Source organism: Eumetopias jubatus, unplaced genomic scaffold (genome assembly GCF_037043125.1).
Source record: "Eumetopias jubatus isolate StellerSeaLion01/CBP00866 unplaced genomic scaffold, mEumJub1_p1.0 scaffold_10, whole genome shotgun sequence".
Lineage (NCBI taxonomy): Eukaryota > Metazoa > Chordata > Mammalia > Carnivora > Otariidae > Eumetopias > Eumetopias jubatus.
In genome coordinates this window covers 57,211,285-57,334,297 of record NW_028274816.1, presented here as the reverse complement: position 1 = coordinate 57,334,297, position 123,013 = coordinate 57,211,285, and the positions used below count along the sequence as shown (strand labels likewise).

Genomic DNA, 123,013 nt, shown 5'->3' with positions numbered 1-123,013 from the left:
TCCCCCAGGCTCCAGGAATGGGGGCCCTCAACCCCCTTCTCCCTCAAATCCAGGGGTCTGAGCTCCCAGCCCCTCCAACCCCAGGCTCCAGAAGTTCTGGCTCAAGGCCTCTCCTATCCCTAAGCCCCTGAGGCCCTTTCCCTGCTGCCTTCACAGGGAGGGACAGCCTCCTGACCTCCACTCTGACCCTCCTCCGGTCTGGGCACTGTCCTCCCCTCAGTCCAGGTCCCCATCACAGCCTTGGCAATGACTCTCGCAACTTCCTCTCAGCGCTCCCAAATCATTCGCTCCAAGTTCAGATCTGGTGAGAGGCTTCTCTCTATGCTTGTAGGGAAGGGGTCTTCTGGGTCCTGGGTTTGAAATACTCTTAACTCAGGTAGTGTGTGTGGTGGGTGAGGTGGGAGGGGGGCCATGGCACCCACAAGGTAGGTGTTTTCTGTGCAAAAGGTCACTTGTGTATAAAGGAGGCCCCAGCAAAGGGGTTGAATTTTGGGGGCTCAATGAGGGTGCAAATGGCCAATGCAATGCTCCTGTAAACAGTGAGGAGTGGGTGGCGAGGGATGGGTGTGCAGAGGGTCAGGTACTGCAAAGGAGCAGGGGCTTAAATCGACATGTGTGCAAAGTGGAGGTGTGCACAGAGTGGGGACTTTGGAATGGGCGGTGTGGGAGTGTTGGTGAGGGGACAGTGCGTTATATCAAAACTTGAACGTGTCAAAGGTTGTATTTTAGGTCCCAATGCGGGCCGAAGGCATGCAAGTGAGTGTGGCACTGGATGTCAGTTCCTCAGTAGGCCAAGGGCATACGAGTGTGCAAATGAGTATGCTAGATGGGTGCAAAAACACCAGTCCCCAAAGAGCAATGAGTGTGCCAGAGAGTGCACGTGAAATGTGCAGAGAGAGCCCTGCTCCAGAACTGGAAGCCAAATCCGGAATGTGCAAAGAAGTGTCAGTAAGGCTGGGTGGGTGCCAAGGATGAAGCATATCAAAGGGTCCGAGTGCACAAAAGTGGCACAGGTGCCAGACCAGAGCCCAGGAAAATGCATGTGCAGAGGGGGTGAGTGTGGGGAGGCCTGGGGGTACACTGAGGGGAGCGGGCTGGCGCAGACGGGAGCGCACGGACGAGAAGAGGTGAGGCACACATGGGTCAGTCTGCCAAGATGGCGATCGTGTCTTGGGTGGGGTAGGCACATGCTCATGAAGGGGGCAGGTGGAGCTGGGGGCAGGGCTGCCTCCTGCCTGCACACTGGCTGGCTCCTAGTCCCAGAACAGCTCTGGCAGGGAGCAGGGAGCAGGCGGGAGGCCCGGGAAAGGGAACAGGCTGCCAGCCCACCCGCCTGCATGGGGTGTGTAAGGGGGCTGGGCACGCGTGTCCTGCCAACTGCAGCTCGCACCGCCTGCCAGGCCAGGCTCCTGGACACTCCCTTCCCGCTTTTCTCCTCCCACCTCCCTCCTTCCTCCATAGTCCTCCAGCTTCGGATCCACAGACGGTATCAGGACCCAAGTAAGTGTGGGCCCTGGAAGGGAGGGGATGGAGGCCCGACAACCCTGGGATGCCCAGGAGTGCAGCTACCAGATCTCAGGCACTGGTTCCTGAGCCTTGGCCCCTATGCCAGGGATACCCTGAAGTCCTACCCTGTCCCGTCCTGAGGACCCCAGAGCACAGGTCCCTGGTTACCCCACCCCTCAAAGCTCTGCTTCCCGCCCTATGACTTTTCCCACTCCAAAGAAATGCATGAATCCAGATCCCATTTCTTTGGAGAAGACAGGCATCCCAGACTCCACACTTGGCATGCACACGAATCTCAGGATGTGGCTTTCAGCTTCTTTCTCTCCTTAGAGAGAAAGCACCACGAGTGCTGGCCCCACCCCTGTTCCAGCAAAACTCCCTAAATCTGTGATCCTCAGCCACCACACCCCTTGGTGACTGAGGACATGATTCCTGACTTTCTTGAGAATATAAAATTCTGGAACCTCTGCCCTGAGATCCAGGAGTCTGGCACCCACCTCCTAACACTGGGGTTTCCCTCCCTGGTCCTGCCCTCCCACACTGGGAGGTGGGGGGGGGGCGCTGAGGCCTCCAGGGCCCTCCTTCCCACACAGTCTTGTTCCTCCCTGCCTGGCTTGCTGTCTACAGGCCTCTCAGGGTCCTTCAATGCCTCTCCAGTCTTGGATCCAGATCCGTGGGTCTCAGCCACAGACCCTGCTCTGGCTCCCAGAGCATCGGCCCCAGTCTCGCCCTTGGGCCCCACCCCTTTCCTCTTCAGCCCTGGGGACCTGCTCCATGAATCAGAATACCACCCTTGGAGCTCTCTGAAGGTGGGTCTCCATCAAGTGAGGAGAAATACCCCGGAGAGTCTAGCATTGGTCGTCCTTGCTACTGCCCTTTTGGCTCCTTTCTGGTGGTGCCAAGCTGAGGCCCTGGGGCAGGACAGCGGTGACAGAGCCGAAACATATGACATCACACTTGCTTTTCCAGGACTCTCCCAAGATCTCCCAACATTGGAGAGAGCCCAAGCCAAAGGGGAACTTGACCTACCACCAGTACATGCCCCCAGGGTGGAGACAAGGGTCCAGGGTAGACTCCCAGGCCAAAGGGTTGGCCTTGGGTCCCCCTGGACCACCTCTGTGGGAAGGGACAAACTCACAGCAGCCACCTCCCAGGTATGATCCCTGTTTTTGTTCTCTGGGGGGGAAATTCAGCCCCCCCCCCGCCCACACATCCTCCTCTCTCAAACCCAGAGTCCAAGAGCAGGGGAGTCCAGAGTCCAGCCCCCAACCCCTTCCTCCCCCAGGACTCGAGAGTCCAAGTTCCCAGTCCCTCTTCCTTCAGTTCCCGGGAGTCCTGGCTTCAGACCCAAGAGATTGGGCCTCCGGTTCCTCCTCTCCCACGCACAGGAATTAGCTTCTTCCGAGACCCAGAATTCTGGGCCCTCTCTTTCCTCCTCACAAGCCCCTGCCTTTGAGGACCCTGGAACGCCCCGTCTCTCTCCACCCCCTCTAACCTCTGGTTCCCCCTCACGCCTTACCGCCAGGATGAAGCCCACTGCCCTCACTTCCTCCCCACCTGGAGTCCCCAGCCCCTCGCCCCCTCCACACAAGTTGGAACTTCAGACCCTTAAGCTGGAGGAGCTGACGGTGAGTGTAGGGAGTAACTTCCCAGGCTGGCCCTCTCCCTCGGTGGGTACCCATAGTTCTAACCCCGCAGCCTCTGCCCCATCGGAGACCCAGGAGCCTGGGTCCCCAGTCCCTCTTCTCGCGGTTTCCCAAATGTCCAGCCCCACCTCCCGCCTGCGCCCCGGAGCCCTCCCAGCAAGACCTCTCCCCGCCCCCTCCACCCCAGGTCTCAGAGCTCCGGCAGCAGCTGCGCCTGCGGGGCCTCCCGGTGTCGGGGACTAAGTCGATGCTCCTGGAGCGCATGCGCGGCGGCGCCCTGCCCCGCGAGCGGCCGAAGCCGCGGCGCGAGGACGGTCCCTCGGGTGCTCCCTGGCCGCGCCTCAGGCCCAAGGCTCTGGGAGCCGTCCGGCGGCAGGGCTCGGTGAGGGCGGGGCTACGCGCGTATGGACCAATGAAGAGAAAACAAAGCGGGACGGGGCGGGAAGTCGAATGAAGAATAGCCAATGAAGTGGGGGGGGCGTGGTTAATAGCAAAGTGGGAGGCTCTTAAGGGAAGAGATGCCAATGAAAGAATACCGGGCGATACCGAAGGGGGGTGGTCGATGAGCGAGCGAAGGGCCGGGGGGGGGAGGCCAGGGGGTGGAGCCACAGGTTGCGAGTGGGTGGGGTTGCTCCCGGCGGGCGTGGCTTATGGGAGCTCCGCGGTTCTAGCTCAAGCCGAGCCCAAACTCTCACCCTCCGCCTCGGGCACGTGCCTCGGACACCCCTGCTACTGCTGCGGTCCCGACCCCGGCTTCCGCTCCGGCTGCGGCTCCAGCACCGACTCCTTCCTCAGCACTGCCCACAGCGGCCCTGACTGTGGAGGAGGAACTGCAGGAAGCCATCCGCAGGGCGCAGGTGAGAGGGAGCGGGCCAGGGGTCTCAGTCAGGATGGTGCGGGATCCCAGGTTCACGCCGCTTCTGCCTGTCCGCAGTTGCTTCCGAACCGGGGCATTGATGACATCCTGGAGGATCAGGTGGAGCCTGAGGGTAAGAGTCCAGCTCCTAGATTTGGGGGAGTTGGAGGCAGGTTCTGGAGTCCTAGTCCAAAGGAGGAAGGGTTTGGGATCTGGAGTCCTGGGTTCTAGAGAGGGGTGGGCTGGGGACTTGGATTTCTGGAAACGAGGAATAACGGAGTGGGGTCCGGATCTCTGCCTTCCTAAGCTCACACTCCATTCCCTCTCCTGCAGACCCGCTGCCCCTCATCCCCCTGGACTTCCCCGGCTCCTTCGACGTGCTGTCCCCCTCCCCGGACTCTGAAGGCCTCTCCTCTGTCTTCTCTTCCTCGCTACCGTCCCCCACAAACTCCCCGTCCCCCTCTCCCAGGGGCCCCACAGACTCCTTGGACTGGCTGGAGTCTCTGAGTGGAGGTCCCCTGCTAGGCTGTGGTCCCCCAGCCCCCAGCATCTTCTCTGCTGACTTATCTGACTCCAGTGGAACCCGGCTGTGGGACCTGCTGGAGGATCCATGGTGATGGATGCTGGGGTTTCCAGGGACGGAGAACTGGTGGGGATGGGAAGGTCACCGAGACAAACTCCCAAAGGAGGGGGTGGGACAACCGGCAGAGCCCCTCCCACCACAGACACGGAATCAGAGAGGACTCTCATCCCCCCCAGGCCCCGAACTGCTGCGGACATGCCAACCGCCTGACTCCCGCCTGCCTGACCTCCATATGATCCCCTCCATGGTTGTGTGGTTGGGGGCGGGGAGGTGTCATTTGCTGCGGGCCAGGGGCAAACAAGCTGCTTGCTGCTTCCTTCAGAGACCTCATGGATGTCTTTGTTCCCACCTTCTCCCCTCCCATGCCACCAACTAGATGGGAGTCTGGAAGGTGGTCTGTGTTTTTTGGGTGCAGGAGAGGGGGCAGGGAAGAGTCAGGAGGGAGAATAGGGAGCCAGACCCTTGGCTTCTGGTTGGAAGTGAGAATATCAGAAGCGTCATGTCTGAGGTCAGATTCTCTTGGAAGCAGAGCCTGAGACAAGATTCATGTGCCCATGATTTATTAAAGAAATGCCCTGAGGAGAAACCAAAAAGGAGCGGAGGAAACCAGACAGTGAAGGGGAAGAAGACTATCAAGAGTATGGCTTCAGGTGAAGTCCCAACCTCTGCGTGATCCCATGGGGAGCTCTGGAGGATAAATTAAATTGCAGGGTCTTTCTTACTCTGAGGCAAAAGGAGCTAGGCTTTTTTTTGGGGGGGGAGCTAGGCTTTTGAGGCAGAGGGAGATTCCTATTTGGGTTTCTTATTGCTGAATAACAAGCCACCCCCAAACTTGGAGTCTTAAAATAATAACTATTTATGATCACTCACAACTTTTTTTTAAAGATTTTATTTATTTTTAAACAGAGAGACAGTGAGAGAGAGAGCACAAGCAGGGAGAGTGGGAGAGGGAGAAGCAGGCCTCCCGCCGAGCAGGGAGCCTGACGTGGGGCTCGATCCCAGGACCCTGGCGTCACGACCTGAGCCAAAGGCAGACGCTTAATGACTGAGCCACCCAGGAGCCCTGATCACTCACAATTTCATGGGTTGACTGGCTTAGCAAGGCAATTCTTTGGCATCATATGACTAGGGCTGCAGTCATCATAGTGTCCAAGTGGACTGGACCATCCAAGATGGCTCAGACATGTCTGGCGCCTTGGTAGGAATGGCTAGTATGCTGGAGCCAGCTGGGCTGTGGTCTCTCCGTCAGGGTATCTGGACTCCCTACATGGTAGCTCAGGGTCCTCCAAAGCGAGCATTACTGGAGCAGGAAGCAGAAGCTGCCAGTCTCATAAAGACCAAGCTTGGAACTGGCCCAGTGTCACCTTCACTACGCTCCATTGGTTAATGCAAGTCGGGCTGGCAGAAGATGGGGAGGGGGCTACAAAGATGTAGGAATCTTGGAGGCATGGTCATTGGGGACTATATGTGGAGACTCCACTACACCCCTCTCGTCAGTCATGAAGAGAGGGTGGGACATAGACTGCCGGGCACCTTGAACCCCAGGGCAGTCCTGGGAAGAAGGTCACAGAGGAAGCCCATTAGCAGCAAAATCTTGTAAAATGTAGGTTTTATTATTCAGGTGTGGGGAAGCCTATAGATCAGAAGGACCGCAATTGAAAAGATCCTTTGTTGGGGCACCTGGGTGGCTCAGTTGGTTTGGTGGCTGACTCTTGATCTCAGCTCAGGTCTCAATCTCAGGGTCATGAGTTCAAGCTCCACATTGGGCTCCATGCTGGACATGGAGCCTACTTAAAAACAACAACAAAAAACCCCCCAAAAACCAAAAAAGATAGTTTGTTATTCTCACAAATCCCCAAAGAAGGGGGTGTGCCAAGCCATGCACAGCCACCTGGGGAAGTGCCAAGGTAGTCAGGAGTCGGGGGAGAGGGGAGCCCTGAGCAAGAGTCTTTGCTGTAGTTTCTCAGTGAGGGAACAGGGGAGGCAGGGTAAGTTGGCTTAAGATTGTCTAGTATGAATGATTTCAGCTGGCTCTGGGGTGTAGGGACCATCCCTAGTTGTCTGGAACGTGGTCCTGCGGTGATGAGGCAGAGGAATCATGGCCTGGAGGAATATAAAGCTCATAAAGGAAATGGTTGGGGGTCCGAGCTCTGGACTGGTTGGTTTGCATATGCAAAGCATGCTCCTGGGTGAGTCCTTTATTATCTCTGGGAATTGGCTAGCCCTGGGAGGGGCAGTCCCTCCAGATGTCAAAGCACCAGAAATATGGGAAATAAAAAGCCATAATGAATGCAGAGAGCACACAGAAGATGGGGGGTGGGGGAGGCTGAGTGCACAGAGCCAGGAAGAGGGATCTAGATCTATCTGAGGGGACCTGGGTGGGCCATCCACGTATCCACTACAGGTGGAAAAGGACAGCAGATCAGTGACGTGCGACAGTACCCAGAGCCAGTGACTGCCTCTCATCTGGCTGTCCATTTGCTCATGGGTCCAGTGAGGATGAGATGTTCACTGAGCCCTACAGCCCAGTGAGGATGAGATGTTCACTGAGACTTCCCATGAGCTGGACCTGATGTGGGAGACATGCTGACAAATAATCACCCTTATGAGCTGTGGATCCACGATTCTAGTTCCTCCATGGGCATTAGAGAGTCATGAGAGAACAGGTAAGGGAGGGAGAGATCTTTACCGTGAAGGAAAGGTATCTTCTGACCAGTCAGGTGGGAGGTGTCAGATGGGCACTTTAAATCAGGTTCATGAGTCCATAGCCTGTGCCCTCAGAGTTGAAAAAACAGAGCCTCAGTCTCTGCTCTGGTGAAGCTCAGACATTTGCACAGAGAGAGTTCCAGTGCAGGGTGATAAGAATTTTCACGGCAGAGGGGCCACGACTCCTAGAAAGTACCAGAGGGCGCCTGGGTGGCTCAGGCGGTTAAGCGCCTGCCTTCGGCTCAGGTCATGATCCCAGGGTCCTGGGATCGAGCCCCGCATCGGGCTCCCTGCTCCGCGGAAAGCCTGCTTCTTCCTCTCCCTCTGCCTGCTGTTCTGCCTACTTGTGCGTGCTCTCTCTCTCTGTCAAATAAATAAATAAATAAAATCTTTAAAAAAAAAAAGAAAAGAAAAGAAAGTACCAGAAGCCATGGGGAATGGGTAGGGCAGTCAGAGGAACAGCCTGGGGAACCTTGTGAGGTCAGGGCTGCTGACAAAAGGTGGGTGGTGTTGCTGCCACAGAATTTGGGGCTGGACGTGGGTGGCGGTTGGGGCCTGTGGGCACCTTTCTGCCAGGCTGAAAATTGGTGGTAAAGGGGCGCCATCAGCCCTGAAAAGATCAAGAAGGGGTGTGGTGGTGCTTCTGCCTGTCTCCGTCTTGGCCCGACTCTGAGCTTGTGACCCTCTGACCCCATGTCTCCTGTGTCCAGGGGAGGGCAGCTCCAGAGGGAGTCAGGCCGAGGGTGGCGGGTAAGGAATTTTTTTTTAAAGATTTTATTTATTTATTTGAGAGAGAGAGAGAGAGAGAGAGAGAGCAGAGAGGGAGAGGGAGAAGCCGACTCCCCACTGAGCAGGGATCCTGATGTGGGGCTCGATCCCAGGATCCCGGGATCATGACCTGAGCCAAAAGCAGACATTTAGCTGAGCCACCCAGGTGCCCCTATCAATTTGTCTCATAGACATAATCCCCAGAAGGTTGCATTGAGTAGGCTGGAGAATACACTCATTTTTCTTTCTCCTCCTTCCCTACCCCTCCCCGTTTCTCCGGCCCTCCCTGTCTCTTTCTTCCTCCCTTCTCTGTCTATGTCTACGTTACCACATACCCTGCTCAATGGGGAGCCTGCTTCTCCCTCTCTCTCTGCTGCTCTCCCTGCTTGTGCTCTCTCTCTTAAATAAATAAAATCTAAAAAAAAAAAAAAAAGACACGGTCATACTGGATTAGGATCCACCCTAATGATCTTAACTACATTTTCAAAAACCCCACTTCCAAATAAGTTGCATTCACAGATCCTGGGGGTCAGGACTTCAACATAATCCCTTTTGGGAGATACAGTTCAGTTCATAACAGGTACCACTCTAAGCAGACGAACCAGCCTCAAGTTCTTTATGAAATATTACGGCCCTCTCCCAGTTCAAGCCCCTGCTGGCTTGTAATATAAAGCAATGTATGTTTAAGATCATAAATATCTGAAGCATATGGACCCGATTAGCTTTACTCTGTCTGCAATTGATTAAAAAAAAAAATCTGGAGACTGGGGATGGTATAATGTCATAGAGAGTGCAAGATACAGAATAGAAGGCAGATGATACTGCTGTGTTCGCGGGACCCCAAATAAAATTCTATACTAGGTTATGAATCAGGTGTCTTGTGAGCCTGCAGTTAAGAGCCAGGAATCAGTATGGGCTCTCTAGGAAGATGTTCATTTTATTAATTGTTCTATGGTTACTGTTTTTTGGTGGGTTGTGTATTGGTTAAGAAACTAGGCACCTGCCTGGCTCAGCTGGTAGAGCGTGTGACTCTTGATTTGGTGGTTGTGAGTTTGAGCCCCACATTGGGTGTAGAGATTACTTTATTTTTTTAAAATATTTTATTTATCTATTTATTTGGTAGAGAGAGAACAAGCAAGGCGAGTGGCAGGCAGAGGGAGAGAGAGAAGCAGGCTCTCCGCTGAGCAGGGAGTCTGATGCCAGGCTCAATCCCAGGACCCTGGGATCATGACCTGAGCCGAAGGCAGACGCCCAACCAACTGAGCCACCCAGGAGCCCCTAGAGGTTACTTAAAAAAATAAAATAAAGTGGAAATTCCCCTGAAGGGGGAATCATTAAAAAAAAAAAGAAAGAAAGAAACCTTTGCCCACCTCAAGGTCATGAAGCTTTTCTCCCATGTTTTATTCTAGAAGCTTTATGCTTTTAGCTTTCACATTTTGGTCTGTGATCCATCTTGAATTAATGTTTGTGAATCATAGGAGGAAGGAGTCAAGTTCACCTTTTCTATGTGGATATTGGATTGCTTCCATTGATTGAAAAGCTCTTTTGTCCCTCACCTGAACTGTGTTGATGCCTTTGTCATAAATCAAGTGACTATATGTACGTGGTCTATTTCTGGACTCTTTGTTGGATTCCATTTGTCTATCTTTTATGACGGTAAACTTTGTCAAGGTAACTTTAGCTTTACGGTCAATATTGAAATCTGGTAATCTCTCCGGTCTCTTTACTTCACTTCTGCCATGACTTCACTGGTCCACCATCATTGCTTCCTGATAGTGAAAATCAGTCAGATTCATTCTTCAAGGCATATCTTCAATATAGTCTTTACATCACAGCTTTCTTGTTGTGATACAGAATTACACACACACACACACACACACACACACACTTTTTTTTTTAAGTAGGCTTGAACTCATGACCCCAAGATCAAGAGTTGCACACTCTACCAACTGAGCCAGTCAGGTGTCGCCCTAGTTTGTTTTGAAAGAGACTTTTGTACGTGTCTAGGCAAAGACAGTGGTGACTTGGATAGAGTGGTGATGGTAGAGGAAGGAAAGAAGGTCCAATTCAGGATATATTTTGAAGGTAAAGCCGACAGAACTTGCCGGTGGCTGGAATGTGAAAGGAAGAATCTAGCGTAAGTTGAATTTTTGGTCCAAGTGAATGCATAGTGCCATTTACTGAGATGGGGATGGGCAGGGGAAGATTTGGGTGGTTGGAATTGAGGGGAGATGTTGTCATGGCCATCTTTGGAAATGATCACCCACCATGATGTTATTTTAATTTAGCACCATGTAAAATGTGCCCCCCTGCAATACATTGAAAACATACATCAAAAGAGAGAATGCCAAATTTATGTGCAAAATAATTAAGGATTTATTTATTTATTTTTAAATAGCAAAACATGGTCCAGCAACCATCACCCACTCCAGCTGTATAAAATTACACTGGGGGCACCTGGCTGGCTCAGTGGGTAGAGCGTGTGACTCTTGCTCTCAGGGTCGTGAGTTCAAGCTCCATGGAGCCTACTTAAAAAGTTAAAATAAAATAGGGGCGCCTGGGTGGCTCAGTTGGTTGAGCGACTGCCTTCAGCTCAGGTCATGATCCTGGAGTCCCGGGACCGGGCCCCACATTGGGCTCCCTGCTGGGCGGGGAGCAGGGAGCCCAATGACCCTCTGACCCTCTCATGCTCTCTCTTTCTATCTCATTCTCTCTCTCAAATAAATAAATAAAATCTTTAAAAAAATAAAATAAATCTAAAGTCAGAATGGAAATTTGAATGAGTTAAATAGAGTTATTGAGGGAGAGACCTATTAGCATACTAAGTATTGTGGCACCCATTCCATGGGCACTAAGCCAAAAGAAAGGGACTCCAAGAGAACCATCTGGAGAGACTGTGGGGGCCTGCAAGACGTGAGGTGGTCATTAGAGCACAAATATTCTGGGGTATGTGGATGGGTTGTTCTTGACATTGGGTGTGCCACTTGACTTGCTTCAGCCACTGAAACGTGAGTGGCAAACTTTTTTCCCTGTATACTCAATTTTGGATTATCTTCCCAAGCCTTATGTTCTTTTTTAAATTTTTATTTATTTTAATTTTGTTTATTTTTATTTATTTTTAATTTTTTAAGATTTTTTCAAGATTTTATTTATTTATTTGAGAGAGAGAAAGCACGAGAGGGAAGAGGGTCAGAGGGAGAAGCAGACTCCCTGCTGAGCAGGAAGCCCGATGTGGGGCTCGATCCGGAGACTCCAGGATCATGACCTGAGCCGAAGGCAGTCGCTTAACCAGCTGAGCCACCCAGGCGCCCAATTTTGTTTATTTTTAAAAAGATTTAATTTATTATTTATTTGAGAGAGAGAGCATAGAGGGAGAAGGAGAAGCAGAATTCCTGCCAAGCAGAGAGCCCGACATGGGGCTTGATTCCAAGACCTTGAGATCACAACCTGAGACAAAGGCAGCCGCTTAACCAACTGAGACACCCAGGCGCGCCCCCCATCCTTATATTCTTTTATTACCTTTTTTTTTTTTAAAGATTTTATTCATTTGACAGAGAGAGACACAGAAAGGGGGAACACAGCAGGGGGAGTGGGAGAGGGAGAAGCAGGCTTCCCATGGAGCAGGGAGCCCGATGCGGGGCTCGATCCCAGGACCTGGGATCATGACCTGAGCTGAAGGCAGACGTTCAACGACTGAGCCACCCAGGCGCCCCTTTTATTACCTTCTTTTCAGACCAACTCCCTTACAAACATAGTGGCCATGTTTGTATTATGTGACCTCTCCGCATGGCCTCAGGTAATTGGCTCATGGTGAATGCTTGACTCAAACATCACTCTGATTGAGGCATCAAGATTGTCTCTTTCAAGATTGTGAAACTGGCAGAGAGGCACTAGGAGTCTCTGTTGAGCACTTGAAATGAGACCCCAGCACCACAGTTTGCTAGGACTGTTCAGTAGCCTTTTCCCTGGTCTCTACCCCTCTCTTACCCCTACAGCCCTTCCTCTGCGTAGCAGCCAGAGAAGTCCACACAGCAAATCAGATTGTGTTATTCCCCTAATTAAGACCCTCTGGTGGGGGTGCCTGGGTGGCTCAGTCGTTAAGCGTCTGCCTTCGGCTCAGGTCATGATCCCAGGGTCCTGGGATCGAGCCCCGCATCGGGCTCCCTGCTCGGCGGGAAGCCTGCCTCTCCCTCTCCCACTCCCCCTGCTTGTGTTCCCTCTCTTGCTGTGTCTCCCTCTGTCAAATAAATAAATAAAATCTTTAAAAAAAAAAAAAGACCCTCTGGTGGCTTCCCCTTGGTCTTAGAATAAAACCCAAAGTCCTTGCCATGGTCCACAAGGCCTTTCACGTCAACCCTGTTAACTTCTCTCCCACCTCTGTCTCCATGTGTTTCAGCCACACTGGCCTGGTTCCGCTCTCATGTATAACTGGAATCCCCCTGCCACAGGGCCTTTGCACGTGTGACCTCAAGTGAGGTGGGGATGTTCAAGTTTTGCCTAGGTTGTGCCAAAGTCATGAAAGTGTCTGCAAATATAGAGAATCATTTATTTAGTTCGTTTATCTCTGGCTGTATCACAGACGGCCCCAAAACTTCATAGCATCAAACAATCATATTGTTATGCTCACAGACTCTGTGAATCAGGAATGGAGATAGGGCTCCTCTCTGCAACATGTTGTCAGGAACCTCAGCGGGATGCTAGGCTGACTTAAACAACATGTGGAATCATATCTGATGCCTACGCTGAACGACTTGAAGTTGACCTCAGCTAAGGCTGCTGATTGTAGCACCTACCCGTGGCCCCGGAGTGGGGTTGGGCTTCCTCATAGCATGGGGGCTGCCTCCATGATGCTGATGACCGAGGGGATGCTGCACCTGAACTCCACAAAAACGCAGCTGCATGAGGCCTCAGCCAACACTCCATGGAGCAGAGAGACACCCAGCTGACGTACAGGATTGTGGGAAATAATAAATTGCTGTCATTTCAAGCCACTATGTTTTGTTAACCCAACCTTTGCTAGCGGAGATCCTGTCTGTTAGGTGAACCACCACAGACATTTACAAAGAACAAATGGACTCTCTTCAAGTTCACTGAGCTGTGCTGGTCTCTTGAGTTCTCACCAGTAATCATCCTAAGCCCTAGGAATCCAGGGTTGCAGAATTGGGGTGGGAGGTCTTAGATGCACACCAGCTACTGGCCAATAGGGTGGCGCTCTTGTAAAAACTGGAGAAAAGGTCTCTGGTCTGGGCAGACTAATTAGAAAACAGTGAGAACTGTCAGTCAGAGAACTGACTCTGGGTGGACACAGTCCCAGGAACACATGGCTTGGAGAGTAGGTTGTTGACTCTCTTAGAGCCCCACCTGCCTCCTTGGCCAAATGCCTTTGTGTAGTGAACAACTCACACAATTCAGGGCTTCTCTGTTTTGTGTAGCACCTTCTTCCTTGTTAAGAGCACCTGTTTTCTTTCCGCAAGCCTCCACGTCTTTCAGAGGAGGCTGATCAACTCCCCAGCTGGAAGGGGCAAAGATATATTGATCTGAAGCTAAGCCAATCCCAGGGTCTTACTCACCTTGCCCTTTAATGGATCAGGTGGGCATGTGACACACTTCCGGTCAATAAGATATGCGGGGCTGGGAGGGGTGGTAGCAGTGGCTGGAGGGCTTTGGAATCTTTCTCTCACTCTTCAAAAGCGACCCAAGAACGAAGTTCTTTTTTGCTGCCTCATGAAGAGGTTGTCTGCATGTGACACCTGGCTATGTGGCAGCCCTTCTGGGACCATGAGGGAGCCAGTCTGAGAGGAGTTGATGGCAGTTGAACAAGATGGATGGAACTGGGGTCACCGATGACATTGCTGGGCTGCTGACTTAACTAACCCCAGAGATGTACCAACCTCTGGTCCTGTTGCATGAGACACATAAATAGGTTATTTAAACAGGTCAGTGACTTCTGATGCAAGATGGAAGTGTCCTGGTACACATAACAATGTGCTCCTCATGCCTTGGGAACTGGTCTTGGAGCCAGTGAAGGAGGAGGTGCCAAGGGTCGCCTAACATCAGTGCTTGAGTAGTGGGGAGAGGTCTGCGTTGATCCCAATCCATTTGGGCAGGAAGGTTGCCTCTGGCTTAAAGACTTTGAGGAAGGGGGAGTCGGGCAGGGTGTAATTGGCCAGGTAGATGGTCTCTCCCCCCGCGAGGTAGGCGGCCCAGATCCCGAACGTCCCAATGGTCATGATGGTGTGGTTACACTGCATGAGCAGCGCAAAGTCCTTGGAGGGGGAGTTCTCTATGCCATTGCCGGCGAACACCACGTCCCCCCGGGAGGCATTGATGTTCTCCCGACACCAGGTCATGCCGTTGCTGGAGACCACAAAGATGGGGGAGTCGTAGCGGGCCCGGAACCAGTCCAGGGCCTGCTCTAGGTAGCCCCGGTCGGCGACCACGCCCTTCCACACCTGCGGCATGACGCGCACGTAGTCCCCCCGGCGCACGTGGACCCCCACAAAGGTGCTCGGCTGTCTTCCATTCACCCGCAGGCCCCGCAGAAACTTCTGGGCGTCCTCCTGCACGTGGTCGTGCAAGGTGAACTCCTGCAGGATCTCGTCTCGCAGGTGGTGGTAGAAGGTCCAGGAGCAGGGGTAGCCGGTGAGGCGCACGTACTCCCCCGGGATGCGGCGGTAGCGCTCCTCCATCCAGTCGTTCAGGTGGTAGTTCCGCCACGGGATCCTGCTGGCCGTGGTGTCGTGCAGGACCGGGAGGCTGATTCGGAAGATGGGGGCCAGCGTGCTGTGCATCGCGGCCGGGATGAAGGCCGGCCGCCCGTTCATCTTGGCCAGGGCGTACAGGGTGGCGTACTCCCCCATCTGGTTCCCCAGGCGGCCAATGGCATTGATCGTCCACATGCCCCTGGGCGGCTGGCTCGTGGGGTGTTCCGTCCTCGCCAAAACCAGCGTCTCAAAGTCCCATGCGGGGCGAATCTTCGCTAGCCGCTGCTGAAGGTGAAATACGGTGGAAGCCGTGAAGACAAAGAGGAGGAAGTGGGCCATGGGGAAGAAGAAAGGCGCCTGACTGATGAGCATGGCTGTCAGGGAAGGGAGAGCAGGGAATATTAGCTCGGGGGCGGGGATGGAGGCCCTGGGGTGGCGTATGAATGTGCAAGCGCAGTTGTGTGTGCAAACGTCGTGTGGGTGTATGTGCAGGTGGCTTTGCTGTGTCTGTGTCTCAAGGGGTGTGAATACTCAGGTCCGTGTATGGAGCTATGTCTCCAGAGTGTGTGATGGGAGTGTGTTTACAATGAGTTTATTTATTCCTATTTACATGTGTAGATGAGTACACTGTGTGTATTGACACATGGCATGTGTATTGTATGAGTGTGTGTGTGTGTGTGTGTGCATGCACATGGGTATCTGCACATTGTATATATATATGGGTGTGTGTGAATTTGTGTACATATAGTGGACATGTGCACATTGTATCGTATGAATGTATATATATCATGTACTTACATGGGTGGGTACTCTATATAATAGTGTAGATATATATACACACATACACATTATGTATATATACATTATATGATTGAATAAGGGTGTTTATAGCCTGAATATACATACATGGGTGTCTATGGATAGGGGGTACAAGTGTATAAACCTACTTTTACTGGGGATCCAGTTCCTGGAGATGTCCATCTTTGCATGCCCTACCTATCTATATCCTCTTTGAAGGGAAATTGCCAAACCCATCCCAAATTCAACCACTTGGTTTGCCTATCCTCCCGGCCACAGGCAACTGAATGCGAGATAAACACCAAGTTCCACGGTGGCTTTGCCATTTATTGGTCATGACAGGTTGTAGGCTGGCTCTGAAAGATGAGTTGGCCAATTCTCTCTTGAATATTTTTACTAAAAGGTCAGAAGGCAATTGGCAGGCATTGTTTTCTTCTCCCTTGGGTGTTGGGCACCCAGTTGAATTCAACGGTTCAATTCAATTTTGACACTGTCTACCTGACTTAGTATCAGATCCAACAAGTTAAAGAGTTTAGTCCCACTTCATAGACCAACTGCAAGTCCTGAGCTATTCATACTTCTTCTGACTGGTTATAAATTGACACCCTCCTTAGGTTTGATAATTTGCTAGAATGGCTCGCAATACTCAGGAAGGCACTTTACTTACATTTACCAGTTTATTATAAAGGAGACAAATGAATAACCAGAAGTACATAGGGTAAGATCCAGAAGGAGCTTCTGTCCCCATGGACCACCTTCCTGGCTCATGGGTGTGTTTGCCAACTCAGAGGCTCTCTGAAACCCATTTAGGGCTTTTATGGAGGTTTCATTATGTAGACATGATTGATTAAATCATTGGTCACTGGTAATTAACTTAATCTTCAGTACTTCTCCCCTCCCTAGAGGTTGGGGGCTGGAGATGAAAGTTCCAATCTCTTCATTAAGCTTGGTTTTTCTGGGTGACCAGATGCTGAAGCTATCTAGGGACATATGAAGAGTCACCTCATCAGAGCAAAAGACACTCCTATCACCCTATCACTCAGGAAATGCCAAGGATTATAGGAGCCATGTGCTGGAGCTAGGGACAAAGACCAAATATCATTGTAGGAGACTACAGCAGGTGATGCTGAGAGAGGAGGTGTTGGAGTGGCTGGAACATGTCAGATGCAGGCTGACGCAGAGGCAGCCAGTAATGGGGAGACACCTGAAGACCCATGCAGAGACATAAAGAGAACTGACCAAGAAAACCCAGAGAAAATTCCCTTGCATTTGAAGAAGTATATAACCTGTTCTTTTCAACACTAATTCAACACAGGAATTAGTTCTAGGAGTGAGGTGGTTGCACTGGACAGACCTTCTGAGAACACATGGGGTTTACTGTGGTATCATAGGAGGTAGGGGCATTCCCCATCCCAGGCCATACAACTTGGGCCAGTGATTTACAGAGCAAAGCAGTTAATTAAGCTCCTTCCTGGGACCCCCTGGAACAAAGTAAAGACCCCAGAAGGATAGGGTTTGAAGATATGGTTGTTGAGCTCAAGCCAAACAGTTGACAGTGAAAGAAAGCAGGGAATGAATTGGTGCTGACTCCCCATTATGTGGCTAGAAGCTGGAAAAGGACGAGCGGAGCAAGCATTGTTTAGGATGATCACAGTTAACACTTTATTGTTGCTAAAGACTGCATCCAGGAATGATTGATGGGCTTTGTCATTCCGCAGTCTGGGCTGGAACAACACCTGCACTATGCTGCCACAGTAAAAGTCCAGGTTTGGCCACTGATCAACTTTGGAGTCGGAATAATGGGAATGGGGATATGTGGGAGGAGTCAAAAGAATGAGACCCTTCTGCTTGCCCAGCTCTTCCCAAGACTTCCCTCCTCCTTCCCTGTGCATGTGAGGTTCCCACCCATTCTTTTTAAAACTCTTGCTCATGAGCAGGCTTTAATCAAAGCATATCCTGGAGGCCCTGCACAAAGGTAGATTCGAGATGAAAGGTTTCTGGTTGACTTGGTCCATGGCTTGGGTTCCTTGTCGAAGTACTTAACCAAGTGGCCATTAAGAAGAGAACACTGGGGGGCGCCTGGGCGGCTCAGTTGGTTAAGCGACTGCCTTCGGCTCAGGTCATGATCCTGGAGTCCCTGAATTGAGTCCCGCATCGGGCTCCCTCCTCGGCAGGGAGTCTGCTTCTCCCTCTGATCCTTCCCCCTCTCATGTGCTCTCTCTCTCAAATAAATAAATAAAATCTTAAAAAAAAGAAGAAGAAGAAGAAGAGAACACTGGGGCTAAATCAAGCAAGGTATGACCTGGTTTAACCTGGAAAGCTGCCAGAAGCTATGCAGGTATCGTCCTTAATGATTAATTATGGCTGATAAAAGTTGGCACAGGACCTAATATAGCAATATCCCTGTTTCTAAGTCACTGCCCTCCTCATAGCCTATTAGGATTACATGCATTATCTTTCTTTCATTCAAGATTTTATTTATTTGAGAGACAGAGATAGCGTCAGAGAGCATGAGTGGGGAGGCGAGGGAGAAGCAGCTGAGCAGGGAGCCCGATGCGGGACTCAATCCCAGGACCCTGAGATTGTGACATGAGCCCAAGGCAGGCACTTAACCGACTGAGCCACCCAGGCGCTCTGCATTATTTTTCTAGAAGAAACTCAGGTTTGTCCACTAGATGTCTGGATTTGAGTTAAACCAACTCAGGTGGAGGTCTGGGCCCCTTGGGTCATCACCAGATGTTGAGCCTAACCCGAAATGAACTCCTGGGTGGTACAATCTCCTCTTGCCCCATTCATCTTGAACGAAAGGAGCCAGAGAAGCTGGACTTGCTGAATAAAGTTCACTTCACAACTCAGCTGATGCTCAGGAGAGTCTCAGTCTTACTGGTCAAAAGTCCCAGATCAGGGGTGCCTGGGTGGCTCAGTTGGTTAAGTGACTGCTTTTGGCTCAGGTCATGATCCTGGGATCCCAAGATCGAGTCCCACATCAGGCTCCCTGCTCAGCAGGGAGTCTGCTTCGCCCTCTGACCCTCCCCCCCTCATGCTCTCTCTCAAATAAATTAATAAAATCTTAAAAAAAAAAGGCACTACATTTTTGCTCACCCAACCCATAGACCTTGTGTGTGATGTGTTGGATTGTGTCTTTCTGCCAAAGGTATACTGGAATCCTAACTCCTGTTACTGCAGAATATGACCTTGTTTGGAGACAGGGTCTTTACAGAAGTGACCGAGTTAAAACGAGGTCATCCTAAGGTGGACTCTAATCCAACAGGACTGGTGTCTTTATAAAAAAAAACAACTAAAACACAGCCCATAGTGTATCGTATGATATTGGTCCAAGGCTGGCCTCTTTATTGCCAGCTCATGATGTGTGGGCATGGGTGGTGTGGCTCAAGAGACTCATTTGCATCAAGCAGATTCTCTCCCTGAATTTGAAGTCAGAAGCACAGAGAGGGCGTCCGGTTGGTGGCGCGGCTGGTGGCTAAAGGGCCTATTAGGGCCCACGTGCAGCCATGTTGAGCCGTATCAAAGATGGACCAGAGAAATCCATAAGCACAGTGAATTCGATCCTGAGAATAAAAAGGGAGAGGATCCTGAGGGAGAAATGGAAAGTATGACTGTGACCCCGATGGTTTCCTGGTTCCTGTTTCCTCAAGGCCACTTGTGCTTACATTCGTGTCCAGGTCCCAAGATGATTCCTCAAGACCCCGCCCTGACCCTGGGTAGAAGGAACTGTCTGGGGACTGGGAAGCAGGAGGAAGCTGGGGAAGGTGGGGCCACCCCAGGTAGGAGGAGGGAGAGCTCCCCGCGGAGTGGCCTCGTGCCTTCTTCCCACTTCTTCTGGGTGTTTTGCTCTTCCTTTCACCAACTAGATCATGAGGCTTCGAAGGGCAAGGAGTCGACTTGGCTCCTCTGTCTAGCTCCGAATTTGCCAAGCACAGGACGTGGGACAAAGAGGGGCCAAGGGAAATGCTTGTGGGAAGGCAGAAGGATGGAGGGAAGGAAGGAACGGAGGGAGGAAGGGGGGAAGGAGAGAGGAGAGAAATGGAAAAAGAGACAGGAAAAGAGACAGAGAGGGAACTAGACCAAGAGGAACACAGGGACAGAGCCAGAGAGAGAGAGCAGGAAGAGAGATAGACAGGAGAGATGGAGACACAGAGAGAAAGATAGAGAGAGGGAGAAAGAAAGAGACAGGAACAGAAAAACCACAAGAGAGACAGAGAGAAGGAGAGACGGACAGAGAGGGAGAGAGAAATAGGGCAGATGGGATGGATCTGCCTGCACTCAGTCCAGCTCCGGCCCCTGTTCTGTCCCAGTTCTGTGTCTCCAAGTGAGTCTCCGTCCGGATCATTCAGTCCCGGTCTCCTGATCACACACACAGCTCCGTGAAGGAAGGGACAGCGTCGGTCTTATTCCCTCCGTATCCCCAGCAGCCCACAGCCAACGGGGCCCGACACATAGTAGGTGCTCAGGAAATGTATGCAGAAGGAACGTGGGTCTGTCTCCACCTGTCAAGACCCAGTCGGGCTCCATCTGTTGCTTTCCCTCCTTGCAGCAAGTGTCTGCCAACATCTCCCTGCCTTGAGTTCCTCTCTCTCTCTCTCTCTTTTTTGGGGAGGGGGGGTTGAATCCATTTCCCAGCACCAAGTAGGTAAAGACATGAATACTGGAAGGACGACCTTCACAATCAAACCTCTTAATTTCTGGGCTGGCCCTGAATATCCCCTCAAAATATGTTTACAGCAGACAGAAAGACAAGAAGGCTAGTTTTGTTTGGGTAAAAAGAATGTTCTAGAACAGCATCTCTCAGCTTCCTTGGTGGTTTCTTGCTTCCTCCCTCAGGAAGAGGGAGGGTCCACTGTTGAGAGGCCTAAGGGAAGCACCTGCAGACCTTGACCCCCTGTCCTTGAGCAAGGCTGTGGGGAGAGGGAAGGAGGGAGGCTTACAGGGTGAAGGAAACCCAGTGTCTGGGAGTGGGGGGTCGATCTGGAGAGAAGCTCAGGGGAGTGCGGTCATTAGCCTCATGTTGGCTATGTGACTTTGACCAAGGGCCTTCTCAGTGTTGTCATCCAAAAAGTGGGGATAATAATATTTCTCTCCAGGGCTGTGTGAGCACAACATGGGTTAGGAAATCTGAATTGAATGCTTAAGGCCGTGGGCCCATCCTGCAGGTCAGTGCAAACACGCCCATTTGAAAGCAAAGGCAAAGTGAGTCTCAGGGACTAGTCAGAGAGGGGTCTAGGGGACAAGCCTGGGGAAAGGCCAGGGCTGGGGCATGGAGCTGGGCACAGGGCGGGTTGGGGGAATGCCAACAGCCAACCAGCCAACGGCTGGGAGTCTGAATGAAAAGCAAGGCTGCTCGGGGTAAGTGGGAGGAGTCTGCCTTACCCCTAGTCCTGGAGATCAGAAAGTCCGCTTCCTCATCCACCCTCAGTCCCTGCAGCAGCATCGGGCGCTTCAGGCCAGCCAAGGAGGGAGGGGCAAGAGGAGGGGTCAAGGGGCGCCTGGGTGGCTCAGTCGGTTCGGCTCAGGTCATGATCCCCCGGATCCTGGGATGGAGCCCTGCGTCTGACTCCCTGCTCAGTGGGGAGCCTGTTTCTCCCTCTCCCTCTGCCCCTCCGCTCTAGCTCCTGCTCACTCTCTCTTGTTCTCTATCTCAAAAAAAAAAAAAAAAAAAAGAGGCAGGGTCTAGCGCTCTTCCTCCATCCAGGTCCCCTGGCGGCCGTCCCTTGGGCGATCGCAGCAGAAGGATTGGAGAATAGAAAAGGGCCCCAACTTTGAAGGAGGAGCCCAGCCTGCAGGTCCCTCAGAAAAATGGGGCCACCAATATCTGCCCATAATTACTTTTTTAAAAAAGATTTTATTTATTCATTTGAGAGAGAGAGTGAGAGAGAGAGGGCACATGAGAGGGGGGAGGGTCAGAGGGAGAAGCAGACTCCCCGCTGAGCGGGGAGAGCCCGATGCGGGACTCGATCCCGGGACTCCAGGATCATGACCTGAGCCGAAGGCAGTCGCTTAACCAACTGAGCCACCCAGGCGCCCCCATAATTACTTTTAAACTCTCTCGGTCTCATATCCCAGGCTGAGCCTTGGCCTCTCCGTCCTCTCCCCTCGGGAGCCTGGCCCCCGCCCCCGTCCCCACCCCCAGAGCTGGCCTGGCCCCCTCCTCAGCTCACAGCCCTCCCAGGGCTTCCCATCCCCCACCCAGCCAGGTTTTGCTACCAAGAAACAACTCCCTCTCCCACGGCCCCAGGCCCAGTGGTCACACCCTGTGATTTGCGTGTCCGTCCCTTCCGCCCGGAAAGCCCCTCCCTAGCCCTTCCCAGCCTCGCGCCTAGATAATCCCAGATCACCCAGTGCAGTCCCCTCCCTACCGCTCTGGACATCGCCCGTTTGTCCTTCCCATCCCCCGGAATTCACATTGTAAGCGCGGCTCTGGGGGAAGGGCTTGGGACACAGATGTGAGGCCACCACTTTGAAGTCCCCAACTTGATTCCCAGGACTGGAACGGAAGGGGTGACCGGGAGCCAGGGATCCCTGGGGCCATGGTGGGCCGGGGGGTGGGGGCGGCGGCTCGGGGGCTCTGAGGATCCCGGGGTCCTGTGGTTGGGTCCTGCGTCCGTCCCCGGGGGTGGGGGAGCAAACCCCGAGAAGCGACCAGGAAACTCTAGTACTACGGGCTCGTCCCCGGCCTCTGGTCGGCGCAGTGACTCTCAGGTAGGTTCCAGGAAACGGGTGATGGGAGGGAGGGAGCTGGAAGCCTGGGGCGGGGGAGGAGCGAGTGGGGGTGATGGAGGAGAGTGGGGGTTCAAGTATCAGACCAGTTAGGAGGGAAGGTGAGGGGAGCCGAACGGGGCGGCGGCTGGGGGGCTGGAGGCAGAGGACGGGGGCGCCTGGGCTGTGAGGGATGGACCCTCTGCCTCCGGAGACTCGGCGGTGAGGGCATCTCAGAGGGGATCCCTGAGTTCAAGTGTGTCCCCGCTCCTGCCCCGTGCGCGCGCGTGCGAATGTGTGTGCGCGCGCTCGCCCGCGTGCTGCGGGTAGGGGAGAGCCCCCCACCCGCGCCGTCTCTCACCTGGTTCTGGCTGCAGGAATCCGGGGAGCCGCCTACGTGGTTGCTCAGCGAGCAGATGAGGGTGCTCCCTCCCCTGAGGTCGACTCCTCACTCAGAAATCTGAACTTCCAGCACTTGTGTCCGAAAAACCCCGCCCAGGATCTACCTGGCCTCCCAGAGCCGTAAGGGGGGCGGGGTGGCTGTGCCTGGGGAGCCAGGTGTGCCCGGAGCGCCCCTCCCCGCTCCTCCCTCCCCACGTGACTGCTGGGAAGGTGGTCAGGAAGCCCGACCAGAGGAGGAGGGGGAGGAGGAGGAGGACCGAGTCCCGCGGGGCCAGGCTCTTCTAGATTCCGTCCTCTCAGGGTCCTGCTCTTACTTATTTTGGCAACACCGGTAGCATTTACGTAGTCTGTGAACATCATTCCATCCTCACAATTCGGTGAGGTCGACCCTCTCAGCAGCGCTACGGTACAGAGGGGGATACCGAGGCACAGACGGGTAACTTGCTCAGGGTCACACAGCTAGGCAGAGAAGCTAGAATTCGAAACCAGGCAGGCCAGAATCTTGGAAAACACCTGGCCAATACCAACTCTTCTCCCTTGCCCTTCTTTCAAAAAACGAGAATCCCCTAATAGTACGTCAGCCGGCCAGGCTATGCGGGTCTACCGCTGCCAAAACTCAAATGCAAGGATCGATGAGGAATTTTGCAGGGGAGGGATGAGGCGGGCACCTCCAGAGCCCCCAACATTCCTAACCCTGAAAGAGGGACGAGCAGCCCCCCCCCGCCCCTCAGTGAGGCGACAGGAAGCTTGCTGCACCGTCTCTAAATCTCACACTCAACTGCTTCACTGCAAAAAAAAAAAAAAAAAGAATCTGAATCTGATCAAGCCTCACAGTGTGATCACCAGCTTTCAGAAAACAGGAGGATAAAGTTGCCGGTGAATGGACACCATGAGGGTGCCAGGAGCCAAGTCCAGAATGTGGGACAGTCTACAGGACCCTATGACCCGGTTTCCCCAACACTGGAAAAAAAGAAAAAAAGAAGCAAAGGAAGACTTATAATATGCTCAAAGCAGATCCTGGGCTCAGAAATGTATAAACGGATTTTTTTTTTTAACCTATATGGATGTCTGACTGGATATCCAAAAGTCACAGGGATGCGGGACACATCTGTCCTATGTAATGTTTAGCAGCCTTGGTCCTCAGTCACTAAATGCTGCGGTAACATTGGACAACCACTGTGACAACTAAAAATGCCCCACGGATGCCCAGAATGCCCCCCACCTGGGACAGTACTCCCCATCTGAGGACTGCTGATCTACCCCTTCAGCAGGACCAGTGGCTGGGAAAAGCTTAACAACCAGCTCCATTGCGGGGGCGGGGGGATCCCTGCTTAGTGGCATTTGCCAATTTCCGTGGTATAAAGACCCCACCCCACCCCCCAGCCAATTTCAAGCAACCAACACAGACATCACACCAAATTGGAAAGAGATGCACAGAACACTGATAAATAATACCCAGTAAACAGATACAGTAGATAACATCAAGAGATAGCAGTAGTGGACTGTAATAAAATAGGGTATGAGGAATTTTGAGCCTTCTTTGCCTTTGGTTTGATATAATGTATTGACTTGTGATACATTTTATTTTTTTTAAAGATTTTATTTATTTATTTGACAGAGAGAGACACAGTGAGAGAGGGAACACAAGCAGGGGGAGTGGGAGAGGGAGAAGCAGGCTTCCCGCTGGGCAGGGAGCCGGAGGTAGGGCTCCATCCCAGGACCCTGGGACCATGACCTGAGCCGAAGGCAGACGCTTAACGACTGAGCCACCCAGGCGCCCCAACTTGTGATACATTTTAATTCTAGGTAATGCCTGTGCTTAAAAACCAGCCTGGAAACTTAACCATTGGCTGTCTCTCTCTCTCTCTCTCTCTCTCTCTCTCTCTCTCTCTCTCTCTCTCTCTCTCTCTCTCTCCCCCTCCCTCTCTTGGTATGTGCTGACTCCAACACACACTGCTTTGGGTCTATCTTCATCCTTGGTGCTTCTGATCAGAGGGCACACCTCGGACATACTGGCGGTCAGGTTCTGGACCATCACCATAAAGTCAATATTGTGGGGCGCCTACGTGGCGCAGTTGTTTGAGCGTCTGATTCTTGATTTCGGCTCAGGTCGTCATCTTGGGGTCCTGGGATTGAGCCCATGTTGGGGTCTGTTCTCAGAGGGGAGTCTGCTTGAGATTCTCTTCCTCTCCATCTGCCCCTCTCCCACTCACACGCACAAGCATTCTCTCTCTCCAATAAATAAATCTTAAAAAAATAAAAATAGGGCACCTGGGTGATTCAGTTGGTTGAGGGACTGCCTTCAGTTCAGGTCATGATCCTGGAGTTCTGGGATCGAGCCCCTCATCGGGCTCCCAGCTCAGCAATCCACGTTGACAATCCCCTCTGACCCTCTCCCCTCTCATGCTCTCTCTCACTCTCTCTCAAATAAATAAACAAAATCTTTAAAAAAACAAAAACAAAAAGCAGGTATCTTGATAAAGTGAGTCAAATGAATTTTTTGGTTTCTCAGTGCATATAAAAGTTATGTTTAGGGGTGCCTGGCTGGCTCGGTGAAGGGTTTGATTCTTGATCTCGGTGTCATGAGTTCAAGCCCAAAGTCAGGCATAGAGATTACTTTAAAAAGCCGGGGGGGGGGGGGTGGGACGCCTGCCTGGCTCAGTCGTTAAGTGTCTGCCTTCGGCTCAGGTCATGATCCCAGGGTCCTGGGATCGAGTCCCACATCGGGCTCCTTGCTCAGTGGGGAGCTTGCTTCTCCCTCTCCCTCTACTGCTCCCCCTGCTTGTACTCTCTCTCTCTCTCTCTCTGACAAATAAATAAATAAAAATCTTAAAAAAAAATAAAAAGAGGGGGTTATGTTTACACGCTGCTGTAGTCTAAAAACCAGTTACTCACCTAGGGCGCCTGGGTGGCTCAGTTGGTTAAGTGGCTGCCTTCAGCTCAGGTCATGATCCTGGAGTTCTGGGATCGAGCTCCACATTGGGCTCCCTGCTCAGCGGGGAGTCTGCTTCTCCCTCTCCTCTGCCCCTCTCCCCTGCTCATGCTCAGTCTCTCAAAAAAATAAATAAATAAAATCTTTATATATACAGAAAGTTACTGACCTTAATTAAAAAATGCTTTACTGCTAAAAAATGCTAACCATTGGGGCGCCTGGGTGGCTCAGCCATTAAGCGTCCGCCTTGGGCTCAGGTCATGATCCCAGGGTCCTGGGATGAAGCCTCACGTCGGGCTACCTGCTAGGCAGGAGGCCTTTTTCTCCCTCCCCTACTCCCCCTGCTTGTGTTCCCTCTCTTGCTGTGTCTTTCTCTGTCAAATAAATAAATAAAATCTTTAAAAAAAAATGCTTACCATTGAGCTTTTAGTGAGCTGTAATTACTGATCACAGATCACCAACAGAAATATAATAATAACGAAAAAGTTTGAAATATCGCAAGAATTACCAAAATGTGACACAGAGACAGCTAGTGAGCAAATGCTGTTGGAAAATTGGTGCCTATAGACTTGCCTGATGCAGGGTTGCCACAATCCTTCAATTTGTAAAAAAAAAAAAAAAAAAAAATTGCACTATCTGCCAAGTGTAATAAAACGAAACCCTACACAAGGTCCCGCTCAAACACTCAAACACTTGTTATATCTCCATGAACCCTGTCCATGTCTTCTTGGAGTCCAGCCAACGTGCTCAGAGGAAGTGAAGTCTGTCCTGCAGGAGGAGAGAGACCACACGGAGGATGCCTGACTGTACCAACCAAGCTCCGTGCTGAGTGTAGCTGCGTGAGGGATCTCCCAAACACACAGAGTCAAGAACCACCCAGTCAATCCACATAATTGTGAGAAGTCATCAATTCTGTGCTTAGAGCCATTACACTCTGGGGTGGCTTGTTACACAGCATTAGCTAACTAAAACACCTCCCATTAAGGTTACAGGTCCCTGAGAGCAGGAAGCATGTCTGCTTTGCTCATTACTGGGTCTCCACTGTCTAGAATGTTTCCTGGCAGATGGCAGGTGCTCTATACATATTTGTGGGAAGAAGGAGAGAAGGAGGGAGGGAGGGAGGGAGGGAAGGGTTTTCAGAACTGCACCTCCCGGGATGATGTCCATGAGATGTAGGTGAAGCTGGTCACTGCCCACCAGCCTCTGTGTGTATATGATAGTGTGGTTTTTTTTTGGGGGGGGGGATGCTGTATGTATCATACACAGTACTTACTACCTCATTCCATGACCAGGGCTGGGGATGCCAGAATGAAGATTTGTTACCTAATAAAGAATTGTCCTGCACCCGCATGACTCTGGAACATTTTGCCAGACCCGTATGTAGGTTAAAAAAAAAAAAAGTGTTTATGAGTATCTGAGTCCAGGAAGTGTTTTTGCTTATTAACCACAGGGTTAGAGGGGCCCAGGGCCACATGTGGGAACATGGGTGGGGTGCTTGCGGTGACCACACATTGCAGAGCAGAGGGCGAGATGCTGGAGACCCCCCATCTCCCGCCATCCAGAGGCTCTGCATCGAACAGGAGACACTTGGTGTAAACTAAAGGACTATTTCAAACCTGCTTCCAGCCTCCCTGTGAGGGTTCTGGGCAGCCCCCCCGCCCCATGAAGGTTACTTGTAACCTCTGCCATTGAACTGGGAGCCCTCTGGGGTGGAAACCAGGGCCAGGCCACCCCTAAGCTTGTCCCTGGGCACAAAAAGGGACGTTGGTGAATTTCTTTAAAATGTGCTATGGAATTTGAATTCAACAGCTCACACAAAAGTAGACAAACTGGTACCACAAAGCCCCATAAACCCATCGCTCAATTTTCAACTTGTTGCCAGTCCGGCTTGTTCTGTCCTTTGCCTTTTCGCTCAATCTGTACACATTTCAGTGTGTTCCTCTTACCGATAAGAATATTTAAAAATGGGGGCACCTGGGTGGCTCAGTCAGTTAAGCCTCTGCCTTTGGCTCAAGTCATGATCTCAGGGTCCTGGGATCGAGCCCCACATCGGGCTCCCTGCTCAGCGGGGAGTCTGCTTCTCCCTCTCCCTCCGCCTGCCATTGCCCCTGCTTGTGCTCTTTCTCTCTGTCAAATAAATAAATAAAATCCTTAAAAAAAAGATATTTAAAAATGTATAGCAAACACCATGCTGTTACTAGCCCTAAAATTAAATCATCTCTGAATATCATATAATACCCAAATTATTATTTCCCTGATGGTCTCAAAGCTGCCCTTTTTTTTTCTTTCAACCTGCAGCAGCACACCCTTAAGTACAAGTGGAAAACCACGGGTCCCCGCCCCAGCGCCCATGCTTACCAGCACCCTTTGCTTTGTGTGCAATAATAGCCAACACTCGTGATGTGTGTCCATGTGCCGGGCGTGGTTCATTTTTTATAACAGTTTGGTCGAGACAGAATTCACATACTATAAAATGTAAAGTACACAAATCAGTTAAAGTATACAATTGGATTCTTTGTAGTGGCCTGCAGATCAGTGGCTTAGAAACCAGTGGCTGCAGAGGTGTGCACTCATCTCTATAATCACTGAAGAACATTGTCACACACCCCCCCAAAAAAAGCAAGCCTGAACCCATAAGCACTCACTAGCCAGGCACCCACCAGTCTGCTTTTTTTCTATCCCTATGGCTCTGCCTTTTCTGGACATTTCATACAGTATGTGGTTCTTTAGCAGGGTCCTGTTTTAATCCTCAGAGAGGGGAAGTCACTTGCCCAGGGTCACACAGCGAGTGAAGGTGGGAGCCTGGCAGCCTCAGCCTGTGCCCAGCGTGTGCACTTAGCCACGGAGCTATGGGTCCTCTCTGAGCCACTGTGCAAACAAAGCGTGTTCCATGTTGGGCTTAGGGAGCGGAGGCATCAGCTGAGCTGAGAAATGAACCTTATGCAGCAAACCCCACCTCCCTGGCTCCTTGTGTTCAAGTCCAAGCTGCCAGAAGGGATGGTACCACCCGGGAGTTCATTTCTGGCTCAATGCCTGGTTGTGACCCAAGGCTCCCAGACCCCTGGCTGGGTTGGCTCAATTCAGGTAGAGGTATCCGGATGACGAGCCTGCATTTCTTCTGGAAAGAGCTCTCTGGCCTCTGAGGGTTTCAGGGGACTTACAAACCATGAGCGGGGATGGGACTGCTGGATCACCTGTGTGGCACGCCCCTATAGCCTCCACGGCCTCCCAGGTTCAACCAGGTCACACCCTGCTTGACTCACACCCAGTGCCTTCCTCTTGCTGGCCCCTGGGTTCCCTAGCTGACCAGGAACACAGCAGCCTGTTCTCTAATCTGCTGATGTGCTAAGTGAGGAGCTTGGCAGGGGCTCATTGCTTGTCCAAGCCATTTACTAGGTAGGCATGAAACTCTATCAGTTCTTCCGGGCTTCTGTAACGACGAAACTGCGAGCCTTAAAACAATAGAAAATTATTCCTTCCCAGTCCGGAGGCTGGAAGCCCATCGTCTCTGCCCGTCATCCCAGAGCGCCAACCCCTCGAGGTCTGTGTCACCGGCCACGGGGGAGGCGGGGCCCACCCTACCCCACCAGGACCTCATCTTAACTAATTGACCTGCAAAGACGCTATGTCCAAATAAGGGCACACACTGAGGTCCTGGGCGTTAGGCTTTCCACCTATCTTTCTGGGGGACACAACTCGGCCCGTAACAGGCACACACGGTGTGTGTGTGTGTAATACACAGCTATGTGGCTCCCGTCCGGGGCTTCTTTCTGTCCCCTGCTGGGAGTTCAGGGCAGAGCTCAGTAAATATTTGTGACTGATTTTGTGTGATTTATGGTTGACAGCTGGCCAATTTCTGCTTCGGCCTTCATGATCACTTCCTCTTCCAAACAAGGCCCTTCAAACACCAGGAGCAGAGCTGGGTCCCCTTTGCCTTGAGATTAAACAGAACGCAATACGGTTTTAGTGAGCTACTCCACCCAGCTCCAGGATGCCAGCGGCGCCTGCTCTGTGCACCTGCAGGGCCACTTCCTGGTCGGGACCTCCCCGGGAGAGTGGCTGGGAGGATGGGTCTTCTCGATCTTTCTTGCCCCATGCCCTGCGCACGACCTAATCACTTCCCGAAGGTCCCACCTCCAGCTGCCAGCACACTGGGGAGTTCAAGGCCCAACACATGAATTTTGGAGGGATGCGAACGCTCGGTCCACGGCGGATGCCATCGGCCAGAGCAGGGCAGAGAAGGTATGAGGGGAGACTTGGAGCGGCCGTGGGGAGGGGGGCACGGGAGTATTTTATTGAAATGTGAGATCCAGTGGCCATTCCCTTCTGTACTTTGATACTGTTGTAATTGGTAGAGGGCCAGAGGTCACACGTGAGGTTCTTCAGAACAGGGAAGGAACCTAGGAAAAGATCTTGAATCAGGTAAATTACCCTGTGGAGGAGGGACTTGGCCTTGAGAGGAGGAAGGAAAAACAGAAGGGAAGTTAGGCCAGCCTGATTCTAGGGCAGAGGGCTGGGAGTCGCTTGTGTCCCCACAAAAGTGCCTATGTGGAGGTCCTAACCCCCAGCACCCCAGAATATGACCTTATTTGGAGACAGGATCTTTAGGGATGCAATTATAGTAAAATGAGGGCGTTAAGTGGGGGTCAATCTTTGATGACTGGTGTCCTAACAGGAGGAGGAAGTTGGGGGAGACAAATTTCTTCCCGAACGGGGCCCTGGAACTAAGCCCCCAACCCCCACCCTACCCCAGCCCCAGGAGAGCCTTCAGAGGGACCAGGACACCATCTGACAGCAACCTCACCGGACAAGGCAAGCAGAACCATCCAGCTACACCCCGCCCAAATCCCTGACCCACACAAACTATACAAGCTGATATATGACTGTACTAAACTTTGGAGTACTTTGGGGATAGCTCACACAGAACCTCCCTCCTGCCTCCCCTCCCCTTCCTTCCAGACCCTTCTGGTGCTTTCTCCAGCATCCCCCCTACCCTCAGGCCCAGACCTTGCTGATTCCATTGGGACTTCAGGAAGTAAAATGGGGTCAAAATGGCTCTGGGGAGATACAATATTACTGATAAGTGGAAACAAAGGTGCTCTACCTCAGAAGTATGCCCGGAAATGGGCATTCAGATAAGTAAGACACTTAGAGCGTGGGGCGCCTGGGTGGCTCAGTCGGTTAAGCGTCTGCCTTCGGCTCGGGTCATGATCCCTGGGTCCTGGGATCGAGCCCCACGTCCGGCTCCCTGCTTGGCAGAGAGCCTGCTTCTCCCTTTCCCTCCGCCTGCCGCTCTGCCTACTTGTGTTGTCTCTCTGTCAAATAAATAAATTAAAAAAAATCTTTAGGGGCGCCTGGGTGGCTCAGTCGTTAAGCGTCTGCCTTTGGCTCAGGTCATGATCCCAGGGTCCTGGGATCGAGCCCCGCATCGGGCTCCTTGCTCAGTGGGGCGCCTGCTTCTCCCTCGCTCTCTGCCTGCCGCTCTCCCTGCTTGTGCTCTCTCACTCTGACAAACAAATAAAATCTTTAAAAACAAAAAAAGGTTTTTTTAATATCCAAAAAGGAGCACTACACCAATAAAACATACTGGTTATCTCCATAGTTCCAAATGCACTGAACACAGGATAACCCATACTGTGATACCCTGTTCCAACTCTTGTCCACATGGGGGTTTCTCAGAGTGGCTCTGGGTCCTGGGGGGCATAGGCAGTGCCAAAGGGTGAGGCCATCCGTCTGCAGGTGGCTGCTGACATGGCCGTGCTTCCTGGAGCCCCCTGAGGTCCGCCCGCCTCTTCTAGGACGTTGGACTCTGGGCATCTTTGCTGCTGCCGGCCGAGTGGTGTGGAGTCCTGCCTGAGTCCTGCCCCCCCCCACGCCCACCCCCATTTCCAGGCACCTCGCCTCCCCACTGAGGGTACCTCCCCGAGATTCATCCTCTCAAATCCCGGGTTCCCTCCCTTTCATGATGAGGCCCATGAAACCCAAAGCCTGATATTTGGCTCTCCTTGACTTGAGGACAGGAACAGCTTCACCGAACCCTCCCAGGAGGCAAGGGCAAAACACTTGGACTCACGCTCCTGAAGCTACAGACGAAGAGAAGGCAAAATATACGTTTCCATCTTAAAGTAGCCCGAAAGTTCAGGATACGCCACCCATGTGCCTGTTCGGGTTCAGGTTCAGGTTCGGGTTCCCAAGACACTAAATAAACTTGCTGCAGGAGCTGCGGAGGTAAATTCTGTATTAGGTCCACTTTGCAGTTGGCACGCTAAGGCCCAGAGAGGTTAAGTCACTTGTCTGAGGTGGCCCAGCTGGGAAGCATCGTGACCTGGAGGCAAACACAGGTGCTGCAGCTCCGGGGCACAGCCTGTTGGCCCCAGGGCGAGGGAGGGACACGCCACACACCGGGCTAGGGGCCAGTCTCTCTGGCCTGCCCAAGGTCAGCAGCGATGCCCACCCACTCGGGCAGGAAGGCCGCCTGGGGCTTGAAGATCCAGTGGAAGGGGGAGCCGGGGAGGGTGAAATTGGCCAGGTAGACGGTGTCCCCCCCGGCCAGGTAGGCGGCCCAGATCCCGAACGTCCCAATGGTCATGATGGTGTGGTTACACTGCGTGAGCAGCGCAAAGTCCCTGGCGGGGGAGCCCTGAAGGCCATTGCCCGCGAACACCACGTCCCCCCGGGAGGCGTTGATGTTCTGCCGACACCAGGCCATGTCGTCGCTGGTGATCACGAAGACTGGGGAGCGGTAGCGGGCCCGGAACCAGTCCAGGGCCCGGCGCAGGTAGCCCCGGTCGGCGACCACGCCCTTCCACACCCGCGGCATGACGCGCACGTAGTCCCCCCGGCGCACGTGGACCCCCACGAAGGTCGCCCGCCGGGCCCACTTGGCCTGCAGGTCCCGCAGAAACTTCTGGGCGTCCTCCCGCACGTGGTCGTGCAAGGTGAACTCCTGCAGGATCTCGTCTCGCAGGTGGTGGTAGAAGGTCCAGGAGCAGGGGTAGCCGGTGAGGCGCACGTACTCCCCCGGGATGCGGCGGTAGCGCTCCTCCATCCAGTCGTTCAGGTGGTAGTTCCGCCACGGGATCCTGCTGGCCGTGGCGCCGTGCAGGACCGGGAGGCTGATTCGGAAGATGGGGGCCAGCGTGCTGTGCATCGCGGCCGGGATGAAGGCCGGCCGCCCGTTCATCTTGGCCAGGGCGTACAGGGTGGCGTACTCCCCCATCTGGTTCCCCAGGCGGCCTTTGGCGTTGATGGTGAACATGCCCCCCATGGGCAGGTGTCTGGGGAGGAGGACCACGCGGCCTGAGTAGGCCCAGGGGGTGGGCACCAGGGCCAGGCGGTGATGGGAGTGGAAGATGGTGGACACCACCAAGAGGATGAAGAGGAAGTAGATGGTGGAGGAGGAAGGGCAAGTGGCCCGGAATCCCACGATGGCTGGGGGGAGGAGAGAGGACAGTCAGGAGCGACGGCTAGGGGCACCCGAGTCTTGTTCACCCCCAAATCATCCGTTCCTGCACTCAACGCCTCCAAGCAAGGCCAGGGGTGTCCAACGCGTCCTGACCCACTTTCTGCTCTCCCTTCTACCTGCGGTTTCCCTGAGGCTGCAGCTCAGGAGTCTCGTGGGCAGAAGGAAGCGCTGGGTGGCAGGACCCCCACTCCTCACACTCTGCCTTCTGTCCCACCCGCCGTCCAGGTGCCCCGTCTCTCCTTCTGCCAGCCCCCTTGAATGGCAGGGTTCCCTGGACCTTGCCTCAGCTCTCCTCCTCCTCCAATATTCCAGGGCTCCTCCCTTTAGTAATCTGACCCTTTGGGAAATCTGAACACTCCTGGGCCCTCCTCAAAGGTCTCTTGTTCAATGTGGGTACCCAGCGAGGTCGGCTGGCTCTTCCACAGGAGGGCTAAGTAGGACATCACCCTCCCTCCACTGGGGGGGGGGTATAAGAAATGCCCTGCCCGCTGCTTTAGTTGCCAAAGAATGAGCCCCTCTTCTCCCTGGGCTGGTGACAGCTCTGTCCCAATCCTTACCACACTGCCGGCTCAGCTCAGGTCCTGCCTGGGGCCAGCTTGCGGGGCCGGCCAGGTCCCAAAGCCAGAGCAGGTGAGCTGAGCAGGGACTGGAGCCTGGGCTACTGGGGACGATGCAGCCACTCGGGACAAAGGTACCCACCGCGCAGGGCCACCCCCATGGTGTGTGACCCGTGCGGTTGCCCACGGACCGCACTCTTAAGGACCTACGCTTCACTCAGCTGGCTCAGTCAGTAGAGCAGGCGGCTCTTCATCTCGGGGTTGTGAGTTTGAGCTGCATGTTGGGGGCAGAGTTTACTTTTAAAAACTAAAGGGGGGGGGGCTGCACTTGATTTAATGCTCTGCTCTCACCGGCTAGAAATGATCAATACATCCGAATAAGGCACACCATGTTTTCATCTCGGGCTCTGCGAATCCGGCAGCCTGTCCTGAGGCCACCCTCTGTCCTTGAGTCTCAAGAGCTCCCTCTCCTGGCTTTTTGTCAGGAAAGTCTCAGAAAAATAGCGCATCAGGGCTGTGGCACTGGCCCCAGCACTTATTCGCCCCATCCGCGATTCCTTACCGGCCACCTTCCTAAAGAGTGGTGGCCAACCCCCATCTGAATTGAACTCGTTTGGGGACAAAAATGTGGCCTGAATTGGCCTGCGGCTACTTGGAGACTTGACTCAATGTGATGCCCGTGTGTTCTGCTGGAGAAAAGATAATGTTCAATTATGGGATGCTGCCCAGACCCCGCACCCCGCCATGGGGCGGGCACACGTTCTGAACCACGTCTGGTCCAAAGAGGTTCAGGAGTGAGACTGTGGGCCTGTCTTCACTCATTTAGGCCTCATGCTCTCCTGTGAGGAAGGCGCATTGTTAGGCACATTTAACAGATGAGGCTGCTAAGGCCCAGAGAGGTTAAGAAACCTGCCTTAGGTCACACAGCTAGGAAAGAGGGAGCGCGTGGAGTTGAACCCCGGGCACTGTGGCTCAGCAATCTGTGCTCTCCATTGCTGTAATGGATTTTTCGAGGCTTCCTAAGGCAGAGCACTCAGATGCATACTCTCCGTCCAGTTATACGTGAGTACGACTCGCCCTGCCACGTGGGGCCTCTGTTATTTCTGGGCCACCGAGGTAGGGATGAAAGATCTCTGGAAGCCCAGAGCTGTGGGTCCCACCCTGCTGAGCCACCACAGAGCTGTGCCCCAGGGAGGTCCTGCCTCCCCTCTGGGGCACTGTGAGGGTGAAGGTGCCCAGTAATTGAGGAACTCCTCCAAAAAAAAAAAAAAAAAAGTCTCCATCCCAACTTGGAGAATTCTTTCCTCTCAGCTCTGGCTGCTTCTGCCCTTCCCCCAACAACCCCCCCCCCACAAAGGCACCTTTAAGGGGTGCTAATCGCCTCAAGCAGCTCAGGCTGTGAAAAACAAAAGTGAGGAAGAAAGCTTTCCTCCAGGTCACATTAGCTTAAGAAACTTCTTGTCCCGGGGAGGGGAGGAAAATAAAGCAAGATCTAAACCTTCTCGAATTTTCTCTGGCCATTCCCTCTGCCCTGGTCGCTCCTGCCTTGATGATGCCCGAGTGGCTTGCCCTCACCACTTTCAGGTCTCAGACCAAATGTCCCCTCCAGACCCCCGCCCCTGCCCCCACTTCCCTGCTTGCTTTTGCTCTGAAGCCCCTCTCGCCTTCTGGCTCTTCTCTAGAACAGAATTGCTTATTACTTTTCTGTAGCGATCTCTCCTCTAGATTGTAAACCTGACAAGGGTGTGGAGGCAGGGGGATCGTGGACGAGTTTACCCTGTCGTTCACACCGCCTGTCCCCGGAACCAGTATGCCCCCTCGGATTTGGGGGTGTCTCCGCTCCTAACCCCTTTCTCTTGCAGCCAACTCCTCCCCACAGCCTAATTTCAAATGCGATGTCCCTGTCCTGACTCTGGCCCAGGCTCGCCCCTCCACGGTGGCGCAGGGGGGTCCCCTGGAACCAGAATCACAGACTGTCCTGGCTGCGGCCTCCCGACCCCCAGGACAGGCTCCCACCAGTGGCGGGGGGGGGGGCATATCCCCGTCAGGTCCATGCAGCCCCACAATAAGCGCATGCAAAGCCCTGGGCTCCCGAGACCCTTGCTCTCCTCAGCGGGAAGGGGTGGAAAGTGTTATTTTTCTAGTCAAAACCAGTGGGTTCATAATGGTTGACAGGCACATTGGCATGAAATGCGAACTCTGAACTTCAGAGACAAATCTGAAGTGTTGAGGCCTCGCAGGAAACTGGCCATGGGGACGCTGGCTTTGAGCTCTGTCCCTGTCCCCCTCGGGGTCCCTGCTCTCTCCCTCCAACGTGGGACAAGGGAGGCCCAGGGATTCTGCCTCCTCACTTCCTTCCCCACCGTCTTAGAAAGCGGCCCGATTCTTTAGGGTTCCCGGTGGCCGCCCAGATCCTTCCAAAAGGCAAGTGACTCACCTTAATGCTCAGTTTACCCACAGCTGACAGAAGGGTCCAGAAGGGAGGAGATGCTGGCTGGGGGTCCCACCGCCTGGCAGGTCAGCCCCTTCCCTTCCCGATGGCCCGCACCACCACGTGGTGGGCTGAGCCCGGCCGGCCTAACGCCTGCCTGCCTGCTGTGGGGAGTCAGTGGGGCAGGGGTCTGAGTGTCAGTGCAGCGGGGACCCCAGACCCGGGAAGCCCATGGGGCCGCTGTCCCATCCTACCTGCCTTGAGCCTCCTGGGCCAGCATGCTCGGGGCTGCCCGGTTTCGGGCCCCCCTGGGGCGACATCCCTCACGTCCCACACAGTCCTGGGTGGCGTGGCTGGCTGGGGTCCCTGCGGGGAGAGCGTGGCTGTGGTTGGTGAGGGGACTGGGGCGGGGGTGGGGGTGGGGGGGGAGCGGTGGTGGTGTTGGATTCTGCGGGCTCTGCTCTGAGCTCCCGCCCAGAACCCCCACTAGCCTGGGGCCTGACAACAGCCACTCAGCACTCACTTCTGAGAGCCCACGCCGCCGCCAAGCTCCTGCGGGAGGGAAGAACACGTGAGGAGCTAACTGCAGGGGACACGCTCTTCTTGGGTGCAGGTTTGGCCAACATTAGGGGCAAAGGGTGGGGTGCGTGCAAAAAAGCCGGGGAAGAGGAGCCTGGGTCCCAGATGGACCCCCTCACGGCCCAGGCATGGGGGCCTAACGATGGGTCTGGTGGGAGCTAGACTCTGCTCCTTAAAGGGGGGTGGGACTGGGCCCTGGCTCTCAGAGGGGTAGGGGCTAAGGGCTGGACATCTGGGTTCCCAGATGGGCAGGGGCCGGCTTCTGGACCCTCCAGGAACACCGGGGGACTCGCGGCCTGGCTGTCCAAGGTGCTAAGGGCCAGAAGATGGTACCCCGTGAACCACCCAGGCAAGAAAGGAGAGGTAGGAGATGGGGGCTCGGTCCTTAACGAGGCTGGCGCTAAGGGACAAGGCAAATGCCAGGGGCCGCAAGTGCACAAAATGGCGCTAGGCTCATTGGGAGGGGCGGAGGGTGATGCCCGAAATCCGGGGCCCGGGGAGGTTGTCTCTGCACGTGGCAACCGCAGTGGGGACACTGCAGGCTGTGAAATCAGGCTGGGGGTGTTTGTGACCCCAGCTGCACCCCCAGATGCCTCACAGACTCCCAGCCAGGAGCAAGCCAGGGGCATGGACAGTGGGGCCCAGAAAAGGCTCCAAGGCCCCCAAACCTGAGGAAGTTCCTCCTTAGGGGCTGCCGGCCCTGGAAGGGGAAGATGGGGGGAGGAGGGCTTTCAGCACTAAGTCCTTCCTAGCCTCTGCCATCCCGGGGGTCTGGACTTCAGGCCCCCCTCGGACGTCCTGGCATCTGGCCCTGCCCTGCCTCTCTTTCTGCCCCCACCCTCGCCGGCACCTGCCACCCCCCACATCTGTTCCCCTTTCTAATCTGGGGACCTTAGGGTGGGTAGAGAATGTGGGGGTTCCGCTCTCCCGACCCTGAGGCCTAGGATGGCAGGCGGGAGTGGGGAGGGCTGAGATTATCAGGAAGTCCTCCGAAATTTAAGGACAGGGTCCTCCCACCCTGAATTCTCAGGGGGGACTCAGGCATCTGCTTTCCTAGCCCCCCTCTCCAGCTCCAGAGTGACCCAGGCTTCTAGTCCCCGCATGACCCCCTCCGGTTCCTTAGCACAGTTCTCTGGGCTTTGCACCCGGGCGGGAAAGGGTTAAGGCTGGGTGGAGGCTGGGGGTGGGTGGCAGCGGAGGGGGCTGCTGGGTTGTTTGGCGCTAATCCCCCTCCGTGCCCTGGGTGTGGAGAACAAGGTTAGGGCCCCACGTGGGAAAGGGCCTCTGCTCTGATCCTCGTGGGCCAGGGGCCTGGCCTCCCGCTTCTGATGCCCCGCAAGCCCCTCCCCTGCTTCCCCTCCCCGCCTCCCCACCGACCAGGCCAGCGAGGCCCTCTGTTCTCCTCTTGCTCCCTGGGGGTGTCTCTGAGCCCCCAGGTCTGTCTTGTCTGCCTGTCTGTCTGTCCTGGCCCCAGGCTCCCTGGGACTCCATTCCCGCCCCACCCCCAACTCCCTGTGGCTCTGGGTGTCCAGCCGCGATCTGTCTGGGCCTTCCGGCCTCCCCTTAGGTTCGGTCCTCTCTCCTCACGGTTCCTTCTCTGCACCTGGCCCTTCCCTTCCGACTTGGGTCGCCTCCTCTCTGTCCGTCTCTGCTGTCCGTGCCGCGGTCCCTTTCTCTATTTATTTGTCTCTGCTCTTCTTCATCGGTCTCTAGGTCCCCCTCCCCGCTGTGGTCTGTCTAGGTTTCTCCATCTGTCCCCACCCCTTGCCCTCTCCCCAGGGCCCCCACCCCTCGACACTGACGATAGCTCTGGGGTGTTAAGCTACAGATTAGTTCAGGCAAAATTCTCAATTTTGCTTGCGTTCTTTTCCCTTTGGGTTATGTAAACAGTAATTCTCCCCAGATGGAACTATTTTCCTCGCTTAGAAGCAGCCGGGGAGGGGGCTTGGGCAGGGCTGGGGGTGGAATGCCGGGGGTTCCTCAGAGAGCCTGGGGGCGGGGAGCGGGGTGGAGGCTGACCCATGAGGGCAGCCTGAGGCCCTCAGCCTGATCACTCCTCTCCTCTCCAGGTACTTGCTCTGCTAGGACCATGCCCGTGACCTTTGCCCTCTTGCTCCTCCTGAGCCAGGCCACCACCGCAGACCCATGTTACCATCCAGGTGGCCGCCCCCGCTTCTGCCTCCCACCAGTGACCCGGCTGGCTGGCATAGCGGCCTCCTGTCCCCAGGCCTGTGCCCTCTCCCTGGGGGCGGCCCTCAGCCCCCGGGCCACCTGCAATGGCAGTCTAACCCTGGCCCTGGGTGGCCCCTTCCTCCTGACGTCTGTCAGCCTGCGCTTCTGCACCCCAGGATCCCCAGCCCTGGTCCTGTCTGCCGCCTGGGCCACCGGAGGTCCCTGGAGATCGCTGTGGCGCAGACCCGCCTGGCCTGGGGCCTTGGGGGGCCCCGAGAAGGTGACCTTCCGAGCCCCACCGGGCCCTAAATCCAGCGTGGTGGTCAGTCACCTCCGCATGGAGTTCGGGGGCCGGGCGGGGCTGGCAGCGGCTGGAGTGAGGGGCCGCTGCCAATGCCACGGCCACGCAGCCCGCTGTGCCGCCCGCGCCCGGCCCCCCCGCTGTCGCTGCCGCCACCACACCACCGGCCCTGGGTGCGAGAGCTGCCGCCCATCCCATCGAGACTGGCCCTGGCGGCCTGCCACGCCCTGGCACCCCCACCCTTGCCTGCGTGAGTCCTGGGCCCCCCTCTTCCCGCTCTCACCCACCCCTAGCCCGGCCCCCCGCCCGACTCTCCAGCAGATTGGTCCCTGGTCCCCACAGGCACTGTGCTCTCTCCCTCCCTAGGGCGCCTTGCTCCTCGCTTCACCCCCACTGCTCCTGAGCTGGCTCCTCTCTTCCCCTCCCCCACAGCCTCCCACCTGCGCTCCACCTGCCTGCCCCAGTCCCTGCCGCCTCCCCCCCACACATCCAGTCTCTGCCCCACACGCCATCAGACGCTGCTACGAATAACATTTCCTGCATGAGCGTGGGAAGCAAGGCAGCAGGACCTCCCAACGCATCAGACCCACCACACGGGGGATGTATTTACTCATTAAGTATCTATGTACCGATCACCTATGTACCAGGCGGGTTTTATCATCAGGTCCGTTTCATAGACGAGGAGATGAGCCTAGAGGTGAGAAGTCCCTTGCACAAGGACACACAGCTAGTGAGTGGCAGGGTCCGAATCTGAGCTCAGGGAGTCCAGTGGGGGGGGGGGGGTCTTGGCTTGTCCCTGCCAAACTCCTGTCAGGGGCCGTCACGCTAGGTACTCTAGGGTGACAGATAGGCACACAGGCTCGGCAGCGAGCCAGCCAGCCAGCCAGCCTGGGCTCAAATCCCAGCTCCTTTGCTTCCCAGCTGTGTGACCACAGGCAAGTGACTTGACCTCTCTGTGCCTCCACCTCCTCGCCTGTAAAGTGGGGACAGTAACAGCATTTCTTTCACAGGCTGTAGTGAACATCCAGTGGGTCGATATGCATCCTTAGAATAAAGCTTAGTGTGGTACCTGGCACCGAAGAAGAGCTTGCTTCGCATCTACCAATGTTATCATTCCCCAGATGAAGAAGGGGGGGGCCCCTCGAGGGGATGCACCACTTGCCTTAAGGCTCAACGCCAGCAAGGGGCGGTGCTGGGACTGGACTCAGGAGGCAGACCTTCCTAGATAATGGGCGATCCACGGGCCATGCAGCTAGACCAGCGCTCCCCAGGCCCAGTCCACACCCTCTCCCCTCCCCCGTGTTTCCAGACCTGGAGCTTCCAGAGTCTGGGCCCTTCTCCATTGCTCCAGCAGCCCCTCCTCAGAGACAGCCCTCCTTCCACGCCAGCCTGCAGGCCGGGCTAGAGGGTCTGAGTGTGGTACCAGGCCCTGGGAAGTACCTCTATTCTACCAACAGATAGACACACACACACACACACACCCCTCCTCTCTCTCCACCCTCCAGTTCTTTACCCACTCCCTCCTCTCTTTCTTTCTGCCCTGCCCCGTGGAGGAACTTACAGCCCGCCCCACCATCCTTGGCTCCCCACTCTGTCCTCATCCCCCCTGGGGTCTTCCTAGACCCTCCACCCCCACCACCTCTGGTCCATTCCCACCAGCCAGACCCAAGGCCCCTGCAGGATGGGGACGGGGAGGAGGGGAGACTCACATTGCCTGGGGGTGGGATTTGGTTCATCCTGGGCCTGGACGCGGCCTGGGAGCTGGGAAGGTCGCCCCTCTGAGGATCACCACATTGCCCCAAGCTGAGCATGGCACTGGCCTCTGAACCTGGGTAAGAAGCCGACGGTGTTGTGATAAAGCAGGGTCTCGGACGGCGTGGGACCGCGTCCTGTTGCAGAGCTGCCGGCTTTATAGGCACGGTGCTCTGAACCCCTTCCCGCCACCTGAGTCTTCCAGACAGAAGTGAGGTGAAGTGATCACCCTCAGGTCAGAAAGAATCCAAAGCCTGATTCTTCCCACCAATAACCTGAAGAGTACTGCTACCTCTTAAGGCCCCTGACAACCCTGGGAGAGAGGGGCTGAGATCCCCACTGCACAGGAGGAAACCAAGGGGTTTAGGGAGGCGAGTCGTTCTTCCAAGAACACACAGCTGCTTCGGCGTCCTGACCTTCCCACTGCTGCCCCTCTGTGTTCTCGGCACCTGCCAGCCGAGGCCTCCTGAACCCCTCGGGAGTCAGAAACTCCTTAAACCTCTCCCAAGAATGGTCCATGAACCCCCTCCCGCGGCATCTCACTCAGAAACGCTGGCTAGAAACACAGATCCCTGGGCCCAGCAGAAGGCCTGGGGGTGGGCCCTGGAAGCTGTGTGGTTTCTTCTTTAACGTTTCTCAGTAACTGAGAAGTAGTTAAGGTTCAAGAGCCACAGCCTCACCGATCAGCGCTCTGCAGGAACACACGCGTGCACGTAAACCCCCAGAATCCTCACGCCAGTCGTGGGCCACGCTGCAGCCTGGCTGCCAAGAGCACAGACTCTGAAGCCAGAAGCCCTGGGTGCTGAGCCTACCTGGGACTGCCCCTGGGCTGTGTTACTTTGGGCAAATGACTTGGCCTCTCTGCGTCCCCGTTTTCGCATTGGCAAGATGCAAGCCTCACGGAGCCGCTCTGAGAACGAAGCACACTGAGCCCCAAATGCCTGCTCTGTGTCACGGGCCCTGGGTCGAGCCCTTTATATCCTTTTGGTTTCCTTTCAACCTCACGGAGTGGACACTGTGACTGCCATCTTACAGAGGAGGAGACCGAGCTACAGAAAGAAGTCACTTGCCCAGGGAGCACAGTGGGGAGTGGACATGCGGGGGCAGGGCTGACCCCACAGCCTGCGCCTCTGGAGTGGCCACTCCTCCCTGAGCCCCCAGTTTCACACAGACGTTCAGGTCCATCGGGCCCCTCAGGCTCGCCCACTCCAGTCCGGTGCACCCACCTTAAAGATGAGAATGAGCAGGGTCTGGGACCTCTGGGGGGGGCAGTGGGGGGAAAAGCTGGGGACCGGGAAGGGAAGGCGGGAGGCTGATGCGCCTGCCCCGTCCTGTCTCTAGCCTGCTCCTGCAACCAGCACGCCCGACGCTGCAGGTTCAACTCGGAGCTCTTCCGGCTGTCCGGCGGCCGGAGCGGGGGTGTCTGTGAGCGGTGCCGCCACCACACGGCCGGGCGACACTGTCACTACTGCCAGCCGGGGTTCTGGAGGGACCCCAGCCAGCCTGTCACCAGCCGCAAGGCCTGCAGGGGTGAGTGCGGCCCGAAGCCTGGCCCAGAGGGAAAGGATGCAGGGCCCGACTCCTGGGGCTGGCGGGCGGGGGGGCGGGGACTGGGAAGGAACCTCTGGGGCCCTGACACCCCAGGTCCCCAGCTCCTCTCCTCATGTAGCCTGCCAGTGTCACCCGATCGGGGCCACGGGGGGCGTCTGCAACCAAACCAGTGGGCAGTGCCCCTGCAAGTTAGGGGTCACCGGCCTCACGTGCAACCGCTGTGGTCCCGGCTACCAGCAGAGCCGCTCTCCCCAGATGCCCTGCCAGCGTGAGTGACAAGGGGCGGGGCTGCAAGTCCTAAGTGGGGTGGGAAGGGGACATCCCAGCTCTCCAGTGGGCAAGGATGCTGACGGCCGGGTCCCTGGGAGATGGGAGCTAGAGGCTGGAGGTCCGACTCTGGGCCTCTGGGGGAGGTGGGGACTCAAATTCCAGTCTCCTTGGTCTTGGGAAGGAGGAGGCTAGGAGCCTGGACTCCTGAGTCTGAGGGAGGAGGGGGCTGGGGGGGGTCTACATTCCTGGATCTGAAGGAAGAAGGGACTAGGGACCAACTCCAGGTCCTGGGAGGAGGAGGGCAAAGGGCGCTCGCACTCTTGGGCCATAAGGGAATAGACATGGGGTCTGGATGCCTGGATTCCTGTTGGGGTGGCGGCTGCGGGGGAGGGGGCACTAAGGTGAAAGTTTTCCTTTGGTCTCTCTCAGGAATTCCAGAGGCAACAACCCCCCTTGCTACTACCCCTGGTGCTTACAGCTCTGGTAAGACAGGCTGGTGTGGAGAATACTGACAGCAAGAGGGATCAGGGATGGGTTGCTTGGGTCCCCAGGTGGGGATCCAGGGGTGGCCCAATGAGCCAAGTCCCAAGGGGTGGGGCACCCCAGTTGTCCATCATAATGGAATGGGGGGATGGGCAGGGTTGGACGCTGCGGTCCAGGCCTCCAGAACCCACTGCAGACGACCTAACCCTCCCCAGACCCTCAATGTCAAAACTACTGCAATGTCTCGGACACCAGGGTACACATGAGCCTTCGGAGGTACTGCCAGCAGGACTACGGTGAGTGCTGGGGAGAAAAATGGCCGGCAGCTACTCAGGTGTTCTGATGACTTGCTCAGACCTTCTCCACCTTCAGCTCTCTCATCTTAAATGGGAAGGGGGACTCTAAAGGACCCTTCCTGATCTCGGACCTAATGGGACAGAACACAAAGGGGGGCAGGGGCAGTGGAGTGGGGGTGTTCCCTATCTTCCTATGTCTCCTCTTTCCCCATGTTCTTGGCCTCCTTCAGCCGGACATCTTTGAGGGAGAAAGGGGACCTCCTGGGGTTGGAAGGACAAAGGGGTGCCGGTTGAATGGAGGGTCCTGCCTATCTTAGACACTTTCCGCCTCCCATCAGGGTCCCAAATCCTGAACCGCAGCCCCACTCCCCCAGAGGCTCGCCCCCAAAGTCCCCTAATTCATCAGGTCACACCAGTCCACACCAGCCCCATGACCTCAGGGCCTATGCCCTCAGGTAACTCAGATCTCTTAGATACTCCGGAGTGCAGCCCAGCCCTTGAATCCAGACCAGCCTGTGGCTTCCCTCAATGGTATAAGACCCCAGGCCTCTCCTCTCTGAGAATCATCATCTGGCCACTGGTCTGGGACTTGGAAGATGGAATCTTCTCCTCCTGCCTCCCACAGGGATCTTCTGCCCCATAGACTTAGCTTGTAAGCCAGAGTCCTGCCCCCAACACGTCTCACCTCAGCCCTTCAGAGAGCACATGTTTTTGAATCACCACCAGTATGACCTCAACCCTCAGGTTCTAGGTTCTGACCTCCTTCTGCCCCCCAGATTTGTCCCAGAGCCCCTCCCTGAGCAATACCCTTTTCCAGGGGCTCTGCTTCTGACATCTTTTGACTCTGCCACATTCAAGACCCTGGACCTGCCTCGTCTGCCTTGTTCCCAGCCACACACACTGTAGAGTCCCCCTAGTCAACCCTCCCCACACTTTAGGTCATTCTGGCATCTGCTGTTCCCAGGATAAACCCCAACCAAAGTGTCCCACAAGGCGTGTGCCATGTTCCCAGGCTCCTCTCTCTGTTTGGCCTCCCCTCCACAGGAGGAGCCCTCCATCGCCCCACCCTTCCTAATCACAATCCTGGCACCCCACCTCACACTCCATAAGCCCTGCCCTCCTCGACTCGACCAAGTCTCCTCCAGAAGGCTCCAGCATTCACGACACAGGGCCAGACCCCCAGACCTCTCCCCCTCAAACGTTTAAGGTCTCTCTCCTTCCTGAAGGGTATCCTGGGAGCCCACCCCCGGGTCTTGCCCCCCCCCCCCCGCCCCACCGGGACTGACCCCGCGTGACCCCAGAGGCTCCCGCAGCCCGGGCCTGACGGCAACCCTCCCCGCAGTTCTCCGCGCGCAGGTGCTGGCGTCGCAGGCGGCGGGCCCGGCGTGGCAGCGGCTGGCTGTGCGCGTGCTGGCCGTGTACAAGCAGCGGGCGCGGCCGGTGCGCCGCGGCGGCCAGGACGCCTGGGTGCCCCGCGCCGACCTGGCCTGCGGCTGCTTGCGCCTGCAGCCCGACACCGACTACCTGCTGCTGGGCAGCGCGGCCGGCCGCCCCGACCCCGCGCGCCTAGTCCTCGACCGCCACGGCCTCGCGCTGCCCTGGAGGCCACGCTGGGCCCGGCCTCTGCGGCGGCTGCAGCTGGAGGAGCGCGCCGGGGGCTGCCGCGGCCTGCAGCCCCCCACCCCAAATCCAGGGCCGGAGCACCAGGGCCGCAGCTGGGCGCCTGCACTGCCGACGGAGGAACTTGGAGGCGACCGTGAGGTGAGCCTTCCACTTCGACGGCGCGTCCCTGAGCGAGCCAATCAGACGCCGTGGAGCCCCTGACGTCACTGGCACGCGCCGGCACCGTGCAGGCCGAGGGACAACCCCCTCGTCCCCCCAAGGCGGCACAACGCCAGCAAGACTTTTGGTGTCGGGCGAGGACTTTTGGCCTGTGACCTGGGCGGCTAGTACCCTAATAAAGTCTTAAATCTTGGGGGAATTTCGGCTACAGCACCTGATATGTGCTGGGAGGGTCTCGCAGAGGCCGATGAAGTAAACCCACGCGCGCGAAGGACCGCTATGCTCCGGGACAAAACGCCTAATCCAATCAAAGAGCTGGTATGACATCACCGCGTGCTAGTGAGGTTTGTGTTGCCTGACGATTGGCCAGAAGCCAGTGGGAGGGAGGGTGGAGAGAAAAGGCGGGAAATGAGCCGAAGGAAAGGACAGCGGGGCCGGATTTCCAGAAAGTTCCACACTTAGGCACTTTGTGTTCCTGATGGGCCCTAGGATAGTCTCTGAGAAAGGAATGAAAGGACTTGGAGTGAATATCCAAAGAGGGTTCTGACCGAGGTTCATCTGGTCTTGGAAGTGCAGCCTAAACGCTTTCCTGAGAGAATAGCCAATTGGGAGCCACAGAGTGGTACGGCATCACTTGGTGCTGAGCAGAATTTTACTCCCACCTAACAGCTGGGTACCCACAGGCCAGAGGAGTGGAGCTAAAAAAAAAAGGCAGTAAGTACTATGGCATGGAAGGTTGTCATGGCCTAGGACCTTCCTTGCCACCCTGACCTCTGCCCCCTGCAGCCACAATGGACAACACCATTTCAAATTTGGGTGATCTTTGCAGGAGAGTCCCCGAGGGAGTACTTTGAGGGATTCTCAGAGGAAGGGATATGACTTAGGGTCCATTTGGGCCTAGAGAGCAACCTGTTCCTTCCCCAAGAGGAAAGTGGACCTCTCTGCCAATGGAGGGTCAGGGTGGGCCATGATGTCATAGGGTACTAGAAAGAGAGAACAGGCCCGCCAGTCAAGGTTCTGCTATGCAACTTATGAGACCGAAAAAGGCAGGAAATAGCTTCCAGGAAGTGACTGTTTAATCCCCAAGCCACCAATAATATCCTAAATCTGGGAAACTTGTCTTTGGCTTCAGCTGGGTCCAGGGTGGGGGCATCTCTGAAGCAGCAGTTAGGAGTCTTTAAGGGATTTCCTTCTTCTTTTCTTTTCTTTCTTTTTTTTTTTAGAGATTTTATTTACTTATTTTAGACAGCGAGAGAGAGTGTGGGGGGAGGGACTGAGGGGGAAGGAGAAGGAGAGAATTTCAAGCAGACTCACACTGAGTGTGGAGCCTGAGGCGGGGCTTGATCTCATGACCCTGGAATCATGACCTGAGCCGAAACCAAGAGCTGGATGCTCAACCAACTGAGCCACCCAGGCGCCCCTCTTTAAGGGATTTTCTAAGAAGCATTCTCTGTTCCAGCAAAACTATATTCCTTGTCTTTTTCCATTCTCTCTTGAAGCCAATTTAGTGGGGCATTTGCCCCCTGCCCCCTCCCCACCCCCGCGTGTCCTGTCCATCAGCAAATCCTTTCTTTCAGAATAAAATCCAAAGCCCTTTCCCTGCCCTACAGGGCCCTACATGATCTACTCCCACCATATAACTGACCTTACCTCCTACAACCCCCCCCTCGTTCGCACCTCTTCAGCCACACTGACCTCCCTCCAGTTCCTTTAAAATTCAAGCTCACTTGCCCCAGGGCCTTTGCCCTTGCTGTTCTCTCTTCCTGGGATGCATTTCCTCATATAACGGCAAGCTAGTGCCTGCACTTCATTGAGACCTTCCATTAATCAGGTTCAGCTAGCTCTGTTGGAATGATACAATGGAAATTGATTTCTTGGTTGTGTATGTGTCCCAGACAAGTCACTAGGGAATGGTTCTCCACAGAGTCATTCAAGGCTGAGAGACATCTACCATCTTATCACTGCACCAAATGCAACCCATGGCATCTTGATCACTGCCGCAGGGAGAGAGAGAACTGAATGGTCCCACACAAGAAATAAATGCTTTGGCTCAAGAATGACTTCAGCACTTCCATTCCTAGCTCACTGCCCAGGAATACTCACATGGTTTCACCAAATAGCATGAAGGTGGGGAAGTAGAATTCTCTTATGTGCCTGGAAAGAGAGAAGAACCAGTGTATTAGTTTTCTATTGCTGCCATAACAAATTACCACAAACTCAGCAAGTGAAACAATATAAATTTATTATCCTGCAGGGTTTTTTTTTTTTTTTTTTTCGGTTCCTTGGTTGCATTAGCCACAGTTCAAGTGGCTGGTGGCTAGCACAGTGGACAGAGCAGATACAGAACATTTTTCCACCATCACGGAAAGTTCTATTGGACGGCGCCGCTCGACAGACCATTTTCATGAAGGGCATAAACTCCGAAGCCAGGTTGCCTGGGTTCGAATCTCTCCATATCCCTCAGTTCTCTCATCTGTAAAATTGGGATGATTATGATGATAGGAAGTAACTCATGGGGCATATTATTATTATTATTATTTTGAGATTTTATTTTATTTTTTTAAAGATTTTATTTATTGGGCGCCTGGGTGGCTCAGTTGGTTAAGCAACTGCCTTCGGCTCAGGTCATGATCTGGAGTCCCTGGATCGAGTCCCGCGTCGGGCTCCCTGCTCAGCAGGGAGTCTGCTTCTCCCTCTGACCCTCCCCCCCCTCATGTGCTTTCTCTCTCTCTCATCTCTCTCTCTCAAATAAATAAGTAAAATCCTTTAAAAAAAGATTTTATTTATTTATTTGACAGAGAGAAACACAGTGAGAGAGGGAACACAAGCCGGGGGAGTGGGAGCGGGAGAGGGAGAAGCAGGCTTCCCGCGGAGCAGGGAGCCCTATGCGGGGCTTGATCCCAGGACCCTGAGATCATGACCTGAGTGGAAGGCAGATGCTTAATGACTGAGCCACCCAGGCACCCCTTATTTTGAGATTTTATTTTTAAGCAATCTCTACACCCACTGTGGGACTCGAACCCACAACCCCGAGACCCAAGAGTAGCACTTTCCACTCACTGGGCCAGGCAGGCAGGCGCCTCAGGGCATGTTATGAGGATTGAAAGAGTTACTTTGTGGTTTAATGGGCTTAGAACAGAGCCTGGCACAGAGGAAGAGCCATTTGAGTTTGTTATTATTCAAGTGTCCGGTGGCCACATCTCCCCCAGGAGAGCAGAGCCCAGAAGGCAAGAATACTGATCTGCACAATTTGCTGGCTTCCCTGAGGGAGTGGTGAGGAGGTGAAGAGGGGCTGTGGGAGCCACCAAGGCCTGGAGAGCCCTGGCCTTCTTGCCTCCCACCCAGGGGCCAGAGAGGTAGGAGATGAAAGTGAGGAGCAGGGCAAGCCCCATATGTTCCCCATGACCCAAACTTTGTTCCCAGCAACCGAGACAAATACGCATGAAATCCACATCTGGGACCCACCTCCGGCCTGGCCTTTCCCGCTGCCTCCGGGCATCGAGCCCAGTCTGTGTGCTCTGATGGGGGCTCAGGGTCAGGTGGCTTCCAGAGCTCCGAGGAGGCTCCTGCCCACCTCACCACTGCTGATGGCTTTCTGGAAAAGCAGACTCCCGAAGTACATAAGAGCCTGCGTAAGAATTTGCCCAGCAGAGAAGAGGGAAAAGAGAACCCCAGTTAGAGGCAACAGTTTGTGCAAAGGTCTGGAAGCTCAAGGGCCTGGTATGGTAGAAGAGAGATGGGGCTGGGGATTGGTGGTAGCCAAGGCTTGTGAGGCCTCTAAGACCAGGCTGAAGGCATGTGTGTTTCTTCTGGGCGGGGGCACTGGGGAGCCATGGGAGGTCTCAGCACCGGAGGGACAGGGTTAGTCCTCTGTGAGAAAAAAATCAGTGATATGGTAGCGCCTGGCTGGCTAAGTCTGAAGAGCATGCAACTCTTGATCTCAGGGTTGTGAGTTCGAATCCCACATGGCGTGCAGAGATTACCTAAATAAATAAAACACTTAAAAAAGATAAAAACAGGGGCGCCTGGGTGGCTCAGTCGTTAAGCGTCTGCCTTCGGCTCAGGTCATGATCCTGGGGTCCTGGGATCAGGCCCCGCATCGGGCTCCCTGCTCCGCGAGAAGCCTGCTTCTCCCTCTCCCACTCCCCCTGCTTGTGTTCTCTTTCTCGCTGTGTCTCTCTCTGTCAAATAAATAAATAAAATCTTTAAAAAATAAAAATAAAAAAATAAAAATAAAAACAAAACTCCCACAGCGTTATGGTCAATCACTGAGGTGTCTCAGTTCCCTGGGAGAGCCCGGAGAGGGCTGTGAACCTAGCCTGGAGATCAGGAAATGTCTCTTAGAGAGACTGTTATTTGAGGTAGGTCTTGAAGGACAGATGAAGGATTTGGTCGCCAAGAGAAAGGCTGAGGGGCCGGCGCGTCCAGGGGAGCTGGGCCTCAGTGGGACCCCTGTGGCTAAAGCAGAGGCAAGGTGAACTCTGGGATCTATGAGGGGTACACTGGAGAGGGAGGAGAGTCTGTGAGGGGAAGGCCGGGGGGAAAGAATGAGTTTTGAGCTGGGACCCCAGTTATGGGGACAGAAGAAGAGTTAGGAATATGTCACCTCCACCCAGAAAGCCTTCTTCTTAACCCCCGTGCAAAGTTTTTTTTTCTCACCCATTTCTGAATGCCCCCTTCACTCACTTATTTGTTTATTCAACATATACTCCTGGGGCGCCTGGGTGTCTCAGTCGGTTAAGGGTCTGACTCCTGAGCTCAGCTCAGGTGTTGATCCTCAGGTTCATGAGTTTGAGCTTCACGCTGGGCTCCACGATGGGTGTGGAGCCTACTTAAAAAAACAAAACAAAACAAAAGAAAGCAAATGCAAAAAACATATTCTCCTGAGGTCTCCCTGGGAAATGCTGGGATGGAGACCTGAGTCAGACCCAGTACTTGCCCTGCAGGGGCTCCCCGTCTGGGAGGCTGTGCTAGGGGACAGACCTACACACAGTCACATCTGGTGCGATGTGTAATAATGGAGGCAGCAGGGGGCCTTGTCTGTTAGATCAGAGAAGACTTCCTGGAGGCGAGGCCCTCACTGGGCCTTGCAGGAAATCCAGTTGTCTCCCAGCAGACAGGAGGGGGCCAGAGTCTCTGGGGAGACACATCGGGAGCATCATCTTATTTGATCCTGTTTGATTTCTCTCCTGAAGATCCCCATGTACCCTCTGGGGGGCGATGCCAGGGACCCAGAGATGGGTCAGGCCTGGGCCCTTGAGGGAGGACACAGAGGACACAGAGGGCCTCCCCTAATGGGGTCTGTGTGCTAATGGAGGTAGCACAGGGCATTAGGAATGTGCACAGCAGGCCCTGACCCAGCTTGGGGTGGGGTGGGGGGAGTCAGGGAGGGCTTCCTGGAGGAGGAGAGCCATCTTGTAGGTAGAACCTGCTCTTCCTACACTGTCAGTCTTGTCTGTCTCTCCCTCCATGTATCTCTGGCTCCTTCATTGTCTCTGTCTCTGAAAAGTTCCACGCCTTTCTCATTATTTCTCCCCACCCCTGGGGTCGGCTGCTGTAAACAATGACCACAAACTGCGCAGCTTAAAACAATGGCAATTTATTCTCTCACAGTCCTGGAGGCCGGAAGTCCCAAATCAAGGTGTCAGCAGGGCCACAGTCCCTCTGAAGCCTGCAGGAGAGGATCCTTCCTTGCATCTCGCAGCTTCTGGTGGCTCCTCGCGTTCCCCAGCTTGTGGCAGGACCACACCAACCCCTGCATCTGTCTTCACATTGTCCTCTCGAATCTCCCTCCGCCTTTCTCTTATAAGGACACTTGTCATTGTGCTTTAGGGTCCAGCCAGATAATGCAGGATGATAACTTAGTTACATCTGCAAAGACCTTTTTGCCAAATTAGGTCCCACTCTGGGTGCATTAGGTTCTGGGTGCAGTTTTTGGTGTGTGTGTTGCGGGGCACCATTCAACCTACGCCATCTTGGGAGAGTCACTTCCCTCTCTGACCAGCCTCAGTGTTCTATCTGTATAATGGGGCTAATCCTAACCCCACCACCTCCTGGGGCCGCTTTGAGCGCATGGCATGGCCCAGCGTCTAGGAAATTCCGGCCAAGATGGCTGCCATTTCTTCCTGATTTATTTCTCCATCAGAGCTGCCCCCCGCCCCCGCTACTCTTCCTGACACGTTCCCCACTTCTCTGCACGGACGCCTCCATCGTGTTTTCTTCGTCCCTCTTTGCTCTGTTTTCCTCCCCTGCTCCGCCACTTCCTACCTGTAAACTCTAGGCAAGTCACCTGCGCCCTCTGACACTTGGTTTCCCCATCTGTAAAATGGGATAACAGCCTCTCCTTCGGCGGGCGGCTGTGAGGATGACATGCATGAGTTCACAGAAAGTGCTCAGAACTTTGCCTGGGTACTTTATTTTTTTTTTAAGATTTTATTTATTTATTTGAGAGAGAGAGAGAGCACAAGAGGGGTGGAGGGTCAGAGGGTGAAGCAGACTCCCTGCTAAGCAGGGAGCCCGATGTGGGACTCGATCCCGGCACTCCAGGATCATGACCTGAGCCGAAGGCAGTCGCTTAACCAACTGAGCCACCCAGGCGCCCTGCCTGGGTACTTTATGTATTACTGTAATTTATGACGACGACAACGATGATGATGTTATTGCTGTTGTTTTCTTTGTTTTGCCTCTTTTCCCTGTCTCCATGGTTCCCTCCCTCTCCAAGCTTCTCTCTCCATATGTTACTGCGTTTCTGAGTAAGTCGCACTGACCTGTAAGCCTCAGGGGTCTGTAAGGGTCTGTTTCTCCCCATTGTTCTGTCCCCCTCTTCTCCCCCAACAATGATGTTTTTTTTTTTTAAAGTAAAATCTTGATTTTTTTTCAGATTTATTTACTTACTTGAGAGAGAGCGTGAGAGCGCACAGGAGGGGGTGTGTGGGTGGGGGGAGAGGGAGAGAAAAAATCCCAAGCCGACTTTCCACCAAGCGTGGAGCCTGACAGGGGGCTTGATCCCACGACCCTGAGATCATGACCTGAGCCAAAACCAAGAGTTGGATGCTCGACTGACTGAGCCACCCACGGGCCCCCCAACCTGTGATGGTTTTAAAACAAGCCTATAGGGGGCGCCTGGGTGGCTCAGTCAGTTAAGCATCTGCCTTCAGCTCAGGTCATGATCCCAGGGTCCTGCTCCAGGCTCCCTGCTCAGCGGGGAGCCTGCTTCTCCCTCTCCCACTCCCCCTGCTTGTGTTCCCTCTCTCTCTCAAATAAATAAATAAAATCTTAAAAAAACATTAAAAATAATAAAAAATAAAACAAGACTATAAATTCTTTGCTACTCTTCAAAAGGAGGAGCCTAATCTCTTTCCCTTTGAGTGTGGGCCAGACGTAGTGACTCACTTCTGATGAACAGAATAAAACAGAAGTGATGGTGTGTGACATTGGAGATTAGGTCCTATAAGATATCTCTCTCTCTCCCTCTCTAATCAGTCGCTCGGGGGAAGCCAGCAGCCATGTTATGAGGTCAAGCCAGCACCCCTATAGCCCTCAAGAGAGGCACAGTGATGAGGAGCTTGGATGAGCTCCTCAGCCCCAGTCGAGCCTCCGGGTGACTGCACCCTGGCCAAGGGCCTAACTGGACCCTCACCAGAGGCCCCGAGCTGAACCCCCCAGCTAAGCCGCACCCAAACTCCAAACCCTCAGATACGGTGAGACAATAAATGCTTGTTGCTCAGAGCCACTGAGTTTTAGGGGGTAATTTGTTATGTGGCCATGGATAAACAATACATACCTTCTTTCTTGCGTTTTCTCTCTCTCCATTTCTGACTCTCTTTGGCTTTCTCTGTCCCCTCCATCTCTAGGGCCTTTGAATGCCCATTCTCAATTCTCTTTCTGAATGCCTGTCTTTTTGACTCTACGCTCTCCCGTGATGTCACTTGGTCTGTTTTCTGCGTCTCTGCCATCTCTTCCTCTCTGGTGATCTCTCTTTCTCTGCATGAGGGTCTCGTGTGTGTGTGTGTGTGTGTGTGTGTGTGTGTGTGTGTGTGTGTGTGTGTGTGTGTGTGTGTGTGTGTGTGTGTGTGTCTGCCTCTTTCTCTGTGTGTCTACGGCTCTCTCTTTGGGGTTGGCTGTCTCTCTGGCTTTGGATCTCTTCTCGGTTTCTGTCTCCCCACCGCCACCCCCCTGGCCTGGCAGCTTGTTCTCGCGTCTCTGACCGGCGGGGTGGGTGTCTCTGCTCCTATGACTAAGTGTGTGTCTCTGTATTTCTCTCTCTGCCTCCATCAGTATCTCTCCCTCTCTCTGTATCACTCTACCCGTATCTCCCTCTCACTGTGTGTGTCTGTTTCTCTCCTCCGCCCCCCCCCCCGCGACCCTCCCAGCTCCAGCACGCTGTGTCCCTCCGCCACGGCCCTCCGCATCCACCTCAGGCTCCCCTTCCCTTCCTGAGCCTCTGCAGTTCTCCGACCTCACCTCCGGCTGCCTCGCCTCGGCCTTCCCGGCTCCTCCTCCCGGCGCTCGGTCCCTCTCCAGGTCTCTGCCTCCCCCTCCTGGTCAGCTGCCCGCACCGCTACCCCGGTCTCCCCGGGGATCCCTCAGCCCCGTTAAGGCGGCCCCCAGCCGAGGCCGACTGGAGCATTTGGGCGGGGGCTGCAGGCTCTGCTGCAGGCTCCAACCCGGGTCCCCACGAGCTGGGGGACCGCGGGTCTAACGGCGCCGGCGGCCCCGAGCACCGAGACCTCGGAGGACTCCCCCAGCTCCACCTTAAGCGCCCCCCCTTCTCCCTTCTGCGGAGGATGCGAACCGCCAGCTCCCGGCCCCAGGTGTCCGGGCCACCCCCCCCCCGCCCCCGCACAGCTGGAAGCTGGGGATCAGCCCCCAATGACCCCTCCATCCTGCCCCTGGGGCACCCTCCTCCCACCAGTCCGAGGAGTGTTTGCCGCTGTGAGATCACCCGCCCCCCCCGCCAACAACAACGACAAAAAAAAATTAAATAACACCCAGAGAGAGATCAGAGAGGGAGGGGGAGGAGGGAGCAGGGACGAGGGAAGAGAGAGACGGAGAAACAGGAGGAGGTGGGGAGACTGGGAGAGAAGGAAGCTGGAGACCAGGGAGCCCGGGAGGAGGAGAGAGAAGCAGGATGGAGACATGGGGTTAGGTGGCTGGGGGGAGCTGGAAGAAAAGAGAGCAAAGAGGGGGTGTGGGTTAGAACCCAGGAGGTAACCCCGGGGAGAAGCAGGAGGCAGAGAAAGAAGTAGGACGACCGGGAGGTAGAGGGGGGTCGGAGGGTTGGCGGAGAGGAGAGGCACAGAGGGCGGGGAGAGCAGAGAGGAGTGGGTTTGGGGGGGGGTCTCAGTCCCCCCGCTGCCCCGGTGTTTGGGGAACGGCACTCCCTGTAGGGAGGAGAGGCAGGCTGGAAGTCCTGCGGGGACAGGGTCCCACAGAAGGGCTAAGGAGGAGCTGAGAGACGGGGCCAGGACATTGGGAAGGGGTCGCTCAGAGGCCTCCCGGGGATGGGGGCTGCAGCTCCTCTGAGCGCCCCTCGAGCGCTGGTACTCTGGGCCGCACTGGGGGCGGCAGGTAAGGCCCGGGGGTTGGGGCGGGAGCCCCTGAGGGAAAGGTGGGGGTGGGGTACCAGGGAGAGGGGTTCAGGCTGCTCTCTCCCCAGCTCACATTGGACCTGCACCTGACCCCGAGGACTGGTGGAGCTACAAGGATAATCTCCAAGGAAACTTCGTGCCAGGTGCAGCCAGGGCGGGGACCCAGGAATTGGGGCTGCCGGGTGCCTCCTTCCTCAAACCCAGGAGCCCTCTCCTCCTTGCAGGACCCAGGAGTCCCAGCCCCTTCCTTCCCTCTTCCCTCCCTCGGGAGTAGGGCCCAGCCTCTGAACCCCAGCAGCTCACCATGGGACATTATATATGCGCATTTCAAGTAGTGAGTGGGAGTGAGTGGAAGGAGGAGCGTGGGGGCGCAAGAGAGAGTGTGGGTGTGGGTTTGCAGAGAAAAAGGCAGGTAGGTCTGGCTGCTGCTGGGAACCAGAGGTTCGCTGGCCGGGTCCCCTGCCGCGTCCAGCCCTCTCCTGCAACTCCTCTCCCCGGTACATTCATTCTCCAGCTGTGGGACAAGAGAGACTGAAAGAACTACAACTCCCATGGGCTCTGGGGCAGGCAGGAGGTGGATGGGTAGGCTGGCTGCCCTCCGGCCTGCTGGGAGTTGTAGTTCCTTCCCCCCAGTGACTTAATGGCAGATAGGTTTGATTAAGGGGGGAGGCTAGATGGTCTTTGGAAACTCCTCCAAGATTGTTCTAGGACCCAGGATTCTGGATCCCAGCCCCCTCCTCCCTCAGACCCAGGAGTCCCTGTTCCCTGCCCTTCCTCTCCTGGGATCCGGGAGTCCAAAACACAGCCTGCTCGGCAGATCCCAGGTTTGGGATGCAGTCCCTATTTCTGACTCCCTATCCTCTCCGCCCCACCCCTGCCTCCAGGGCCTCCCTTCTGGGGCCTGGTGAATGCAGCCTGGAGTCTGTGTGCTGTGGGGAAGCGGCAGAGCCCCGTGGATGTGGAGCTGAAGAGGGTTCTTTATGACCCCTTTCTGCCCCCACTGAGACTCAGCACTGGGGGAGAGAAGGTAAGGGGTCTGGTGGGAGGGGTTACCGAATCCCCCGGGGGGTGGGCAGTGGGGTGGGAGTGGGGTGCTGAGGTGGAAGGCCCGCCTGGGGTAAGAAGGGGTAGGCACTGGGTGGAAAGGAGGCTCCTTACACTCTAAAATGGATCACCTGTTCTTCCCTCCCCAAACAGGGCTCCCTAGTTCTTCCATGTCTATAAAAGCAATGGTAACACAGACTGTTCCCTGTGCCAGGCATGGTTTTAAAAGCTTGATCAGCTTGCTAATCCTCCCAGCCACCTCATGAGATAGATGCTGCTATTCCCCTTATTTTAAGGATGCAGAAACTCAGGCACAGAGAGATCGAGTTACTTATCTGAGGTCACACAGCTAGAGTGTCAGCACTCGGATTCAAACCCAGGCAGTGTGGTCCTAGCTCCAGGCTCTTACCCACTCTGCAATCCCATTTCTTAGAAGAGCTGGCATCCCTCTTCACTCAGCTGCCCCTGCCAAAAGCCGGAGCTACTTCCAACCCGTTCTCGCCCTCATTCCCGTGTCCAGTCTGGGTCCTTTTTAGTCTCCCTGCTAAATATCATTCAGATCTTGTCAGTTTGTGTCTCCTCCACTGCCCCCACCATCACCTTGCACCTGGACTGGTGCGGTAGCGTGCTAGCTGGCCTGGTTCTCTGCCTACCGCAATCCATTCTCCACCCCACAGCTAGAGAGATGTTTAAAAACACAAAGCAGATCATACCATGCCCCTGCTCAAAATCTTTCTATTGGGATAAGTAATACTAACACTTCAACAGCAAGTACCATGTGCTTGGCACTGTGCCAGGTGTGAGATACATATATATGTATTTATTTATAATTATTTAAATAAAAATACAAAACATCCCATCATTGCCCACAAGGCCCTGCCATCTAGCTCCTATCACCTCTCCTTTGCTCACCAGGCACTGGTCCCACTGGCCCCTGCACTAGCACGGAAACAGGCTACCTCAGGGCCTTTGCACTTGCTGTTTTCTCTTTCCAGAATGCCCTTCTCCCTGCTCTTTGCAACAAATTCCTACTTATCCTTTAGGTCTCCATTCAAATGTCACTTTCTCATGAAGGCCTTTCCTCATCCCATCACCCCCCCACCCCAGTCTAGGCTGGGTTTCCCATTTTACCTGAGAGCTCCCAGTTCTTTCCTACATGAGCAAAATATGTAATTAATTAAGCAGTTACTTATGTGATTATTTATTGTCTCCCTCTGCTCCATTAGGACACGAGTTCCATGAGGCCCAGGGTTTTTGTCTACTTGTTCATTGCTCCCTTCCTGGCATCCATAGCACACAGTAGCAGCTCAATAAATATTTGTTAGTTGAATAAATTCACCGATATTGAGCACCAGTGTTCCAACTACGCTGAATGATTAAATGATTGACGGAAGCAGGAAATGTAGGAGTGGAACACAGGAGGGAAAAGACCTTTCCTCTTTGAACTTGTAACGGCTTGCACCTCTCCTGCAGCTCCGGGGAACGCTGTACAACACCGGCCGCCATGTCTCCTTCCTACCTGCAGCCCGGCCCGTGGTCAATGTGTCTGGGGGTCCCCTCCTCTACAGCCACCGGCTTAGTGAACTGCGACTGCTATTTGGAGCACGGGATGGAGCTGGCTCTGAACACCAGATCAACCACCAGGGCTTCTCTGCTGAGGTGGTGGCCACTGACCTCTGACCCTTGACCTTCACCCTGAGTTGCCCCAATTCCTCCCGCCTCACCTTTCTCTTAATGCCTCACCCCACCCTCCTTCACAGAACTGCCCCCCGCCCGCCAAGCACTAATCTTTAACCTGACTTGGGACCCCGAGGGCCCAGGGCTGCACCCATACCCATTCTCTCCTCCCCTTCTGCTGGGGGACCCCATTCTGTGCTCCCCTCCCAGGTGCAGCTCATCCACTTCAACCAAGAACTCTACGGGAACCTCAGCGCCGCCTCCCGGGGCCCCAATGGCCTGGCCATTCTCAGCCTCTTTGTCAATGTGAGCCCGGGCAAGATTCTGAGGGAGGGAGGGGCTGGGTGCCTGGCATTGGGTCTGGGGAAGAGGGAATCTGGGAGGTTGAGACTCCTGGGTCCTGGAGGAGGAAGGGACTGGGGGCTTGGACTTCTGGATGCCTACCTCCTCACCTCATACCCCCACATAGGTGGCTGGCAGCTCGAACCCCTTCCTCAGCCGCCTCCTTAACCGTGACACCATCACCCGCATCTCATACAAGAGTAAGTCCCTGGTGCATTGGTGGGGGGGGGGGGGGGAGCAGTGTGTGTAAAGGAGGGAAGTTGAAGAGGGGTACTGCTCCTCACCCTAGCCCGGTATTCCTGCAGACGATGCCTACTTTCTTCAAGACCTGAGCCTGGAGCTCCTGTTCCCCGAATCCTTTGGCTTCATCACTTATCAGGGCTCTCTCAGCACCCCGCCCTGCTCAGAGACTGTCACCTGGATCCTCATTGACCGGGCCCTCAATATCACCTCCCTCCAGGTGACCCTCTGTCTGCCCCCTCCAGCCCTGCTAACCCATTCCCTGGCCTGGGCATCCCCCTTGGCCTCACCTACCCTCCTTCCTCCTTCCAAGTCTGACTGCTAGCAGGGTCACACAACCTTTGGGGGTGGGCTGGGGCCGAGTAAGACCCCGCCCACCTGCTCCAGGGGCAGGGCTTCCTCTGTGACCATTGACCCGGACAGTTTATTGTTCACTCTCAGTTTCCCACCCCCTTCCGTGGCAGATGCACTCCCTGAGACTCCTGAGCCAGAATCCTCCGTCCCAGATCTTCCAGAGCCTCAGCGGTAACGGCCGGCCCCTGCAGCCCTTGGCCCACAGGGCCTTGAGGGGCAACAGGGACCCCCGGCACCCCGAGAGGCGCTGCCGAGGCCCCAACTACCGCCTGCATGGTATGGTCCAGCCTGCACCCCCTCCACACGTCTTGGTCTAACCCGCCTATGTGTCTCCCCTTCTTTTCTCAATATGATACAGTCCTTCCCACCCCTTTGCTGTTTCTGTTTGGTCCAGCCTCCTAAGCTCGCACTCGCTCTTTCTCCCTTCGAAGTATGTGTCACATGGTACAGTCCACCTCCACGCCACAGACCATTGCTGGTCCGTGATTTGTCTTTCCTCTTCACTGCTTGCAACTTGCAACTTGCCGTATAACCCGAGCTCCCTGGCTTCCCACCGGGCTGTGGTTCCTATTACGACGGCTTTCCAAAATGGTACAGCCCGGATCCCTTCCCTGTTTTCCATGTGGTACAATCTCATGTTGTTCCATAATCTGACACACACCCCCTTCCTGAAAATCAACATGGTACAATCCCCTTCCCTTTCTACTGCCTTCCTGTGGTTCGACCCTGTGATCTCACGGCCACCTCTCTAGCTTCTCAACATGGTTTGCCCTCCTCCCCCCAATAAACACCTTCACCTAGTTCAGTCTGATGCTGAAGCTGGACGTCCCTATTCCACCTTCCTGCTGCTTAAACCCACTGCCGGTCCAGAATCTGACTGTTTCCCCCAGCTTCTCGACCTGGTACATGCCGGGTTCCCCCTTCGCAGCCTCCTTGTGGTAGAGCCCTACGCGGCCCAGCGCCCGCCCTCTGCAAACCCTCTGCAGGGTCCAACCTATCGTGCCCTAAACTAACGCTACCCCGCCGGTGTCGTCTGTCTTACAGTGGATGGTGCCCCCCATGGTCGCTGAGACTCCCCACTGAGGATGGCGCCTGTCCTTTCCAAGTCTCCCCACACGGGGAGGGGAGTCACCCCCCAAAACAAAGCTATTAAAGGGACAGAATACTTCCGGTTTCTTAGTGGTCTGATTCTAGGCGCGGCGGGGAAACATCTGGGTACCGAAGAACAGCAGTCTTCTTCTAGAAACCGATCTCCCTCTTCCTAAACCGCACTGCTCGGTTTTTTGGCTTCCTGTTTCCCCAAACCGTCGTTTAGATTGGCGGCTCCTTTAAGCGGCGCCTCTTTCACTCCCCCCAACTCACCCTCCCCATCGGGCAGCACGCGCAGAGCCATGTGCTTCCCCCTCCCGCCTGCCTCATTGGCCCGAAGTGGGTCACGGTCCCGCCCCCAGTGCCGTCTCCCATTGGGCAAATGTAGGTCAGGGTCCCGCCTCCCACCTAAAGGCAAGGCAACTTCACGCACTGAACCCCTCACGCGCCCTCCCGGGCCTTGGCGGATCCAGGGGTCCCATTGGCCGTGCGTCTCGAGGGGTCAAGACGCGATTGGCCCGCGCTTTCAGCCGGAGGGAGGCACGCGGCTGGGGTGCTTGGCCCAAAAGGCAGGCGGGGGCCGAGAGGAGGGGTGCGCGCAGTGGCGTCGGGTGTTTTGGTTTGGCTTTTTTTTTTTTTTTTTTCCGCGAAAGAAGTTTGCGTTGGCCACGCCTCAAGGCGGCCGCCTCCTCTTGCCCCCTCCCCCGCCCCTCCGCGCACACCTCTTGGTGCAGATTGCAAAGCGCCTTCCGCTGAGAGAGCTGCAGATTTTGCAAGATCCAGGCTTGCCCACCTTGTAGAGGGAGCGCCTTGTGTCCCCTTGAACTCTGGGTTGCAAAGAGCCGGCTGCCTGATTTGATCAGCCCCTCACTCGGACTGCATGGTCTCCAGGGACCGTCTTGAGTTGCACGTTTCTGCACTGAGGACTGCAAATCCCCGTCACTCCTAGGATTTGCGGTGATCTGGATACTGGAGGCTTGCAAGCTCCGCTCGCCCGCCCCTGGGCAGGCACTCGCCCGGACCACTGGAGTGTGCCGCTGACTGGCAGGCCAGCTCTTCGCCCCTCCATGAGCCCGTGAGCCTGCGGGCAGGTGGCCGGTGATGGCGCGGCCCGTGAGCGACAGGACCCCGGCCCCCCTGCTGCTGGGCGGCCCAGCCGGGGCCCCCCCTGGCGGGGGAGCGCTGCTTGGGCTGCGGAGCCTTCTGCAGGGGACCAGCAAACCCAAAGAGCCAGCCAGCTGTGAGTTCTAGCCCCCATCTATCCCAACCCGGACACCCTACTCCCTTAGGGATTCAGGTGCTGGGGCGGGGGGGCTCACCTCCTACGTGCCGAGAGAATCCATCCTCCAACCGTCATTTACCGAATTACTAAGGTGTTTAGGCCCCTAGATCCCTCAGCACCCAAGATCCAAAAGTACCGGCGCTCAAGCCCGTCTACCAAGAGGACCCAGGAGTCCCCCCGAGTCGTCCTCTCCGAGGACCCAAGAGTCTGGACCCCAGCCCCCGCTTCCTTTGGTCCTGAGAGTCTGGACCCCTGGGGTCCAGGGAGGAGGGAGGGGGTGTGTCGGATGCTCACACGGTAGTGACACGGGCTTGGGCGGGGCCTCTTGGGGTCACATGGAGTCTAGGGATGAGGAATGTGCCCCAGGAATAGAGCCCCTTCCTGCCCCTAACAGAGTGTGGGGGTGGGGAGAAGAGGCTACAGTGAGCGGGGGGGGATAGGCTACAGAGAAATTACAGAACTGTCATTTTTTCCCTCTCACCTACCTCTCTCTCAACTTCTGTCCCCCTTCTGTACCTCTATCCCTTCCCTGGTCTGTGTCCTATCCCTCCCTGGGTCCCTATCCTCCCCTCTTTCTGAGCCTCTGTCCCTCTCTCGGTCTCTGTCCCCCCCTGTCTCTGCCGCGCCCGTCTGTGCCTTCTCTCTCTGGGTCTCTTTCCCTCTCTTGAGCCTCTGTCTCTTCTTTTTGGGTCCTTGCCTTCCCTCCTGTCTCCCCCTCTCCCCCGCCTGTTTCTCTGGATCTCCGCCCGGTGGGTCTGTATCTCCCCTTTCTTCGTGTATCTCTGTCTCGGGGTCCCTTCTCCATCTCTTCCTTCCCACCCCGCCCGGTCTTTCCTCGGCCCGCAGGTCTCCTGAAGGAAAAGGAGCGCAAGGCGGCTCCGCCGGCAGCCACGGTCCCCGGGCCTGGCCTGGAGACGGCGGGCCCGGCGGATGCCCCAGCTGGGGCGGTGGTGGGCGGCGGGTCCCCGCGGGGGCGCCCGGGGGCCGCGCCTGGCCCGGGTCTGTTGGCGCCGCTGCTGTGGGAGCGGACGCTGCCGTTCGGCGACGTGGAGTACGTGGACCTGGACGCCTTCTTGCTGGAGCACGGGCTCCCGCCCAGCCCGCCGCCCCCCGGCGGCCCGTCACCGGCGCCCTCGCCCGTGCGCACGCCCGCACCCTCCCCGGGGCCCGGTTCCTGCGGCTCAGCTTCCCCTCGTTCCTCCCCGGGGCACGCCCCCACCCGGGCTGCCCTCGGGGCCGCGGGCGGCCACCGCGCAGGTGCGACGGCGGGGGCGGGGCAGGGCCCTGGCGGGGCGGGGCTTGGGCCTCAGGGGCAGGGCTGTGCGGCACTTGGGCCCGGGACGGTGGGGCTGGGGTTGTGCGTCCAGATTCTGGGTCCACTTAGGCGCGAGATGCTGGGAGAGGAGTCCGGATTCTTTGTCACTAATGCATCAGGGACTGGGTCTCCTTGGGATCCCACATTCCAGGAAGCCTGCTCCGTGGGGCGGTAGTGTGGACTTTTCCGTGGGATGTGGGGACAGAGGGTCCGGATACTCGAGGAGCCGGGATTCGGATCCCAGAACACCGGAATTATTTACTGGGGAAGGAACTGCGCTCCAGAGTCTGGGCCCGGAGTCGGTGGAGTGGGGAAGGACCGTAACTGGCTAGGCTCTCTGCAGGGGAGAAAGCAAGGACGTCTGTTTCACCAGGACATAAGAGACTGGCAGCCCGAGCTGCTGGGTCCTCCAGTGGAGAGGAGCTAGGGCCGGCGGTCCCGGAGTCCTCTAGAGGGGAAAAGGTCCGGGATCTTAATTCTGGGTCTTCCGTTAGGGCGAGGACCGAGAGCTTCCTATGTTCCTGGGAGAGGAGGGGCCTGGGATCCCAGAATCCCGTGTATCTCGGTGGTGAGGGAGAAGGTCCAGGGGTCCGTTTGTCAGCGCGCTCCCCAGAGAGCAGGAGGGCCTGGATCTTTGGAAATTGAGAGGTTCGAGCTGAGAGACCCCAGGGAGCAAAAGGAAAAGTGTGCCCCCTCGGGCACTTGGGGATCTCCACGGGCGGACTGCAGGTTGGGGATTCCTGGACACACCTGTCCCTGGCCGGACCTCCGGGCAGAACCGGGGCCCTCCCCTTCCCAGCCGCACATTCCCGCGCCACGTGAGTCCTCTCCTCCCTCCTCCCTGCTTCTCACTTCGCGCACGCGCGGTCACGCGGAGGGGCGGGGCCTGGGGGAACTAGAGGGCGCCCGTGGCGGCGGAGGGGGGGGCGGGGCGGGAAAGCAGGCGCCCGCACGTGACTGGCCCTGAACCCGTATCCTCAGCTGACCCCGGCTTGCTCGGTCTTAAAGACACAGTCCGGCCCTGCCCCTTCTGAACCAACCTCCCCCAAACCTCAATCATTTCTGCTTTTCTTCCCTTACTCGTCTGGGCCAGTAGCTCTCAGGCGGCTCACCTGAAGTCTTTTCAGTGCACTGGATTTCTTTTCCCTGAACAGCCTGGGGTCTAGGCTTTGGTCAGGGATTCAGTAAGCAGGATTCAGGCTAGATAATGGGAAAAGAGCTTAACACTGAATCTGAAGGCCTGAGGTTTCAGAAGCAATAGAGGAGGCTCGTGTGTTACTTAGGGTATGGCAGTTATAATTGGGCCTGTTTCCCTGTTACAGAAGTGGAATTGGTTCCACGATGTCTAAGCACTTTGTAGCTTAGAGAACCTTCATATTTTATATTAGAGAGATTGGTCTCTGGCGGGCTTTGTGGTAGATCTCATAAGGGCCTTCCTTGTGGTCAAAGAGATACCTGAGCAGGGGGTAACCTCTGGGAACCCTCCCTCCCCCAAATAAATACACACTCAAGCGGCACATTCTGTTTCCCCAAGGCCTGACCTCTCGGGACACGCCCAGCCCGGTGGACCCAGACACCGTGGAGGTGCTGATGACATTTGAACCTGACCCAGCCGATTTAGCCCTGTCAAGCATTCCCGGCCACGAGACCTTTGACCCTCGGAGACATCGCTTCTCAGAGGAGGAGCTTAAGCCCCAGCCCATCATGAAGAAGGCCCGGAAGATCCAGGTGCCAGAGGAGCAGAAGGTGAGCACTGCCCAATGTAGGATGCAGGCATGGCCCTTACAGGTCCCACAGCTGGGGATGGCCCTTTCCTCACAGACAGGCCTGGGCTTCGCACTGCGGTTAGCTTTCGGTTTCTCTTAACCTGCGGCCAAGCATCAGTTGTCCATAGCCCTGGGGCTCAAAGACAGCCGAGGTTTGGGCTTGAGATTTACAGAGATGGTGTCACTGTGGGATGCAGACTCAGCCAGCCCTGCCAGACCCACCAGTACAGGCTTGGAGCTTTGACCAGGCCCTGTTGCTAAGGACAGCATCCGTTAACAGCAGTATCAGTCTGTTTCTTCTGAGCCGCTAGCCGGGCTGGGGCTGGTCCTTTGATCTCTGATTTGGGGCATCCTTCGGGGTGCTTGCATCTGCCTAGGATGCAGACTTTGCCAGCCCCTCTGGGCCTTGTTTTCTGGCCCTGGACTGCTCATTGGTAAGAGGTTTCAAGTTCCCATGAGCAACCAGAGCCACATTCTGATTTGGGGCAGTGACCTTTTTTTTTTTGTAGCAGCCTGCCTTTGCCAGTTCTGGGGTCTCCCCTAGTAAGGGGTGCCTGGGCTCCTCTCACCAGACTTCATAACTATCTGAGTACTGAGGATTGACCCATAAACCCAGTCTAGACCAGTGGTTTCTCCTGTCACAGGGCCCGACTGGATTTACCCTAGTAAGCAGGAACTAGGCTTTAATGAAATGGGGGTGGGAAGAGAGCATCTTTTGGAGCTCTGGGTGGTCCTTGTTACTGAGGAGTGGTCCTCCTCCACAGCCAAATTCTAGGACTGGAGGACCCTAAGTAACGGTGTGGGGAGGTCTCAGCATAGGCCCCTTTCTTTCTACGGGACAGCTCTTCTAGCAATCAGGACCTGTGGGGGAGAAGGCAGCTCTCTGGCCTCCATTCAAGGCCAGAGGGTCAGAGACTGGCTGCAGTTATTGGGACCACCTAGATTGCTGCGGAAGGATGAGGTTGCCTTGACAACTAGGTCAAAAGGCCCCCGCTCTGGGAGGATTTATGGGACACAAAACCCCATCGCTAGGGAGCCTAGGTTTTCCTTAGCAACCAGGATCCGAGAAGGTGGTGCATAAAGCAGTGCTTTTTACTGGGAGAGGCCCTCAGACCCTGAAGGCCCTGTTGCTAGGGAACAAGCATCCTTAGCAACCAGGGGCTAACTGTAGGTCCTTTGTCAAGCGAGGAGTGGTGGGGTCTGCTTTGCACAGCGGAGACCTGAAGCCTCGTGCTTGGAGTGGGGAGAACTATCGCACACCTGGCTGTTGCTAGGGGCCTGCTCTCCTTAGCAACCAGACCCTTGGGTACCCATCCTAGGAGAGCCCTGGTATCCTTTGGGCCCCACTGCCGGGCAGGAAGCACCCCAGAGGGTCTCTTAGCTGCCCTCTGGTCCTTGAAGGCACAAGGAAAGCTGTTCCTCCTGGCCCTTCTGGCCCATAGTGCCTTCTCAAACCCCACCTTCAGGACGAGAAGTATTGGAGCCGGCGGTACAAGAATAACGAGGCAGCCAAGAGGTCCCGAGATGCCCGGCGGCTCAAGGAGAACCAGATATCGGTACGGGCGGCCTTCCTGGAGAAGGAGAACGCCCTGCTGCGGCAGGAAGTGGTGGCGGTGCGCCAGGAGCTGTCCCATTACCGCGCCGTGCTGTCCCGCTACCAGGCCCAGCACGGAGCCCTGTGAGGCCGTCCCCCGCCCCTGCCCGGTGGCCTCGCTCAGACTTGCGCCCTGAGGCCCTCTTCCCTCTCCGCCCTGTGGCCCACCGGCCGGCCAGCTGGGTGCCCCAGGGACGTGATGATGCAGATAAATACATTTATATTTTTAAGAAAAAGCGAGCCTCCCCCCTCCCTCGCGGGGGCGGGGAGGGTCCTCTGTGTGTGCCCCTGCCACTTCGGGGACCCCATCCTCCCACCGCCTCCGTTAACACATCCTGAATAAATCTTGAGAACCCCAGAGCCAGCTGTTGTGGGGGAGGAGGCAGCTCCCTGGCCCCAGTTCAAGGCCCTCGGGTCACACTGGCCGCGGTCTGTGGGCAGGTCTGGGCTTCGGTCCATAAAAGGCAGGAGCTACTGGAAGCGCCTAGAATTGGATCCCTCCCACGGGCTGCCGGATGCAGAAGGGGCGACGGTCTGAGAGGAATGAAGCGACTGCCTTTATTGCATAGACCTTTTCAATTGCTTTGAAGATTGGGGTCAGGGGACGCACAAGAGACAGAAGACGGGAGAAATGAGTTTCCTCGTCCCCACCGGCGGTGGGTGGGAGGAACATTAGTGCAAATCCGAGCGTCGGCCCCGGGGAACCTGCCCCTCCTGGGCTGATTGGCCAGTTAAGTGGAGGCACCGGAGTGGGTAGGGCGAGACCGGGCCCTGACTGGCCAATTAACTAAGGCCTCCCCGGCCCGTACATGCCAGGTCCCGTCATTGGGCAACGCGTAAGACAGTCTCCGCCCTCAGCGGACCTGGCCTCCCACGAGCCGGAAGCGAGGGTCTGGACCGAGCTCCGCCCTCATTAGTCAGGCACTACCGTCGGGGCCAGCCCGTTGTCGGTGACCTTGATGACCCCGACCCCCTGGAGTTCGGGCCACACTCCATCCCACCTTACCTCTGGTCCCTGCGTGTGGGGCCTTCACCCTAACTCTAGCAGCTAGGCCCCGCCCCTAGGCCAGGCCCCGCCTTTTCGGAATGCCGGCCCCGCCCCTGGCGGGCAGCAAGCTTCCTTAGGGTCAAGGGTCCTGACCCGCGCGCCCCGGTGGCCCAGTGAGCAGTGTGCCAAGGCCTGGATGCACCTGCGCCTGCAGTGGCCCATACTCCACCTGCTCTCCGTCCACAGTGAGCACGCCGCGAGGCGTGAGAGGCTCGAGGCGAAAGGCACGGGCCGCAGCGTAGCCCAGCTGCGGACAGCCCAGGCTGAAGTGGCTACCTCGCTCCATGGCCAGAAAAAGGCGCAGCAGCGCAGCCCGCGAGATGCCACCGCGCACCCAGCACAGGTGCAGCAGGCCGTCGTCAAAGCGCGCATGGGGAGCTGCCACCAGGTCAGCCCCCAGGTGGCTGGGTGAGATGGCCAACATAAGCACAAAGTCCCCCTCCAGCGTCACCCACCCTGGGGGCAGTGGGGTGCCCAGAGGTGGGAGCAGGTGGTCAGGTGGGCCCCCGGTAGAGATGGCTCCCAGGGCATCAGGGGTGGGAGGTGGGAGCCCAGAGGAGGCTGGCATTTCTGGGACCCCCTCAGTGATGGGTGACAGTAAAGCCTTCGGGGAGCTAGGTGGTGAGGGCAGCAAAGGGTCTGGGGACAGTGGGGCATCCCCAGCCCCACCCCAGTCCCCGACCAACTCTGGGCCCCCACCATTGAGGGACAGGATGGGCAGGGGCTCAGGTGAGCCAGGGGAGGCCAGGGCAGGCTGGGGCAGGGGCAGAGGCAGATCAGACACTGAGCGATGCAGGGGTGAGTGTGCCACAGGTGGGGCTGGGGCCGGGGCCGGGGCCAGGGTCAGCTCTGACTTGGCACGGGGCAGGCCGTGGGCAGGGGTGGGGGAGGCAGGTTCCACAGCAGCAGGGAGGTAGGAGAGGCGTCCGCGGTAGGTGTGCAGGGTGGCAAGGCCCAGCACCGTGCCCAGTGTGAAGCGGGCGCTGCCCAGGGCCCTGAAGCGCTCGCTCTGGATGTCCACGTCTGACACGAAGCCCCAGGCCACAGACAAGAAGGAGAAACAGCGGGAGCCCGAGGCCAGCGTCACAGAGAGCAGGTCCAGCGGGCGGCTGCCCCCCCGGCAGAGGAGCAGCGAGCAGTTGAGCAGCAGGTCAACACCCAGGGCAGGTTCAAACCTTCACAGCCAGAGACAGACAGACACAGAGGGAAAGAGTAAACAGGGTGGCGTGAGAGACCCAGAGCGCAGGGTGGCAGGAGAAAGACACAAAAACGTGGGAGAGCAGACAGCAGGGGGACCATATGGCCACCTCCGGATGGACTCTTCCTACCGAGCCAGGTTCCCTGTCCGCTCTCCCATCCATAAGCATTCCCTCAGGGCCACCTGTGTGCCAGGCGCAGTTCCGGGCACTAGGGATACAGTTGGGAACGGACAGGCAGACATGTCTGGGGGGAGGGGCGGCGTGGGGAGCATCCCAGCCCAGACTGATCGACTTGACTGACGGTGGACTGCCTGGGGGAGACGTGTGGATAGAAGTGCCGGGTTGCGGGAGGGCTCATCCCTCCCCTCACGGTAAGCAGGCTGGCGGAGGCGGGACCCCACCTACCCCCCGTGCTGGTTCACAGCTCCGGCCAGGGCGTTGCCTGAGCCACAGGGGAGGATGCCCACGGGTGTCTTCACAGCTTCTTCCCAGTCAGGGCGGTCTAGGAGTCCGTTCAGCACCTGCAGGGCAGGACACCGGCCACCTGGGTCCTGGTCCTAGTGCCAGGCTCCAGAGTCCCCCAGGGCTCAGATAGGGTGCCCCTGCCCTACCTCGAAGAGCAGCCCGTCTCCCGAGACTGTGACGATGCCGTCCCACTCACTCAGGCTCAGCCCCTGAACCAGCTCCCGGGCGTGGTTCTGCCGTTCTAACGTGGGGGAACCAGGAGATGAGCCAGGCTGTTCCACTCTGCCCCGCCACCACTCCCCAGGACTCAGAACTCAGGAGTCCTGGCACCCCCGGGCCCCTACTTCCATCCTGGCATGGCCCTTACCTGTCTGGATGAGGTTGAAGGACAGCCCGGCCTCAGAGATCATGGGCAGCACGTGGTTCTTACACCACTGCCAGGCCAGACCCCGCCCCCCATAGGGATTGACCAATAGGAGCAATCGGGGTGGCCTTGGCAGCAGCTCGGGGGTTATTTCTGCAAAGAGAGGGGAAGGAGTCTACAGAGGCCCCAGACCCGGGCCCCTCACCTCAGAAGCTGGAACTGCAAACAGCCCCCAGTGGAGCTGCTGGCGGCCTGGCAGAGTGGCCTGCTGGGAATTCACGGTTTCTCTCCAGGGCTTCAGCGGCCCAGGCTCAGGTGTGCAGCCCTGCCCCCCTCTCCCAGGGGCCAAGACAAAGGCAGGGCTTGGGTGTCTAATCCCAGTGCCCTTTGGACCCATGTGTGGGAGGAGGGAGACCTGTGGGTTCCACTTTATCCTCAAACACCTGGAATCCAGGATCAGGTTACGACACTGTGCAAGGCTCCCTCACTGTCACCATCCCTGAGGGCCCCCAGCCAGCCAGCAGGATCCTGGAAGACCAAGGGAGGCTCACCAGATGCAAACCCTTGAACCTTTACCTTCCTGTGCCAACTGAGGAGCCTGGGTGGGGACCTCTGCCCAAAAGCCTTCTCTGACTCCCCTCCCCCCCCTTAGGCTGGATTAGATGCCACCTCTGAGCTCCTGGGACGCCCTAGGGGACTTCTGTGAGTGCCTGTCACCCTGGGTGGTGACTAATCATGTCTCAGTCTGCTGCTCTCACCAGACGGGGAGCCTCTGACTCATCTGTGTGGTCAGGGCCCATGGAAGCGGGGGAGGGGACAGAGACAAAAATCTATGAGAAGAGCAGACACAAATCATTTTTCTCTGCCTGTGGCTGCTCTTCCTTCTGTGGCCCATCGCCGTGTGTCTAGCCCTCTTTCAATTCGGACCAAGACAGACACATCACACACAGACACACAGAGAAGAGACAGAGGTGTCCACAGAGGGAAATCCACAGAGACGCCAAGGTGGCCCTAGGACAGAGCGGCTGCGTAGTGCCTCACCCCTGTCCCCAGGCAGTGGCAGTCCACGGAGCAGACACATGAGGGCAGTGGCCCAGCGCTGGGCCTCAGCACGGTTCTCCTCGTAGGCGGCTGCCCCGTCAGCGCGAAAGGTGCGGGCAGCTCTGCGCCGGCCCCCGCGCCGGCCCTGCGGGTAGGTGTAGATGCAGAAGTAGGCCGCCGCGTCTGAGGGGTTGCGGCTCCGCAGGGTGCAGCAGCCTGACACCTCGGCCAACGGGACCAGGCCGCCCCGGGGCCGGGCTTCAGGCTTCGGGCGCAGCCGCTGTATGTGCAGGGCCTGTGGTGTGAGAGTGAGGGCTAAGCGGGATCCCCGGGCCGGGTAGGAGCCGAACTCGCCATGCAGGAGCGGGGTGCTGGCGGCCAGTGGTGGAGGCGGTGGGGGGGCCATGGCCTCGGCCCTGTCCAGGGCGCTTCTAGGCCTGTGGCCCCAGCTGCAGGTCAGCTCCTGGTCTGGCCTCTGTGGGGAGGGAGGAGGGCAGGAGTCAGAGTCCAAGACCCCTGTGGCAGGTAGAGAGAAGCAGGGGCAGGGCCTGTGGACAGGAGACAACAAGGGCCAGTGACAGGCAAGATGGAGGCATCAGAGACAGACAGGCTCAGACAAGTGTGGGGAGACCCTGAGGACACAGGGCAGAAGCCCGCTGTACAGGAAGGCCAGCATCCTGGAGGGAGGACAGCCAGGCATGCAAACGTTCATTCATTTATTCCCCAAATAATTACTCAGTACTCTCTATGTGCCAATCACAGTGCCAGGCCCAGCAAACACAGCAGGGAACAAAACAGACAAAAGTCCCTGCCTTTGTGGAGTTCATATTCTCTTAGGAAGACAGAAAAACGAAAGAAGTCAAATGTATAGCATGCTGGATAATGAGGGCTTTGGAGAAGTATAAGGGAGAGGAGAGAGAACTGGATGGTGGAGATATGCACAGACGGAGAACACAACACACACGCACATACACACACGTGCACATGGTCGTCTCCGGATGGAGAAAGTTACACGGGAGAGACACTCGGACACAAAGAAAGAGAGGGATACGGTCTAAGAGCTGAAGAAACTCCAAGAGGAGACAACCAGCTTCAATGAGATGAAAGCCAGGATGATGAGAGATACTTAGGAGAGTCAGAGTTTAGGGGCCCTAGGAGGTCCTCTGAGGGTCAGAAAGACAAAGGACAGAAAGAGCAGCTAGGAGGGGCAGGAGGGAGGGGTGTAGACAGCTGGAGAGACCAGGAAAGAGATGTGACATGGAGGAATTAAGGAGTCAGAGAGCTACAGGAGCCACATGCAGGCGCCTGCGAGGGACAGGGGCCAAGAGCTGGACCCCGAGCACTGACCTGGGCGTCTGGCCGCCTGCTCTCCAGGGAGGGGGTGGGAGCCGGGCCTGAGGTCCCCTCCCCAGAGGCCTTCCCCCTGCCCTCTGCCCAGTTTCTGCCTCCTTCCTGCTCACCTTTGTTCCCCACTGCCCCACCCACCCAGCCAGCTGCCAGGCCTGCCCCTCACTTCCCCGGCCCAGAGCAGCCCCAGACGCACCCCCATCTGTGGACTCACCCTCAGAAGTCACTTCTGCCCCCTGCCCTGGGAAGCTCCCTCGGGCCCCGCCCCTAAACTTGAACTGACCAGCGCCCCCATCCCCGAGCCCAAAGCAGGCTTAGATACAAGAGTCCTAGATCTCCTCCAGTCCTGGGCCTGAGCCTCTGTCCCCAGATCCTCGAGTCTCTGACCTGGTCTCCATTCTCTCCACCCACCCTGGTTCCCCCAGACCTGGGCCTGGGTCTCCATCCAAAGGTCCCCCCCCCAAATCCATAAGCCTGAGTCTCTGTCTCTGGTTCCTCCGGTCCCGGTCCTCCATCCCCAGCCATTTCCAGAACCCAGTCCCAGACCTGGGTTTCCATTTCTGGATCCCTCAAGTCCCGGTTTTGGTTCTCCATCTCCATCCCACACCCCCTGGTACCCCAGTCCCGGCCTGCGTCTCCGTTCCTCTTGGTCCCGCGGTCCCCCAGACTCGGGACCCTGACCCTACCCCCGCACCCTCCTCGCACGCCGAGTCCTCCTCCAGGCGGCCCCTCAAGTCAGCACCAACCGCCCCCATCAGACCCAGGGGTGGGGGGGAGGGTGTGCATGCGCTCAGCCAATGGGCGCACGGCCGGCCTGAGCCGCGCCAGTGAGGGCGCGCGGGGGGCGGGGCCGACCAGCTCGCGAGTTGGGCGCAGGGGCCAGCCGAGGAAGAGCTTGAGCAGTGGGCGGGGCATCGCGCTTCGCGAGATCGGCTGCCATAGTAAGTGAGGGCACGCTCGCCGCAGAGGCGGCGTGACGACCCCACAGACAGCGCCGCTGACGCCATCTTTGTGGAGGGCAAGTGGTAGCCCTGCCCCATCGAGTTTTTAAAAGAGGCAGGAGGGAGGAGATTTTCAGTTGCGGATAGAGACTGACCCTAACACAGGTCACCAAAACCCAGAGCTCTGCAAAGGGAGTTAATAAAAGAGACCCAGAAAAGCAGAGTCAGAGGCAGTAAGAGACTTAGAGGGCTGCCTGTTTTTAAAATAGTTACAAACAGATAAACAGAGATATATACAAAAAGACAAAGACAATAGTATTGAGAATATGGAAGGTTAAGGACACAAGAAAACCCAGAAAATGATGGACACAGAGATGGAGACAGGTACTTCTGTAATGAAAATCAGGGAGGAGAGGCTCATTAATTCACCAAGTATTTACCTTGGACTCAAACCAGAGTGGAGGCAGCATGACATGGACATCTGCCCAGCAAATGACCCAGTAACATGGCAAGACAGAGAAACAAGGAGAGAGATGGGGAGAAACAGTATCTGAGAGAGACTTCTAGGCCAGGGGTGAGGGAGGAAGACAATGTTGGAGGACCAGAAGCTGAGAGGAAGTGAGCCCGAGAGACAGCAAAAATGTTGACAGGGAGACAAAGAGAGGCAAAGACATAGTGAAGCGGAAAGAAAGCAAGGCCAGAATAATACCAGGAGACCAAGAAACAGAATCGTAGAAAGACACATGCAGAAAGAGACAGGGACAGAATTTGCTAGAAAGCAATAAATGGAAGACTTTTTTTTGTTGTCAAACAATGTACCTTGTGTTCAACCCAGAGCAGCAACAGCAAAAGAAATACCCAGAGAGAGGGTGGGGTGGGGTGGGGACAGAAACCCAGAAAGAAGGAGAGACAGGGAACCACACACCTTAGTTTGGGAGAAAGAAAAGCAGGCACACTGGACCGACAAACAGGCTGGGACTCAAAGACAGAGACCAAGTCACCAAGGCAAGGGAACAGAGGGAGGAAACTGTGTCCTGTGGTGTGGTGATCTTAACTTCCAGAAGGACCCTTACCTGATCCTGCTGTTCCTCTGCTTCCAGGTGTCCATTCATCTGCTGTGTTACCCCATCAGCAGGACCCTGGTCCTGGGCGGCAGGCCATGGGAGGGTGGTATGGGCAAGGAGTCGGGCCTCACAGTTGGGGCCTGGCCTTTGGCTCTGTGGAGAACAGATGAATAAGTAGGAGCATCAGGGGCAGACTTCGGGCTGGGCTGGTTGTGTTGGAGGCCAAAGGGGCAGGGCTTCCCTGAGGAAGGAGAAAAGAGGGGACAGGTCAGCTTTGTCACTGCCCCAGCCAGTCCATCTGGTCCTACCCAAGAAGGGCTAACAATAGGAGCGGAGGCTAATTTGTATTGAGCGCTTATATGCAAAGCGTTGTTTTAAGCATTTATACTAACTTATGTAAAGCTGGAAAATACTCTAGGTACCAAGCCTATTATCCCCTTTTTGAGGATGAGGAAAGTTAAGGCACAGAGGTTAAGTGACTTGCCCAAGGTCACAGTGTTGTTAGTAATTAGCACGGCCAGGATTTGAATTTGGTTACAGCAGACAAGACCCCATCTCACTATCTTTCTATGTCTGTGCTTCTCCCCAAATCTCCATCCTCCCTTTCTTTCTAGGTCTCCTTGTCACCCCCTGGGTCTCCATTTCCCTCACTGTCGGTCTCTGTCCACTACCGCTCTGGGCCTCCAATCCTCCTTCCCTCTGAATCTTTACTTCCTAAGTCTCTCCTCCCTTCTCTTTCGGGAGGCTTTTACCTATTCCCTCTCCAACCCACACCCCAAGCCTGGGGCTTCAGTGCGCCTCCTCTGCACTCCAGTACCGTGCAAAGCCCTCACGCAGAGCCCGCTGGGCGACTCGAATCTCTCCGGCAGGGAAAAGCAGCCCCCCAAGAGGTAGAGGCTGAGGAGGGGTCAGAGAAGGGGCAGGGGGAGAAGACGAAATTGGAAATAGAGGATGCTGCAGCAAGAAGATCTCGGGTTAGACCTCAGGCAGGACTTCCCGAGCTGCGGCTGCGCCTAGGAAGCGCCGCACGAGACAAGAGAGGGAGCCTGATAAGGAAATGCCTCAAGCGTGGGGTCAGAGGTTTCCCGAGGTCCTGACAAGGCCCGCCAGCTCCGCCTCCTCACCTCCAATACGCAGCCCGCCGGGTCCTCCAGGAGCCACCGAGAGACCGTCGGCGTCGGGCCAGAGCGTCACTGTGCGACGCGACCTCCTAGCGCTGCGCGACATCTCTCTCGCTCCCAGATGCCTTTCTTCCGGAAGACTATCGAGAACAGGGACTGGGTAGGGCCAGAGAGGCCCCCGACGTGCTGGCCCGCCTCCGCCCAGCCCTTGACGTATCGCTTGTTCCCGGTGGATTGTTCTTCCACTTATTCCGGAATCGCCCATTCAGCCGCTCTGCGACTCGCCATAGAGAGGCTCGACTGGAGTAGAGCGCCGTGTGGCGCCCGTGTGACGTCACGTAGGCGCCACTCACTGAAGGCTTTCCCCGCCCACCTCGACGCTGTTCTCTCTTTCCGGACCTGGCTTAGCAGGAGTCGCCATCATGGTGAGCGTGCTTTGAGGCGCTCTGGGTTCGAGTATCCGCCGCCATCCGTCGCGGTCTTGGGCTGAGGGGAGCAGGGATGTCAGGGGAGTTCGAAGGGGGCGACTCCCGCGGTGGGGGGGGACTATTTTGGTGGCTCGAAAACCAGGGATGGGTCAGTCTTACCAGCCTTCGGCTCCTCCCGTTCCGTTTTATTATTAAAGCTCCAATTGAGTGGATGACCAAATTGAGGCGCAAGGAGGTTGAGTGATGTGACCGGGGTCACAGTGCCAGGAAGTGGCAGAGCCGGGATTCGGACCCTGGCGTTGGCCCCACATCCATGCTGGATCTCTAGTCTTTTGCTGCCTCTGCCTGGACTTGTCACTCCTCTGGCTGGGAACGTTGGGTTCTGGGGCGGGGTGGGGGGGTGGGGGGTCTCCACGGTCCAGTGCCTGGGTTTTGCAGCCAAGCTCCCCATCCAGCCTGTGATCTTGCGTTTCCTGCCTGTAACCCCAGTTCCCTGGTCTGTGCATTGGGGCCGTGGTAATACTGTGTCCCAGACGTGCGTCTAGGAAGAAGTTGTAGGACGCACACATCAGAGGTTGTGGCATAAGTCAAATGTTGGAGAAAAGGGAGCTGCGAATAACTCAGTGGTTCTTTAGGGTTCCTTACACGGCCTGTTAGACAATCTCAGGCCAGCAGCTGGGGTGTGGTGGAAGTTGTGGCTTCCTTCGGTTTTCTCAGCTAAAGTGGGAAACTGCCTCATGGAGGTCGTGCATGGAAGGTTCTAGTACTGGAGTAAGTCCCAAATAAAGGTTCTTTGCCGTATTATTAGGTAGAGTCTGCCCTTGGCCTGTATTATTGAAAAACGCATCTTCTGAAGAGTTCAGATTTCTTAGCGCGACTGCTGCGTTGAAGCTTTCCAAGGTGCCGTGCACCATGTCCTGAAGGCTTTGCATGTGGAATTCATATTTTTCTTAAACTGGGGTCATTTGAGGCCCAGAAGATTTAAGTGGCTTTTTACAGGTCTCCTCAGGGTGGACCTGGGGTTTGTTGTCTTTTCGGAGACTGGGGCCCTAGCTCTTCCTCGGAGATGGGTAATACAGTTGTTTTGGGGGTGAGTGAGCTGCCAGAAGAGATTTGGGTCCATGGTCTCCTTAACCTTGCAGGGAGTCGACATCCGCCACAACAAGGACCGAAAGGTTCGGCGCAAGGAGCCCAAGAGCCAGGACATCTACCTGAGACTGCTGGTCAAGGTGAGGCTGAGGTCTGAGACCCTTAGGGCCGCCCAGAACTGCAGCTTCTAGAACCGACGTTCTAGTATTGGGCCCCAGGCTGCTCCAGGGGCCTGCGGGGCAGGCGCACATCTGTGGTTGTGCCTAAGGCTCCTGGGGGTTCAGTGTTTCAGTCTCTGGGCTGTATACAGGTGGGGAGGGGACTTGGGGGGCTTTCTGGGGCTCAGTGGGAAGCGGGAAAGCCGTAAAAACCTTATCCCAAACCATGCTTTTTTGTCTTTAATTGAAGGTTGTGGGGGAGGGGTGTGGGCTACCCTGGGTTCCCATTCTTTTCTCTCTTCTCCAGCTGTACAGGTTTCTGGCCAGACGAACCAACTCTACCTTTAACCAAGTCGTGTTGAAGAGGTTGTTCATGAGTCGCACCAACCGGCCACCTCTGTCCCTTTCCCGGATGGTGAGGGGCTGATTCGGGGAATGACTGGATTGTGTCTCTGGGAGGGGGGCTTGGGGCCTGGCCATCAGCTGGTTTACTTCACCCTGTGGTGGGCACAGAGCTCCGACCCTTGACCCTAGGGTTGTAGCTGAACAGCGGTGGGTATTTGAGTGGCTTGGGCTTTTCTCCTTGTGAAGTGGCGGTTGTAGTGGTTGCAAGTCACATGAGGCAGGTCTTACCATGTTCTAAGCTCTCTTGAAGGAGAGATCTGTTGAAGAGTCTGTGCATTTTGTCTCCAGGGTTTTTTCCCCAGCCGGACCTGAGATTAGGCCTGGACTGGTTTAGAGGCGAGGCATGGGCGGGTTTATCCCCTTCAGGGCCCAACCGTCTCCATCCTTGGGATGCCTGACACAGTGGGGTTGGATTTAAACACCAGAAGGAGCAGGCGCCTGGGTGGCTCAGTTGGTTAGGTGTGTGCCTTCAGCTCAGGTCATGATCCCCGGGTCCTGGGATCGGGTCCCGCGTCAGGCTCCTTCTCTCCCTCTTTCTGTCATTCATGAAAGGATAAGTGAAATATTTATAAAGGTAAGTAAACACTAGAAGGAGCTTCCTTTGTTTGCATTTGTCCTTCCCTCAAAGATTCGGAAGATGAAGCTGCCTGGCCGGGAAAACAAAACAGCTGTGGTTGTAGGGACAATAACCGACGACGTGCGTGTCCAGGAGGTGCCCAAACTGAAGGTGAGTGTGGAGGGGGCTCAGGAGCATGGTGGGTGGGCAAGAGCCCAGACCTGGCTTGTGTCCTTGCTCTGCTGATGATCTCTGGCAGAGATGCCACGAGGCTTGTGATGCCTTCCCAGTCTCCTCTCTCCTCTGGGTGAGGCAGGCATCACACCTACCAGTCTGGGTGGCTTTTAGGATTGAAGGGGGATTGTCCGTGGCATTAGCCATGGTGGGTGTCGCCGGGCCAGACCCTTCTGGGTCCCTCGCTGATGGTGGTGCTGGTTCTTGAGCCTTACAGCTTGGCTTCAAATCTAGATTTCTTGGCCAGTTTATGGCCCGTGGACGAAGTCGTGGGTCTTTTTAATGCCTCCGTTTCCTTATCTGCGGTAAGTTCAGGTGGTTGCAGCCTTAAAGGAGGTTTTGGATGTTAATTGGTAAGGACTGCTATTGTCAACTGGGGAAGCTCTCTCTGGTGGTGGTGGTCGCGGCTCCGCCAACAGCCAGCAGCCCCTGGGTGGCGGTGGGGGGCGTCTGACCGTGCCTGTCCGTGTGTCCCCCAGGTGTGCGCGCTGCGTGTGAGCAGCCGTGCCCGGAGCCGCATCCTCAAAGCTGGAGGCAAGATCCTCACCTTCGACCAGTTGGCCCTAGACTCCCCCAAGGGTTGTGGCACCGTCTTGCTCTCTGGTGAGTGATGTTCAGTGACTCTTACGCCGACTTCTTGGAGCTGGGTCCCTGCCTGATCCCAGCTTTCTCTTCTTCTTCCCAGGCCCCCGCAAGGGCCGAGAGGTGTACAGGCATTTCGGCAAGGCCCCGGGAACCCCTCACAGCCACACCAAGTGAGTACACCTAGCCCTGCCATCTGGCCCTGGCGTTTCCGGGGACCCCACCCTGTGGATCTGGGCCTTGCCACCCTTCCGGCCCCTTCTGTCCCTCCCTAGAACGCCTCACCTCGTCTTCCCCGCTTTTTCCTCAAGACTTGGCTTAAAGCTGTTTCTCTCTGTTGCTGAGATCTCTGCACAGCCAGCCATGTAAATGCAGCGTGTTCAGGGCCTGTGCCGGCCAGAGTTTGCATCTCCCGGACGGAGCCTGAGTCTTGCCCTGCCCGGCCTTTCCAGCAGCCTCCTTGGTGTCCCCCCTGCCATGTTCCTATGCTGCTCTGTTAGAGCAAGCAGCGCGCTGCTCAGCCGGCCTCAGCTTGCACCCTGTCTTGAGGCCGCCGCGTGGGCATGCTCTCACCCCGCTCTCCCTGCCCGCAGGCCCTACGTGAGATCCAAGGGCCGGAAGTTCGAGCGTGCCAGAGGCCGCAGGGCCAGCCGAGGCTACAAGAACTGACCACAGATCCTGCCCTGTTATTAAAGATTTTGAATGCTGGTGGTCCTTTGTGTGTTTGTGGGGGACGGCAGGGGACTGGGGCCTTAGGGCGTGTCCGGGAGCAGGACTCGGTGCCCGTCTCCACGGAGACTGGGGGGGGGGGGGGCTTCCCTCACGGAGTCCCGCTCCACCGGCAGGCGCCCTCTAGCGTGCTACTGGGACTCGCACTGTTGGACCGTTGGCAGGCTCCCAGTGACCAAAGTCCCGCCCCCTTAATAAGCCGGGTGACAGGTGTTTCCGGGCCTGCTCCCTCCCCCGGATTAGCCACACCTGCTGCTCCTGGCTGGGGCTGGTGGGTGGGGTGTGGACCGTGAAGTGTGGAGGGGGCGGGACCGCGGTGGGGGAGGGGTCCTTGGGAACAGGTGAGTCGCTCCCCTCTTTCCCCCTTGAGTCTGGCCGGCCATTGGGCCCTGGGCCAGTAACCCGATGAGCGTGTCCCCTGGGTTGGGGCCTTCCCATACCTGCACTGGAGGCCTTTCACGGGGACCTGCCTTGTGGGCCCTCCTCTGTTGACACAAGGGGCTGGGCTCCCCGGATCCCAGGCTAAAACCTGATGAATGAGGCCAGACGGCAGGAAGAACAGAAATAAAAGCAGGTCTCCAGACCCCTAATGCCGACCTCCGAGAAGGCAAGGCAAGGAAGGAAAGGGGATGGGGGTCTGGACAGGTTGGGGGAGCTGGACGGGGTGAGAGGGAGCCCCAGTTTTATTCCTTTTCTCTTTGTAGGCCTTGTGGTTGTGGTGTGGAGGAAGGAAGCCGTCTGAGTGTGATTGGAAGGAAGGGCTGCTGGTTTGCAGGGATCAGGGGTCCATAGGCCAGAGGTTGAGTCAGGAGCCTCAAAGGGTGCTCCTTGGCCAGGACTAGGTGGATGGATGGTCAGCTAGCAGGGGATCGTGGGATTCAGGCAGAAACCCGGACAGGTCAGCTCAGCTAGGGATCAGCATAGATGAGAGAGGGCAGCCCGAGACAATTCTGGCTAGGAGACAGTCCAGGGCAGCCAGTCCAAGGAACAGTGGCTAGTCAGGCCCTCCGTCTAGGTGGGCTGCTGAGGTCATGGGCTGGTTCCATGGTGATGCAAGCCCCTGTGGAGTGTATCCTCCACTATAGCTAAGCCCAAGTGGGTGTGACACCCCAGGGGCAGAGTCCCCAAGCGACAGAGACTGAGACCTCATTCCCTGGCTGGGGAAGGGTGATGCCCAGACTTCAGGCTGGAGCCCATTCTTCCCAAACCGAGAGAGCAGGTCCAAGGGGAGGTGCCTGGGATGGTCAGTCAGTGAGAGCCGGTGAGCCAGCCACCCGTCAGCAGGAAAAACATTTCCCTGGACACGGCGGGGTGCTCCACTGGGCGGCCAGATACCGACCTTGTTAGCTGGAAGCAGTCAACGTCTGCCAAATAATCAAAAAGCCAGCTGGAGAGGGTCAGTTAGATGTGCCATCGGTCAGGGGCAAATAGCCCACTTTACCTTTAGTTAGGGACATTCAGGTGGTAGGAGACAGGCAGACAGCCTGTGGCTGTTACCTGGGAGATGGTTGGCCAGTCAGCCAGACCTCTGGCCAGGCCAGCTGGGCCTTCAGCCTGACCGAGACGGAACCAGCAACAGAGTCCGTTGGGGCCACCAGGGGCCAGGAGACTGGAAATTGAAGTGCACGGAGAAGCAGCTGACGGATCACACAGCCAGGGACGGAGTCGGGGGGTCACCCTGACCCACACACAGGACCATCCTCGACAGCTGGCCGGAAGTTCAGGTGACCAGCCTGTCACTGTGGTGGCTGGAGGCAGGTGGCTGGTCCGTCTGAGCAGCCCACGCCCTGGACAGTGTGACTATCAGGACGCGGAGCCAGGGACCTTCACGGAGCGGCCCTGGAAGCCTTGGCCGGCTGCAGAGAGTCTGCCTGGCAGGAGACCCCCAGATGGTCAGTCCCCCAGAGACGGCCGAATCCTCAGACACCCAGCCTCACGGTCCTCCCACCCGAGCAGCCCAATGGCAGCCTCCCAGCTGGCAGCGCTGGAAGGAGAAGAGTTGGGGGCCACGGGGCTGCCCTTGACTGAGGCCAGCCCCGGCTTCCTGTATTCCGAGGGCCAGCGGCTGGCGCTGGAGGCTCTGCTGAGCAAGGGCGCCGAGGCGTTCGAGGCCTGCGTGCAGCGCGAGGGCCTGCGGCCCTTTCTGAGCGGGGAAGAGCTCCGGAGCCTGGCGGCGGCGGCTGAGGACTGGACCGCGTCCAAGCAGCCGCCCAGCAGGGCAGCAGAGGGAGCCCCTGCCACCATTTGGGACTCGGGCAGCAGCCTGACTTACTGGCCTGGACGGTCAGACGAGCTGGCGCCCACGCTGCGGCTGGGCTGGCCAGAGGTCCCAACCTGGAAGGGAATCACCCGGGCGCAGCTGTACACCCAGCCACCCGACGAGGGCCACCCGCCCCTCAAGGAGCTGGTGCGCCAGGAAATCCAGGCTGCCTGCAAGGTGGGGGTCTCAGGGGGGGCCTGGTGTCCACTCCCCAGACCCAGACATCCTCACAAGCCAGCTCCCAGACCTGGGAGTGGCGCATCCCCTGGGGCCCTGGTGTCTCACCCATGCCCTCCCGGGACTCCTGAGTCCACACCTCGCAGCCCCCAGACCTCATCCTCACTCTCTCTCCAAGGCCTGGGTCCCCCTGGGCATCCATGCCCCTTGGACCTAATTATGACCCCTTGGTCTCAGTCATCTACCGCACCCCACCCCACCCCTAGGGTAGGTGTCTCCATCCTCCCTCCCACGGAGGGCCCAGATGTCTCCCCTACAGCCCCCTGGAGAGCCTGTTCTTTATCCGACGGCTTTGTGCCTGCCAGCTCCCATGCTAAGTGCCTTACACGGGTTAACATTTATAATGGCCAGGAGGGTCCTGGGAGGTTGGGACTTATTATACCGAGTAAGGAGAGATGGGGCAACTGAGGCACGGGAGGTTAAGTCTCTCACCGGTAAGTGACCGAGCGGGGATTTGAACCAAGGCTGTCTGGCCAGTGGGTCAGGAGTCATCTCTGCTACATGTTTCTGCCTGCAAGATCCAGGCCCTCAGCACCCCCCACCCAGTCCCCAGAGCTCCCCGTGTGACAAAGCAGATCATCCTGCGTGCCCCCCCCCGCCCCGGTATCCAGGGCACCTCCAAGGACCCAGCCCGCTGAGCCCTGGAGCAGGGCCACCATGCAGTGTCACAGCACACGGGACACTGTTCGCCATTGCAGATGTGATTATGATGAGTTTTCCAGCGGTAGAGGCCTTGGTCTCCAGGAAGGACGGTTTTTTCCTCATTCACGTGTAAGCGCTGTATGCACAGCAGTGCATGTCTGGGGGCCTCTCCTGCAGCCCCCCTGAACATCTCGTCGAGGTCGGGCCTTTAAACTCCCACACCCAGGGCCCTAGCCCCTGACTGTCCGCGGAGCTCCAGGCTCCATCCACAGCCCCTCTCCCCACCCCCCAGCTAGTGGCCGTGGTCATGGACATCTTCACTGACCCAGACCTGCTTTTGGACCTGGTAGACACCGCGACCCACCGCTGGGTGCCTGTCTACCTGCTCCTGGACTACCAGCAGCTGCCTGCCTTCCTGACGCTGGCCCAGCGGCTGCGGGTGAACCCCTGGGCCACTGAGGTAGGAGCCTGGCGGGAGGGACCCGAGTCCTCATTCTCCTGGCGCTGGGGTCAGGGGGGGGCAGACCCCTCCACAGCGTCCTAGCTCTTCGAGGTGGATGCCAGCTGAGAGGGTCCTCTGAGATCCGATGCCCATGGCATTGGGGGAGTTAGAGGTGGGCCTTCCCACGGGGTCCCTCTGAGTTAGGGCTATCTCCAAGAGACCCCCCGAAGCCCAATGTTGGTAGCTCTGGAGAAGCGGGGACAGACTTTTCTACAGAGCCTTGGGCCATCCGGGTCCTAACCCGCCTGGAGGGATTCCCCCCACGAGGCCTGGGCAGTGAGTGGAGGTGTGCGGGGTTGGCCTGAGCTAGGGTGTGCCCCCTGTACTCCAGAACCTAGATATCCGTGTTGTGCGGGGCTGCAGTTTCCAGAGCCGATGGCGACGGCAGGTGAGCGGCAACGTGCGGGAGAAGTTTGTGCTGCTGGATGGCCATAGGGTCATCTCCGGATCCTACAGGTGCGGCTGCCCCCCTCCCCACACCACGCGGTGGCCTGTCCCCAACTCTCAGTAGAGCAGTCGGCATCCCTTTTTACCAGCCTCTCTTTCCCGGTCTGTGAAATGGGTCTAAACACCGTCACTGGTAGAGGAGGTACCGAGGGGCAGAGCCCTTCGTTTGGGGTCGAGCCAGGCCTGCCCCGGGGCCTGGGGTGGGGGTCATCTCTTCGACCCTGTGTCTCCTCATCTGGGAAACAGGGCCCACAGTTTGTGTGTGGGTTTCAAAACCAGGACGACCTGGATTGGAGTCCTAGCCCTGTCTTGAGTTAACTCCACCTTTCTAAGCAACTATAAAAAATAAGAGTTGGTATGCAAAGGACCTGGCCCTCAGACTGGCTCGAGTCCCTCCTCTCCTGTCCTTGGGGGTCTGACCCACCCTGGCTCCTGGCTCCTCGACTTCTCAGCTCTGTGACACACTGGGCCGGTGCCTCCCCTGCTCTGTGCCTCAGTTTCCCCATCTGGAAAGTGTGAATTACTAACAGCACCTGCCTCATAGGGTCATAACGTGGGAGGGTGCGGGGCAGGCACACAGACTCTCGGGTCAGGTGGCCTGGCTTCGAATTGTAGCTCTGCCGGCTATAGGCTGTGTGACTATGGGCAGCTGAATTCACCTCTCTGTGCTTCCCTTCTTCCTCTACAGAACGGGATGATATGGTTAGTGGCTCTAGAGCAGGGTTTCTCGACAGGGGTGCTACTCACATTTGGGGCCAGATGGTTCTGTGCTGGGGGTACTTCTTTGGGCATCTTAGGAGGCTGCACCAAATCTCTGGTCTCTCCACCCTGTAGATGTCAGGAGCACCCCTCCTTCCCCTATTAGGACAACCAAAGTTGTCTCCAGACATTGCCAACTGTCCCCTGGGGGGTGGGGGGCGGACGTGCCCAGTGGATTACCAGTGCTCTCCACTGGTGGTTTTCAATCTTGGGCTTGCCTGCGTCCGAATCACCTGGAGGACTCCTTAAAAACACAGATTTGGGGTGCCTCCCCTCCCCCCCGTCCCCCTCCTCCACCACCGCTCCCACTCAGCCGGCTGGGGATGGGGCCTGAGCATTGGCATTTCTAGCTAGCTCCCGGCTGATGCCGGTGCTGCTGGTCCGGGGACAACACTTGGGAGAACTGCTACCACAGAGACTGGGGCCACTTGGAGCGCGTCTATCGTCCCTCCCGGCTTTGTCTGGGGGTTCAGCGAGATCAAGGTACCCTGGCACGTAACAGAAGCAGCGCTCCGTAAACGTTAGCTGTCGTGTATTGTCGTCATTGTTCATTTTAACCATATTTCATCGACTCTAAGGTGCCACCGATGAAAAGAAGCATCCTGATAGACATGTGAAAAGATATGCCTCTTAGAACCCATGAAATAGAGGGGTCCAGCCAAACCCACCGAGCTTGGCTCCCCACCACTGAGTCAGGCCTAAGCATGCTTGGCCGAGCCCTGGGCTCCGGGGGGGGGGGGGGGCAGCCCTGGAATGGAGGAAGCTGGGGCCACACGAGGTTGTCCAGGGCCTCTGGCCATTTAATGGGGGGGAGGGGGTGGAGGCGGGGGCTCGGGGCACAGCGGAGCCGGGACACCAGTCCCGGGCCCAGCCCTTTGGGTTGGTCACAGCAGATACGGGACCAGCTGCAGCACGCCCAGCGCCAGGCCGGCGACGACCCCTTCCATCCGGCCGCCCACAGGATTGGGGGCCCCGTTACACATGTGGCCGTAGCAGCAGATGGAGGTGAGCGTGTAGGTGACGCCCATGTAGGTGACCGGCTCCTCGTGGCCGCAGGATGTGGACACCACGCAGCCTTTGTTGAGGACGGGGCTGAGGCCCGGGGCCACCCCGTGGCCCGTGAAGCAATCCTCATCGTTGCCACAGCTCATGTGGACGCCCGGGCACTGCTTGGAGTCGGTCAGCTCACAGAACACGCAGTCCTTGGCGCCCATGGCGCCCGGGGGCAGAGCCGTTACCAGAAGCAACAGCCAGCCGAGGACCATGGTGGCCTGGTGGCGGGGACGGCGCCCAAGCCAGGCCGTGGGCTTCCTGGGCCTCCCGGAACTGCTGAATGACGCTCCTGAGGCCCGCGAGACTTTTGCCCCCGGTCTGGGCCTCCCAGGGTCAGCGCTCGGACGGTCCTCGGTTCCCAACGCTCCGTGTCCCTTGCGGGAGCTCCGTGCACTCTTTGTGGAGCGGAATGGGGGTGACCTCACAGACCCCTCGGGGCTCCCACTGGCCGCTCCAGGGGTGAGGTCACAGGTCGGGGGGGAGGGGTGTCACAATCTGCGGGCAGACGGGCCCGCCAACCTGCCAGGGAGTGAGGACGCTGCCACCCCGCCAAGGTAAGGACGCTTGGACCAACACTCCCCATCCTGGTGGCTGACGCATCAGTTCTCCAGGCGCTGGGCCCATTTTTCAGATGGGCAAACCAAGGCTCAGGAAGGGAAGGTGACGTGGCCAAGGTCCCTAGAGCCGGGATGAGAGCCCAGGTTCATTTAATTCCCAAGAGCACCTGCTGTGTGCCAAGACGTTAAAGCTAGGTGCTTTTTTTTTTTTAATTTCTTTTAAAGATTTTTATTTACTTATTTGGCAGAGAGATACAGAGAGAGCACAAGTAGGCAGAGAGGCAGGCAGAGGGAGAGGGAGAAGCAGGCTCCCCGCCGAGCAGGGAGCCCAATGCGGGGCTCGATCCCAGGACCCTGGGACTATGACCTGAGCCGAAGGCAGCCGCTTAACCGACTGAGCCACCCAGGCGCCCCTAGCTAGGTGCTTTAAATATCAGCACTGTGATGACAGGACCGAAGGGGACCTGCTCTCCACAGCAAGCTGGGCGCGGGCCGGGCACCATGCAGGCAGCTCAACCCTTTGTCCTCTCTTTCCAATCTTCCTACATCTTAGCTCCGTATCGCAGATGAGCAAACTGAGGCACGGAGCAGGCACACCCAGAGCCCGCCACACGGCAAGTGTTTAATAAATGGCAGTCATTATATAGGAAGCAGCTGAGTCTTAAGACAGGCCTCGCGGGAGTCAGAAGACTAAGCCCACCTCTTTTCAGAGAGGGAAACGGAGGCACTGACACCTCCTTTGCTGGGGACGGGGCAGCGTCCGGGTATAAGCTCAGGCTGGCTTCCAGATGATAATTTAAGTATCTTAACTCTCGTTGTCACATCAGCCCTCGGGTAGGTACCTAGGTGGTTCTCATTCTACAGAGGGGGATGTTGAAACCAGAGAGGTTGCAGGACCTGCCCGAGGTCACACAGCCTGTCCTGGGACCAGGTGGGGACCGGTAATGGGGTCCAGGCCGGGTTCCCCGGGGCAGCACGGAGATCCTGACCCCTCACTGCGTGCCCCTCAGCTTCACGTGGAGCGACTCTCGCCTGCACCGCGGTCTGGTGACCCTGCTGACCGGCGAGATTGCCGATGCCTTCAGCCGAGAGTTCCGGACACTGTACGCGGCCTCCTGGCCACTCCCGTCTGCGCCCACCTGGGGCCCCTTCGTCAGCACCGTGGCGGGGCTGCAGCTGGCTCACAACCCCCACCGTGTGGCCCGCCGCCGCTCTGTGGCCCCCATGTCACCGCCGCCACCCGACGGCCCCCTGGCCCGACGCTTGGCTGCCTGCCGGGTCTTTGAGGGGGACAGGCAGGAGACCCCGGCCGCCCCAGGGCCGGCGCTGAGCGACATCCTGAGGAGTGTCCAGCGCGCCCGGACCCCCAGCGGCCCCCCGGCCCGGCCCAGCCGCTCCCTGTGGGACCTGAGCCGCCTGTCCCAGCTGTCCGGCTCCAGCGACAGTGACAGTGAGGTGAGCGCTGGTGGCTGGCCTCGGAGAAACAAGAGGAAGGGGATGGGGCAGCAGAGGGCCTACTATGTGCCTGGCCCCGGGCCGGGGCTGGGGGTGGAGACGGGGTAAGCAAAAGCGCCCACCTGAGTTCATGATCCCAGCGACCATTTCCTACAGCCCTACTGCGTGCCAGGCAGGGGAGCGCTGGGTGGGTGGGGGCAGGGACCCCGAGAGCCACCCTGGGTGCAAATCCTGGCATGACCCACTAATGGGGAGAGCCAGGCAGAGATCTGCCTTCTCTGAACCCTCCGTGTTCTCATCTAGTGAATAGGCACAGCAGTTGTCCCCGTCTCGGTTTGGTGGGAAGGAGGAGTCAGTGAGGGGGGGGGATAAACTAACTAGAACATTAAGTATTAACAATGAATCCCCACGGCGGAATTTATTTGTATTTCTTTCACGAGATCTTCATCCCAGGTCAGTGAGGTAATTCTCTTCTCACGCTCGTGGTTACAGATGGGAAAGCTGAGCCTCAGAGAGGTCAAGTAACTTGCCCAAGGTCAAAACCACCATCTCTTGTGGGCACCGTGCCACATGCCAGGGGCTCTCACAGAGGAGGTTGAATTGGATCTTTGCCACAACCCTCTGAGGTGGCTGTTGTTACGAGCCTCCGCCCCCCCCGTTTCACAGATGAGGAAACTGAGGCACAAGGGAGAGATTGGAACTCGGCCCTGGTGGCCTCGCCAATGCAGGTTTTAAAAAATGCTCTGCCCCTGGCTTCCCGGATTCGAACGTCATTGGGGTGTTGGGAAGGGGGTTTGGCGAGCTCCAAGGGGTCTCTGTGCCCCTGCTCTCAGCTGCTGAGGTGCTGGGGTTCCCACGGAGCCTGCCCTAATTCTCTGGGACCCTGGGCGGAGCCTCCGTGCCCTCAGCTGTAAAGTGGCCTGTTGACAGGGTGAGAGCAGAGCCATGTGGGACAAGCAGGCGGCCTCACCCTGTGTGCCGGCAGACCCGGGGTACAGGTGCTCTGTGAGCTGTGCCCCTCTCGGGCTCAGTTTCCCCATCTGCTACGTGCAACCTAGTGAGGACCTTTTCCGAGGGTGAGGGAGAAATGTCCCAGGAATCGCCTCCCTCAGTTCCACTCCAGGGGAGAAGGGGGATTGGGCAGGGCAGGGGCAAGGTCCTCTCGCCTCCACCCGGTCCTGAGCCGCCCTCACCCACCATCACCTCCCTTGGCAAATATTTGCTCCCCCCCAGGCAGTTGCTGGCAGCTTCCTGTTCCTCCCCAACTGCAAAGCTGCAGGGGGGAACACAGCAGCTGGCCCTCTGAGGGTCTGGGGGCCCCAGGCCTCCCGGATCACCTCCCTTCCCCATTCTGGAGGCTCAGGGGCCTTCTCACCTCCCCTGAGAGTCACACACACACACACACACACACACACACACACACACACACACAGGGCCTTCTCACCTCCCCTGAGAGTCACACACACACACACACACACACACACACACACACAAACCCTTCCAGGACTCAGTCCCCCAAGCCTTCTCTCACCTCCCTCTCTTTCCCTCCACAGCCCAAGAAGTCCTGGGGCTCCAAGGACACCCCAGCCAAGGCCCTGATGAGGCAACGGGGCACCGGAGGGGCCCCCAGGGGTGAGACAGAACCTCGTCCTCTGAGCCGGTCCCAGCCCTGGGGCAGCCCCCTGCCCCTCCTCCCTGCACGCCACCTCCGCTATCTGTCCCCGACCAGAAGGAGGTTTGGTGAAGATGCTGCCTCCAAACTCCTGGAACCCCGAGGCTTCCAGCAGCCAGATCGGGCCGCCCGGGCAGGACTCAAGGGGCGACCGTGACAGGAGCCAAAGCCACATGGGGCCCACCTGTCTCCCAGCGGCTCCAAGCCCCCCGCCTCTGAGTCGAGGCGTGGACAATGCTTCTGGCCTGGGTGTCTGTCTGGAAATCGGAAGGGATTTTTTTCTCTTTGTTCTAGAACCTGGGCAAGCCCACTGCTCACTCTAGAGGCCAGTGTCACAGTTTAGGAAATGGGCAGAAAGTCTCGAGTAGCTGGGATCCTAGAACATCGCATATCCTACCTCTCTGCGGACAGGCCTGGCAGAATGGCCCCGGTGCTGGAATTGTGTGGGGTGAAGGTGGCGAGTCCGTGGGACAAAGTGGGGGAGCTTCCGGTACCCACCATGCTCAGGAGCTGTGGGTAAACAGCTTGGCAAGGGACAGTGTGGGTAAACAGCTTGGCAAGGGAGAGGACAGAATCCAATCGAGGGAGTGGGGCTGACTAATGAGGGCCTGGAAGTTGGTGGGGGTCAGGGCCAGGGGGGCTGGGACTGTTTTGCGGGTGCTAAGCGCTGAGTTGCTGGGGGCTCATTTACCTCTGCTCAGAATAAAGCTGCTTGATGCCAGAATCTTGCATTTCCACAGCCTAGCAGAAGACCCAGGAATGCAGGTCTGGCCCCCTCCTCCCTCCCACCCAGGAGGGCCTAGCCGCAGCGCCCCGGCCCTGGGGGGAGGCAGGTGCTCAGCGCTTGCCTCCCCGCAACACCTTCGCCTCCGGCGGGGGCTTCTAAGTCACCGACCCCACTGGCGTGCCGGGTGGGGAAGAAGACTCGTCTTCTCCGGAGGTCCCTGGGAGCGCGGCGCGTCGCCCCGCCCCGCCCCGCCCCGCCCCGCCCCGCCCGCAGCCTCCGCCTCCCTCGCGCGCCCCCTGCCGGCCGGCCGCGGCAAGCCACCTCCAGAGCGCAGCGAGAGCCCGGGCGGGAGTGCAGCGTTTATTCTCAGAGTCACGGATTGGGGGGCTCGGAGGCCTCGGGGGGGCTGGGGCTGGGATCGGGGTCCGGGCTGGCGTCCTCGGGGACGTCCCAGGGGAAGGTGGGCAGCCCCCGCATCTGCTCGCGGTAGACACGGTCGAAGGCTTCGCTCTGCGCCACCGTGAAGTGGTTCTTCCAGTCACCGCACACGCCTGGAAGGGAGGGAGGGCCAGCAAGGTGAGGAACGTGGGAAACTTCCCCGCCCCCAACATGCCAGCACCCCCTTTCCCACCTGCGGGCCCCTGCCAGAAGCACCTCCCCAGCCCTCTTCCTTTCCATGCTGCCCCTTTACCTCCTACGGTGGCCGCCTCTGCCCGCAGTCACCTGGCCAGACCCCTGGGCACCCTTCTTGCGCCCTCCCTCCCTCGGCTCCCCCCACCCTACCTGTCCCTGCAGTAGACCTGTTGCCTTCCTCTATTTTACCCCGACCCCTTAAATCTCTCGGCCCGGAACATCCGCCTCCCCATCCAGCATTCCTGCCCGTGTGACCGCGTCACTGTGACCCGTCCCTCACCTCCCTGGCTGGAACAGGGCTTCCTCACCGCAGGGCTCCTGCAACACGCTACCTCCATTATGGCTCTGACAGTGGGAATGAATGCTTTCCCACACTCGGTGCCAGGGGACCTGCCGAAGGGCTACCCTGGATGCATGGGGTTCACTCTTTAACCCTCGCAGCAACCGAGCAGGCAAGGGGTGTGAACTCTGCCCCTTCCATGTGCCCAGGCAGGTGCGGGGATCCCTCCGAGCCTCACGTTTCTCACTGTCATGGGGCATTAACCTGGAATCCTGGGGCCAATGTCGTTCGGATCGTGGCATTTTGAATCTTAGCAAGTGTACACCCCACATATTACGTGACAGCCCTCGTGAGGTCTGGGGGGGCTCCCTGTGGGAGGCTGAATAATCACCCCCTCCTTCCAGATGTCGACCTCTCCTAGTCTTTGGAACCTATGCCTAGGTGACCTTACATGGCAAAAGGGAGTTTGCAGGTGTCATTGTTAAAGACCTGGAGATGGGGAGGGGATCCTGGATTATCCAGGTGGCCCCCATTTAGCCACGAGGGTCTTGATAAGAGGAGGTGGGAGGGTCAGAGTCAGCGATCAGAAGATGCTCTGCTGCTGCTTCCAAGATGAATGGGGGCCACGAGCCAAGCAGTGCACATGGGGCTAGAGACTGAAAAGGCAAAGAATGGATTCTCCCCCTAGAGCCTCAGAAGGAACAATCCCTTGGACACTTTGATTTTAACCCAGTGACACTGATTTTGGACTTCTGACCAGAACCGTAAGAGAATAAACGTGGCTTATGTGAAGCCGCTAAATTTGTGGTATTTTAGCAGGAATAGGAAGCAGTGCACTCCCACCCTCACCCCGTAATCCAACACTTGAATATTTCTGGGGTGAACCCTTCATGCTAAGAAAGATTTGCAAAGACGCTATAGAGCCTCACAGAGTGTGCCCGGCCCCAGGCTCAGCCCTGTGTGGGGGGTCAGTCCTGGGTCCACAGTGACGCTGGGAAGGCAGTTCTGTTTGGAGCAACCCCATGTTTCAGCCAGGAAAACTGAGGCCCAGAGAAGTTACGTGACTCGCCCAGGTCACACAGCCAGGCTGTGGCACCCCAGAGCCCCCGCACCTTTCCGGAGGAAGGCCCCGTGGCGCTGGTCCAGCAGGCTGGGGGGCAGCAGCGTGTAGTTGGACATGGCGTTGGCCTTCATAGCGCCGAAAGCTGAGTGCGCCACCACGGAGCCCAGCGCCTCCTCACCAAGCGGCCGACCCAGGAATTGGCAGATGCGCTGCACGGAGCCATGGAGATCCTGCAGGCAGGGGAGAGGGGTCAGGGGGGGCCAGGCGGAGGGAGGTGGGACCCCAGGCAAGGAAGGAGCACCAACCAGACCCCGAATCTGGACGTCTGAGTCCTGACCCAGGCCTGTCTGGGTGACTCTGCTTCTTTGCCTCAGTTTTCCCACCTCCGAGCTGAGGGATTGGGCTATGGCTTCTGAGTTTTTGCAGTTTGGGGCTTTGGAGGGTTCTGCGGGTGGAGGTCACAGCAGGGAGTAGAGGTTACTCAGGCACCTTATGCAGAATCACCCTCACTCGGGGTAGAAGGGGGAGTCAGCCTCTCTGTGCCCCAAATCTGCACCCCCACCCCGGGTCCCCATCCCGGAAAGGCGACCTCCTTGAGCCACTCCCAGGCCAGACTCCCAGCCCGGCCTCACCCCTCTGTCTCCCGCTGCCCCCACACCCCTGTCAGTCTGTCTCTGCTCATCTCCTCTGGGCTTTCAGCCCTAGCACTGGTCAAGCCTTGGCCTCTCCCTATGGACTCCTCACCCCAGCCTCCTCCCCAGCCTCCTCCCTGGCCTCCCTGCCTCCAGGCCCCCACACCCAGAGCTGACCCTACTCTTCTCTGCTCCCAGACCTCCTATGGCTCCCTGGTGCCCAGGGACAGGAGTCCTGCCACCCCCTCCCCACCCCCACCCCCCGCCCAGGCCTGGCTTTCAAGGAGAGAAGTGGTCTGGCCTCCCCCATCCTATCTTTCCAGAACTTACCATTCCCTGCAATTTCCTCCCTGCAGCTTCGGCATGGGGCTGCCAAGAATGCCCCATGCCACCCTCCTCCACCTGGCAAACCTCCCCATCCAGATGCAGCTCAAATATCCACCCCCTCCCGACAACGACGGTTCAAGTTACTGGGAATTGAACACCTCCTGTGTACCAAGCTCTGGTCCAAGCCCCTCATGTATATTTGTGGCAAGCATGCCAATAACCCTGCAGAGAGGTGTCCTTACCCCAGTCGGTAAAAGGAGGCTCAGAGAGGGGAAGACACTTGTCCAGGGTCACACAGCTAGGGAGGAGCTCAGATTTAAGTGCCTGAAGCCCCACCCCTCCCTGCCCCCTTCTATTTTTGCTGCCTTCCCTGAAATGCAATCCGCCTTCTGCTCAGCTCCACCAACCCCACGGCTCTGATTTTCCACGTCATCCCTGGTTTCATAACCCTCCATCCCTTTATCGTCTTGAACCACTGGCGTGTCCCAGAAATTCTAACATGTTGGCAATTCCTCACACCCTGGGGCAGCCCAGAAGCTCTGTCAGGCTGCATGGCCCAGTTTTTGGTTTGGAGAACAAAACTAGATGAAAAAAAAAAAAAAGTGGGGGTGGGGGATGGTAATGCCAAAATCTTCTCTGGATCTTCCAACATCAAGAGATTTACCAGGTTGGGAAAAAAACAAAAAAACCCAAAAAACTCAGGTAGGTTGTCAACTCTGTCCAGGTTCCAAACCCCCAGGCTCCTCCTCTGTAAAATGGGGGTAATAACAATATTGGGGTGAACCCTATAAAATGTGGCTCGATACTGGCAATTTTATGTGGTTCGCTCTAATAGGTAACTCACCTGCCCGCACCTGGCGAGGATTAAATGTGATGAGCCACAGGTGGTATTTGGTGCATGGCCTCTCTCACCCTCAGGGGACATTGGCTACTATTGTTACTCCTAATCAGATAGGCCCTTGCTCAGAACCTAATCACTTTTACTTTACACACTATATTCACACTGTGGCGTACCTTGTCAGATGGTAATAATATGCCAGTGCCAGCCACTGTGGTTCTCACAGCAATCCCATGAGCCTGCATTTTCCCACCAGTTTTTAAAGAATATTTTTATTTATTTATTTGAGAGAGAGAGAGAATGAGCAGGGGGGTAGGGGTGGAGGGAGAGGGAGAAGCTGACTCCTCACTGAGCAGGGAGCCCGATGCGGGACTCGATCCCAAGATCCCGGGATCATGACCTGAGCCGAAGGTAGACGCTTAACTGCTTTACCAACTGAGCCACCCAGGCGCCCCTTTTCCCACCCATTTTAAGGATGAGATGTCCGAGGCTCTGAGAGACTTTAGGGGACTTTTTTTTTTTTTTAAAGATTTATTTATTTATTTATTCGAGAGAGAGAGAATGAGAGAGAGCACGAGAGGGAAGAGGGTCAGAGGGAGAGGCAGACTCCCCGCTGAGCAGGGAGCCCGATGCGGGACTCGATCCCGGGACTCCAGGATCATGACCTGAGCCGAAGGCAGTCGCTCAACCAACTGAGCCACCCAGGCGCCCTAGGGGACTTTTTTAAGTAGGCTCCATGCTGGGCTCGAACTCACGACCCTGAGATCAAGACCCGAGCTGAGATTAAGAGCTGGATGCCCAACTAACTGAGCCACGCAGGCACCCCAACATTTTAGGGGATTTTAACTGCTTTATTGGACATAAAAATTCAGGTGTTTCCCACTCCAAAAAGTACTGACAGAAAGAATACAACACATACATGAAACACACAAGAAGGGAATGTGTCTGGGGAACTTAGTGAAGGGGCATATAATGGGAGCTTCTCAGGTACCCAGCAACTGGGAATATCTTTGTTAGGAATCTAGAATGGGGCACCTGGGTGGCCCAGTCAGTTAAGCGTCTGCCTTCGGCTCAGGTCATGATCCCAGGGTCCTGGGATCGAGTCCCACATTGGGCTCCCTGCTCAGTGGATAGTCTGCTTCTCCATCTGCCCCCCCGACCCCCCATGTTCTCTCTCTCAAAGAAATAAAATCTTAAAAAAAAAAAAAGCGTTTGCTAAAAAAGAAAAAAAGAATCTAGAATGGTTGGTTATGTTCACTGTGGGTTGTCCCTCTAGAAGCCCAGCATCCTCCTTACAGCCCAGCAAAGCAGTGGGCATTCTGCATGGCACCTTCTTCCAGGGAGCTTTCCCTGATTGCCCCAGCCAGAAGGCATTTTCCTCTCCTGGGTGCCTGCTCCAGGGATGTTTGATGGGGTCCAGACAGGATCCCCATCTAGCTCCAAAGGCTGTTTCCTTCCACCGCCCCCTCTGCCTTTCAGGTCACAGCCATCATCGAAACTCACTTCCCACGTGCTGCAGTTCCGCAGGACCTCATCTATCCTGTCTGTTCTCCCGCTCAGGGCCCACTGGGGGCTTCCACCTACTCGGAGACAAGCCAAGGTCCTCCCTGTGCCTCCTATCCCCTCGCTGCCCACATTGCCCACCCCCACCCCGACTCAGTCGGCTCTGGCCACATGGGCTTCTTTGCTCCCCTAGGAACACATCAAGCATGCTCTCATCTCGGGGTCTTCGCACTGGCTTTCCGGGACACTTTCCCCCCAGCTATCTCCAGGGCTCCTTCTTCTTCTTCTTCAGATCTTTGCTTAAGTGTCTTCTTCCCCCCAGAGGCCTCCCTGGCCACCCTATTTAAAACTGCGCCCCCACACATTCCTTATCTTCAGCTTCTATTCGGCTTGCCTTTTCTCCTTCGCTCTGCTCTCCAGCTGCCATCTATTTCATGTCTCTGTCCATGCCCCTTCTGCGGCTCAGGGGCTCAGGACCCTGCTCCGTTCACGGCTGCGCCCCCAGTACCTGGTGCGTTGGGCAGCAGAGCAGGCCTCGCGGGAAGGGAAGCGGGTGTGAGGAGGGGAGGAGTGGGGGGCGCTGGGCCGGGGGGGGGGGGAGGGCGGGGGGGCGGAGGGGAATCACCTGCTGCAGCTCCTCATAGGTGATAAACAGGAAATTCTCTTTGCCCTGCATCCGAATCCAGCCCTTAATGTGGTCGAACCAGGAGCCAAACTGCACTGCGGGCGGAGGGGCAGGCGGATGAGGTCCGGGCAGCAAGACCACCTCCGCTGGGGCTCGGGGCTCAGGGGGGCCTCACTGGCCCCATGTGGCCCCAGGCCCGGCCCCTCAGAGCTGGATGCTTCCCCCAAACCCCCCACACCTGGCACCCTGAAAACCCCTGTCTCCCCATCTCTCTGTTTCTGTCCCTTTTCTGCGTCTCTCTCTCTCTTTTGGTTTCTCTCTTCTCTCTCTGTATCTATGTGTCTGCTGTCTGTTTCCTTCTCTCTATTCCCCTGTCTCCTTCACTGCGAGTAACGCCCTGTATCTCTGCCTCTCTCGCCCTCGTACCCCTCCCCTGCCCCCTTCTTGGCTGGGTCCCCAAGGGGCGCCCCCCCATCTCACTTTGCCCCAGTCCTCACCTTCGCCTTCGAGAAAGTTCTGCAGGAACTGGTCAGGTGTGCCGGGGTCCTTCAACTGCCCAGCAATCTTGGAGTAATGGTAGAGCGAGACCACCACGTCCCGGGGGTTCCGGCCCATGTAGATCACCTGTGTGTGGATGTTGGGGAGGAGGCCAGAAGGTGTCAGACACAGGAAGGACCCCAGCCCCAAAGACCGCATGTCCTCAAGCCTTCTCTCTCCTGATCCCACAGCAGGAAGGACTCAGAGTTGACTTCTCAGGGGACTGCCCCGCTAAGCTTAGATCAGTTCACCTCATCCCAGCGGATGGGGAGAGCTCCCTGCAACCACATTCCAGGAGGAGAGGGGGACTGTTCCTGGACTAGGCAGAGTGACGGTTTGGCTTCAGGGAATAAAGACGGGAGGAAGAAGGCATGGGGTTCAGGATGGAGGAGATCAGGGTGAGAGGTGTTGACCTTCCTTCCTATTCCCATAGCCAAGGCCCTAGCTCATCTCTTCCTGCCTGGTCCTTCACCAGAGCCTCTTCCCCAGCCTCCCAGCCTCCACATGGCCCCAGAAGGTGCTTCTATACCCAGATCTGACCCTGCCTTCTTCGACTCTCCAGCACCCCAGGGAAGAGTCCCAGCCCCCGGGCCTGGCATTCAAGGCCCCGATCACCTGGCTCCACTCTGTATACCTGCTTCATATTCCACAACCAAGCCCACTCCAGCCCCATTGGATATGTCCTGCCCTGGCAACTGTCTCCTTCCCCAAGACTATGGTCAGCCACTCACTTGCTTGGTGACCCCACCAGTCTCCCGGCTTTAATGACTCCGTCCATCTCTGCATCGACCAGCCAATTACAGATACGCATGTCCATCCCAGTTATCAAATCCCTATCCAACCCCGATTCAGTTATCTCCCTGCCCACTGGCAACCCACGCCCGGACACCTATGGGCCACGACAGGGCTCCCACTCTCCCCTGAACCTCCCCATCTCGCCGCCCCCCACCCCAGGTGACGGCAGCCTCATCCTCCCAGCAGCTTAAGCCAAACACCGTGGAGTCACCCTTGATTCATCTGTCTGACACCCACACCCAATCTGTCAGCTAATCCGACTACTGGTTCCACCTTCAAAATACACCCCAAACCCAGCCCGCTTCCTTCACCTCTCTTCTTCCTTCACCGCCTCTGCTGTGCCGACTGACGCACCTCCACCACCCTCGTCTCGTCCACTGTCGCCTCCCACCTGGACGACCTGCCCTTGCCCCCACGGCCTGTCCCCCACCTCACGTCCAGAGGGCGCCCGTGGAAACCTAAGTCGGCTCCTATTTCTCTGCTCAGAGCTCTGCCCTGGCTCATGACCCCCAGGGGACAAGCGAAGTTCCCACCACAGCCCACGCAGCCCTGCACAGTTGGAAGCCTGTAACCTCCCTGACCTCATCTCTACTCCTCTCCCCCTCGTTCAGTTGGCTCTGACCACACAGGCTTCCTTGCCAGCCTCAGGCATGCCACACCCACCCCAGGGCCTTTGCACCTGCTCTTCCCTGTGCCTGGAATGTTCTTCCCCCAGGCACCCCCACACTCTGCTCCTTTCTGATGTGAATTTGCCACCTTGGCATATTAAAGAGCTTCCTTATCTATTCTCTGCCTGTTACCCCCTTAGAATGTAGGCTTACGTTGCTGTGTGCTTATTAGCTACTGTTCTAGATCAGGGCCAGGCACATAGTAGGTGTTCAATAAATGTGCTGAACCCATCAGTCAGGGAGAGTCAGCTCTCCCCCACCCCAACATCCCTCCCGCCTCCTGCACCTTGGCCTTGGAGTTGAAGAAGGCTTTGGTGAAGAGCTGGATGGGGAGGTGGGAACTCATGAGGCGGGGGCTGGGCTGGTCCGAGAGGCTGAAGGCACCCATGACGGTCTCACACCAGGGTGCCCGCTTCCAGATGGGCACCGAGTGGATCCAGGATGGGTCCCCGTCCTTTAGGATTAAGCTGAGGATCTCAATCATCCAGTTGGTGCCTGTCAGGAGATATTGGGCAAATTAATCAAAGATGGGGCGGGGTGGAGGGGAGGCCAGAGAGAACCAGAGTCAGATTTCTCAGATTCCTCACGGCTGGCCGGCCGGCCCGTGGAGAAGCTAGGCCTGCTTATCATGATTTTCGGAGCAGGAACTCAAGGCGCAAAGAAACAAAGTCGGCGGCCAAGGTGGCGAAGCTAGGAAGTGGCCCGCGTGGCAGAGACTGGCTGCTGTCCATCCAACCCCATTTCATCTCCCTACCAGGAATATGACGGGACCACATTTCCCCAGCCTCCCCTGCAGCTACATGTGGGGCCATGTGACCGAGTTCTGGCCAAGTGAGCTCAGGTGGCAGTGATATGCAGCCATTTCCAGGCCTGGCCCATAAACACCTCCTACGTGCCCCACCTTCCCTCTCCGCTGGCTGGATGCGGGGACACCCCTGGAAACTGGGGCTCCCGGGGATGGCAGAGCCATAGGATGGAAAGAGCCAGAATGCCTGAGACTGCATGGATTTCCCCCCAGTTCCCTCCACGCATCCTGCACCGCCTGGAGTTTAAAGGAATGACAAATAAGCTTCTAGTAGGCTGGGATTCTGAGGCTTATGTGTGAGGCAGAAGCATTCTGCTAGTACATACAGGAAGCTGGAATTAAATCCAGGCGTCTGGGCTTAAAAACCTCAGCTCCTTTCACTGCTCCTTCAACCCCTTGATTTCTGGGGGGGAGCCACAAATGTCATGTAGCAGGAAGGGACCTTATAACAATGACCTGGTTCTCTGGTCTGGATTCCAGGAGACTATAGGCAAGTCAGCTGAGAAATAATAATGTTAACAGTCACCTATTATTAGTATTATATTGCCCTGGATTCTCTGTTTTGTTGTTTTGTTTGTCTGTTTTGTTTTTTGTTTTGGGGGGTTTTTTAGATTTTATTTATTTATTTGACAGAGAGAGAGAGCACAAGCAGGGGGAGCTGCAGACAGAGGCAGAGGGAGAAACGGGCTCCTCGCTGAGCAGGGAGCCCCACGCGGGGCTCCTTGCGGGGATCGATCTTAGGACCCCGGGATCATGACATCAGCCGAAGGCAGACGCTTCACCGACTGAGCCACCCAGGCGCCCCTATTTTTTTTTTTAAAGATTTTATTTATTTATTCATGAGAGACAGAGAGAGAGAGAGAGAGGTAGAGGGAGAAGCAGGCTCTCAAGGAGCAGGGAGCCCGATGCGGGACTCGATCCCAGGACCCAGGGATCACGACCTGAGCTGAGGGCAGACGCCCAACCATCTGAGCCACCCAGGCGCCCCTATTTTTAAGTCATCTCTGCGACCAAGGTGGGGCTTGAACCCACGACGCCCAGATCAAGAGTCTCACGCTCCACCAACTGAACCAGTCGGGTGCCCCTATATTGCCCTGGATTCTAACAATAACCCTGCCCCGGTTCTTGATGCACTGCCTCTGCCTCCGAATCCACTCTCCGTTGCCCTGTTCTGGGCGTTGGGAGCCGGACCCTGTGAACAGTTCTCCTCCGGCGCCTGGCGCAATGATAACCTCCGCCAGTAGAGGGCGCCGGAGGAGCCCTGCGGGAGGATGGGCTTCTCTTCCCGGCTCTCGCCCGCTCCTCTCGCCCGCTGGCTCCCGTGATGGACCGCGGCCGGCAGTGCCCTGAACACCCAGCGACAGCGACACTTTCTGCCCCCCGCGACCCCATCAGATTTCCTTGGGCGCTCTGCTTTCCGCCCAGGGGGAGTGGCCGGCTGCTCCCTGTATGGGCTCTTCCTGTATCCCCTGGGGTTCTCCTTACCCCTTAGTCGTTTAATCCTCCGTGACTAGTTCACAAATTCTTTTCTAAAATACGCATAACGTAAAACTTACCGATTTAACCATTTCTAAAGGGTCCAGCTCAGTGGCATGAAATGCATTCAGGTTGTTGTGCAACCATCACCATCCGGCTCAAAGCTGCTTTGAACGAAACCTGCTGTTCAGGGAAGAGGTTTCTACCACTCTGATGAAGGGAAATTTGGCAATGGCCATCAAAATCGCATACTCACAGAACCTTTGGCCAAGCAATTCCATATCTAGGAGTTTTTTCTACAGATAAAGGCCGAAGTGTGCAGGTGCTATATGCCCTGGAGGCAACATTGTGTAGAAAGTTTACATTGTGTATAAAGTTTACATTGTGTTTAAAGGCAAAGGTTGAAAACTAGTAAATAGTTATCAGCCAGGAACTCTTTAAACAAGAATTCCTGTACAGCCGATGTTATGAAATACTATGGAACCGTAAACAAACAAACAAACAAACAAAGAAGTTCTTTGTCTACAGTCCTAAGATGGGGTGATGTCAAGATGCAAAGAGAAAGAGGGGCGCCTGGGAACGTCTGGCTCTTGATTTTGGCTCAGATCGTGATCCATGAGATCGAGCCCCACGTTGGGGGATTAAGACTCTCCCCTTCTCTCCCCTAAACAAATACAAGGAAAAAGAAAGCAAAAATATAGACAAGACCGCGATACAGAATGGTGTGGGTACTGTGTGAACTGTGGTAGGAAAAAGTGAAAATATATTTATGCACATTTCTGCTTGGACGTGCAAATTCTGGAAGGATACACGGGGGCTCTTGGTGACTGCAGGAGGAGAGAGCGATCTTTCGGTGCAAACCCTTGGTACCTCTTGAGCTTCTGAACTATGAATTCATTATTCTTAAGAAAAAAATCAGTACATTTCAAATTAAAGAAAGAAGCTGAACTAATTGGACATCCACGGGCAAAGAACCTCACACTATACCTCATCCCATATACTAGAATTACCTTAAAATGGATCATAGATTTAAGTTTAAAATCTAAGATCATAAAACTTCTACAGGGAAACACAAAGGACGTTTTTCCGACCTGGGGTTAAGCAAAGGTTTCTTAGCTATGATATCAAAATCTGACCCATTAAAGAACACATTGACAAATTGGATTTCATCAAAATTAGATTTCTGCTTTGAGAAAACACTAGAGAGATAAGTCACAGATGGGGAGAAAGTATTTGCAAAAGGCATATCTGATAAAGGGTTTGTACTCAGATTATATAAAGAATTCTCGGGATGCTTGGCTGACTCAGTCAGTAGAGCATCTGACTCTTGATCTCAGAGTCATGAGTTCAAGCCCCACGCTGGGCGTGGAGCCTAATTAAAAAAAAAAAAAGAACTCTCTCGAAACTCAATAATGAGAAAACAAATGGTTTTGATTACAAAATGGGGGAAAGACTTGAACAGATACTTTATCAAAGAAGATACATAATTGGCCAATGAGCCAGTGGAAAGATGCTCCACATCATTAGCCACCAGGGAAATGCAAATTAAAACCACAGTGAGATAGCAATATGTACCTGTTAGAACGGCTTAAAAACCAACCAAACAAACAAAAAACCCTGACAATCTCAAGTGTTGGCAAGGAACACTCGGTTGGCAAGCTCACAGATGTTGCTGGTGAGAATGCAAAATGGCAAAGCCACTTTGGAAAAAGAGCTTGGCAATTTCTCATAAAGTTAAGCAAACCTACTTCCCATAGACTCTGCAATCTCACTTCTGAGTATTTACCCAAGAAAAATGAAAACATATTTCCATGCATGGACTTGAATGCAAAGCTGCATAACAGCTGCATTCATACCCATCCCAATCTGGACACAACCCAAACGTCCTTCAGTAGATGAATGGATAAACCATGGTCCATCCATAGAAAAGAATACTCCTTGGCCGTAAAAAAACAAAAACAAAAACAAAAAAACAAAAAAAACCACAACAGGTTGGGTGAATCTAAAGTATATTATGCTGAATGAAAGAAGTCAGTCTCAGGGGCGCCTGGGTGGCTCAGTCCGTTAAGCATCTGCCTTCGGCTCAGGTCATGATCCCAGGGTCCTGGGACCGAGCCCCGCAATGGGTTCCCTGCTCAGCGTAGGAAGCCTGGTTCTCCCTCTCCCCGCCTCCCTCTCTCTCTGTCGAATAAATAAATAAAATCTTTAAAAAAAATAAGAAGTCAATCTCAAAAGCTGCACATGGTATGGGTCCATCTATGTGACATTATGGAAAAGGCAAAACTCTAGGGGCTGCAAACAGGTTGTCAGGGGCTGGGGTGAGGGGGGAGATGGCCAGGAAAGTGTGTGAAGGTTTGGGGGCGATGGGGTTGTTCTGTATCTTGGCTGTGATGGTGGTTTTAGGACTGTGTGTGTCTCTCAAAACTCAGAACTCTGAGGGAAATGAAAACATATGTCCACATACAGGATGCCCATGTTCCTAGAAGCATTACTTGTGACAAAGAGTGCAGACAACCCAAGTGTTTATCAACTGATGAATGAGTAAACAGAAAATAGAATGCATGCTATGGAACGGTATTCCACCATAAACGGGAATGAAGGAGCACTGAAGCGTGCTACCACGTGGATGAACCCAAAAACGTCGTACTAAGTGAAAGAAGCCAGACACACAAAAGACCATGCATTGTAGCGTTCCATTTATATGAAATGTCCAGAATGGGCAAATCCATAGAGCCAGAAAGCAGATTAATGGTGGCCAAGGCTTAGGGTTGGGGATGTGGGGTTTCGGGAGGGATGGGTAATGCGTACAGAGTTTCTTGTTGGGATGGTGAAAACGTTCCGGGATGGATTGTGGTGATGGTACAAGTCTGTGAGTACACTACTACCAGAGAATCGTACACTTTAAAAAATGGGTAAATCATATGGTGGGTGAATTATATCTCAAGAAATACCCCTCACAGAACTCTATGCTGAAGACGGTGAATATCATATTTTGAAATGTTTCAAAAATGTTTTGAAAAAGAAATAAAGTAGTCAATCCCCATCATGGTAGAGACGGAAAAACTGAAGTCTCTCCCTTCTCTTGCTAAAAGCTCCCTGAGGGACTTGGAGTAAAGTCACCGCAGAGCCTCACCTTGGCTCCATAGGGAGGCTTCATCAGCCCACGTGCCCCCGCCTCGTCCCTAGCCTCACTGACCTTCTCTTGTTCCCCCAATCTCATCAAGCCTCCCCCCAACCTAGGGCCTTTGCATGTGCTGCTCCTCTGTCTAGGACACACTTTCCCACTCAAACCCCTCTGCAGCTTCCAGGTCTGCACATGAACATCTTGTCCCCCACGAAGGCTGCCCTCACCCCCCAGACCATCTCTTTTGTTACCTACATTCAACGCTCTCTGCACCTTTCCTTGGGGGCACCCACCCCAACACTAATTATATAGTAACGTAAGTGATTGCACATTGAAATAAAGCCCGTGTCTCCCAACAAATTGACAACTGTCTTCCTTATTCACAGCTGTGTCTCCACACACGGCAGATGACCAATAAGCAGTTTTTCAGTGACAGAATGGAGAACATTAAGAGCGTCTCTTTCCCCCCTCCCTCCCCGCCTCCTTCCTTCCACCAACATTTACTGAATATTTATTATGTGCCGGGCACTGTTTTAGACTCAAAGAACATAGCAGTGATCCAGACACACTAAACCAGCTGCCCTCAAAGAGCTCATGTTCCAGTGGGGAAACCAGAGAATAAACCAACAAATGAAAACACAATACAGTGGCTGGTGGTGACAGGCGCTATGAAGGCCAGTAGAGGCCAGTTAAGGGGATGGGGAGGTCAGGGAAGGCTTCCCTGAGGACAGGAGAGCCCACCTGGGGGGGGAAGGAGCGACACCTGGCGGAGGGACTGACCAGTGCAAAAGCCAAGCTCACCCCCCCCACCCCCCACCCCCGGCTCTTTCCACTTCCCCTTCCCGTCCGAGAGCCCTTCTCAGGCTCTGTGGCCACCACCCCAGCCAGCGCGCCCAGCAGGTACCTGACTTGGGGTAGGTGATGATGAAGATGTCGTCGTCCTGCACATCAGCGTTCTCTACCATGCGGATGCTCTCGGGTGAGTAGATGCCGACAGGGAAAGGGATGCCCTTGTACCTGAAGTATTCGCCTGACAACTTCTGGCTGTAGGAGTGTGGGGGAGACACCATGAGGACCAGTGCGGGGGCGGGGGTTGAGGACAGGAGTCACTCCTGGAGGGTTGGGGAGGGGGCAGAGGAACCTCAGGGCAGGAGGGAGGGTGAGCAAGAGGCAGGTGAGGGGCGCCCCACTCACTGGTGGAACCCTGGCAACAAACTTTCGCTGAGCCTCATTTCTTCATCTGCAAGGTGGGAATGGTTTACCCAAACCCCACAACAATCCTATGAGGTCACGACGATTATTAGCCCCCTTTTATGAATGAAGAAAGCCAAGCACAGAGAGGTTGAGTGACTTTCCCAAAGCCACACAGCTGGTGGGACACGGAGCACTTCCCATCTGTAAAGTGGGGCTGAGCACTTTCCTCACATTGACTCTTTGCCCCAACCTTTGAAGAAGAGGCTAAGCCACCACCTCATTTTAACAACAAGGAAACCGAGGCCACAGAAGCTATGTGCCCTGCCCACTCCTTCCTGTAAGGCCACAGAGTGGCAGAACCCACCTGTGAAACCCAGTCCAGGGTCACCGTGAAGCTGAAACAGTTTTGTTGGCTTTTTTGTTGTTGTTGTTAAGATTTTATTTTTAAGGGACGCCTGGGTGGCTCAGTTGGTTAAGCGTCTGCCTTCGGCTCAGGTCATGAGCCCGGGACCCTGGGATCAAGCCCTGCATCGGGCTCCCTGCTTGGTGGGGAGCCTGCTTCTCCCTCTCCTTCTGCCCGTGCTCATGCACACACACTCTCTCTCTCTCTCTCTGTCAAATAAATAAATAAAATCTTAAAAAAAATTTTTTTTTATTTTTAAGTAATCTACACCCAACGTGGGGCTCGAACTTACAACCCTGAGATTGAGAGTCGCCTGCTCTACCGGCTGAGCCAGCCAGGTGCCCCGAGGCTGAAATAGCCTCGAGGTTCAAGCCCCTTACTTGAGCTGCCTTTCCAAAACCCCCACGATGGGTCCACAAAGCCATACACGGAGGTAAAATTTTCCAAGGTGAGATGTTCTAAGAGCAATCCATTCAATCCGCTGTATCTCTCCATGATGGCCTCCCCCGGGATCTCCTGCCCCTGGCGCATGGGAGAGGGGTGGGTACTGGGGGGCCCTGGTTAAGGTGAAGTGGAGGTGGGGAGACATTTTCCTAAGCTTCCCCCCGCCCGGGTATTTATGGGGTCTGTGGTCACGCCCGTCCATGCATGGCTGTGTTCCCGCTAGGTGGCTGGCGGCAGGAATTCGCAGGAGTCACATCACGTGACTTGTCCTAGGGCACCTGACACAGAAAGTATGAGATGGAAGGAGGAGACGCAGGTCTGAAGTGTATGAAGCTAGAAGCTGGTCTGTGCCACTTTTCTGGAATGTGTGGAGGGTTTGTCAGCTTTCAAAATGAGGCAAGTTGCTATAATTCTCTTTTCATCCTAAATAAACATCCCCTCTCCCTATGGCCAGAGTCACACGCATTGGCGCTTTTCCTTCAGGAGAACCCCCCTCACCATGGTACCAGCTTCCGGCCTCACAGAATCCGATCTGCCCATCCTGAGCCGCTGCACAGGGCTACTTTCCATTTGTGCCTTGTTATAGTACACTGAGGACAACCCACTGAATTGGGGGGGGAAAGAAAGTATGTGTGTAAGTAGGTTATATTGTCTGTGGATTTCACTTCGGGATGGCGAAGAGGCTCTTACTAATATTCTGTTATATAAAGAGGGTTGGAGACCGCATAGACGAAACTCAGAATCACAACATTGAGTGAAGGATGGGCCACAAGAGGGTCCGGACCCCATGATTTCAATTATGAGAAGTTCTAATACAGGAAATGTGCTAGAAGGTGCTAGAAGGTGCTAGAAGGCGGGATGGCAGTTATCTTTGGGGGTTTGGGGGACTGTGATGTGAGGACTGGTTACACGGCGTGCCTACTGTGCAAAATTCCTTGGGTTGTTGACCAAAGCTCTGTGCACAGCACTCTTACGAGCTTTACCTTAACAAAATATTCAATGAATGAATGGAAAAAAAACATTAAAGGGGGGAAAAAACACCTTCCCACTAAAACAACTGTTTCTAATAAAAAGGTGGCAAGGTGTGGGGCCTGATGAGGTTGAAAACCCAGCTGGCTTGGGGCACTTTTCTGTTCCTCCTCATCTGCCCAGTTGGGCAGTTGAGCAAATGGAGGTCCAGTGAAGGCTGTGACTGGCCCAGGGGCCCCAGGATCCTTCCTGAAGGCCTCTACCAGCCTCAGAGATTTGAGGGATGGGGAGTTTCTCCAAGGCCTGGCACCAAGGTCAGGCTTGGAGCCGAAGAATAGAAGCTAGAGAACTGTGCACCCTCCACCTGGGGTCGCTGGAGGGCTCTGGGGAGCCCAGGGGAGGCTCAGCCAGCCGGGGTCTTCCAGGGGCAGTGTCCCGAGGTGGACCAGGAAGGGGCTGTGGGAGAAACCTGACAGGGCCCCTTTATCCCTAACTGGGGGCTGTTTCCACGGTGATAGGGAGGAAGAGTTGTCACCTCACAGGCTGTGGGGTTGCTTTGCAGGCCCTGAGTAACCACAGTGCTGCAGGCCTGAGGAAGAGTGCAGCCCTGGGGCTGGACATGGCCTTGGCACTTCCCATTGGAGCTGGGGCCCAATACTTGGTCGCTCTGTGCCTCAGTTTCTTCAATGGTAAAAGGGAGACAGGGGAAGTAGCAGTGTCTTGATGAAGGGCATAAACTCTGAAGCCAGAATATGGGGGTTTGAATTCTGTGTCCCATCAGCTGTGTGGCATCGGGCAAACCAATCGACCTCTCTGTGCCTCCTCAGTTTTTTATCCATAAAATGGGGGTACTAATAATCAGTACCTCCTAAGCTTGTCGTGAGCACGTAAGAAGTACTTGAACTCACGACCCCGAGATCAAGAGTCGCATGCTCCTAAATAAAAAAAAAATTCTTAAAAAAAAATTAAAAAGGGTGCCTGGGTGGCTCAGTCGTTAAGCGTCTGCCTTCAGCTCAGGTCATGATCCCAGGGTCCTGGGATCGAGCCTGGCATCCGGCTCCCGGCTCCGCGGGAAGCCTCCTTCTCCCTCCCCCACTCCCCCTGCTTGTGTTCCCTCTCCCGCTGTGTCTCTCTCCGTCAAATAAAAAAAAAAAAAAAAAAAAAAAAAAATTCGTAAAGAGTCGCATGCTCCCCCGACTGAGCCGGCCAGGCCCGCCTGCCGATATTGTTATGATACACAGCGACAGAGGCGAGGTGGGCATTGTGCGCCCAGAGGAGGGGCTGCTTAGCACTGCGTTCGGCACGCAGTAAGCCCGCGGTAGTGACGACACTGTTCGGTGATGACGTCAGCTCCCCCACCAGGAGGAGGGTGGGCGTGGAATTAGTGATGTCACTGGTTGCCAGGAAGATGAGCTCAGGGAGTGGGCGCCTGGAGGCGGTCAGTTCCCATTAGACGGACTGGCAGCTAAGTGCCTGGGTCTTGGCGCTCTCCGCCGCTCTCCTCGACACTCTGAGCCTCAGTTTCCTTATCTGTCCCATGAGGATAACGGTCATCTCTACCTCAGGGTTTTCATCCTACCTGAGGATTAAAAGGGATAATCTAGGGGCGCCTGGGTGGCTCAGTCGTTTAAGCATCCGTCTTCGGCTCAGGTCATGATCCCGGGGTCCTGGGATCGAGCCCCACATGCCCTGCTTCTCCCTCTGCCTGCCACTCTCCCTGCTTGTGCTCTCTCCTCTGTCAAATAAATAACATCTTTAAAAAAGAAAACTAAAAGGGCTAATATAGGTTAGGCGCCTGGCTCCTGGTAAACACTGGGGAAGCTGAAGCTCCCTTTGGTAGGCAGCGCGGTATCGGTCTTTGATCTGACAGCCACTTGGAGAGATGCCCTCCCCAGTTGACAGGAAAGAAAAAGGGAGAGGCCAACAGGGAAAAGATCCTGTGCCCTTCAGGAGCCCCTGAAATATTCACTGATGGCCTGAATGAAGGAATACGAGGGTAGCCCCTCCCACTCCCCCCGCCCAGCACTGACAGCCTCGACAGGGAGGGTCCACGCCCCACCCCAGGGGGCCACGTCCTTGGTGCTCCGCCTGTATTTTCTGACCCCATACATGTGGGAGTGAACCGAGGCATTGACAAAAAGCAAGTCAGGGAAAGTCAAAGAGCTTTCGTGCTGTCCTTTCCCCTGCTTCAGCCCTTCTCAGCCCCTAGCACTTCAGAATCCCCCCCCCCCGGGGCCCCCTAGCACTTCAGAATCCCCCCCCCGGGCCCCCTAGCACTTCAGAATCCCCCCCCCGGGCCCCCTAGCACTTCAGAATCCCCCCCCCGGGCCCCCTAGCACTTCAGAATCCCCCCCCCGGGCCCCCTAGCACTTCAGAATCCCCCCCGGGCCCCCTAGCACTTCAGAATCCCCCCCCGGGCCCCCTAGCACTTCAGAATCCCCCCCCGGGCCCCCTAGCACTTCAGAATCCCCCCCCGGGCCCCCTAGCACTTCAGAATCCCCCCCCCCGGGCCCCCTAGCACTTCAGAATCCCCCCCCCGGGCCCCCTAGCACTTCAGAATCCCCCCCCCGGGCCCCTTAGAGATGCCCACAGCCGGGCCCCCTTGCAGGCCAGCCATGTCCAGACCTTACCCGGGTGCCCTCAGAGCCCAGAACAACCATTGGATAAATAATCGAGGGACAAGTGCCGCCTCCCCCCATGTGCCGATGCTACAGATGGGACAGTGGAAGAAGGAAGGGGGCGTGATTTGGCCAAGGCCACACGCGGCAAAGTCCAGGCAGAGCTGAGATTTGAACCTCAGCCCTGCAGGCAGTCCTCCCTTCCCCCACCCCATGCACGGAGCACTATTCCCACCTCCGGGCGTTTGCACGGGACCGGTCCTCCCGCCAGGAATGCCATGCCCGCCCTTGTCTGTTCTTGAGCGTGGAGGAGGCCGGGGAGCCCCCACCCCATTCCTGCCTGGCTGAATCTCACCGTGTGTCCTAAAACAGGTGCTGTCTGCCTTCACTCCCCAGCTTGTCAATTGAATCTGGCCCCGGGGTGACTTTTCTCTCCCTGGGTGACAAGCCCGTTTTGTTCCCACACCACGTCTGGGGCCTGGCACGAAGCCATGATTGGAGCAGAGGGCGAAGGTGACAACGGAGCTGGGTCAGAGTCTGGCAGCAGGGGGAAGAGCAGACCGCGCTCGGGCCGACATGATGGGCAGTTGGCTGAGCACCTGCTTGTTAGCCTCCTCAAAAGTGCCTGGCCCGGTCTGCCCTGCTCGGGAGACCCCAGGACGTGAGGCTCTAAGAATGGCCCAACACATCGACCGTCCGGCCTCCCACTGCAGCCCTGGCCCTCTCTCTCTCTCTGTCCGCACTGCTGCCATCCAGCTCTGGTCTCCTCCTCGCCCCCTCGCCCTCCAGCCAGCCCCCTCAGTCCCTTGGCCTCCAGTCCCTCCCACCTGTCCATCCTGCACATGGCCACAACCCCTCAGCCCGGAACTCAAGGCCCTCCGTAACCTGGGCCTGCCCATTCCTCTGGCCTCCTCTGACCTGAAAGACCCTGTCTGACTTCCCTCTGGCCCCAGCAGGGGAGGAAGGGCAGGGGAGCCACCCCTAAGGAAAATCTATGTCAAGGACATATGTGATCAGGTTTCTCCCAGAACCCCATGAAGTGGGTATGGAGAGCATTACTTCGTGCCGGAAGAAATGGAGGCCCAGAGAGGTTAATACATTTCCCTAAGGTCACACAGCAATCTTCCCAGGCGGTCTCGGTAAGTACCTGTCCGTGCACCTCTGCCCCTTCCTCTGCCGCTGGAGCACAGTGTGTTGGTCACGCTCAGTGTTTTATCCGCAGGGCCTGGCACACGATAGGTGTGCAATAAACAAATCCGTCCCCAGTTCGGATCCCCTGGTGGTAGGGGCTCTATCACCATCTCCAGAGGCAGCCCAGTGCACAGTGGGGAAGGAAGACGACGGGCTGAGGTTGGGTAGACTTGGATTTGAACTCAGGCTCTGCTACCAACTAGTTCCGTGACCTTGAGTACATGGCTTACCCTCTCTGGGTCTCAGGATGAAGAGGTTAGGAAGGCTTCCCCCGAGGGAACCTGGTAAGGATTAAAAGCCTCTGGACTTTAGTTGCCTCCTTACTGATCTCCCTGCTTCCACCCCTGCACCCCAGGGACAGTTTTCTCCACTGTTAGAAACTAAGTAGGCTCTTGTCTCTCGTTGGCTCCAAACCCACCCGCCTTGCTCAGAGAAAAAGCAACCTCCTCACCATGAATAGGAGGCCCCACAAGAGCCGCCCTGACCCTTTTGCCTTAATTTTCACCCCCACCCTCGCTTACTGATCTCCTTGCTGGTCGTCCGACCCTTTAGGCCGAGGCCTGCCTCAGGGCCTTTGCACTGACTGCTCTCTGTCTTCCATCCGGGCCTGTGATTAGCACCCCCGACTCCTGTCTTTGCTCTGACACACAGCGCTGCTGCACTTTGTCCGTGAGGCCTCACCCGCCATCCTGTTTACACTTGAGCCCTACCCCAACCCCCACCCCGTTTTGTCTTCCCAACGTGCTGGGCACCTTCTGAGCCGCTCTCACGGTTTATGTGTCTCTTTGATTGTTTACTGCCTTCCTTCTCCGCTTGCAGGTAAGCTCCGTGAGACCAGGGATTATCTTATTTATTTATTTATTTATTTATTTGTTGGTTGGTTTGTTTCGGGGGGACATCTTTTTTTTTAAGATTTTATTTATTTATTTGACAGAAAGAGACACAGCGAGAGAGGAAACACAAGCAGAGGGAGTGGGAGAGGGAGAAGCAGGCTTCCCGCGGAGCAGGGAGCCCGATGCGGGGCTTGCTCCCAGAACCCTGGGATCATGACCTGAGCCGAAGGCAGACGCTTAACGACTGAGCCACCCAGGCGCCCCTCTTTTTTTTTTTTTAAGATTTTATTTATTTATTTGAGAAAGAGGGAATGAGAGAGAGCACATGAGAGGGGGGAGGGTCAGAGGGAGAAGCAGACTCCCTACCGAGCAGGGAGCCCGATGCGGGACTCAATCCCGGGACTCCAGGATCATGACCTGAGCTGAAGGCAGTTGCTTAACCAACTGAGCCACTTAGGCGCCCTAGGGGGCCATCTTGATTGCCAAAGTATCCAATACACGGAGTAGCCCTTCAGTCAATGTTTGTTGAAGAAGTCAAATTAATGCGGCGGAGCGCTGCCTGGCACAGTACTCCCCACTAAGTTATGTGCCTGGCTTTCTTCATTCCCTCCACACCCCTAAGGGGTGGGTGGTATTACCATCCCTGCCTTACAAATGTGAGATGGAGCACAGCCTGATGATGTCACACAGCCACGGAGGGCAGAGCTGGGATTTGAATCCAAGCAGTGTGGCCCCACATTTTGACACCCTAACCAGCCAGGGCCATGGGGTAGCACCTCTGGGCCCCTGCATTTGGTGCTCCCCAGGTGTGCTCCTTTCTGGGCAGGTGGTCCAGGAGACATGGGTTTGCCCTCGGGTAACTCGTGTAACCTCTGCCAGTCTGTCTCCACCTCCCTCCCCTTGGTCACGGGAGTATTTAACTTTTAGGGGATTATTATTATCATATTGTATTACATTATATACTCTATATTCATACATCTCACTGAGCTTTTTTTTTTTTAAGATTTATGTTATTTATTTGAGAGAGAGCGAGAGAACAGGGGGAAAGGCAGAGGGAGAGGGAGAGAGAATCCCAATCAGACTCCGTGCTGAGCTCGGAGCCCCACGCAGGGCTCAATCTCACCACCCAGAGATCACGACCCAAGCCAAAACCAAGAGGGGGACGCCCCACCAGTTGTGCCACCCAGGTGCCCCTGAACTATCTTATTATAAGCATATATATATTTTTTAATTTTTTAAAAAAGATTTTATTTATTTATTTGACTGAGAGACACAGCGAGAGAGGGAACACAAGCAGGGGGAGTGGGAGAGGGAGAAGCAGGCTTCCCGCCGAGCAGGGAGCCCGATGCGGGGCTGGATCCCAGGACCCTGGGATCATGACCTGAGCCGAAGGCAGATGCTTAACCGACTGAGCCACCCAGGCGCCCCTATAAGCAGATTTTAAACCAGAGTCTCTCCCCCATCCTGGGTGCTCACCCAAGAGCAACGAATGCTTATGTTCACACAAACATCTGTAGTCACATGTTTTTAGCGACACTGTTCATAATCGCCCAAAACTGGGACCAACCCAGACGTCCTCCAACAGGTGAGCAGGTCACCAGCAGTCCACCAACACCACAGGATATACTACTTGGCAATGACAAGAAACAGACTGCTGAGACCCACAACCACGTGGATGCATCTCGTGCACGGCGCAGAGTGCAAGAAGCCAGACTCAGGACAGCACATCTGTATAGTCCCATCCATAGGACGGCGGCCCCCACGGATGTCCACACCCCAAACCCCAGAGCCTGTGACTATGTTACACTGCAGGGAAAAGGGGATCTCGCAGCTGCGATTCTGGTCAGGATTTCGAGATGGGGAGATTATCGGATGGCCCTAAATTTAATCACAAGGGTCCTTCTTTTTTTTTTTTTTAAGATTTTATTTATTTATTTGACAGAGAGAGACAGTGAGAGAGGGAACACAAGCAGGGGGAGTGGGAGAGGGAGAAGCAGGCTTCTCCCTCCCCGCGGAGCAGGGAGCCCGATGCGGGGCTCGATCCCAGGACCCTGGGATCATGACCTGAGCCGAAGGCAGATGCCCAACGACTGAGCCACCCAGGTGCCCCACGAAGGTCCTTCTGAGAAGGAGCAGAGGAGCTGTGATCACAGAGGTCCAAGAGCAGAGAGTTTGGAAGAAGCGAGTGGGTGGCTGGCTTTGGAGATGGACAAAGGAGCCACCAGCCACAGAATGCAAACGGCTTCTAGGAGCTTCTAGAAGCTGGAAAGGCACAGAAGGACCCGATTCTCCCGAGCGCTTCTGGGAAGAACGCGGCCCTGCTGCCACTCAGATCTTAGCCCGTTAACACTGATTTCAGACTTCTGAGCTCCGCAAGTGTGGGGACATGGATTTGTATGGCTTGAGGCCACTCTCTGTGTATGTCATTTGTTGTAGCCACAACAGGGAACATGACATTTTCGAAACGGCAAAGCTGTGTGGACAGAGACTAGATCCGGGGGGGGTGGGGGGGGTGGGAGTGGGGGGGGCTGACCTCAAAGGGATGATGGGAACGGTTCTGATGGTGGTGATGGTTACACAAATTGTACATGTGCTAAAATTCATAGAACTATACACTCCCCTTTACACAGACACACAAATCAACTTTATGATTTTCTTTAAAAAGCCTCCTTCATATAAATGCTTAATGTCCATTAGCCATTATTATAACAAAACATCCAGTTGGCCAGTGTCCCTCTTGGCTACCCCGGGGATGTGGAGAGAAGCAATGCCTGCCTATGTTACAGGCGTGCCTTGGATTTCCTATGTGACCTGAGGCCACTCGCAAGCCCTCTCTGGTCTCATTTCAAGAATGAGCAGTGGCAGGGGGAACAGGAACTTTTCCAGGGACATTCCAGTCTGATGTCCAAAGAGAGCTCTCCACCCCTGAGAGCTTTAGGCCTTTTTGCCTGTGATGGGGCAAATTGATTCATTCAGCCCACAAATATTTACTGAGCACCTGCTCTACTCTGGGAGATACAAAAGCAAAGTGAAGTGACCAAAAAACCCTATTGCAGTTGGTGTTTGAATGGACAAAAACGAACCCAGAATGTTCTAATGTGTGTGTGCGCGTGTGTTTTTTAAAGATTTTATTTGTAAGTAACTCCTATACTCCACGTGGGGCTGGAATTCACAACCCCGAGATCAAGAGTTGCATGCTCCACCGACTGAGCCAGCTGGGCGCCCCTGAACCCCAAATGTTTTCAATGTGGTAGGTCAGATGGTGATGGGGGAAGACAGAGCAGGTGGGGGATAGGGAGCATCTGGGGAAGGTTGCAGGTTTAGATCACTGGACCGGGAAGGAGTAGCCGGGGGGACCGTGTGTGCAAAGGAGGTGACAGACCCCACGGCTGGGATTCTGGGGTCTGCGTGGGGCTGGAGCTGCTCCCCCTTCCTGGGAGCCACCCCACCCTCCAGGAATGGAATCCGGCTGCAGGATGTCTCTTAGCAGCCCAGCCAGCTGTCCTGCTCCTGCTGACTCATGGCAGGCGCCTGTGGTCAACCTGCCTTTCTCTGGGGAACACTGCCAAGACTCCCTGAGCCTGAGCCAGGTTCAGCGTGCCCCATTCCCAGAACATACTGTGCCGCGCCCGGGCCAGCCACCAGGCCTTTGTCTGGGTTGTTCTCCGTGGCAGGAGTACCTTTCCCTCACCTCCTGAAATTCCGCTTGGAGCCCATCTGGACAACCAGCCCCATCTCCTCTGGGCACCTCCATCCCAGTGGAATGACTCACGCCTTGGCCAGAGTACAGAGAAACAGGCTCTTTTCACTTGCCTGCTCTTGGCAGGAGAGCAATTAGACTAACCTCTTTGGGAGATCACTTGGCAACATTTTAATGATGCAGACCACCTCAGCTAAAGCAGGAGACACCCCCCCTGTGTATGTGCCTTGTTACTCATCTCCGCATCTGTTTGCTTCTTTTGCAGCCCTTTTTAATTAACACTTAGTAACTAATTTCTTTGTCTAGTGACTTTTTAAAATCAGTCTCCTGGCGCTAGGAGGGAGCAGAAATTCTCCTAACGTGTCCCACCTCCAAGAATCAATGTCTGACATTCGGACACTACTCCATCACATCTGCAAATGAACGTGACCCCCAGAAATTTATGAAATAGATCGGTGGCCTTGAGGGGGTGTCCAGTGAAATATAAACCAGGATGTTTATTGCAAGATCATTTATAAGCAAGACTTGAAACAACACAGGACTGGATAAATATAGCACGGCGCCACAAATATTGGAATCCAGCCATTCCAAAGGAGGTGTTTATTTGTTGAGAGGGATGGGGGTCACGTGTATATTTCTCAAAACCCAGCGCACTTCAGATTTGTGCCCTACACTGTGTGTCTACATCCTCTATTAAAAGAAAATCCCATCAGCAAATATGGGAATGTTTACGATGAAATGTTCTGACGTCTGCAGCTTACTTTGGAAACATATCACAAATAAAAATGGATGGACAGATAGAAGGAGGCTCAGATACATGTAAGACACATATAATAAAATTTTAGGGGTCGTCGGTATAGGGATGTTCGTGGATAATTCTTCCTAGGTTTTTTATATGATTGGACATTTTCACACTGAAAGATTGGAGGGATAAGCAGGTGGCATGTATTTGGCAAGATGTCCCAGGTATTACAAAAGGCTAAATAAGGTGTAAAGCAGTATCTTGATTCTGTGTTCAAAAGAAATAAGTAAGACGAGATACATGCATGAAGATTCATTTCTGGCAGGTAGGCATTAAAAGTGGTTACTCCAGGGGCGCCTGGGTGGCTCAGTCATTAAGCATCTGCCTTTGGCTCGGGTCGTGGTCCCAGGGTCCTGGGATCGAGCCCCGCATCGGGCTCCCTGCTCGGCGGGAAGCCTGCTTCTCCCTCTCCCACTCCCCCTGCTTGTGTTCCCTCTCTAGCTGTGTCTCTCTCTGTCAAATAAATAAATAAAATCTTAAAAAAAAAAAAAGTGGTTACTCCAAGGATGGGTCTGGGGTAGTCGTGAGATTAGAATTTTCCGTTTCATGACTTCCCTACGTCTTGAATTCTGAACCGTAAGCATCCTGGCAGTGACTGACCTCGGCGGGTGGGACCAGAGAGGTCTAGGGGGATGTGGGAGCCACAGATGGAAGAGCCCGGGGCCCCCAAACATGTGGCCACGTGACCCAAAACACTTGTGGCTGGGATGTGAGCCCTCCATGAATTCCTGCCACGTTAAGCACCGCAAGTGGGAGGATGTTTAAGTCCGCCAGGCTTCCTTAGCATGGCGCATGCCGGCGCATGCGTCTTTTTCTTTCTCTTTAGAAAATCCAATTAGGAAAATAACAAATTCTTGGAACCTACCTCTATATCTTTTGATCATCTGAGTTTATTAATAAGTTAATGGTCTCTCCCAACAATGCCATTGCCAGCCTCAGGGAATCCCAGTACTACCAGTTTGGTGAGTAACCTAACAGCTTATAGAAGCACATGCAGATATATTCACAGTGTGATTGCTCTGATTTCTCCCCGGCTTCCCCCCTCCTCCTCCCCTTCCCCCTTTTCCTCCCTTCCTTCTAAAAAAATATGGATTTCATACCTTACACCTTACTCTGCACCTTGCTTATTTTTTAGGTCGATCTGCAGCTGTCTCGTCCTGTTCAAAAATAGCTGCAAGATATCCCACTTCCATCCTTTTAAAATTATTTTCCTTTTGAAGAAATGTATTACTCTTAAGTGAATTTTGACAAACGCATATCCTCCTGCCATGCCAACTCCTAGCAAGATGCAGAAGAGCCCAGCGTCCCAGAAAGTTTCCTGGTGTCTCCTCCAAATCTGTCCCCGCCCCTGCCCGAGAGGTGACCTCTGTCCCGAATTTTCCTCAGAAACGGAGTTGTCTGGTCTTGGGTGTTCTAGCACTTTCATTTTATAGAATGTGCTCCGGTGCCTGGTTTCTTTCGCTCAGCATAACGTTCTTGACATTCATGGGTGTTTGTGTGTATATTAGAGTGTTTTTTTTTCCTTTCTGTGGCTGAGTCAAATTCCACTGTATGAATAAATCACAGGATGCGTATCCATTTCCCTGTTCTTGGCTGTTTCCAGATCAGGCTATTATGCCTAAAGCTGCTGCACCCATCCTGGTCTTTGGGTCTCATTTCCCTGGGCAAATAACCGGGGAATTGGAATTGCTCAGGCATAGGGTGGGGATCATATCATTTGCATTAACAGCAACTACGCATTTTAAGTTCTGATGGGGTAAAATTCCCTCCCCCGTTTCCTTTCCCCCCCTGGGCACTTCTTGCACATTTCAAATCCACCCAAACTTTTAAATAACTTTAAATTTTTTTTTTGAGATTTATCACTTTGTTATATCACTTCCCTAAGGCTAATAGTCATGGAGAAAAATCTAGCTAAAGAAATTTATCACTCTCTTCAAATTCTCAGAGTCCTTTGTAGTGCTGCCTGGGCTTTGTCCCTCAAAGACCAGCAGATTCACTGCGCCCCCATCGGCTCGCACGGCCCCCACCTCTCCGAGGCCCCCGCACCAGCATGGCCAGAGTTGTTCTGTTCCCACCACCAAGTTCTTCTTGTTCCCTACATACTCTATGCTCCACCACTCCTCAGGTATCTGTGTGTGCCCTGCCTTTAGCCTGAGGCTCTTTGTGACTTTTCTTTCTTTCCTTTCTCTCTAACGCTTCCCCCCCCCCCTTCCAACATGCATTTATTAAGCTCCTACTATGTACCTCTCCGGGCCCTTGGGTCACTCACAGCCTGGAGCCATGCCGGCCAACAGAACTTTCCGGAATGATGGAAACAGCCTGTTCTGCACTGCCTGGGATGGCAGCTGCAGGCCCCGTGTAGGCCACTGAGCCCTTGAAACGTGGCCATAGCAACAGGGGGCACTTTTAATTGTATTTACTTATTATTGATTTCAGCTGCCACCCTGACACTCAATTCCAATGATCAGAAAGCTTTTTAGGCAGGTTGGGAACAACTCAGGCCTGGGGAGGGACTTTCTCCAGCTGTGAGACCTAGAGGCAGGTCAAGTCTTCCTGATGGAAGACTGGTGTCATTGGAGCAAAAGGCCACTCGGTCCCAAAGGCTTCGTGCGCAGAGCATGTAAGATATTTCACTGATAATTTTTTCTATCGGTCCGTGTTGAAACGGTAGCGTTTCAGATATATCGGGTTAGACAAAATACAGAATTAAAATGATTTTGCCTGTGTCTTTTGCCGCTTTCTCTCTCTCTCTCTCTCTCTCTCTCTCTCTCTTTTTAATGTGGCCGCGAGGAAATGTTTACCTCGGGGACTCACGCTGTGCATCTATGGGACTGCGTCGGTCTGGAGGGTGGACAGACCACAGACTCACTGGTCCCCTCGTGGAGGTGATGTCTGCAGAGGGACAGCTCTCTCCTGCAGTCTGAGGTCTCCTGTCTGAGCCCTTTCTCTAGGGGGTTCAGAGCAAGTCCCTGGGAGCGCATCTCCGATGTACAAGTCCTCTCTGGGCCTCAGTGTGCCCATCTGGAAAACGGGAATCCCAACCTTGGCGGCCTCACAGGGCTATTTCGATCAAGGATCTTAATACACACAAAGCCCTCAAGGAGCCTGGCTCATGCTGAATGCTCAGGAAGGTTCTAATTATCACCATTCTTCACCCTGGCCGCACCCTTCCTGGCACCTGAGTTCCTGGCTCAGGAGGAGGGTCACAGGATTTGGAGAAGGAGGAAGAAAAAATCTGCACAAACCCTGACTCAGCAGAGAGCGCCGGGTCTGGCGTATCCCGGGGCATCACCCACTGCACCCATTTCACAGACGTGCAGCTCCAAGCGCCCCTGTCTGCCCCGCGGGTCCCCGCCGGTGAGCGACGTGGCCAGTTGCCTGCTTGCGAACTTTGTGACTGGCATTGTTGCCTACAGTGGCAAAGTCCTGGGGTGGGGGCCCTGGTCCCAACCTCTCTCTTGGGGCCTCTGATCCAGGCCTCCCCAGCAACACCAGCATCTTCCTCCTTGCCCTGACATTCGATGCCACCAGAGAGTCTGCCGGGGTGCCACTCTCCCTCCCACAGACTCCCCCCCGCCCCCCAGCAAACTGAGCTGCTCAGTCCTTTCCAAGCGGCTCCTGGATGTTCCCACTCTCCAGCCCCGAAAGAGCACTTGGGAATGGAGACACATCCTACCCTTTGCTCTCCAAGCCTGGGTCATCATCAGGGAGCGGGGTGGCTGTGAGCATCTCCCAAGGCACCTTATTTACTAGCGGCGGCCCAGAGTCCCCGCTCCTCCCTGCCTCCCCAAATTCCACCCAGGGGGCGAGGTCCAATGTCCTATTATTTGTTTATTGCTTAGAACCTTTTTATTAGCGGCCCCCTTCTGCTTGGGAAAAAGGCAGCTCTGTGACTGGCAGGGTGCTAGCCAATAAAATTTTTGAATGGCTCAGCCCTCCCCGAGGAAGGAGGGGGCCGGGATTTTAAAACCAGGGCTGGAGACCTCAGCCATAAACCAGCGGAGATCAGAAAGGGCTTTGCAGCAGGCTCTCCAAGATCAGAAGGAGGAGGGGAGGGGTGGCAACCGCAGGTCCAAATACCCGCTTGGCTTTGTGTGGCCTCAACTCTTTCCAGAAGGGGCTGGTGGTGGTGCAGCCCAGCGTGCCGACACTCTGGGAAACAAGCCAGAGCACTGACCACCCACCAAGCCTCCCATCCGGGCTGGGGCTGCCTCTCCTTGCTCATCCCCAGACTCCTTTCCTGCCCACCCATGCCAGCCAGGGTGCGAGAGTCAGGCAGCCTCGGTTCAGATCCTGGCGACATCCCACTTGGCAGCTGTGTGACCTCGGTCAACTCACTCAACCTCTCTGGGCCTCAGTTGTCTCAATCATAAACGGGATGACAGTAGCTGATCATTTGTGTGCCGGTTAATCTTAGACAGTTGCTGGGAAGCGGCACATAAGAAAGGACCAGAGGGATTCATGTCCCCCGGGCCTGTCTCCCCATTGGCTCTACCACCAGGATGCTGAACACAACAGTCCGGGTCCCACCTGACCTCTGCTCTTAACGTTTTCCTTTTCAAATTTTACTTTTGCCTTTAATATCCCCCTTTGGTACATTGGTACCTACACGGCAGCATGGAACACTACAGAACTTATAAAGCGTGATTGATCGCAAACCCCGCGAACGAGAACATTCTGAGCCCTGTGTCTCGCTGGTGTCTCTGGGCTCCTCCTCCCCACAACCACCATCCCCGTGAAATCCTCGTGGTGCAGAGTTTTGTCGCGCGTGCCTGTATTCCCAAAGTAATATATGAGCTTTTCTGGATTTCGGCGGGGGGGGGGGGGGGGGCGGTACGTAAAAAAACGGAATCAGGCGGCAGATGATGTCCTGCAAATTCTTTTGCCAGACATTAAGAGGCACGTGTGTCTGTACGTAATAATGGTCCCCATGGGAATTTTCCACTGCCCCGTTGGTCCCCTCGGATCCACAGCTTGCCCCTCCTCTCCCTGCCTGCCCTGCCCCTTGCTCACCTGCCTTGCAGCCCTGACTCATCCTGCAAGCTTGCCTAATCTCCATTCATTCCTTGACATCATTCTCAGAGACTCACTAGGGCCCCCGGAGGTGGCCCAGCTCTGGCCCCATCTGTGAACAGTGCACGGTGTGGTGTGTAGGATGAGTTTGAAGCGGGGAGTGGGGTCAGGGACCCACCTGTGGCAGCCAAGAATCTGACATGGTGTGAGAAGGCTGTTTGCTAGACAAGGGAGAGAGAGGTCATCCCAGGCAAAGGAATGTTTGGATGCAAAGCCCAAAGGTATGGGATCCAGGCCGGAGTGGGTGTGGAGGCAAGCAGGTGGGGCCCAGGCATTGAGGAAGGTGGGGACTGTGGGAACAGAGAGCAGCTCCCACAGAAGAAGCAAGGTGAGCGGCAGGACCTCAGCCCCACTCCCCTGTTTTAAACCAGAGCAGCTCCGTCTTGAACTCTATGATGTATTTTTGCTCCAGAAGAAAGTTCCTCTGGGACAAAGAAATCTGTGTCTTAAAAGGTTTTAGAAACCATCACTATGGGTGCTAGTGAGCCACAGAAGGAACATGGCCAGGGGTAGATCTGGAGGTTAGAAAAGACTTCTCTGGGGATCCCCACAGAAGAACTGAATATGCAAAGGCACTGGGGCACAGAACAGTGAGGTGTGGCCAAGGAATCTCAAGTACTGGGAGAGATGGGTTACACGGGCAGGAGGCCAGACCACCAGGGCCTGGAAGGCCTTGGGACTGGAGGGAGGGGAGCGACAGCTCTGGGAAGGACTGGAGGCAGGGAGGCTGGGGTGAGGCTCAGGGAAGGGTGGGACAGGAGGCGGGCAGGGGGAGGGCATGGGCTGGAGAGTCCTGGCACAGGACAGTGGGGCTGGACACTGACAAGCCTACAGGAGGGAGAGGAGGGGAGAGGCAATGCCTGGGGGTGACCTGGGGACCGATGAGGCCATCCTGGAGATGGCAACCGGGCAGGAGGGACGATTCTGGGGAGCCGCTGAGCCCCCACTGCAGCTGGGGATGGTGCGTGCCTGAGCCGCCTGGGAGGGGCCCAGACGGAATGGTAAGGGTCCTCGTGAGGGGCATCCTCCTGGGTCCGGGGCCTCCGGAAGCTCATGGAGAAGAAAGTTTGAGGTGCCCTTAGGACCCCTTAGGGCACCACAGACATTCAGGTCCAGAGGTGTCTTACAAGTGAGGGGTTATTTACCCCCACTTTTCAGATGGAGAAACTGAGGCTCAAGAGGACACCTGACTGGATCAAGTCACACACTGAGCAAGGGCTGGGGATTTGCTGGCCCCCTGGATGTGGGGGAGCGGACGGGAGGGAGGCTCCCAGCTGCCCTGGTGGGGGGGTGAGGTCCCCCCAGAGGTGGAAGCCCAGGAGGGAAGCCCCGTTGATCTCTGGAAGCAGAAATTGCAGAACCCGGGGGCCAGGAGAGCAGGAGACAATAATGCTGAGTGGAGGGTGCTGGGGCTTTCCTCGAGCAGGCCTGGGGCGGGCTGGGGAGCGCTCTCAGCCCTCTCGAGAGACCCAAGGCCTCTGGCAGGCTTGTCTGCATCACGCAGCCGTCAGGATTCAACTCTCTGTGCCCCGGCTGCGGGCTGAGGGAGGGGAAGGCAGGGGAGGGACCGACTACGGCCTGGGGTGGCTGGAGGGGCCCAGAGAGCAGTGGAGACACTGGCCTGGCAGAGTGGAAGATACTCAGGGTGGGAGGTCATCACCTAAGCAGCTGGCTGTGTGATCCTGGGCAGGGCGCCTGCCCTCTCTGAGCCTCCACTTGCTCATCTGGACGTGGAGCTACGGGGAGGGGGCATCGCCAAGGCTGTTGAGGCCAGGAGGGACCACAGACCCTGGGGTCAGACCGATCGGATTCAGCTCCACCCCGGGCTGCGTGACCACGGTCATGGCACTTTCGCTCTCAGCCTCAGTTTCCCCGTCCGGAAAGCGGGTACAAGAAAGGCGCCTGACTCATCCCCAGGAACAGAGAGGTCACGCTCAGGAGGTGGGGAGCGCCGTGCCCTAACCTTTCCTGTGAGGGCTGCCGAGTCCGGGGCCCATCCTCCTGCCCTCGGAGCCTCCCGGGGACACAGCCTCTGGCTCGGGGACCCAGCTGCATCCCCACCCTTGCCCACCTCTGCGCTCCCATCCCCCCCGAGCAGAGCAGGTACCACATTCCGAGCCCCCCATTAGGGAAAGCACCCCCATCCGAAGGGGCTCTGGGGTGTCCAGGAGGAAAAGGGGATAACAGGCCCTTACATTTCCTGAGCAGTTACTGTGAGCCCGACTCCCACTCCCATCCAGCCCTGTGTCAGGAAGACACCTTTGGAAGACAGAGACAGTGAGGCCCCACAATGGTCCGGGACACCTCAGGCATCCCAGCAGGTAACTCAGCACAACCCTGTGCCCCACTCCCTCCAGAAGCCAGCCGGGTCCTGGCCAGGTCTGAGGCAGCAGGAGGCCCGGGGCGGGGCGGGCCGGGGGGGGGGGGGGGGCGCCCAGTGCAGAGGCCCCTGGCTCTTTCCCAGGCCCCCTGCTCCGGGGTAGGGGGCCGGGGTCGGGGGGGGGCGGTCAGAGATCGCCTGGCTCTTGCCCAGGTCCGGGCCTCACCTGAGTTCCGAGATGTTTTCATGCGTGTCCCACAGCGCCGGGATCCGAGGCTCCGCGGGCCCGTCCATGGCGGGCCGGTGAGGGAAGGGAGGGGAGGACGCGCAGGGAGCCGGCGGCTCGGGGGCCAAGTATGTGCGGCGGTGGCGTCCGCCACCCGAGGAGCCCGCCCAAGGGGAGGGGCAGCGCCCAGCCGGTTCTCCCAGCTGCTGCCCACGCCTCCAGCCTCCAACGGCGGGGAGAGGCTGGTAGGGAGCCACCCTTCTCCGAGGGTGGGGAGGGGAGGAGAGCTGATGGACACGTCTCAGGAATCTCCCCCGTGGCCGGGGGCACAGTCTGGGAGGCCACTCCAATTCCAATTCCATACTGGAACCTTCTTGGCTAGTGGTTCCGGGCAAACCTGCCCGGAGTCTCAGTTTGCAAATGTGCCAAAAAGCTAATCTCATCTCAGAGGGTTCATTCATTCATCCATTCACTTATTCATTCAAGAAATATTTATTGAGTGCCTCGGGTCTACCAGGCGCCGCTCGAAGGGCTGGGACACTGTTAGAACCACCTGCTCTGCTCGGGGGGATGGGAGCGCAGAGGTGGGCAAGGGTGGGGATGCAGCTGGGTCCCCGAGCCAGAGGCTGTGTCCCCGGGAGGCTCCGAGGGCAGGAGGATGGGCCCCGGACTCGGCAGCCCTCACAGGAGAGGTTAGGGCACGGCGCTCCCCACCTCCTGAGCGTGACGTCTCTGTTCCTGGGGATGAGTCAGGCGCCTTTCTCGTACCCGCTTTCCGGACGGGGAAACTGAGGCTGAGAGCGAAAGTGCCATGACCGTGGTCACGCAGCCCGGGGCGGAGCTGAATCCGATCGGTCTGACCCCAGGGTCTGTGGTCCCTCCTGGCCTCAACAGCCTTGGCGATGCCCCCTCCCCGTAGCTCCACGTCCAGATGAGCAAGTGGAGGCTCAGAGAGGGCAGGCGCCCTGCCCAGGATCACACAGCCAGCTGCTTAGGTGATGACCTCCCACCCTGAGTATCTTCCACTCTGCCAGGCCAGTGTCTCCACTGCTCTCTGGGCCCCTCCAGCCACCCCAGGCTGTAGTCGGTCCCTCCCCTGCCTTCCCCTCCCTCAGCCCGCAGCCGGGGCACAGAGAGTTGAATCCTGACGGCTGCGTGATGCGGACAAGCCCGCCAGAGGCCCCGGGTCCCTCGGGCTGAGAGGGCCCCCCAGCCCGCCCCAGGCCTGCTTGAGGAAGGCACTAGCATCCCCCACTCAGCATTATTGTCTCCTGCTCTCCTGGCCCCCGGGTTCTGCAATTTCTG

At 56.1% G+C, this 123,013-nt stretch overlaps 11 protein-coding genes and 1 pseudogene across 21 annotated transcripts; 7 read left to right on the top strand and 5 right to left on the bottom strand.

Moving 5' to 3' along the window:
* The first annotated feature begins 246 nt into the window (after nucleotides 1-246).
* MAMSTR (MEF2 activating motif and SAP domain containing transcriptional regulator) lies at nucleotides 247-4,750 on the top strand. 5 transcript variants are annotated; one of them, XM_028091643.2, is made up of 9 exons: nucleotides 247-304; nucleotides 1,462-1,500; nucleotides 2,164-2,315; nucleotides 2,476-2,660; nucleotides 3,032-3,134; nucleotides 3,340-3,534; nucleotides 3,824-4,009; nucleotides 4,087-4,141; nucleotides 4,342-4,750. In XM_028091643.2, the coding sequence occupies exons 1-9, from the start codon at nucleotides 247-249 to the stop codon at nucleotides 4,623-4,625; spliced, it is 1,257 nt and encodes a 418-aa protein (XP_027947444.2). In that variant the 3' UTR covers nucleotides 4,626-4,750. The 5 variants fall into 5 exon arrangements, with proteins under 5 accessions (XP_027947444.2, XP_027947443.2, XP_087883837.1 ...); XM_028091642.2 differs by having other exon boundaries at nucleotides 2,134-2,315; XM_088027711.1 differs by having other exon boundaries at nucleotides 2,134-2,330; nucleotides 2,488-2,660.
* A 2,814-nt stretch (nucleotides 4,751-7,564) lies between these two features.
* Nucleotides 7,565-22,993, bottom strand: LOC114199504 (fucosyltransferase 2 (H blood group)). Of its 3 annotated transcripts, XR_003607308.2 has the most exons (4): nucleotides 22,643-22,993; nucleotides 20,956-21,218; nucleotides 13,636-15,143; nucleotides 7,565-7,660 (listed from the first exon to the last, which is right to left on the bottom strand). XR_003607308.2 is itself a non-coding variant. In XM_088027709.1 (3 exons), exons 2-3 carry the CDS (start codon nucleotides 21,014-21,016, stop codon nucleotides 14,119-14,121), a joined length of 1,086 nt encoding a protein of 361 aa, XP_087883835.1. In that variant the 5' UTR covers nucleotides 21,017-21,218; nucleotides 22,643-22,993; the 3' UTR covers nucleotides 12,598-14,118. The 3 variants fall into 3 exon arrangements, 2 of the variants coding, with proteins under 2 accessions (XP_087883835.1, XP_027947223.1); XM_088027709.1 differs by lacking the exon at nucleotides 7,565-7,660 and having other exon boundaries at nucleotides 12,598-15,143; XM_028091422.2 differs by lacking the exons at nucleotides 7,565-7,660; nucleotides 20,956-21,218 and having other exon boundaries at nucleotides 12,598-15,143; nucleotides 22,643-22,991.
* Nucleotides 22,994-32,021: 9,028 nt separating this feature from the next.
* On the bottom strand, nucleotides 32,022-41,391 carry LOC114199506 (galactoside 2-alpha-L-fucosyltransferase SEC1-like). The gene is made up of 4 exons (XM_088026950.1): nucleotides 41,297-41,391; nucleotides 40,830-41,070; nucleotides 36,323-36,434; nucleotides 32,022-33,046 (listed from the first exon to the last, which is right to left on the bottom strand). Exons 1-4 carry the CDS (start codon nucleotides 41,389-41,391, stop codon nucleotides 32,022-32,024), a joined length of 1,473 nt encoding a protein of 490 aa, XP_087883076.1.
* On the top strand, nucleotides 38,737-40,581 carry LOC148163252 (netrin-5 pseudogene; annotated as a pseudogene).
* Nucleotides 41,390-45,296, top strand: LOC114199505 (netrin-5). Its single transcript, XM_088026949.1, has 5 exons — nucleotides 41,390-41,468; nucleotides 42,214-42,402; nucleotides 42,542-42,691; nucleotides 43,392-43,472; nucleotides 44,815-45,296. Exons 1-5 carry the CDS (start codon nucleotides 41,390-41,392, stop codon nucleotides 45,294-45,296), a joined length of 981 nt encoding a protein of 326 aa, XP_087883075.1.
* Nucleotides 45,297-54,574: 9,278 nt separating this feature from the next.
* On the top strand, nucleotides 54,575-59,654 carry CA11 (carbonic anhydrase 11 (inactive)). The gene is made up of 9 exons (XM_028091659.2): nucleotides 54,575-54,824; nucleotides 54,913-54,987; nucleotides 55,729-55,871; nucleotides 57,362-57,547; nucleotides 57,776-57,871; nucleotides 58,035-58,107; nucleotides 58,213-58,367; nucleotides 58,612-58,777; nucleotides 59,546-59,654. Exons 1-9 carry the CDS (start codon nucleotides 54,758-54,760, stop codon nucleotides 59,569-59,571), a joined length of 987 nt encoding a protein of 328 aa, XP_027947460.1. The 5' UTR covers nucleotides 54,575-54,757; the 3' UTR covers nucleotides 59,572-59,654.
* Nucleotides 59,655-60,019: 365 nt separating this feature from the next.
* Nucleotides 60,020-65,907, top strand: DBP (D-box binding PAR bZIP transcription factor). Its single transcript, XM_028091414.1, has 4 exons — nucleotides 60,020-60,830; nucleotides 61,719-62,129; nucleotides 63,722-63,933; nucleotides 65,420-65,907. Exons 1-4 carry the CDS (start codon nucleotides 60,692-60,694, stop codon nucleotides 65,633-65,635), a joined length of 978 nt encoding a protein of 325 aa, XP_027947215.1. The 5' UTR covers nucleotides 60,020-60,691; the 3' UTR covers nucleotides 65,636-65,907.
* Nucleotides 65,908-66,082: 175 nt separating this feature from the next.
* Nucleotides 66,083-74,460, bottom strand: SPHK2 (sphingosine kinase 2). 5 transcript variants are annotated; one of them, XM_028091411.2, is made up of 7 exons: nucleotides 74,141-74,460; nucleotides 73,026-73,257; nucleotides 69,665-70,139; nucleotides 68,627-68,776; nucleotides 68,406-68,500; nucleotides 68,200-68,315; nucleotides 66,083-67,770 (listed from the first exon to the last, which is right to left on the bottom strand). In XM_028091411.2, exons 2-7 carry the CDS (start codon nucleotides 73,062-73,064, stop codon nucleotides 66,675-66,677), a joined length of 1,971 nt encoding a protein of 656 aa, XP_027947212.1. In that variant the 5' UTR covers nucleotides 73,065-73,257; nucleotides 74,141-74,460; the 3' UTR covers nucleotides 66,083-66,674. The 5 variants fall into 5 exon arrangements, with proteins under 5 accessions (XP_027947212.1, XP_027947209.1, XP_027947210.1 ...); XM_028091408.2 differs by having other exon boundaries at nucleotides 73,026-73,169; XM_028091409.1 differs by lacking the exon at nucleotides 74,141-74,460 and adding an exon at nucleotides 73,834-74,098.
* RPL18 (ribosomal protein L18) lies at nucleotides 74,453-78,297 on the top strand. Its single transcript, XM_028091415.2, has 7 exons — nucleotides 74,453-74,562; nucleotides 75,708-75,794; nucleotides 76,120-76,227; nucleotides 76,846-76,944; nucleotides 77,487-77,610; nucleotides 77,693-77,762; nucleotides 78,183-78,297. Exons 1-7 carry the CDS (start codon nucleotides 74,560-74,562, stop codon nucleotides 78,256-78,258), a joined length of 567 nt encoding a protein of 188 aa, XP_027947216.1. The 5' UTR covers nucleotides 74,453-74,559; the 3' UTR covers nucleotides 78,259-78,297.
* Nucleotides 78,298-80,278: 1,981 nt separating this feature from the next.
* On the top strand, nucleotides 80,279-88,059 carry SACK1E (scaffolding CK1 anchoring protein E). Its single transcript, XM_028091378.1, has 5 exons — nucleotides 80,279-80,755; nucleotides 81,750-81,917; nucleotides 82,291-82,415; nucleotides 85,786-86,230; nucleotides 87,784-88,059. Exons 1-5 carry the CDS (start codon nucleotides 80,279-80,281, stop codon nucleotides 88,057-88,059), a joined length of 1,491 nt encoding a protein of 496 aa, XP_027947179.1.
* SPACA4 (sperm acrosome associated 4) lies at nucleotides 84,050-84,523 on the bottom strand. Its single transcript, XM_028091379.2, has one exon. It carries the CDS (start codon nucleotides 84,428-84,430, stop codon nucleotides 84,050-84,052), a length of 381 nt encoding a protein of 126 aa, XP_027947180.1. The 5' UTR covers nucleotides 84,431-84,523.
* Nucleotides 88,060-89,001: 942 nt separating the features above from the next.
* SULT2B1 (sulfotransferase family 2B member 1) lies at nucleotides 89,002-121,776 on the bottom strand. The gene is made up of 7 exons (XM_028091374.2): nucleotides 121,709-121,776; nucleotides 102,840-102,979; nucleotides 96,817-97,025; nucleotides 95,028-95,154; nucleotides 94,531-94,625; nucleotides 90,655-90,835; nucleotides 89,002-89,180 (listed from the first exon to the last, which is right to left on the bottom strand). The coding sequence occupies exons 1-7, from the start codon at nucleotides 121,774-121,776 to the stop codon at nucleotides 89,002-89,004; spliced, it is 999 nt and encodes a 332-aa protein (XP_027947175.2).
* Between the last annotated feature and the right edge of the window lie 1,237 nt (nucleotides 121,777-123,013).

Bases quoted from the DNA above. Each gene is read 5' to 3' on its own strand.
- MAMSTR (XM_088027710.1), top strand. From the start codon at position 1,338: ATGGGGTGTGTAAGGGGGCTGGGCACGCGTGTCCTGCCAACTGCAGCT. The intron at 1,501-2,133 runs GTAAGTGTGGGC...TGCTGTCTACAG, and splicing joins CAGACGGTATCAGGACCCAA to GCCTCTCAGGGTCCTTCAAT. The intron at 2,316-2,475 runs GTGGGTCTCCAT...TTGCTTTTCCAG, and splicing joins ACCCTTGGAGCTCTCTGAAG to GACTCTCCCAAGATCTCCCA.
- LOC114199504 (XM_088027709.1), bottom strand. From the start codon at position 21,016: ATGCTGCTGCAGGGACTGAGGGTGGATGAGGAAGCGGACTTTCTGATC. The intron at 15,144-20,955 runs GTAAGGCAGACT...CTTCCCTGACAG, and splicing joins TCTGATCTCCAGGACTAGGG to CCATGCTCATCAGTCAGGCG.
- LOC114199505 (XM_088026949.1), top strand. From the start codon at position 41,390: ATGAACCCCCTCCCGCGGCATCTCACTCAGAAACGCTGGCTAGAAACA. The intron at 42,403-42,541 runs GTGAGTGCGGCC...CTCCTCATGTAG, and splicing joins CAGCCGCAAGGCCTGCAGGG to CCTGCCAGTGTCACCCGATC. The intron at 43,473-44,814 runs GTGAGTGCTGGG...CCCTCCCCGCAG, and splicing joins GTACTGCCAGCAGGACTACG to TTCTCCGCGCGCAGGTGCTG.
- LOC114199506 (XM_088026950.1), bottom strand. From the start codon at position 41,391: ATGGACCATTCTTGGGAGAGGTTTAAGGAGTTTCTGACTCCCGAGGGG. The intron at 41,071-41,296 runs GTGGGAAGGTCA...TCTGTCTGGAAG, and splicing joins GAGAACACAGAGGGGCAGCA to ACTCAGGTGGCGGGAAGGGG. The intron at 33,047-36,322 runs GTAGGATGGGAC...TCCTCCCCCCAG, and splicing joins GCCCAGGAGGCTCAAGGCAG to CCATCGTGGGATTCCGGGCC.
- CA11 (XM_028091659.2), top strand. From the start codon at position 54,758: ATGGGGGCTGCAGCTCCTCTGAGCGCCCCTCGAGCGCTGGTACTCTGG. The intron at 58,108-58,212 runs GTAAGTCCCTGG...GTATTCCTGCAG, and splicing joins CACCCGCATCTCATACAAGA to ACGATGCCTACTTTCTTCAA. The intron at 58,778-59,545 runs GTATGGTCCAGC...TCTGTCTTACAG, and splicing joins CCCCAACTACCGCCTGCATG to TGGATGGTGCCCCCCATGGT.
- DBP (XM_028091414.1), top strand. From the start codon at position 60,692: ATGGCGCGGCCCGTGAGCGACAGGACCCCGGCCCCCCTGCTGCTGGGC. The intron at 62,130-63,721 runs GTGCGACGGCGG...TGTTTCCCCAAG, and splicing joins CGCGGGCGGCCACCGCGCAG to GCCTGACCTCTCGGGACACG. The intron at 63,934-65,419 runs GTGAGCACTGCC...CCCCACCTTCAG, and splicing joins AGGTGCCAGAGGAGCAGAAG to GACGAGAAGTATTGGAGCCG.
- SPHK2 (XM_028091411.2), bottom strand. From the start codon at position 73,064: ATGAATGGACACCTGGAAGCAGAGGAACAGCAGGATCAG. The intron at 70,140-73,025 runs GTAAGGGTCCTT...CCCTCCCCACAG, and splicing joins CAGAGGAACAGCAGGATCAG to AGGCCAGACCAGGAGCTGAC. The intron at 67,771-68,199 runs GTAGGTGGGGTC...CTGGCTGTGAAG, and splicing joins GCTGTGAACCAGCACGGGGG to GTTTGAACCTGCCCTGGGTG.
- RPL18 (XM_028091415.2), top strand. The intron at 76,228-76,845 runs GTGAGGGGCTGA...CTTCCCTCAAAG, and splicing joins CTCTGTCCCTTTCCCGGATG to ATTCGGAAGATGAAGCTGCC. The intron at 77,763-78,182 runs GTGAGTACACCT...CCCTGCCCGCAG, and splicing joins ACCCCTCACAGCCACACCAA to GCCCTACGTGAGATCCAAGG.
- SACK1E (XM_028091378.1), top strand. From the start codon at position 80,279: ATGGCAGCCTCCCAGCTGGCAGCGCTGGAAGGAGAAGAGTTGGGGGCC. The intron at 80,756-81,749 runs GTGGGGGTCTCA...CCCACCCCCCAG, and splicing joins AAATCCAGGCTGCCTGCAAG to CTAGTGGCCGTGGTCATGGA. The intron at 86,231-87,783 runs GTGAGCGCTGGT...TTCCCTCCACAG, and splicing joins CCAGCGACAGTGACAGTGAG to CCCAAGAAGTCCTGGGGCTC.
- SPACA4 (XM_028091379.2), bottom strand. From the start codon at position 84,430: ATGGTCCTCGGCTGGCTGTTGCTTCTGGTAACGGCTCTGCCCCCGGGC.
- SULT2B1 (XM_028091374.2), bottom strand. From the start codon at position 121,776: ATGGACGGGCCCGCGGAGCCTCGGATCCCGGCGCTGTGGGACACGCAT. The intron at 97,026-102,839 runs GTACCTGCTGGG...ATCTCCTGACAG, and splicing joins CATCACCTACCCCAAGTCAG to GCACCAACTGGATGATTGAG. The intron at 90,836-94,530 runs GTGATTCCCCTC...CCCTGCCTGCAG, and splicing joins CCTATGAGGAGCTGCAGCAG to GATCTCCATGGCTCCGTGCA.